The 141937-nt window shown below is 41.0% G+C and overlaps 3 protein-coding genes across 8 annotated transcripts in view; 1 reads left to right on the top strand and 2 right to left on the bottom strand.

The window, feature by feature from the left end:
* The first annotated feature begins 10938 nt into the window (after positions 1 to 10938).
* On the top strand, positions 10939 to 61309 carry LOC137434745 (pituitary-specific positive transcription factor 1-like). Its single transcript, XM_078784034.1, has 6 exons — positions 10939 to 11688; positions 23901 to 23976; positions 56319 to 56495; positions 56690 to 56854; positions 58746 to 58806; positions 60124 to 61309. The coding sequence occupies exons 2-6, from the start codon at positions 23910 to 23912 to the stop codon at positions 60377 to 60379; spliced, it is 726 nt and encodes a 241-aa protein (XP_078640160.1). The 5' UTR covers positions 10939 to 11688; positions 23901 to 23909; the 3' UTR covers positions 60380 to 61309.
* A 4393-nt stretch (positions 61310 to 65702) lies between these two features.
* Positions 65703 to 84110, bottom strand: LOC137435587 (brain-specific homeobox protein homolog). The gene is made up of 3 exons (XM_068129491.2): positions 81485 to 84110; positions 80864 to 81051; positions 65703 to 67347 (listed from the first exon to the last, which is right to left on the bottom strand). The coding sequence occupies exons 1-3, from the start codon at positions 81774 to 81776 to the stop codon at positions 67114 to 67116; spliced, it is 714 nt and encodes a 237-aa protein (XP_067985592.2). The 5' UTR covers positions 81777 to 84110; the 3' UTR covers positions 65703 to 67113.
* A 15204-nt stretch (positions 84111 to 99314) lies between these two features.
* The window catches only part of LOC137435586 (volume-regulated anion channel subunit LRRC8A), a 47657-nt gene continuing 5034 nt past the window's right edge, over positions 99315 to 141937 (bottom strand). Inside the window, exons 2-13 of one of the 6 annotated variants that reach the window (XM_078784170.1) lie at positions 133082 to 133219; positions 132408 to 132728; positions 131097 to 131492; positions 126325 to 126399; positions 111387 to 111761; positions 109689 to 109809; positions 108766 to 108959; positions 108412 to 108585; positions 108138 to 108323; positions 101529 to 101633; positions 101171 to 101356; positions 99315 to 101078 (exon numbers count right to left, since the gene is read on the bottom strand). In XM_078784170.1, the coding sequence (XP_078640296.1) occupies positions 100815 to 101078; positions 101171 to 101356; positions 101529 to 101633; positions 108138 to 108323; positions 108412 to 108585; positions 108766 to 108959; positions 109689 to 109809; positions 111387 to 111761; positions 126325 to 126399; positions 131097 to 131492; positions 132408 to 132728; positions 133082 to 133219 (2535 nt within the window). In that variant the 3' untranslated portion in view covers positions 99315 to 100814. Of the gene's footprint in view, positions 101079 to 101170; positions 101357 to 101528; positions 101634 to 108137; positions 108324 to 108411; positions 108586 to 108765; positions 108960 to 109688; positions 109810 to 111386; positions 111762 to 126324; positions 126400 to 131096; positions 131493 to 132407; positions 132729 to 132947; positions 133220 to 141937 lie in introns of all 6 variants that reach the window. The other 5 variants (XM_078784172.1, XM_078784171.1, XM_078784173.1 and 2 more) reach the window with 5 other exon arrangements.

Genomic DNA, 141937 nt, shown 5'->3' on the forward strand with positions numbered 1-141937 from the left:
TGTTGGCTCCGGTAGGGCCTCTCGAACGCGTTCATGTATGCTGCGTGCCACATGGGATAGACCTATGCAAAACTTTAAAAACATGTCATCCATGATAGGTAATTCAAGTCAAGAATGGTAATTCAAGTGCTTCCATATCCACTGTTGGCTGATGCCGTTGACATATAGCGCACGAGCGACAGACCATGGTAACCACAGTCGAAAGGCCTGGTGCTGCCCAGGTGGAAGTGACCTGCCTCATCACCTCACCCCCCTATGGCACACATGGCCATTTGGATGCGCCATGCGTGCCAACCATGGCAATAAAGCTCGCGGTGCCACGGGTTTGTCATTAATCGTCCACATTTGTCCTTCTGCGGGGCACTGAGCTCCCAATTTAATCCAATTTTTGATGTTCTACGTTTGAGGCTGCGGCTTGTAATTGTATTACATCGAACTCTGTAGGTGCGGATGTCGGAACGTCTGTCTTGAGGTGCCAAATTAATTATGAACCCTTCATTGTTGTCCAACACATGGACCGTTCGGTGTTCAACATTGTATCGACGCCTTACTGGCGTTTTCCGCAGTCGGTCCATCATCCATGTACGACAGTACCCTGCCATTCCCAAAAATCGCAACGAACACACTAACTCTTCACTGTTATCCTTCACTTCACTTCAAAATTTCACTGTTATCCTATCAATACCTGGACAATTTTTTCCTTTCCTTCCTAGATACGCGAATTTCACATCAGTATAAACCCACTGGAAAAATTATCTGAAAAATAACTAGCCTCCCAAAACCATTTCCCTGCAAGAGCGGGGTTAGCCTTGCGGTCCACATGACAATCTTTTTTATTTTGCTCTATCACCTCCCTTTGAGCAATAATTTAATTGGTGTGATTCCCATATTCCCACTCCTGGTGGAGTTCTGTTCACCTGGTCTGCAGAGCCGTGATCCAATCTTCACCAGCCCCCAATCACCTTCTTATCACAAAACAACAGTCCATAACTAACCACTTTTCTTTATTTCCCGTCTTTTCCATCAACTTTTATAATCTTTTCCCCTCCCTTTCTTAGCAAACCTTGCAAAGTCACTTGTCATTGACAAATGATCCATCTAATTCGACTTTTCTTTAACATCTTCGCACTTTCCATGACCTTCTTCACACTTACTTTAAACCTTTTCTTCAGACACAACCCACATGAGTTATGAATACAATTTCCCCTTCCAGGCACGTGTCTAGTCACTCACAAAGTGTCCACAAGACAACGTCATCATATTTCACAGAACTCCACCACTCTATTAAATCCTAAGCATACCCAATGGGCAATCCACGAAAAAATCAAAGCATTTTCAGTCCCCTTTTTCCCATATACTAGTCAATGTAAGTCAGCCAAACATAAACAAAGAGGTTCCAGCGAGTTGTGACCTCCATAACTCTAAACAACTCCGCTGGCACCTTTTAAAACAAACTTTCCCAGTCACTTACTAAAATAAAGTGCAGCTCTTGTCCGTAGATATACGTTAACCAAGGTTACATGAGACTTGACAACAATAGAATTTGGCTACCTACAGAGAAAGTACCTGCACAACACATTTACAAACCAATTCGTCCCCTCGTATTAGGGAACGTCACAAATGTTCCACCACAATTTACAGCAGGTGACCACCCACCTGCCTTCTGTCGAAGTCCAGTTCAATTTCCATTCACAGACAGACAGACAGACGAACCCCCAACGTACTAACAGGATGGTCTCACAGAGGCCATTCCATTCAAATCTGTAGGCTGCCACGATTCTTCCCGCCAGGACACACCATCATAGTCCCCATAGTCACACGACACGTCAGCAGACACAGTGAATGACATTCAACATCATAACAAACGCCGCAGAAACTGCTCCTCCTTGATCCATATCTGCAGACGCAGTCAGACACACCCAGTTGGACAGACAGACTGGCTCCACATTACAACTGCAAACATCCGAAATGACAACAGCTAACACCAAATATTTATTGTCCCCCTTTCAGGGAAGTCAAATCAACCCTCATTAAAGCACAAAACAGAAAACGACCATATACTCAGAGTATATGCCATATACTCAGAGTGAGACCCGAAAATCAAGCAGACAGACCGACAATCGAACCTGTCTTTCGACACTGCCGAACGACAAGTTCGCAGACACTGAGGGAGTGACATTCGACCCCCAGTAGATACCGCGGACACCGCTTTGGTCCGCACCAGCAACTCCCTCAAAATCAGTGTTCAGAGACATGACTCCATAGACAGCCAGAAAGCCAGACAAATACGGACACACACACACAGAGATTAATATATTTTTACAGATTAATATACAGAGATTAATAGATTAATATAAACAATTAATATATTGTCCACATTCATCTTGGTCAACCCAACCCATTCTGGCTCTCCCCAAGAGCTCCGTGTCCGGACAGACAGACAGATAAACGGACCGGGTGAAACCATAACCATCCATCCTTCCGATTGGACTCACGTCAGCATCACATGTCATTCTTGTCTTCATTCAACGCATTCTGTCATCCCACGTCGGCCAAATACAAGCCCCGGCCATGCCGTTGAATAAACACCCTGTCGGTTGACAGCCTATTATTTTTGACTTTCACTCCCATTCTCCCTTGCTACATCTGGAGAGCCGTTAATGTGGGGATGTAATTGAACACTTGTTTTAAAGCCCTGTCTACACATGCTCTCCATAACATTCTCATTATTCCCTGCCAATTTTACTCATCCGGATTGCCCAACGCCCGTAGGCAATTTGGGGAATCCCTTGTCAGTCAATGACACACATCAATGACACACACACAATAAACACAAATACACGCTGCAATGACAGATCATTCATTCCCTTATACACAATACAGTATAAATTCATGCACACTCATGCACACTTCAATCCTACTTACCTGTGAACTCTAACACATCCAGTGCGTAGCTTAACTTAAAATACTCATTATTCTACCTTTCTTGGGCTAGTCCCTCCTGGTAGTCCTAAGATCGGGTCGCCCCCCGATTCCTAACCTTAAACGCTCTCACGCCGGAGTAACTTAATACCTATTATCTATCACCCACATATGGGTCTACCTGCTTCCCGAACAGGAAGCTTACCTGAGGGATACCCCTCCTTATCCCGGGCGCCCTGTATAATCGATTCATTACCCACTGCTGCTCTGGTTTAAACTAAATTTGGTTCGGAATGCAAGCCAGGTGGGTGGTACAGCCGACAGAGGTCCACACGTGTCCAAAGCAAGGCGGGAGGCTTCAATTTCGAGGTGCAAAAATGCGTACCCACCAAATTAGATGCCGGCAGGCCTCCCTCCCGACCTGGAACGTGAGGATCCACCTCGTCTGCACACTTGGATGTATCCCACTTCTGACACCAAAATTGTCGAGATCGAAGACCTCAAGGGAAGGAAGAAGAAGAAGAATCAGAGGAAGAAGAACAACAATGTTTAATAAAATCGATTATATACACACGTGTGGAGCGAGGCTCGAGAATGCGCCGCCTACACGCAGCGGGCAATTCCTCAAGACACTCGCTAAAAAATAAGTGGAAAGGCATTTCATTTATAGCAAAATATTAGACAAGAATCTGCGCTAAAGACATAGCACTACAAGGCCATAAGGACAACATCTCCCATTGTCCCGTCCTACAGAAGGTCAAATTTAGACAACAAGATGTAAGCATAATGATAGGCTACGCTTTTTTTGGCTATCTATCTAAACATATCAGACCCGAGCGCAGGCCGAAGTAAATATTCTTATACACTAGGCTAAATGGTAGATGAATGATTGGATACACATGCCGAATACCATTACAATCAAGTATATGTAATGTCTATATTTCTTCCGAGGTGTTAGGTTACGTCCTTGCTTTAGGAGACATACTGAAACTACAAAGATATATAATTAATTATTCCCTTCGTGAAGGAGGCATTTGGCGCCATGTTTTCCTGTACGTGGGTCGCGAACATTTTATCTACTGTTTGGCACATAATTCAAGGACTAATTTACTAGGCTAAGGATCCACCCTGCACGTCGAGCCTCGAAACCACTTTTTGTCCACTCACCTCTGCCTGCAGCTGAGTTCAAATCAGTTTTTGAAGCACGATATATAATTTCAGATGTTATGATCAATTGAGTCATGGGGCTAAAACCCTAATGGCTGACATATATATATATGTATATATATATATATGTATATATATATATATATGTATATATATATATATATGTATATATATATATATGTATATATATATATATATGTATATATATATATATATATATATATATATATATATATATATATATATATATATATATATATATATATATGTATATATATATATATGTATATATATATATATATATATATATATATATAGTATATATATATATATGTATATATATATATATATATATATATATATATATATATATATATATATATTATATATATATATATATATATATATATATATATATATGTATATATATATATATGTATATATATATATATGTATATATATATATATATATATATATATATATATATATATATATATACATATATATATATTTATATTTATATATATATATATATATATATATATATATATATATATATATATATATATATATATATATACATATTTAGTAAATTAAACAAATGTGCAAATTAAACAAATTAAAGTCAAACAAATATAGTAAATTAAATTTTAAAAATTCCTGACTGCAAACCTCCTAACTGGTGATGAGTCAGGCAGAGATAATGTGCTCGCGTGGCAGGATACACTTGTTGCTAACAGGTCGTGCAGCAATTGCTGGGGCCTTGCTGGGGCTCAATTGCTGGGGCTCAATCTGTGCCCTCGCTTCCTCGTCAAGTTAGGGGGTGCGATTTGTACTTCTTTTTTTTTTAATGTTACGGCACTGGGGGGGAACTCTTGGACTTTGCCCAGACGGCGACTGGCTTTGGAGGCCAGGTTGGAAATGTTTTCCCAGGAAAACTATTTAAAAGGCTCCTTTCAATTTCCTCTTCAACTCATTCCATTTCAAAAAAATATTCAATCTCTTATAATTCTTTCTCACGACATGCTCTAAATTCTCATTCATTCCACCCCTCCTCCATCGTTCTTAAACGGATCGCTAACTTGAAAATCACAATAAACCCAATGTTATAAATGTTCATCTTTCATTAATCATCCACTTTCTGAACTCCCCCCTTGCCCCTCCCCTCCAAATCTCCCCCATTGCCCCTCCCCTCCAAATCTCCCCCCTTGCCCCTCCCCTCCTAAACTTCCCCCTTGCCCCTCCCCTCCTAAACTCCCTCCTCCCCCTCCCCTCCAAATCTCCCCCCTTGCCCCTCCCCTCCTAAACTCCCCCATTGCCCCTCCCCTCCTAAACTCCCCCCTTGCCCTTCCCCTCCTAAACTCCTGTTACAGATTCGTCACTTCCGTTGTGGTTCTCATCGACTGTAAACATTCTTGGTTGCATGTACTATTATTGTTATCGTTTAAGTGAAATAGAGATTACTGTTTTCAAAAGGTAAAAAAGGTTGGTGTTTTAAAAGAAACCGGAAACCGGATCGGGAACCGGACGATGACAAAGAAGAAGAGGAAAAGGAGGCGGAGCGAGTGAGGTCGGACAAGGAGCCGAGCTGTTTTGAGGTCTTGAGCAAACGCTGCCGAACGAGGGTCACGAGTGAACTTTGGGGTTTCCTGGGAAAGGGATTCCTGCGAAGGAGCTGTTATCGCTGTGACAGATAAACCTGCGTGACAGGTTTTGTGGTTGATTCCGAAGAGAATCATTAGAGTGCCGTTACGTCTCGAGAACGGACTGTTGGCCATTTTGCCTCGCGCCTGACTTCGCCTCGCTCCAGGTTTTTCACCTCGCTTCAACCATTGCACCGCATCCAGACGTTAACCTGGTGTGTGTGTGTGTGTAACGTGTATTTTGAGTGTGAATTTGCGGTTCGCCGATTGGGAGCTGTTGAACGTCCATACCCGAAGGTGTGATTTCCCAGCCGCCTCTTGAGGACACTTTTGCCGGTCTATGGCAGTGTGACTGTCAACCGAGCGGGATTCTGGTCTCGATACAACATCGTTCTGACGATCACTGGAGCGTGGATCGATTTTGGTTTGAAGCTGGGACAGAGACATTGGGAATGTTATTTTCGCTCACTTGGAGCACAGTGAGTTATATTGTACGAAACTGATGGTACCATCATAGGAATGATATATTGGTTGTACAATTGATTAATATTATTATTGTACTGTTATACAATACTTGTATGTTGGTAACAATTGGTGTGGTTTCACCATTGATCTTTGACACACAGAATAACACATATTTCTGCCCTGACTCCTCTCGAGGCTCGGAGGTACACCGTGACCGGGGTTTGGGGAGGAGCACGTAACATTCCCCCCTTGCCCCTCCCATTCAAAACTCCCCCCCAACCCCTCCCCTTCAAATCTCCCCCCCAACCATCCCTCCCAAATTCTCCCTGCTCCCACCTCCTTCTCAAAGCTGCCTCCTCCCCACTTCGTCTCCCTTCTATCTCATACCTCCACCTCCCCCAACCTTCTACTTTCCTCTGACCCCCCCCCCCCCCCACCTCAAACAACCCCTCACTGTGCCTCATCCCATCACCATCAAACCTTTCATCCTCCTCATCCTTCCCTTTCTTGTAACTCTTCTGTAATCTCTGACACACTATCAACTGCTCTCCCTGCCTCCCCCTCTCATCCTTCATCTGACCCTACCCCTCCCCTGTCCTGTCCTGCACCCGATGCTCCCCCTCTCTCCTCATTAACGGTATGGACCTCAAACATCCGGGGCCTTCGCTCAAACCTGATTGATCTCTCCATTCAGGTTGCTTCTGACAATCCAGACTTGATCTGCTTAACAGAAACTTTCCTCCTTCAAGATGTCTCTGATTCCTTAATATCTCTTCCTGGTTACTCCCTCCTCCGGTATGATAGACCTGAGCCTCGTCCTGGTGGCGGGGTTGCTATCTTTATCAAAAACTCTTCCTCACTCTCCTTGCACTGCCCTCTCTCCACCCAACCCCCAGGAGTACCTCTGGCTATGGCTTCCTCTCCGCTCCCACCTTTTGTTCATATGTGTTCTGTACCATCCTCCAACAGTGATGACTCAATTTACATTTCGCTGTCGGACAACATGGACCAACTTCTATCAACTCATCCAAACTCTCTCTTCCTCATATGTGGCGACTTCAACTGTCATCATGCCAGCTGGTTGGGTGTGGGTTCCTCTCTCACCAGCCATGGCACCTCAGCAAAGGACTTCTGTGAGTCATTTGGACTGACACAATCTGTCAATTTCCCGACCCGGATCGCAGTCAATGGAGTATCTTCTCTTCTGGACTTGGTTATGACAAACTTCCCTGCAAATGTCTGCTGCTCTTCTTCTCCTCCAATCGGTTCTTCTGATCATGTGCTTGTTAAAGTGGACATCTCTCTGGCCATTCTCAGAGAGCCTCCTCAGCGCCGACGAGTCTGGCATTTCACTCAGGCTGACTGGCACGGTCTGCAAGCAGCCATCAATCATCTGGACTGGTCTCCCATCTCTACTGCCTCTGACATCAATTCTTCCTGGGAATTCTTCCAAAGCAAACTGCTCTCTCTCATGCACAGATTTATCCCATCTCGTCTTCAGTTGTCTTACCCTTCCTCCCGTCCATGGTACACTGAATCTTGTGGTGAGGCAGTTGCCCTGAAACAACTTGCCTTTGCCTCTTGGAAGGCAAATCCAACTGAATGCAATCTCAGTTCCTTCCACCAAGCTTGGAACAAGTGTGTGTCTACCCTCAGGAGTGCCAGGAAGCACTATCTCTCCACACTCAAGATTGAACTCTCAAACCTGTCTCCTTCCTCCAAAGCCTGGTGGCATCTGGTCAATTCCGTTTCTGGTGTTTGTTCCCCCTCCACCCCCTCCCTTACCTCAAATGGCTACACAGTTAACACCGCACGTGACAAAGCCGAATGCTTCAACTCTGTGTTTGCCTCAAAATCTTGTGTCCCAAACCCATCTCTCTCTGTTCCCACCTTTCCCAGTCGAACCCAACTGCTCCTGGACTCTGTGTCCTTCTCTCCTGACAAGGTGGAGAAGTTTTTGTCAAACCTCGACTCTGATTCTGCAACTGGACCAGACGGCATCAGCCCACGGGTCCTAAAATCCTGCTCTGCCGCTCTATCTCACCCTCTCTCTGTTCTCTTCACCCTCTCTTTTGCTCAAGGTCATCTGCCAGCATCTTGGGAATCAGAAAACATTACCGCTTTACACAAAAAATGTGCAAAAACAGATCCTTGCAACTACAGACCAATCAGCCTGCTTCCAATTATCAGCAAAGTCATGGAATCCATCATTGCTTCGGATATCAAATCCTTCCTCTTCTCCAATGGCTTGATCTCTGATCATCAATTTGGATTCAGACCAGGTCATTCTACTCTGGACATGTTGCTTCTGCTGTCTCAACAATGGATGGAGCTCCTCAATGCCAAACAGGAAATCAGCGCTGTCTCACTTGACATATCACGTGCCTTCGATACGGTCTGGCACCCAGCTCTGCTCACCAAACTCTCCTCCTATGGTATCCATGGAAATCTCCACTCATGGCTTTCGGACTTCCTCTCTGGCCATAGGCATCGTGTGGCCCTGAATGGATTTCTCTCATCTCCCCTTCCTGTTCAGGCTGGAGTTCCCCAAGGTAGTGTTCTGGGCCCTGTGCTCTTTCTGGTCTTCATCAATGATCTCTCCGACTCGCTGGAAAATCCTCTCTATCTCTTTGCTGATGACTCCACTGTCTGCCGCTCCATTCCTCATCCCTCAGATCGGCAGTCTGCAGCCTCCTCACTCTCTGCAGACCTGGACAAAATCACAGACTGGTCAAACAAGTGGAACATGTCTTTCAATCCTGACAAATCCCACACTCTTACTATGTCTCTCTGAAAAGACCGTCTGGACAACCCTCCCATCCACTTTCTGAACAATCCTCTCCAAGAAGTTCTGTCGCTCAAGCTTTTGGGTCTCACTATCTGCCATGAACTTTCTTGGGAAAACCACATTTCCAAGCTGGCCTTCAAAGCCAGTCGCCGACTGGGCATCCTCCGTCGTGTGAAGTCCTTCCTTGGCACACCTGAGCTCCTCACCACAAACAAGGCTTTCATCCGCAGCTCAATGGAATCCTGTTCCCCCCCTCTGGGCCGGTGCTCCTGCCTCACACCTAGCTCGGCTTCACGCTGTTGAAACCAAAGCTTTCAGAACCATTGGAATCCCCTGTGATGAAGCTACCTCCGAGGGCCTTTCACTCACTCACCGCAGGCAGGTTGGTGGTCTTTCTGTCTTCTACCGACTCCTCTCCGGCCTTGCTCCCCCAGCTCTCTCTGTGCTCTGTCCCCCAAATATTCCTACAGGTCACACAAGATCTGCCAGCAACCCTCTTATGGTTAAACTGCCAAAACCTCGGCTCTCTGCTCACCTTCTCTCTTTCATTCCCCTTTTCTCCCTCCTCTGGAACAAACTCCCCCACTCCCTTCAATCCCAGTCCTCCCTCCAGGTCTTTAAAACAGCTGTTCACCACCATTTCTTATCTTCCCCCATCCAAAACCTTGATCTTTTCTACCCCCGCTAATTCACCCCAGATACACTTTTTTTGAAATTCCAACTTCTTTCCTGAAAGTCCTTGCAGTGTTCATATGTTTTATCCTTCTCCCACCTCCCCCCAAGCCCTCCCCCCCCCCCACATTTCTCCCGATGTCCCTGCTCTCAAATGTTGTGTTTGTGTCCTTCCCCCTCTCCTCCCATTTTGTCTACTGCTCCCCTTATTTTGTGTTTTAATGTTGATTGCATGTACAAAGGTTCATTAAAATGTTTTGAAATGTGCCCGTAATTACATTTTTTGGTATTTGACCTTTTGACCCTGCTCCAAGGCCTGAGGGGGCGGTGCCAAAATGCCATGGTTATCGCACCTTCGTGCCGTGTGGTGATCATAACTACCAAGCTTGGTGAATTTATGCACTACCATTTAGGAGGAGATAGCGTGCCAAACTGACACAGCTGATGATAACATCCCCCATTTTTTAAAGCGTGGGGCTAACAATAATAAGGTAGTTAGCTGGTTCAAGAGCCAAACTGACACAGCTGATGATAACATCCCCCATTTTTTAAAGCGTGGGGCTGACAATAATAAGGTAGTTAGCTGGTTCAAGAGCCAAACTGACACAGCTGATGATAACATCCCACATTTTTTAAAGCGTGGGGCTAACAATAATAAGGTAGTGAGCTGGTTCAAGAGACAAACTGACACAGCTGATGATAACATCCCCCATTTTTTAAAGCGTGGGGCTGACAATAATAAGGTAGTTAGCTGGTTCAAGAGACAAACTGACACAGCTGATGATAACATCCCCCATTTTTTTAAATCGTGGGGCTAACAATAATAAGGTAGTTAGCTGGTTCAAGAGACAAACTGACACAGCTGATGATAACATCCCCCATTTTTTAAAGCGTGGGGCTGACAATAATAAGGTAGTTAGCTGGTTCAAGAGCCAAACTGACACAGCTGATGATAACATCCCCCATTTTTTAAAGCGTGGGGCTAACAATAATAAGGTAGTTAGCTGGTTCAAGAGACAAACTGACACAGCTGATGATAACATCCCCCATTTTTTTAAAGCGTGGGGCTGACAATAATAAGGTAGTTAGCTGGTTCAAGAGCCAAACTGACACAGCTGATGATAACATCCCCCATTTTTTTAAATCGTGGGGCTAACAATAATAAGGTAGTTAGCTGGTTCAAGAGACAAACTGACACAGCTGATGATAACATCCCCCATTTTTTAAAGCGTGGGGCTAACAATAATAAGGTAGTTAGCTGGTTCAAGAGCCAAACTGACACAGCTGATGATAACATCCCCCATTTTTTAAAGCGTGGGGCTAACAATAATAAGGTAGTTAGCTGGTTCAAGAGCCAAACTGACACAGCTGATGATAACATCCCCCATTTTTTAAAGCGTGGGGCTGACAATAATAAGGTAGTTAGCTGGTTCAAGAGCCAAACTGACACAGCTGATGATAACATCCCCCATTTTTTAAAGCGTGGGGCTAACAATAATAAGGTAGTTAGCTGGTTCAAGAGCCAAACTGACACAGCTGATGATAACATCCCCCATTTTTTAAAGCGTGGGGCTAACAATAATAAGGTAGTTAGCTGGTTCAAGAGACGTGCACCACAAACTTCTGAATATCTATTGCACTTGTTTTTAGGCTCAAGCAGATCATTGTTTTTCCATGTTTTCAGCAACGGCCGTTATCCCCAATCTTTAGTCATTTTTACTGCAGTTAGTGGGACATGTCGACAAGGTGAAAACATCAAGAAACGTTGAAACCAAACAAAAACCTCATCGTGGGTAAGATACACGATTGCCATTGAATATATGCTGTATGTGGAAAATGATGTACATTTTTGAACACAATTTCCTGTTGTTTTCCTCGTTTGCCATTTAATCTGCCCATACAATGTTACCCTCAAGGTGCTTCTCTCATGCTGACTTTCCCAGGGCTTTAGGTTTCACCTCCAGCTGTTCGTTCCTACTCTCTCAACCTATGCCCGAGACAGGATCCTCTTACTCGAACACCTGCAGCAGGTTTGAGCAAACCTTGTTGTTTTAATACTGATGTAAAAAAACCCCCAAAACAAGTTCCCTTTTGGCAACACTACTTCAAGAACTCCTTATTATGAAAAACAAAATCAACAACTTTCAAAAGATTACCGATGCACAGTAGCTTTGGTGCAACGGGAACATAAACAGTGACACAAGAGATATTCAAAGCTGAAGAAAACAAACTTTATAATCAGTCAATGAATCATTTAAACTAAAATTGACAAATCCCGTATAATGATAATAAACCTGATAAATCCCATGAAATTATAATAAACCTGACAAATCCCTTATAATGATAATAAACCTGACAAATCCCTTATAATTATAATAAACCTGACAAATCCCTTCAAATTATAATAAACTTGACAAATCCCTTCAAATTATAATAAACTTGACAAATTCCTTCAAATTATAATAACCTTGACAAATCCCTTATAATGATAATAAACCTGACAAATCCCTTATAATTATAATAAACCTGACAAATCCATTCAAATTATAATCAACTTGACAAATCCGTTCAAATTATAATCATCTTTACAAATCTGAAATTATAATAAACTTGACGAATCTGCAAATTATAATAAACTTGACAAATCCCTTCAAATTATAATAAACTTGACAAATCCCTTCAAATCATAATAAACTTGACGAGCAAATTATATTAAACTTGACAAATCCCTTCAAATTATAATAAACTTGAAAAATCCCTTTAAATTATAATAAACTTGAAAAATCCCTTCAAATTATAATAAACTTGAAAAATCCCTTCAAATTATAATAAACTTGACAAATCCCTTCAAATCATAATAAACTTGACGAGCAAATTATATTAAACTTGACAAATCCCTTCAAATTATAATAAACTCGAAAAATCCCTTTAAATTATAATAAACTTGACAAACTCCTTATAATTATAATAAACCTGACAAATCCCTTCAAATCATAATAAACTTGACGAGCAAATTATATTAAACTTGACAAATCCTTTCAAATTATAATAAACTTGAAAAATCCCTTTAAATTATAATAAACTTGACAAACTCCTTCAAATTATAATAAACTTGACGAATCTCTGCAAATTATAATAAACTTGACAAATCCCTTCAAATTATAATAAACTTGAAAAATCCCTTTAAATTATAATAAACTTGACAAAAAAAAAAAAAAAACACCTTTAGAGGCCATTTTTCCCCGCAAGCGGGGGTTGGCCTTTTTCGGGAACCGTGGTACTTGTTGTTTTTCGGTCCCCTTTTTGAAGCAATGTTTTACGGCCGGATGCCCTTCCTGACGCCAACCCTTTTTGCCGCCTTTAACGACAAGCAGGGAATTACCAGTGAACTGGTACTCAATTAGCCGACCTCGGAAGGATGACAGGCTGAGTCAACCCCCCTGGCGTTAATTCAGCGATCGACCGGGATTCGAACCCAGGATCCTAGGATCCTAAGCTGACACCCTAGCCACTAACCCAACACCAGCGTATAATAAACTTGACAAATCCCTTCAAATTGTAATAAACTTGACAAATCCATTCAAATTATAATCAACTTGACAAATCCGTTCAAATTATAATCATCTTTACAAATCTCCTGAAATTATAATAAACTTGACGAATCTCTGCAAATTATAATAAACTTGAAAAATCCCTTCAAATTATAATCAACTTGTCAAATCCCTTCAAATTATAATAAACTTGTCAAATCCCTTTAAATTATAATCATCTTGTCAAATCCCTTCAAATTATAATAAACTTGACAAATCCCTTCAAATTATAATCAACTTGACAAATCCCTTCAAATTATAATAAACTTGAAAAATCCCTTCAAATTATAATCAACTTGACAAATCCCTTCAAATTATAATAAACTTGACAAACCCCTTCAAATTATAATCAACTTGACAAATCCCTTCAAATTATAATAAACTTGAAAAATCCCTTCAAATTATAATCAACTTGACAAATCCCTTCAAATTATAATCAACTTGACAAATCCCTTCAAATTATAATAAACTTGAAAAATCCCTTCAAATTATAATCAACTTGTCAAATCCCTTCAAATTATAATAAACTTGACAAATCCCTTCAAATTATAATCAACTTGACAAATCCCTTCAAATTATAATAAACTTGAAAAATCCCTTCAAATTATAATCAACTTGTCAAATCCCTTCAAATTATAATAAACTTGTCAAATCCCTTTAAATTATAATCATCTTGTCAAATCCCTTCAAATTATAATGAACCTGATAAATCCCTTCAAATTATAATCAACTTGTCAAATCCCTTCAAATTATAATAAACTTCACATATCCCTTTAAATTATAATCAACTTGACAAATCCCTTAAAATTATAATAAACTTGACAAACCCCTTCAAATTTTAACAACTTGATGAATCCCTCAAAATTATAATAAACTTGATAAACCCCTTAAAATTATAATCAACTTGACAAATCCCTTAAAATTATAAGCAACTTGACAAATCCCTTAATATCATACTAAAATTGGCCATTTGGTGTCCGTCTGTCTGATGAATTTTTGACGCCAATACATTCCGTCGTTACTTATCCAATCTCAACCAAACTTGACAGGATGACGAAGGGTTACACAATGAAGGTTGTAGCACATTTATTTGCCCCCCTCCCCAAGGGGGTTTTCTCCCCTGAGCGGGTTTTCCCCGCTATTGCCGTCAATGGGTACTTTCTAAACTCCCCTCTTGCCCCTCTTGCCCCTCCCCTCCAAATCGCCCCCCTTGCACCTACACTCCTAAACTCCCACCTTGCCACTCCCCTCCAAATCCCCCCCCTTGCCCCTCCACTCCTGAACTCCCCCCTTGCCCTTCCCCTCCTAAACTCCCCCCTTGCCCCTCCCCTCCAAATCCCCCCCTTGCCCCTCCACTCCTAAACTCCCCCCTTGCCCCTCCCCTCCTAAACTCCCCCCTTACCCCTCCCCTCCTAACTCCCCCCTTGCCCCTCCCCATCTAAACTCCCCCCTCACTCCTCCCCTTCAAAACTCCCCCCCAACCCCTCCCATTCAAATCTCCCCCCCATACCATTCCTCTCCAATTCTCCCTCCTCCCCCCTCCTCCTCAAAGCTGCCTCCTCCCCACTTCGTCTCCCTTCTATCTCATACCTCCACCCCCCCCAACCTTCTACTTTCCTCTGCCCCCCCTCAAACAACCCCTCACTGTGCCTCATCCCTTCACCATCAAACCTTTCATCCTCCTCATCCTTCCCTTTCTTGGAACTCTTCTGTAATCTCTGACACACTATCAACTGCTCTCCCTACCTCCCCCTCTCATCCTTCATCTTACCCTGCTCCTCCCCTCCCCTGTCCTGTACCCGATGCTCCCCCTCTCTCTTCATTAACGGTATGGACCTCAAACATCCGGGGCCTTCGCTCAAACCTGACTGATCTCTCCATACAGGTTGCTTCTAACAATCCAGACTTGATCTGCTTAACAGAGACTTTCCTCCTTCAAGATGTCTCTGATTCCTTAATATCTCTTCCTGGTTACTCCCTCCTCCGGTATGATAGACCTGAGCCTCGTCCTGGTGGTGGGGTGGCTATCTTTATCAAAAACTCTCTTCCTCACTCTCCTTGCACTGCCCTCTCTCCTCCTCACCCCCAGGAGTACCTCTGGCTACGGCTTCCTCTCCTCTCCCACCTTTTGTTCATATGTGTTCTGTACCGTCCCCCAAACAGTGATGACTCCATTTACATTTCACTGTCTGACAACATGGACCAACTTCTATCCACTCATCCCAACTCTCTCATCCTCATATGTGGTGATTTCAACTGTCATCATGCCACCTGGTTGGGTGTGGGTTCCTCGCTCACCAGTCATGGCACCTCAGCAATAGACTTCTGTGACTCACTGGGATTGACACAATCTGTCAATTTCCCGACCCGGATCTCAGCCAATGGAGTATCTTCTCTTCTAGACTTGGTTATGACAAACTTCCCTGCTAATGTCTGCTGCTCTTCTTCTGCTCCAATCGGTTCTTCTGATCATGTGCTTGTCAAAGTGGACATCTCTCTGGCCATTCTCAGAGGGCCTCCTCAGCGTCGACGAGTCTGGCATTTCACTCAGGCCGACTGGGACGGTCTTCAAGCAGCCATAAATCGTCTGGATTGGTCTCCCATCTCCACTGCCTCTGACATCAATTCTTCCTGGGAATTCTTCCAAAGCAAACTGATCTCTCTCATGCACAGATTTATCCCATCTCGCCTTCAGTTGTCTTACCCTTCCTCCCGTCCATGGTACACTGAATCTTGTGGTGAGGCAGTTGCCCTGAAACAACTTGCCTTTGCCTCTTGGAAGGCTAATCCAACTGAAGGCAATCTCAGTTCCTTCCACCAAGCTTGGAACAAGTGTGTGTCTACCCTCCGGAGTGCCAGGAAGCACTATCTCTCCTCACTCAAGAATGAACTCTCAAACCTGTCTCCTTCCTCCAAATCCTGGTGGCATCTGGTCAAATCCGTTTCTGGTGTTTGTTCCCCCTCCATCCCCTCCCTTACCTCAAATGGCCACACAGTTGACATCGCACGTGACAAAGCCGAATGCCTCAACTCTGTGTTTGCCTCAAAATCTTTAGTCCCAAACCCATCTCTCTCTGTTCCCACCTTTCCCAGTCGAACCCAACTGCTCCTGGACTCTGTGTCCTTCTCTCCTGACAAGGTGGAGGAGTTTTTGTCAAACCTCGACTCTGATTCTGCAACTGGACCAGGCGGCATCAGCCCACATGTCCTAAAATCCTGCTCTGCTGCTCTATCTCACCCTCTCTCTGTTCTTTTCACCCTATTTCTCTCCTAATGGCAGATGACCTTGAGCCTCTTTGCTCAAGGTCATCTGCCAGCATCCTGGAAATCAGAAAACATTACCGCTTTACACAAAAAAGGTGCAAAAACAGATCCTTGCAACTACAGACCAATCAGCCTGCTCCCAATTATCAGCAAAGTCATGGAATCCATCATTGCTTCGGATATGAAATCTTTCCTCTTCTCCAATGGCTTGATCTCTGATCATCAATTTGGTTTCAGACCAGGTCACTCTACTCTGGACATGCTGCTTCTGCTGTCTCAACAATGGATGGAGGTCCTCAATGCCAAACAGGAAATCAGAGCTGTCTCCCTTGACATATCACGTGCCTTCGATACAGTCTGGCACCCAGCTCTGCTCACCAAACTCTCCTCCTATGGTATCCATGGAAATCTCCATGCATGGCTTGCGGACTTCCTCTCTGGTCGTAGTCAACGTGTGGCCCTGAATGGATTTCTCTCATCTCCCCTTCCTGTTCAGGCTGGAGTTCCCCAAGGCAGTGTGCTGGTCCCTGTGCTTTTTCTGGTCTTTATCAATGATCTCTCCGACTCTCTGGAAAATCCTCTCTATCTCTTTGCTGATGACTCCACTCTCTGCCGCTCCATTCCTCTTCCCTCAGATCGGCAGTCTGCAGCCTCCTCACTCTCTGAAGACCTGGACAAAATCACAGACTGGTCAAACAAGTGGAACATGTCTTTCAATCCTGACAAATCTCACACTCTTACGATGTCTCTCCGAAAAGATCGACTGGACAACCCTCCCATCTACTTTCTCAACAATCCTCTCCAAGAAGTTCTGTCGCTCAAGCTTTTGGGTCTCACTATCTGCCATGATCTTTCTTGGGAAAACCACATTTCCAAGCTGGCCTCCAAAGCCAGTCGCCGAATGGGCATCCTCCGTCGTGCGAAGTCCTTCCTAGGCACACCTGAGCTCCTCACCACATACAAGGCTTTCATCCGCAGCTCAATGGATTACTGTTCGCCCCTATGGGCTGGTGCTGCTGCCTCACACCTAGCTCGGCTTCACGCTATTGAAACCAAAGCTTTCAGAATCATTGGAATCTCCCGCGATGAAGCTATCTCTGAGGGCCTTTCACTCACTCACCGCAGGCAGGTAGGTGGTCTTTCTGTCTTCCACCGACTCCTCTCCGGCCTTGCTCCCCCAGCCCTCTCTGTGCTCTGTCCCCCAAATATTCCTACAGGTCGCACAACATCTGCCAGCAACCCTCTGATGGTTAAACTGCCGAAATCTCGGCTCTCTGCTCACCTTCACTCTTTCGTTCCTCTTTTTTCCCACCTCTGGTACAAACTCCCACACTCCCTTCAATCCCACTCCTCCCTCCAGGTCTTTAAAACAGCTGTTCACCACCATCTCTTATCTTCCCCCATCCAAAACGTTGATCTTTTCTACCCCCACTAATTCACCCCAGATCCACCTTGTTTGAAATTCCAACTTCTTTCCTGGAAGTCCTGGCAGTGTCCATATGTTTATACCTCTCCCACCCCCCCTTCCCATGCCTCCCCCCCCCCCAAAGCCCTCTCCCTCCCACAGATCTCTCCCTCCCACAGATCTCTCCCTCCCACAGATCTCTCCCTCCCACAGATCTCTCCCTCCCACAGATCTCTCCCTCCCACAGATCTCTCCCTCCCACAGATCTCGATGTCTCCATGTCTCTCGGTCCCTGCTCTCAAATGTTGTGTTTGTGTCCTTCCCCCTCTCTCCCCATCTTGTCTACCGCTCCCGATGTTATTTGTTTTATGTGCCGGTTTGTCTTTCTGTGTGATTAATGTTCGCTCTTTCACGAGCCTCGATCTTGTATACAAAAAAAATAAAAAAAATAAAAATAATGGGGTTGCATGTTAAGGTGTATATCTATGTTAAGTTAGCTTCATCGTGGCGTTTTTCGAAGGATGCTTCAAATAACAAAATTAAAGATAATAGCATAATATTAATGTGATTACAAAACAATATTAATACCAATAATATCCCACCTCCACAAGGTGTTTTTCCTCCTTGAACAAACGTCAAGTCAATGTTTATAAATAGCTTATAATGGTGCTTCCGTGGGAGCAACGGCTTTTTTTTGGCCTCCACCAGAAGTAAAAATATTAACCCCAAACACATATGATTAGCTTTTTTAAACAGTCGCTAATGCTGTGTAAAACACCAAATAAAGAAATTTGGAGGAATCCCGACATCCGTGAGGAAAGTTTTACTTGCAGAACTGAGCAAAGATCTACTGTACTCCATATACTCCACAAGGGTTGGTAAATATCATGACCCTTCCTGCCGCTAACATCGCGTTCTCCGAAGCGGCCTTTTGAAACTCACTCCTGCTGTTCAACACGAAACTGAAAGAGAGGAAGCCCGGGGTGTGCTATTTTACCAAGCAGCGAGCTCGCGCTTGCCAAGCCTGCTATTCCTTAACGGCTTTGAATGGAGTGCTTGCTCGAATGCTTAAACCACTTGGCGATCTCTCCACAAGAAACTTGGTTAATGAACACACCCAATGTTCTTGAGACCTGACCAGCGATCGACTGTGATCTATATACCCCAAAGAGGAATGACCCTCTTGATTCCTGCCGCTCCTATAGTGTGCGAGTGTACTATTTATAATAAACTTGACAAATTACTTTAAATTATAATCAATTTTACAAATCTCTTGAAATTATAAGCAACTTGACAAATCCCTTCAAATTATAATCAACTTGACAAATCCCTTCAAATTATAATCAACTTGACAAATCCCTTCAAATTATCATAAACTTGACAAATCCCTTTAAATTATAATCAACTTGACATTCCTTGAAATTAAAATACACCTGACAAATCCCTGCAAATTATAATAACCTTGACAAATCCCTTTAAATTATAATAAACTTGACCAATCCCTTTAAATTATAATAAACTTGACAAATCCCTTTAAATTATAATAACCTTGACAAACCCCTTTAAATTATAATAAACTTGACAAATCCCTTTAAATTATAATAACCTTGACAAATCTCTTGAAATTATAATAAACTTGACAAATCCCTTTAAATTATAAGCAACTTGACAAATCCCTTCAAATTATAATCAACTTGACAAATCCCTTCAAATTATAATCAACTTGACAAATCCCTGCAAATTATAATAACCTTGACAAATCCCTTAAAATTATAATAAACTTGACCAATCCCTTTAAATTATAATAAACTTGACAAACCCCTTTAAATTATAATAAACTTGACAAATCCCTTTAAATTATAATAACCTTGACAAATCTCTTGAAATTATAATAACCTTGGCAAATCCCTTAAATTATAATAAACATGACAAATCCCTTAAATTATAATAACCTTTTCCAATACCTTAAATTATAATAACCTTTTCCAATCCCTTAAATTATAATAACCTTGACAAATCTCTTGAAATTATAATAAACTTTTCATATCCCTTAAATTATATAACCTTGACAAATCTCTTAAAATTACAATAAACTTGACAAATCCCTTAAAATTATAATAACCTTGACAAATCCCTTAAAAATTATAATAACCTTGACAAATCTCTTGAAATTATAATAAACTTGACAAATCTCTTGAAATTATAATAACCTTGACAAATCCCTTAAAATTATAATAAACTTGACAAATCTCTTGAAATTATAATAAACTTGACAAATCTCTTGAAATTATAATAACCTTGACAAATCCCTTAAAATTATAATAAACTTGACAAACCCCTTTAAATTATAATAAACTTGAAAATTCCCTTTAAATTATAATAACCTTGACAAATCTCTTGAAATTATAATAACCTTGTCAAATCCCTTAAATTATAATAAACTTGACAAATCCCTTAAATTATAATAACCTTTTCCAATCCCTTAAATTATAATGACCTTGACAAATCTCTTGAAATTATAATAACCTTGTCAAATCCCTTAAATTATAATAACCCTGACAAATCCCTTAAATTATAATAACCTTGACAAATCTCTTGAAATTATAATAACCTTGACAAATCCTTTAAAATTATAATAACCTTGACAAATCCCTTAAAATTATAATAACCTTGACAAATCTCTTGAAATTATAATAAACTTGACAAATCTCTTGAAATTATAATAACCTTGACAAATCCCTTAAAATTATAATAAACTTGACAAATCTCTTGAAATTATAATAAACTTGACAAATCTCTTGAAATTATAATAACCTTGACAAATCCCTTAAAATTATAATAAACTTGACAAACCCCTTTAAATTATAATAAACTTGAAAATTCCCTTTAAATTATAATAACCTTGACAAATCTCTTGAAATTATAATAACCTTGTCAAATCCCTTAAATTATAATAAACTTGACAAATCCCTTAAATTATAATAACCTTTTCCAATCCCTTAAATTATAATGACCTTGACAAATCTCTTGAAATTATAATAACCTTGTCAAATCCCTTAAATTATAATAACCCTGACAAATCCCTTAAATTATAATAACCTTGACAAATCTCTTGAAATTATAATAACCTTGACAAATCCTTTAAAATTATAATAAACTTGACAAACCCCTTAACATTATAATAACCTTGTCAAATCCCTTTAAATTATAATAAACTTGACAAACCCCTTAACATTATAATAACCTTGTCAAATCCCTTTAAATTATAATAAACTTGACAAACCTCTTGAAATCATAATAAACTTGACAAATCCCTTTAAATTATAATAAACTTGATAAATCCCTTTAAATCATAATAACCTTGACAAATCTCTTGAAATTATAATAAACTTGACAAATCCCTTAAAATTACAATAAACTTGACAAAGCCCTTTAAATTATAATAACCTTGACAAATCCCTTAACATTATAATAACCTGGACAAATCCTTTAAATTATAATAAACTTGTCAAATCCCTTTAAATTATAATAAACTTGACAAATCTCTTGAAATCATAATAAACTTGACAAATCCCTTAAAATTATAATAAACTTGACAAATCCCTTAAAATTATAATAAACTTGACAAACCCCTTAAAATTATAATAACCTTTTTCAAATCCCTTAAATTATAATAACCTTTACAAATTTCTTGAAATTATAATCAACTTGACGAATCCCTTTAAATTATAATAAACTTCACAAACGGTTCCAATTAAAACTAGAACGGTACTCAGTGGAGAGCATACCTCCACCAGGTGAACAGTTACGTTTTGTATCTCAGAGTAGACCAGAAAATGACGATACAGAATCACATTAAATCAAAATCAATCACAGGAATCACCGTAAGTCCAGTCTTTCATACCCCTATCTACCTCTCGTTTATGGCCATGCCACTCAATAGTGAAGAATCACTTGAACAATTATACTAGCCGGATCCGGATCTTCACCAAAATTGAATCGATTCTTCCTTGTCAGACACCCAACTGGTCCAACACGTTTCGTCCAAATCCATCCATAACGTTTTGAGATATCCTGCTATGTATCGTTTTTGGCCCGATCTCCCAATGGTGAAGAATCACTTTAAAATTCTAGTAGCCGGATCCGAATCCGGATCTTCACCAAAATCTAATCATTTCGTCCTTGTCACATACGCTACATCTCTGTCAAATTTTGTCCGAATCCGTCCACAACCTTTTGAGATATTTTGTTCACAAACGGACACAGACGGACAGAGGTGAAAACATAATCTCCATCCACCTTTGGTGGCTGAGGTAAAGAACTTGAGTAACCCTTTAAAATAAATTCATGCATCTGAATCACATCTTTGTTATTAAATTGTAAAAACACAAAATGAATTAAATTCACAGCGTTCAAATAGTTCTGGAAGGAGATACCTCCAATCGTTGAATGTGTAATTTATTAATAATAATAAAATAATAATTATTGAGGGCCCATGTTCGTCTTCATAATGGGGAATAATCGAGGAGGTAGATTAGGAAATGCCAAATCTGTGGGATATTCGTGGCCGCTATCTATTCTCGATCGGTCCTCCATTACATGTGCAGATGTGACATTTTAACCACAACAACAACATAAAGGGGTTGCCTACCACTCCTTGCCACACACATTGCAATATATTCTCAAAAAACGAAACACCTGGACACAAAATAGATCATTCTGTGATAAAATCGTTGTTATTGAAAAATCAAACAGCATTATTTTCAGTTATTTGCTTGAATCTCACCTCTCCTAGTCCTAATTTATTGAATGTTTATACATGTATACCTTTAGCCTGTAATTAAAGAATGAAGAACAATCTTAGTGCTCAATGAAAAATTTATGCCAACTTTTTATATAGATAGCAAAAAATACCTCCAATAAATGCAGATTTAAAAAGCATCAATAGACTATGTGAGTGGTACATCCGTGGGATGTTATCAGTAAGACAAGAGCGTGATAACTACAGTTTTAGAATGGGATAATATTATCTGCACAATACTTGGTATATATTATATTATTTATACTTAATGTGTTTTTTGTTATTACTTGCACTCTTATCCTCTTAAAAGGCACGTTATGGCTTATCCGTACTCTTATCCCATCTTAAAAGGCATATGATTCTCACTGTGCAGTAAATGATGAAAACACAATCTGGGTTCTTGGAAGAAATGAAGGGCAGAGGAACTGAATACTGACAGTGGGAATCTTACTATAATTCACCAAATGTCCGTCTGTCCGTCTGTCCGTCCGTTCGAAGGTACCGCAAAAACGGCTGAACCGATCGCAACGATATTTTGGGTGGGTATTCCTGGGAACTCCTGGAGTAAAATAGGCTATATTGTTTTTCCAATTTCAGCTTTGGCCTCCAGCATTTTCAGGTTTGGACTCCTGCCTAACGTTATTTTCCCGGGTGCCGCACAAACGGCTGCACTGATCGGACTCGGTGACCTCGGACAAAGACCTTTTATAAGGACATGGGTTGAATCCCTGCTTGAGAGAATGCCAACCCCCTCCCCGCCATCATGGTCATCTCTCCAACTCACAATCCCACGAGATATGCGGAAAGAACGACCCAAAACCAATTATCTTCTTTTTGATTCGTATATAAACATCATTAAAAGTAAATAATGACCGGCCAAAGTTCAAACGACGTGAGTTTAATCTCTACATGAGAGAATTCCACATTGCTATTTGGGCGGTGTATATGCCAACAGATCGCTGTCTCCATCGATCTTGCCAAGGCTGTAACACATATTGGCTCAAAATCCTTTTAACTGTTGACTTGGTAGTTTTTACAATGAAGGAAACATTAACAATGTTGTTAAAAGTTTATTTTGTGATTAATTGGAGTTATGTTGTTTGGAATGAAAAAGAGATATCGAGTTCAAGTAAATGACGACATGCCGTGATGGTTTCTTCCTTCTAAACGTGAACTTCGCAGATCGCCCATATGCAGATTTGCCACGGACCCACGATCGATGTTTCTATACGTGAACATACCAGTTTGTTTGCGAACGGTACGTTTTTCATGGAAGTCCTTCACGAACTTGCTGTCCATGTCTGACGTGCAATTGAGGGTGCTACAGGAATGGGGAATTTATTGGTTTCATGCTTTAGCATTCGCCGTATCTGCATTGTCTGTTTGCTTCTGGCCCCCCACCCGTGCGTAGCACGGGTATCTCACTAGTGTATTTAATACCGTGACCATTTATAGTGATATCAAAAGATACCAGACACGGTGGCGTAATGGCTCTGAGTCTGGACGTCAGTGGTATGAAACTCCTGCGAAGTCATACCAAAGACTTTTAAAATGGTACGTGAGTTTACTTACTTGACATTCGGCATTTAAAAGGATTGAGGACGGGCAAACAACGATGGGAATCATTTTTGTCCCTGTCACTCAATGGTGAAAAATCACTTAAGGAATTAAATAATTCTCAGATCCAGATCCGAATCCGGATCTTCACCAAAATCTAATCATTTCGTCCTTGTCACAAACGCTACCTCTCCACCAAATTTCGTCCGAATCCGTCCACAACTTTTTGAAATGTCCTGTTCATAAACAAACGATCAAATTGTCCATTTCATTAAGATTAAAATTGACGATCTTAATCAAAGCTTTCGTCAATCGGATTAAAATGGATTATTTTTCAGATGAAAATTGATTATTTTAGAAGTTTGACCTTGAGTTGATCTTTGACCTTTTGACTCCAAAAATAGTTGGTTTTCCAATTCCCTGATGTACTGTGCAGTTGCTCTTTAATTCACAGGTTAATAGGAAGAAAAGTGACGATTTTTCAAATGAAAATGTGATTTCAGTTAGCTTATATGCAAATCCTATTCAAAGTTGAAGTCAATCTGATGAAAATTGACAATTTTAGAAATCTGGCCTATGTTGACCTTTTAGCCTATGTTGACATCAAAAATAGTTGGTGGTTGGATTCAGTAAGCTGATATGAAAATCCTTTTCAGATTTCAAGTCAATCGGATGAAAATTGAGGATTTTAGAAATTCGGAAAAAGTGGTTGACCTTTGGCCTATGTCGACCTTATGACCTTTTGACCTCAAAAATATAGGATTTTGTCGGACCACGAACTCTACCATTTGGTGAAGTTTCGTGAAGATCGGTTTAAAATTGTGACCTGTAGACAAGTATAAGTGAGCGGACAGACAAACACACACACACACAAACAAACACACAAACACACACACACACACACACACAAACAAACACACACACAAACAAACACACACACAAACAAACACACACAAACACACACACAAACAAACACACACAAACAAACACACAAACCGTAGCGATCGGGAGATCGAGTCAAAAAATATTTATTGCCAAGTAATAACGCACAAGAACAACCAATGGACGGACAGACAGACAGGGGTGAAAACATAACCTTCAACACCCTTCAGTGGTGAAGGTGAAAATGATCAACTGTTGGTAAAGGTGGTGGTAATTAAAAAAAGAAAGACGTTAATCAAATGCCCTTTGGGAGGTCCGTTCAATCCCCATGTTCCACCAAGATTCCATCTGAGACGCTTATTAAATTAAATAATTCCAAGGAGCCATTTACCTGCGAACCTGTAATCAAAACATTTCCACAGCACGTGAACAATTCATCCTCTGAAAAACGGAACCCTCCCCATACATCCGTGTAACTGCTCCCAGGGGTTTAACCCTTCTGATATTTCAAGTCTCACCTTTGTAACAAAACATTTGTCGGTTACCGTAGTGTCCCTCCCACTGTTTCTCTGTTTTCTTCACAAGGTGGGGTGGGCTTCTTCCTGTATATAAAGGTGTAGGACGAAAGGTTCAGGTGTCTCTTGGGCTGTGTTCATGCCTCTCATCACTTCGAGGCCAATCATGCCTCTTAGTGTTTCTCAAAAGTGAAGGGATAAAATCATCAAACTGCTATATTGACTACACCTGTGGACACCAGCAACATGGCCTCTTGGGATCGGGGATTGTCTGCGATTCGTGACACGCTAACCCCTACAGAACCCCAGGTCGTGGCCAGGTATGTGACCGATCAAGCGGCAGTGATTCCTATTCGATCCTGTGACGTGCAGCACCAATCATCCAGCTGGCACACCTCCAATAAGACTACCTGCGATTCCACAGGTGTGTGAAAATGATGTTTTTGTTTGGTTGATTGCATTGTTCTTTAAGTAGCCATTGTCTATGATCTATATATGATCCCTCGTGATGGAGAAAATATGCGGATCTACACAGAAGGAGTAAAAGTATCCGAGGAAAGAACTTCCTGAAAAGCTAGACTTCAAAGAACGCATGAGAGACTAGAACGGCACTCAGTAGAGAGCATACCTCCACCTCGAGCCTCCGCTGGGTATGTGGGTGGCCCCCTGCAAACCTTATGTGGGGGGGGCCCTGCAAACCTCATGTGGGGGACCCCTGCAAACCTCATGTGGGGGAGGGGCTGCAAACCTCATGTGGGGACCCCTGCAAACCTCATGTGGGGGAGGGGCTGCAAACCTTATGTGGGGGGCCCTTGCAAACCTCATGTGGGGGGCTGCAAACCTCATGTGGGGGGCCCTGCAAACCTTATGTGGGGGGCCCCTTGCAAACCTCATGTGGATGGCCCCCTGCAAACCTTATGTGGGGGGCCCTGCAAACCTCATGTAGGGGGCCCCCTGCAAACCTCATGTGGAGGGCCCACTGCAAGCCTTATGTGGGTGGCCCCCTGCAAACCTCATGTGGGTGGCCCCCTGCAAACCTTATGTGGGGGGGCCCCTGCAAACCTCATGTGGGGGACCCTTTCTATTTGAGGGCTAATAATATGGTGACAGATCTTCAGGTGAAGAATCGATTGATTCATACCTTGGTTTGGGAGGGGTTAGGGAAGTATTATAATGACCAGCTCTGTCTGTCTGTCTGTCTCTGCGTGTATTTGTCTTTCCACACCATCGTGGCTAACGTATTGTCATATCTCGGCTATGCCTGTACCGATTGTAACTAAACTTGATAGGATAGTAGTGTCTAGTGTGGGTCACCCAGAGTGTGATGATATGTGGCCAACAATGAAGCAAGTCAAATGTCAATCGCTGTTCATTATTTTCCAGGATAGCTTTTGTGGGCCTAATGCTGAGTATGTTAAGAATGAAGATAACGCTGACTGACGTCCGAAAGGTACTTCCGCAAGATGGAGGAAATGACGTAAAATCGGGTAAATGATTCACAGTAAATTTCATTTGATTTACTTTGAGGTAGTTTGAAAGCTTTTTAACAAGTAGTAAAAATATTTCAAACAAGAAAAAGAGTAATCAGAGATTGCAAACCCTCGCCAGGATGTATTGGCTTTTAAGGCTTTTGTGTTAAAACAAATATGGCGGCCGAACCACGTGACCGATGAAGTCATCATTCTTTTTTTTTCTCCACTAATTTATTCCGAGATTATGCTCAAGAAATTTCATCTTGATCGGATGACGTTTTGTACTTGTCGAATTAGGACGTCATAATGGAGGCACCTATGACATCATCATTCACATATTTTATTCCCCATGGAGAGTTCTTTACAATGAGCCATGTCTCAATTTTTTCTATTCAGCGCTTTCGGAGATATAGAGGTGCAACGTTTTTCGGTTTTTCCAAGATGGCGGCCGAACCACGTGACCAATGACGTCATAATTTAAAAAACTTCGCCACCAATTTATGTCGACATGGCGCTCAAGAAATTTCATCTTGATCGGATGATGTTTTGTACTTGTCGAATTATGACGTCATAATGGAGGCACCTATGACATCATCATTAACATATTTTATTCCCCATAAAGAGTTCTTTACAATGAGCCATGTCTCAATTTTTTCTATTCAGCACTTTCGGAGATATAGTGGTGCAAAGTTTTTCGGTTTTTCCAAGATTAAAAAATTATACAGGTGGAGTTGCACCTCTGGTGAAAATTTCCTGTCAATCGGACCAATGGTTGGTTGCAGAGAAAATCATATTTATTCTGTGCGGACAAACAGACAAAGAAACAGACAAACAGACAAACGGACTCAAATGCAATACCCTCTCCTGTGGCGAGGGTAAAAATAATGAAAAAGGATTTAGGGATGTTACTGGAAAAAGTATGGAAACAAGAAGAAATCAAAACTGCGAGCAGTGATGCCCTGGGGACCAAGACGCCCCATTCTGATTGGACAAGTGTGCAACAACGTCCTTGACGACGGCAGCCCGGACCCAATTATGCAAAGTTTGAACTGAATTGATCCGAAAAATGAAGGAGGTGCATTTTAGACGTTTTTCATGAAATCCAACATGGCCGCAATGCCACATCACCGATGACGTCATGCAGAGGATATACATCAAGGGAAGAGGATATACATCAACATTCCTGGGAAGTTTCAACTTGATCGTTGATCGGAGCAACAGTGCCGACGCTGCAGCTTCCACAAAATTTGGCGGAAAGAATAATCTATCTATAATTCCAGTAATCTCTGTACGTTTGTACGTTTGTTTGTCTGTGACCGCTGTTTCTCGACAACCACGGGTCCGATATACTTTTAACTTGCCAGGTATATTGCTGGGGACCCGAGGATGTGCCTTTTCAAGGTTTCATATTAATCGGACAATTACTTACCGAGCTATGTCCAAAAAACGATTCAACCAATCAGAGAGCAGCGAGCTATCGCGTGTGCCGAACGTGGCGGACACACTCTGCCTCGGATGGCACATTTGAGAGCGTATTCATTTATTTCACGTTTGCAAACTATGTTGGCGTTAAACTATGTTTTAAAACTAATAAAAACGAATTTGCGATTCATTCGCTTTCCTGCGCGTTTGTGCACGCGATGGCGATTTCTTTACCAAACTCCGGAAGCCGTTCGCTTTGGACCAAACCATTTCATGTAAATAGAGGGGGGGGGATATAATTTTAGATATAGATATAGTACGGGCAATGCCCTAGTCTATCTATAATTCCAGTAATCTCTGTTTGTACGTTTGTACGTTTGTTTGTCTGTGACCGCTGTTTCTCGACAACCACGGGTCCGATATACTTGAAACTTGCCAGGTATATTGCTGGGGACCCGAGGATGTGCCTTTTCAAGGTTTTAAATTAATCGGAGAAGTACTTACCGAGCTATGTCCAAAAAACGATTCAACCAATCAGAGAGCAGCGAGCTATCACGTGTGCCGAACGTGGCGATCAGACTCTGCCTCGGACGGCACATTTGACAGCGTATTCATTTATTTCACGTTGGAAAACTATGTTGCCGTTAAACTATGTTTTAAAACGAATTCAAACTGCGATTAAATTAAAACGATTCATCGTAACTGCGATTTGCGAACTTCCGGACAGTGAAGACTTCATTTCCGGCAGCCAATCACAGAACGCTTTGTTGCGTAGGCGTGGCCGATGTGAGAGCGAGCGGAGCTGAGCGCGTTACGAGCTGACCGCCATTACGGTTCGTAATTCGATTTCTTATGCGCATTATTTCTCCCAATTCAGTCAGAGCGAAGGGCGGAAGCGAAGAGCGTTGTTTTTTTTGTTTACGGGCGTACGGGCGGGGTAGAGCGTACGGGTAGCGTTTTTTTTTTTTTATTTGGCAAGGAACGGGCACCCACGTACGGGCAATGCCCTAGTAATAATAAGGCCAATAACAAAAAGAGACCAAGTCTCTTAGAGACAAAAGGAGACCAAGTCTCTTGTATACAAAAGGAGACCAAGTCTCTTATAGACAAAAGGAGACCAAGTCTCTTATAGACAAAAGTAGACCAAGTCTCTCATAGACAAAAGGAGACCAAGTCTCTTAGAGACAAAAGGAGACCAAGTCTCTTATAGACAAAAGGAGACCAAGTCTCTTATAGACAAAAGGAGACCAAGTCTCTCATAGACAAAAGGAGACCAAGTCTCTTAGAGACAAAAGGAGACCAAGTCTCTTGTATACAAAAGGAGACCAAGTCTCTTATAGACAAAAGGAGACCAAGTCTCTTATAGACAAAAGGAGACCAAGTCTCTTATAGACAAAAGGAGACCAAGTCTCTTTTATACAAAAGGAGACCAAGTCTCTTTTAGACAAAAGGAGACCAAGTCTCTTATCGACAAAAGGAGACCAAGTCTCTTATATATAAAAGGAGACCAAGTTTCTTATAGACAAAAGGAGACCAAGTCTCTTATAGACAAAAGGAGACCAAGTCTCTCATAGACAAAAGGAGACCAAGTCTCTTATCGACAAAAGGAGACCAAGTCTCTTATAGACAAAAGGAGACCAAGTCTCTTATCGACAAAAGGAGACCAAGTCTCTTATCGACAAAAGGAGACCAAGTCTCTTATCGACAAAAGGAGACCAAGTCTCTTATCGACAAAAGGAGACCAAGTCTCTTATCGACAAAAGGAGACCAAGTCTCTTATCGACAAAAGGAGACCAAGTCTCTTATTGACAAAAGGAGACCAAGTCTCTTATAGACAAAAGGAGACTAAGTCTCTTGCAGACAAAAGGAGACCAAGTCTCTTATGGACAAAAGGAGACCAAGTCTCTTACAGACAAAAGGAGACTAAGTCTCTTGTAGACAAAAGGAGACCAAGTCTCTTATAGACAAAAGGAGACCAAGTCTCTTTTAGACAAAAGGAGACCAAGTCTCTTATCGACAAAAGGAGACCAAGTCTCTTATATACAAAAGGAGACCAAGTCTCTTATAGACAAAAGGAGACCAAGTCTCTTTTAGACAAAAGGAGACCAAGTCTCTTCTATATAAAAGGAGACCAAGTTTCTTATAGACAAAAGGAGACCAAGTCTCTTATAGACAAAAGGAGACCAAGTCTCTCATAGACAAAAGGAGACCAAGTCTCTTATCGACAAAAGGAGACCAAGTCTCTTATCGACAAAAGGAGACCAAGTCTCTTATAGACAAAAGGAGACCAAGTCTCTTTTCGACAAAAGGAGACCAAGTCTCTTATCGACAAAAGGAGACCAAGTCTCTTATCGACAAAAGGAGACCAAGTCTCTTATCGACAAAAGGAGACCAAGTCTCTTATCGACAAAAGGAGACCAAGTCTCTTATCGACAAAAGGAGACCAAGTCTCTTATCGACAAAAGGAGACCAAGTCTCTTATTGACAAAAGGAGACCAAGTCTCTTATAGACAAAAGGAGACTAAGTCTCTTGCAGACAAAAGGAGACCAAGTCTCTTATGGACAAAAGGAGACCAAGTCTCTTACAGACAAAAGGAGACTAAGTCTCTTGTAGACAAAAGGAGACCAAGTCTCTTATAGACAAAAGGAGACCAAGTCTCTTTTAGACAAAAGGAGACCAAGTCTCTTATGGACAAAAGGAGACCAAGTCTCTTACAGACAAAAGGAGACCAAGTCTCTTGTAGACAAAAGGAGACCAAGTCTCTTATAGACAAAAGGAGACCAAGTCTCTTTTAGACAAAAGGAGACCAAGTCTCTTATCGACAAAAGGAGACCAAGTCTCTTATATACAAAAGGAGACCAAGTCTCTTATAGACAAAAGGAGATCAAGTCTCTTATAGACAAAAGGAGACCAAGTCTCTTCCAGACAAAAGGAGACCAAGTCTCTTATATACAAAAGGAGACCAAGTCTCTTAGAGACAAAAGGAGACCAAGTCTCTTCCAGACAAAAGGAGACCAAGTCTCTTATATACAAAAGGATACCAAGTCTCTTTTAGACAAAAGGAAACCAAGTTTCTTATAGAGAAAAGGAGACCAAGTCTCTTATAGACAAAAGGAGACCAAGTCTCTTATAGACAAAAGGAGACCAAGTCTCTTATAGACAAAAGGAGACCGAGTCTCATAGTCAAAAGGAGACCGAGTCTCTTATAGATAAAAAGAGACTGAGTCTCTGATAGACAAAAGGATACTTTTCAAAAGACAAAGACAAAAGGATACCCCTTTTTATATACTTTGTTTGCTTGTTTGTTTGATTTGTTTGTTTGATGAATGTTAGCTCTTTCACGAGCCTCGACTCTGTATACAAAAAACAAAAACAAAACAAAAACAAACAAAAACAAAAGAGTCTTATGGACTTGGTCTCCGAATGATCAATTATACTTGGAAAAAATAAATGTCTGTTTAAAGATAAAGATACAGGTTTCTATTTTTAAACTCCGTCTATCTTTCTGAATTGGATGAAGATGTTTAATGTGGTAACAGGAACCATTTAAGCTTTTAGAATAAAGCGTGACGGACACAGGAGCACAACAACAACAACAACAACAACAACAACAACAACAACAACAACACCTCTGCCACGAATGTTCCGGTTTTCGTGTGTTTCACTGTATTTTTCATCCTCTTTGAGATTTACGGATAGATATGCCATGCGGTTGTGAAGTGCAACATGAAGTCTGATTAAACCAGTCAGTGAAACGATTGGGAGCCGGTGGATATGCATGGCTTGTGTTATTGGAAACGTCTATGTTGCACAACTGGACTTTCAAGATGCTTTAGCTGCGCCTAACGGAGGCGCATTCACTCAATGGTGAACAATCACTTAAAAAATTCTATTAGCTGGATCCGTATCCGCAACTTCACCAAAATTGAATAGATTGTTCCTTATCAGACACACAACCTGTCCAACAAGTTTCGTCCAAATCCGTCCAAAATTTTTTGAGATATCCTGCAATATGCTGGTTTTAGCCCCACCACTCAATGGTGAAGAATCATCTATGTTGGTGAAGAAATGGTGAAGAAACGGTGAATGGTGAAGAAACGGTGATTTAATAGAAAAGAAATTCATAGAAAATTAATAGAAAAAATTAATAGAAAAGAAATAGAAAAAATTAATAGAAAAAAATTAATTAAAAAAACCAATAAAAAAATAATTAAAAAATTAATTAAAAAAGTAAATTTAAAATTAAAAAACATTTTAAAAAAATAATTAAGAAAATTAATAGAAAAATTTAATAGAAAAGAAACGGTGAATGGGGAAGAAACGTCTATGTTGCACAACTGGACTTTCAAGATGCTTTAGCTGTGCCTAACGGAGGCTCTGCTCCGCCTGGTTGGTCATATCACTCAATGGTGAAGAATCACTTAAAAAATTATACTAGCTGGATCTGAATCCGCAACTTCACCAAAATTGAATAGATTGTTCCTTATCGGACACACAACCTGTCCAACAAGTTTCGTCCAAATCCGCCCATAAATTTTTGAGATATCCTGCAATATGCTAGTTTTAGCCCCATCACTCAATGGTGAAGAATCATCTATGTTGGTGAAGAAATGGTGAAGAAACGGTGAATGGTGAAGAAACGGTGATTTAATAGAAAAGAAATTAATAGAAAATTAATAGAAAAAATTAATAGAAAAGAAATAGAAAAAATTAATAGAAAAAAATTAATTAAAAAATTAATAAAAAAATAATTAAAAATTAAATTAAAAAGTTAAATGTAAAAGTAAAAAACAAGTAAAAAATTAATTAAAAATTAAAAAAAATTAATTAAAAAAATTAATAGAAAAAATTAATAGAAAAGAAACGGTGAATGGTGAAGAAACGTCTATGTTGCATAACTGGACTTTCAAGATGCTTTAGCTGTGCCTAACGGAGGCTCTGCTCCACCTGGTTGGTCATATCACTCAATGGTGAAGAATCACTTAAAAAATTATACTAGCTGGATCCGAATCCGCAACTTCACCAAAATTGAATAGATTGTTCCTTATCAGACACACAACCTGTCCAACAAGTTTCGTCCAAATCCGTCCATAAATTTTTGAGATATCCTGCAATATGCTAGTTTTAGCCCCATCACTCAATGGTGAAGAATCATCTATGTTGGTGAAGAAATGGTGAAGAAACGGTGAATGGTGAAGAAACGGTGATTTAATAGAAAAGAAATTAACAGAAAATTAATAGAAAAAATTAATAGAAAAGAAATAGAAAAAATTAATAGAAAAAAAGTAATTTAAAAATTAATAAAAAAATAAGTAAAAAATTAATTAAAAAGCAAATTAAAAAATTAAATGTAAAATTAAAAAACAATAAAAAAATTAATAAAAAATTAAAAAAATTAATTAAAAAAATTAATAGAAAAAATTAATAGAAAAGAAACGGTGAATGGTGAAGAAACGTCTATGTTGCATAACTGGACTTTCAAGATGCTTTAGCTGCGCCTAACGGAGGCTCTGCTCCGCCTGGTTGGTCAGATCACTCAATGGTGAAGAATCACTTAAAAAATTATACTAGCTGGATCCGTATCCGCAACTTCACCAAAATTGAATAGATTGTTCCTTATCAGACACACAACCTGTCCAACAAGTTTCGTCCAAATCCGTCCAAATTTTTTTGAGATATCCTGCAATATGCTGGTTTTAGCCCCATCACTCAATGGTGAAGAATCATCTATGTTGGTGAAGAAATGGTGAAGAAACGGTGAATGGTGAAGAAACGGTGATTTAATAGAAAAGAAATTCATAGAAAATTAATAGAAAAAATTAATAGAAAAGAAATAGAAAAAATTAATAGAAAAAAATTAATTAAAAAAACTAATAAAAAAATAATTAAAAAATTAAATTTAAAATTAAAAAACATTTTTTAAAAATAATTAAAAAAATTAATAGAAAATTTTAATAGAAAAGAAACGGTGAATGGGGAAGAAACGTCTATGTTGCACAACTGGACTTTCAAGATGCTTTAGCTGTGCCTAACGGAGGCTCTGCTCCGCCTGGTTGGTCATATCACTCAATGGTGAAGAATCACTTAAAAAATTATACTAGCTGGATCTGAATCCGCAACTTCACCAAAATTGAATAGATTGTTCCTTATCGGACACACAACCTGTCCAACAAGTTTCGTCCAAATCCGCCCATAAATTTTTGAGATATCCTGCAATATGCTAGTTTTAGCCCCATCACTCAATGGTGAAGAATCATCTATGTTGGTGAAGAAATGGTGAAGAAACGGTGAATGGTGAAGAAACGGTGATTTAATAGAAAAGAAATTAATAGAAAATTAATAGAAATAATTAATAGAAAAGAAATAGAAAAAATTAATAGAAAAAAATTAATTAAAAAATTAATAAAAAAATAATTAAAAATTAAATTAAAAAGTTAAATGTAAAAGTAAAAAACAAGTAAAAAATTAATTAAAAATTAATTAAAAATTAAAAAAAATTAATTGAAAAATTAATTAAAAAAATTAATAGAAAAAATTAATAGAAAAGAAACGGTGAATGGTGAAGAAACGTCTATGTTGCATAACTGGACTTTCAAGATGCTTTAGCTGTGCCTAACGGAGGCTCTGCTCCTCCACCTGGTTGGTCATATCACTCAATGGTGAAGAATCACTTAAAAAATTATACTAGCTGGATCCGAATCCTCAACTTCACCAAAATTGAATACATTGTTCCTTATCAGACACACAACCTGTCCAACAAGTTTCGTCCAAATCCGTCCATAAATTTTTGAGATATCCTGCAATATGCTAGTTTTAGCCCCATCACTCAATGGTGAAGAATCATCTATGTTGGTGAAGAAATGGTGAAGAAACGGTGAATGGTGAAGAAACGGTGATTTAATAGAAAAGAAATTAACAGAAAATTAATAGAAAAAATTAATAGAAAAGAAATAGAAAAAATTAATAGAAAAAAAGTAATTTAAAAATTAATAAAAAAATAAGTAAAAAATTAATTAAAAAGCAAATTAAAAAATTAAATGTAAAATTAAAAAACAATAAAAAAATTAATCAAAAATTAAAAAAATTAATTAAAAAAATTAATAGAAAAAATTAATAGAAAAGAAACGGTGAATGGTGAAGAAACGTCTATGTTGCATAACTGGACTTTCAAGATGCTTTAGCTGCGCCTAACGGAGGCTCTGCTCCGCCTGGTTGGTCAGATCACTCAATGGTGAAGAATCACTTAAAAAATTATACTAGCTGGATCCGTATCCGCAACTTCACCAAAATTGAATAGATTGTTCCTTATCAGACACACAACCTGTCCGACAAGTTTCGTCCAAATCCGTCCAAAATTTTTTGAGATATCCTGCAATATGCTGGTTTTAGCCCCATCACTCAATGGTGAAGAATCATCTATGTTGGTGAAGAAATGGTGAAGAAACGGTGAATGGTGAAGAAACGGTGATTTAATAGAAAAGAAATTCATAGAAAATTAATAGAAAAAATTAATAGAAAAGAAATAGAAAAAATTAATAGAAAAAAATTAATTAAAAAAACTAATAAAAAAATAATTAAAAAATTAAATTTAAAATTAAAAAACATTTTTTAAAAATAATTTAAAAAATTAATAGAAAATTTTAATAGAAAAGAAACGGTGAATGGGGAAGAAACGTCTATGTTGCACAACTGGACTTTCAAGATGCTTTAGCTGTGCCTAACGGAGGCTCTGCTCCGCCTGGTTGGTCATATCACTCAATGGTGAAGAATCACTTAAAAAATTATACTAGCTGGATCTGAATCCGCAACTTCACCAAAATTGAATAGATTGTTCCTTATCGGACACACAACCTGTCCAACAAGTTTCGTCCAAATCCACCCATAAATTTTTGAGATATCCTGCAATATGCTAGTTTTAGCCCCATCACTCAATGGTGAAGAATCATCTATGTTGGTGAAGAAATGGTGAAGAAACGGTGAATGGTGAAGAAACGGTGATTTAATAGAAAAGAAATTAATAGAAAATTAATAGAAAAAATTAATAGAAAAGAAATAGAAAAAATTAATAGAAAAAAATTAATTAAAAAATTAATAAAAAAATAATTAAAAATTAAATTAAAAAGTTAAATGTAAAAGTAAAAAACAAGTAAAAAATTAATTAAAAATTAATTAAAAATTAAAAAAAATTAATTGAAAAATTAATTTAAAAAATTAATAGAAAAAATTAATAGAAAAGAAACGGTGAATGGTGAAGAAACGTCTATGTTGCATAACTGGACTTTCAAGATGCTTTAGCTGTGCCTAACGGAGGCTCTGCTCCACCTGGTTGGTCATATCACTCAATGGTGAAGAATCACTTAAAAAATTATACTAGCTGGATCCGAATCCTCAACTTCACCAAAATTGAATACATTGTTCCTTATCAGACACACAACCTGTCCAACAAGTTTCGTCCAAATCCGTCCATAAATTTTTGAGATATCCTGCAATATGCTAGTTTTAGCCCCATCACTCAATGGTGAAGAATCATCTATGTTGGTGAAGAAATGGTGAAGAAACGGTGAATGGTGAAGAAACGGTGATTTAATAGAAAAGAAATTAATAGAAAATTAATAGAAAAAATTAATAGAAAAGAAATAGAAAAAATTAATAGAAAAAAATTAATTTAAAAATTAATAAAAAAATAAGTAAAAAATTAATAAAAAAGTAAATTAAAAAATTAAATGTAAAATTAAAAAACAATCTAAAAATTATTTTAAAATTAAAAAAAATAATTAAAACAAGTATAAATACATTCAAAGTACACCGCCCCATGCCAAATAATTAAATATGCTGCAGCGCGGCATTGCCGGGGCGCCTCCGGCACCCGGCAATACCGCAGTGCAGCTCATTGAGGCTGCATTGGGAGGGAGAGGTGTACACTAATTGATTGATTAATTGTATAATTAAAATCAATAAAAGATTATCACAAAATATTTTCATAATCAATTGGCTAATCGCATAACTAAACCACGAGTGCTTCATCCGAAGATGTATCTTTTAGAAATTTAATTAAATAAGTCATTTATAAAAAATTAAATAATTAATTGATTACTCAATATATAATGAATCGATTAATCAATAAATAATTAATAGATGAAATGATTAATCAATAAATCAAAAATATCCTTGATAGCCACATCACTTGGTCACTCATGTCCAAATATTAGCTTCCCAGCTCAAAAGGTGCCTGAGATATTGGCCAAATGAGAAAGAAAATAAATAAATGATTAATAATGAAAATAAATAAATAATAATCATTAAAAAATTAAATTATTAATCAATTCGGTCACAGAACACAGAAACCACCACCATTTCATCAGAATCTGTAACTGATTTTTTTTTTTTTTTTTTAGTAATTAATCGAATAATTAAATAATTAATCGATTAATTGATTGATCAATAAATCAAAAATATCCTTGATAGCCACATCACTTGGTCACTCATGTCCAAATATTAGCTTCCCAGCTCAAAAGGTGCCTGAGATATTGGCCAAATGAGAAAGAAAATAAATAAATGATTAATAATGAAAATAAATAAATAATAATCATAAAAAAATTAAATTATTAATCAATTTGGTCAGAGAACACATAAACTACCACTATTTCATCAGATTCTGTAACTTTAAAAAAAATTTTTTTTTGTCATTAATGGAATAATTAAATAATTAATCGATTAATTGATTAATTAATAAATCAAAAATATCCTTTGCAGCCAAATCACCTGGTCATTGGCATGTCCAAATATCAGCTTCCTAACTCAAAAGGTGCCTGAGTTAATGGTCAGAAGAGAAAGGAAATTTAATGAATTAAATAAGTACTTAATTAATCGGTAATAATGAAATAACTCCTCAATTAATTGATTAATCAAAAAACAAAAAATACCGTTTTTGAAAAAGGACTTTCTCACTATTGTGCCGAAATTTCAGCTTCCTAGCTCAAAGGATGGCTGAGATATCGCCCGGACAACCAAGAAAGAAAACAAATAAATGATTAACAAGTACACATACATTCAAAGTACACCGCCCCATGCCAAATAATTAAATATGCTGCAGCGCGGCATTGCCGGGGCGCCTCCGGCGCCCGGCAATACCGCAGTGCAGCTCATTGAGGCTGCATTGGGAGGGAGAGGTGTACACTAATTGATTGATTAATTGTATAATTAAAATCAATAAAAGATTATCACAAAATATTTTCATAATCAATTGGCTAATCGCATAACTAAACCAGTAGTGCTTCATCCGAAGATGTATCTTTTAGAAATTTAATTAAATAAGTCATTTATAAAAAATTAAATAATTAATTGATTACTCAATAAATAATTAATCGATTAATCAATAAATACTTAATAGATGAAATGATTAATCAATAAATCAAAAATATCCTTGATAGCCACATCACTTGGTCACTCATGTCCAAATATTAGCTCCCAGCTCAAAAGGTGCCTGAGATATTGGCCAAATGAGAAAGAAAATAAATAAATGATTAATAATGAAAATAAATAAATAATAATCATAAAAAAATTAAATTATTAATCAATTTGGTCAGAGAACACATAAACTACCACTATTTCATCAGAATCTGTAACTTAAAAAAAAAAAAATTTTTTGTCATTAATCGAATAATTAAATAATTAATCGATTAATTGATTAATTAATAAATCAAAAATATCCTTTGCAGCCAAATCACCTGGTCATTGGCATGTCCAAATATCAGCTTCCTAACTCAAAAGGTGCCTGAGTTAATAATGGTCAGAAGATAAATGAAATTTAATTAATTAATTAAGTACTTAATTAAACGCTAATAATTAAATAACTCCTCAATTAATTGATTATTCAAAAAACAAAAAATACCGTATTTGACAAAGGACTTGCTCACTACTGTGCCGAAATTTCAGCTTCCTAGCTCAAAGGATGGCTGAGATATCGTCCGGACAACCAAGAAAGAAAACAAACAAACAAGAAAACAAACAAGTACACATACATTCAAAGTACACCGCCCCATGCCAAATAATTAAATATGCTGCAGCGCGGCATTGCCGGGGCGCCTCCGGCGCCCGGCAATACCGCAGTGCAGCTCATTGAGGCTGCATTGGGAGGGAGAGGTGTACACTAATTGATTGATTAATTGTATAATTAAAATCAATAAAAGATAATCACAAAATATTTTCATAATCAATTGGCTAATCGCATAACTAAACCAGTAGTGCTTCATCCGAAGATGTATCTTTTAGAAATTTAATTAAATAAGTCATTTATAAAAAATTAAATAATTAATTGATTACTCAATAAATAATTAATCGATTAATCAATAAATACTTAATAGATGAAATGATTAATCAATAAATCAAAAATATCCTTGATAGCCACATCACTTGGTCACTCATGTCCAAATATTAGCTTCCCAGCTCAAAAGGTGCCTGAGATATTGGCCAAATGAGAAAGAAAATAAATAAATGATTAATAATGAAAATAAATAAATAATAATCATAAAAAAATTAAATTATTAATCAATTTGGTCAGAGAACACATAAACTACCACTATTTCATCAGAATCTGTAACTTAAAAAAAAAAAAATTTTTTGTCATTAATCGAATAATTAAATAATTAATCGATTAATTGATTAATTAATAAATCAAAAATATCCTTTGCAGCCAAATCACCTGGTCATTGGCATGTCCAAATATCAGCTTCCTAACTCAAAAGGTGCCTGAGTTAATAATGGTCAGAAGATAAATGAAATTTAATTAATTAAATAAGTACTTAATTAAACGCTAATAATTAAATAACTCCTCAATTAATTGATTATTCAAAAAACAAAAAATACCGTATTTGACAAAGGACTTGCTCACTACTGTGCCGAAATTTCAGCTTCCTAGCTCAAAGGATGGCTGAGATATCGTCCGGACAACCAAGACAACCTCGGCGTCAACGCCGAGGGCCTTTCACTCACTCACCGCAGGCAGGTTGGTGGTCTTTCTGTCTTCTACCGACTCCTCTCCGGCCTTGCTCCCCCAGCTCTCTCTGTGCTCTGTCCCCCCAATATTCCTTCAGGTCGCACAAGATCTGCCTGCAACCCTCTTCTGGTTAAACTGCCAAAGTCTAGGCTCTCTGCTCACCTTCACTCTTTCATTCCCCTTTTCTCCCGCCTCTGGAACAAACTCCCCCACTCCCTTCAATCCCACTCCTCCCTCCAGGTCTTTAAAACAGCTGTTCACCACCATCTCTTATCTTCCCCCATCGAAAACCTTGATCTTTTCTACCCCCGGTAATTCACCCCAGAGTCCTTGCAGTGTTCATATGTTTTAATCCTCTCCCACCTCCCCCCAAGTCCTCCCGATGTCCCTGCTCTCAAATGTTGTGTTTGTGTCCTTCCCCCTCTCTTTTGTGTCCTTCCCCCTCTCTCCCCATCTTGTCTACCGCCTCCCCTTGTTTTTTGTGTTTTGTGTGTCGGTTTGTCTTTTTGTGTGATTAATGTTAGCTCTTTCACGAGCCTCGATCTTGTATACAAAAAAAAAAAAAAAAAAAAAAAAAAAAAAAAAAAAAAAAAGAAAGAAAACAAGAAATCAACCAGAGTGAAAACTGAGTACTCTCTTTCAGCGTGCGTCACTGCCGAGCCCCCTTCGGTGCCCAGCAATGACGATTTGCAATGCCTGGAGATGGCATAGGAAAGGTGCGGTGTACAACAAGTACACATACATTCAAAGTACACCGCCCCATGCCAAATAATTAAATATGCTGCAGCGCGGCATTGCCGGGGCGCCTCCGGCGCCCGGCAATACCGCAGTGCAGCTCATTGAGGCTGCATTGGGAGGGAGAGGTGTACACTAATTGATTGATTAATTGTATAATTAAAATCAATAAAAGATTATCACAAAATATTTTCATAATCAATTGGCTAATCGCATAACTAAACCAGTAGTGCTTCATCCGAAGATGTATCTTTTAGAAATTTAATTAAATAAGTCATTTATAAAAAATTAAATAATTAATTGATTACTCAATAAATAATTAATCGATTAATCAATAAATACTTAATAGATGAAATGATTAATCAATAAATCAAAAATATCCTTGATAGCCACATCACTTGGTCACTCATGTCCAAATATTAGCTTCCCAGCTCAAAAGGTGCCTGAGATATTGGCCAAATGAGAAAGAAAATAAATAAATGATTAATAATGAAAATAAATAAATAATAATCATAAAAAAATTAAATTATTAATCAATTTGGTCAGAGAACACATAAACTACCACTATTTCATCAGAATCTGTAACTTAAAAAAAAAAATTTTTTTTGTCATTAATCGAATAATTAAATAATTAATCGATTAATTGATTAATTAATAAATCAAAAATATCCTTTGCAGCCAAATCACCTGGTCATTGGCATGTCCAAATATCAGCTTCCGAACTCAAAAGGTGCCTGAGTTAATAATGGTCAGAAGATAAATGAAATTTAATTAATTAAATAAGTACTTAATTAAACGCTAATAATTAAATAACTCCTCAATTAATTGATTATTCAAAAAACAAAAAATACCGTATTTGACAAAGGACTTGCTCACTACTGTGCCGAAATTTCAGCTTCCTAGCTCAAAGGATGGCTGAGATATCGTCCGGACAACCAAGAAAACAAACAAGAAAACAAACAAGAAACCAGAGTGAAAACTGAGTACTCTCTTTCAGCGTGCGTCACTGCCGAGCCCCCTTCGGTGCCCGGCAATGACGATTTGCAATGCCTGGAGGTGGCATAGGAAAGGAGCGGTGTACAACAAGAAACCAGAGTGAAAACTGAGTACTCTCTTTCAGCGTGCGTCACTGCCGAGCCCCCTTCGGTGCCCGGCAATGACGATTTGCAATGCCTGGAGGTGGCATAGGAAAGGAGCGGTGTACAACAAGTACACATACATTCAAAGTACACCGCCCCATGCCAAATAATTAAATATGCTGCAGCGCGGCATTGCCGGGGCGCCTCCGGCGCCCGGCAATACCGCAGTGCAGCTCATTGAGGCTGCATTGGGAGGGAGAGGTGTACACTAATTGATTGATTAATTGTATAATTAAAATCAATAAAAGATTATCACAAAATATTTTCATAATCAATTGGCTAATCGCATAACTAAACCAGTAGTGCTTCATCCGAAGATGTATCTTTTAGAAATTTAATTAAATAAGTCATTTATAAAAAATTAAATAATTAATTGATTACTCAATAAATAATTAATCGATTAATCAATAAATACTTAATAGATGAAATGATTAATCAATAAATCAAAAATATCCTTGATAGCCACATCACTTGGTCACTCATGTCCAAATATTAGCTTCCCAGCTCAAAAGGTGCCTGAGATATTGGCCAAATGAGAAAGAAAATAAATAAATGATTAATAATGAAAATAAATAAATAATAATCATAAAAAAATTAAATTATTAATCAATTTGGTCAGAGAACACATAAACTACCACTATTTCATCAGAATCTGTAACTTAAAAAAAAAAAATTTTTTTGTCATTAATCGAATAATTAAATAATTAATCGATTAATTGATTAATTAATAAATCAAAAATATCCTTTGCAGCCAAATCACCTGGTCATTGGCATGTCCAAATATCAGCTTCCTAACTCAAAAGGTGCCTGAGTTAATAATGGTCAGAAGATAAATGAAATTTAATTAATTAAATAAGTACTTAATTAAACGCTAATAATTAAATAACTCCTCAATTAATTGATTATTCAAAAAACAAAAAATACCGTATTTGACAAAGGACTTGCTCACTACTGTGCCGAAATTTCAGCTTCCTAGCTCAAAGGATGGCTGAGATATCGTCCGGACAACCAAGAAAGAAAGAAAACAAGAAATCAACCAGAGTGAAAACTGAGTACTCTCTTTCAGCGTGCGTCACTGCCGAGCCCCCTTCGGTGCCCAGCAATGACGATTTGCAATGCCTGGAGATGGCATAGGAAAGGTGCGGTGTACAACAAGTACACATACATTCAAAGTACACCGCCCCATGCCAAATAATTAAATATGCTGCAGCGCGGCATTGCCGGGGCGCCTCCGGCGCCCGGCAATACCGCAGTGCAGCTCATTGAGGCTGCATTGGGAGGGAGAGGTGTACACTAATTGATTGATTAATTGTATAATTAAAATCAATCAAAGATTATCACAAAATATTTTCATAATCAATTGGCTAATCGCATAACTAAACCAGTAGTGCTTCATTCGAAGATGTATCTTTTAGAAATTTAATTAAATAAGTCATTTATAAAAAATTAAATAATTAATTGATTACTCAATAAATAATTAATCGATTAATCAATAAATACTTAATAGATGAAATGATTAATCAATAAATCAAAAATATCCTTGATAGCCACATCACTTGGTCACTCATGTCCAAATATTAGCTTCCCAGCTCAAAAGGTGCCTGAGATATTGGCCAAATGAGAAAGAAAATAAATAAATGATTAATAATGAAAATAAATAAATAATAATCATAAAAAAATTAAATTATTAATCAATTTGGTCAGAGAACACATAAACTACCACTATTTCATCAGAATCTGTAACTTTAAAAAAAAAAAATTTTTTGTCATTAATCGAATAATTAAATAATTAATCGATTAATTGATTAATTAATAAATCAAAAATATCCTTTGCAGCCAAATCACCTGGTCATTGGCATGTCCAAATATCAGCTTCCTAACTCAAAAGGTGCCTGAGTTAATAATGGTCAGAAGATAAATGAAATTTAATTAATTAAATAAGTACTTAATTAAACGCTAATAATTAAATAACTCCTCAATTAATTGATTATTCAAAAAACAAAAAATACCGTATTTGACAAAGGACTTGCTCACTACTGTGCCGAAATTTCAGCTTCCTAGCTCAAAGGATGGCTGAGATATCGTCCGGACAACCAAGAAAACAAACAAGAAACCAGAGTGAAAACTGAGTACTCTCTTTCAGCGTGCGTCACTGCCGAGCCCCCTTCGGTGCCCGGCAATGACGATTTGCAATGCCTGGAGGTGGCATAGGAAAGGAGCGGTGTACAACAAGTACACATACATTCAAAGTACACCGCCCCATGCCAAATAATAAAATATGCTGCAGCGCGGCATTGCCGGGGCGCCTCTGGCGCCCGGCAATACCGCAGTGCAGCTCATTAAGGCTGCATTGGGAGGGAGGGGTGTACACTAATTGATTGATTAATTGTATAATTAAAATCAATAAAAGATTATCACAAAATATTTTCATAATCAATTGGCTAATCGCATAACTAAACCACTAGTGCTTCATCCGAAGATGTATCTTTTAGAAATTTAATTAAATAAGTCATTTATAAAAAATTAAATAATTAATTGATTACTCAATAAATAATTAATCGATTAATCAATAAATAATTAATAGATGAAATGATTAATCAATAAATCAAAAATATCCTTGATAGCCACATCACTTGGTCACTCATGTCCAAATATTAGCTTTCCAGCTCAAAAGGTGCCTGAGATATTGGCCAAATGAGAAAGAAAATAAATAAATGATTAATAATGAAAATAAATAAATAATAATCATAAAAAAATTAAATTATTAATCAATTTGGTCAGAGAACACATAAACTACCACTATTTCATCAGAATCTGTAACTTTAAAAAAAAAATTTTTTTTGTCATTAATCGAATAATTAAATAATTAATCGATTAATTGATTAATTAATAAATCAAAAATATCCTTTGCAGCCAAATCACCTGGTCATTGGCATGTCCAAATATCAGCTTCCTAACTCAAAAGGTGCCTGAGTTAATAATGGTCAGAAGAGAAATGAAATTTAATTAATTAAATAAGTACTTAATTAAACGCTAATAATTAAATAACTCCTCAATTAATTGATTATTCAAAAAATAAAAAATACCGTATTTGACAAAGGACTTGCTCACTACTGTGCCGAAATTTCAGCTTCCTAGCTCAAAGGATGGCTGAGATATCGTCCGGACAACCAAGAAAGAAAACAAACAAACAAACAACCAAGAAAACAAACAAACAAGAAACCAGAGTGAAAACTGAGTACTCTCTTTCAGCGTGCGTCACTGCCGAGCCCCCTTCGGTGCCCAGCAATGACGATTTGCAATGCCTGGAGATGGCATAGGAAAGGAGCGGTGTACAACAAGTACACATACATTCAAAGTACACCGCCCCATGCCAAATAATTAAATATGCTGCAGCGCGGCATTGCCGGGGCGCCTCCGGCGCCCGGCAATACCGCAGTGCAGCTCATTGAGGCTGCATTGGGAGGGAGAGGTGTACACTAATTGATTGATTAATTGTATAATTAAAATCAATAAAAGATTATCACAAAATATTTTCATAATCAATTGGCTAATCGCATAACTAAACCAGTAGTGCTTCATCCGAAGATGTATCTTTTAGAAATTTAATTAAATAAGTCATTTATAAAAAATTAAATAATTAATTGATTACTCAATAAATAATTAATCGATTAATCAATAAATACTTAATAGATGAAATGATTAATCAATAAATCAAAAATATCCTTGATAGCCACATCACTTGGTCACTCATGTCCAAATATTAGCTTCCCAGCTCAAAAGGTGCCTGAGATATTGGCCAAATGAGAAAGAAAATAAATAAATGATTAATAATGAAAATAAATAAATAATAATCATAAAAAAATTAAATTATTAATCAATTTGGTCAGAGAACACATAAACTACCACTATTTCATCAGAATCTGTAACTTAAAAAAAAAAAATTTTTTTGTCATTAATCGAATAATTAAATAATTAATCGATTAATTGATTAATTAATAAATCAAAAATATCCTTTGCAGCCAAATCACCTGGTCATTGGCATGTCCAAATATCAGCTTCCTAACTCAAAAGGTGCCTGATTTAATAATGGTCAGAAGAGAAATGAAATTTAATTAATTAAATAAGTACTTAATTAAACGCTAATAATTAAATAACTCCTCAATTAATTGATTATTCAAAAAACAAAAAATACCGTATTTGACAAAGGACTTGCTCACTACTGTGCCGAAATTTCAGCTTCCTAGCTCAAAGGATGGCTGAGATATCGTCCGGACAACCAAGAAAGAAAACAAACAAGAAAACAACCAAGAAAACAAACAAACAAGAAACCAGAGTGAAAACTGAGTACTCTCTTTCAGCGTGCGTCACTGCCGAGCCCCCTTCGGTGCCCAGCAATGACGATTTGCAATGCCTGGAGATGGCATAGGAAAGGAGCGGTGTACAACAAGAAACCAGAGTGAAAACTGAGTACTCTCTTTCAGCGTGCGTCACTGCCAAGCCCCCTTCGGTGCCCGGCAATGACGATTTGCAATGCCTGGAGGTGGCATAGGAAAGGAGCGGTGTACAATAATGAAAATAAATAAATAATAATCATAAAAAAATTAAATTATTAATCAATTTGGTCAGAGAACACATAAACTACCACTATTTCATCAGAATCTGTAACTTTAAAAAAAAAAATTTTTTTGTCATTAATCGAATAATTAAATAATTAATCGATTAATTGATTAATTAATAAATCAAAAATATCCTTTGCAGCCAAATCACCTGGTCATTGGCATGTCCAAATATCAGCTTCCTAACTCAAAAGGTGCCTGAGTTAATAATGGTCAGAAGAGAAATGAAATTTAATTAATTAAATAAGTACTTAATTAAACGCTAATAATTAAATAACTCCTCAATTAATTGATTAATCAAAAAACAAAAAATACCGTTTTTGACAAAGGACTTGCTCACTATTGTGCCGAAATTTCAGCTTCCTAGCTCAAAGGATGGCTGAGATATCGTCCGGACAACCAAGGAAACAAGAAAACAAACAAACAAGAAACCAGAGTGAAAACTGAGTACTCCCTTTCAGCATGCGTCACTGCCGAGCCCCCTTCGGTGCCCGGCAATGACGATTTGCAATGCCTGGAGGTGGCATAGGAAAGGAGCGGTGTACAAAAATTAATACAAACAAGTACACATACATTCAAAGTACACCGCCCCCATGCCAAATAATGAAATATCCTACAGCGCAGCTTTGCCGGGGCGCCTCTGGCGCCCGGCAATACCGCAGTGCACCTCATAGAGGCTGCATTGGGAGGAAGAGGTGTTCGCCAATTGATTGATTAATTGTATAATTAAAATCAATAAAAGATTATCACAAAATATTTTCTTAATCAATTGGCTAATAGCATAACTAAACCAGAAGTGCTTCATCCGAAGACCTATCTTTTAGAAATTTTATTAAATGTCATTAATAAAAATTAAATAATTAATTGATTAATCAATAAATAATTAATCAATTAATCAATAAATAATTAAGCAATTAAATGATGAATCAATAAATCAAAAATATCCTTGATAGCCACATCACTTGGTCACTCATGTCCAAATATTAGCTTCCCAGCTCAAACGGTGCCTGAGATATTGGCCAAATGAGAAAGAAAATAAATAAATGATTAATAATGAAAATAAATAAATAATAATCATAAAAAAATTAAATTATTAATCAATTTGGTCAGAGAACACATAAACTACCACTATTTCATCAGAATCTGTAACTATAAAAAAAAAGATTTTTTGGTCATTAATCGAATAATTAAATAATTAATCGATTAATTGATTAATTAATAAATCAAAAATAGCATTTGCAGCCAAATCACCTGGTCATTGGCATGTCCAAATATCAGCTTCCTAACTCAAAAGGTGCCTGAGTTAATGGTCAGAAGAGAAATGAAATTTAAATAATTAAATAAGTACTTCATTAAACGCTAATAATTAAATAACTCCTCAATTAATTGATTAATCAAAAAACAAAAAATACCGTTTTTGACAAAGGACTTGCTCACTATTGTGCCGAAATTTCAGCTTCTTAGCTTGAAGGATGGCTGAGATATCGCCCGGACAACCAAGAAAACAAACAAACAAACAAGAAACCAGAGTGAAAACTGAGTACTCTCTTTCAGCGTGCGTCACTGCCGAGCCCCCTTTGGTGCCCGGCAATGACGATTTGCAATGCCTGGAGATGGCATAGGAAAGGAGCGGTGTACAAAAATTAATAGAAAAGAAACGGTGAATGGTGAAGAAACGTCTATGTTGCATAACTGGACTTTCAAGATGCTTTAGCTGCGCCTAACGGAGGCTCTGCTCCGCCTGGTTGGTCAGATCACTCAATGGTGAAGAATCACTTAAAAAATTATACTAGCTGGATCCGTATCCGCAACTTCACCAAAATTGAATCGATTGTTCCTTATCAGACACACAACCTGTCCAACAAGTTTCGTCCAAATCCGTCCATAAATTTTTGAGATATCCCGCAATATGCTGGTTTTAGCCCCATCACTCAATGGTGAAGAATCACTTGAAGAATTAAATAATTTTTATATCCGACTCCATATTCAGATCTTCACCAAAATCGAATCGTATCCTTGTCAGATAACCAACCTGTACACCAAGTTTCGTCAAAATCCGTCCACAATTGTTTGAGATATCCTGCTATGTATCGTTTTTAGCCCTATCCCCCAATGGTGAAGAATCACTTTTTAAAATTCTCGTAGCCGGATCCGAATCCGTGCACAACTTTTTGAGATGTTTTGGTTACAAACGGACAGACAAACGGACAGACAGGGGTGAAAACATAACCTCCATTCACCTTTTTCACTACATTCAATAGCCTGTTCAATGGTGTATCAAATGCGCATTTCTGATTAATATTCATCCGAACAGAGTCACGCAATCACAATGATAAATAATCAAAGCAAACACTTCATCAAATTTCTCAATCGAATTAACAGGATATCCTCATTCTGATTATTTATAGATAACATTAAGTACTGTTCAATCTACGGTGTCTATTAGAGGGATCACTTGGTAAAGTTTTGAGACCAAATTTGATGTATTGTGATGATTTTTCAGTGTGCGCAGCCCAAGCTATTACGATTACATCATCACGCAGTTTATTCACATCATGGCTCCTCGCAAATGACTTTGTAGTCTACAGATGATGTGGGTTCAGAGTTCACCTACTTCACACCAATCTATGGGGGTTCAGAGTTCACCTACTACACACTAATCTATGGGAGTTCAGAGTTCACCTACTACACTCTAACCTAGGGGGTTCAGAGTTCACCTACTACACTCTAACCTAGGGGGTTCAGAGTTCACCTACTACACTCTAACCTATGAAGATTCAGAGTTCACCTACTACACTCTAACCTATGGGGGTTCAGAGTTCACCGACTACACTCTAATATATGAAGATTCAGACTTCACCTACTACACTCTAACCTATGGGGGTTCAGAGTTCACCTACTACACTCTAATCTATGGGGGTTCAGAGTTCACCGACTACACTCTAACCTATGAAGGTTCAGAGTTCACCTACTACACTCTAACCTATGAAGGTTCAGAGTTCACATACTACACTCTAACCTATGAAGATTCAGAGTTCACCTACTGCACACTAATCTATGAAGATTCAGAGTTCACCGACTACACTCTAACCTTTCAAGATTCAGAGTTCACCTACTACACTCTAACCTTTCAAGATTCAGAGTTCACCGACTACACTCTAACCTATGGGGGTTCAGAGTTCACCTACTACACTCTAACCTTTCAAGATTCAGAGTTCACCGACTACACTCTAACCTTTCAAGATTCAGAGTTCACCGACTACACTCTAACCTATGGGGGTTCAGAGTTCACCTACTACACTCTAACCTTTCAAGATTCAGAGTTCACCGACTACACTCTAACCTATGGGGGTTCAGAGTTCACCTACTACATTCTAACCTATGGAGAGATTCAGAGTTTACCGACTACACTCTAATCTATGGGGGTTCAGAGTTCATCTACGACACTCTAATCTATGGAGATTCAGAGTTCACCGACTACACTCTAACCTTTCAAGATTCAGAGTTCACCTACTACACTCTAACCTTTCAAGATTCAGAGTTCACCGACTACACTCTAACCTATGGGGGTTCAGAGTTCACCTACTACATTCTAACCTATGGAGAGATTCAGAGTTTACCGACTACACTCTAATCTATGGGGGTTCAGAGTTCATCTACGACACTCTAATCTATGGAGATTCAGAGTTCATCTACGACACTCTAATCTATGGAGATTCAGAGTTCACCGACTACACTCTAACCTATGGGGGTTCAGAGTTCACCGACTACACACTAATCTATGGGGGTTCAGAGTTCACCTACGACACACTAATCTATGTGGGTTCAGAGTTCACCGACTACACTCTAATCTATGGGGGTTCAGAGTTCATCTACGACACTCTAATCTATGGAGATTCAGAGTTCACCGACTACACTCTAACCTATGGGGATTCAGAGTTCACTGACTACACACTAATCTATGGGGGTTCAGAGTTCACCAACTACACATTAACCTATGGGGGTTCAGAGTTCACCAACTACACATTAACCTATGGGGGTTCAGAGTTCACCTACTACACACTAATCTATGGGGGTTCAGAGTTCACCAACTACACATTAACCTATGGGGGTTCAGAGTTCACCTACTACACTCTAATCTATGGGGGTTCAGAGTTCACTGACTACACTCTAATCTATGGGGGTTCAGAGTTCACCAACTACACATTAACTTATGGGGGTTCAGAGTTCACCGACTACACACTAATCTATGGGGGTTCAGAGTTCACCTGCTACACTCTAATCTATGGGGGTTCAGAGTTCACCTACTGCACTCTAATCTATGGGGGTTCAGAGTTCACTGACTACACTCTAATCTATGGGCGATCAGAGTTCACCGACTACACTCTAATCTATGGGGGTTCAGAGTTCACCGACTACACTCTAATCTATGGGGGTTCAGAGTTCACCTGCTACACTCTAATCTATGGGGGTTCAGAGTTCACCTACTGCACTCTAATCTATGGGGGGTTCAGAGTTCACCTACTGCACTCTAATCTATGGGGGGTTCAGAGTTCACCTACTACACTCTAATCTATGGGGGTTCAGAGTTCACCTACTGCACTCTAATCTATGGGGGTTCAGAGTTCACCGACTACACTCTAATCTATGATGGTTCAGAGTTCACCTACTACACGCTAACCTATGACGGTTCAGAGTTCACCGACTACACTCTAATCTATGGGGGTTCAGAGTTCACCGACTACACTCTAATCTATGGAGATTCAGAGTTCACCGACTACACTCTAATCTATGGAGATTCAGAGTTCACCGACTACACTCTAACCTATGGGGGTTCAGAATTCACCTACTGCACACTAATCTATGGGGGTTCAGAGTTCACCTACTGCACTCTAATCTAGGGGGCTTCAGAGTTCACCGACTACACTCTAAACTATGGGGGTTCAGAGTTCACCGACTACACTCTAATCTATGGAGATTCAGAGTGCACCGACTACACATTAACCTATGGGGGTTCAGAATTCACCTACTGCACACTAATCTATGGGGGTTCAGAGTTCACCGACTACACTCTAATCTATGGAGATTCAGAGTTCACCGACTACACATTAACCTATGGGGGTTCAGAGTTCACCGACTACACTCTAATCTATGGGGGTTCAGAGTTCACCGACTACACTCTAATCTATGGAGATTCAGAGTTGACCGACTACACATTAACCTATGGGGGTTCAGAATTCACCTACTGCACACTAATCTATGGGGGTTCAGAGTTCACCTACTACACTCTAATCTAGGGGGCTTCAGAGTTCACCTACTGCACACTAATCTATGGAGATTCAGAGTTCACCGACTACACATTAACCTATGGGGGTTCAGAATTCACCTACTGCACTCTAATCTAGGGGGCTTCAGAGTTCACCGACTACACTCTAATCTATGGGGGTTCAGAGTTCACCGACTACACTCTAATCTATGGAGATTCAGAGTTCACCGACTACACTCTAATCTATGGGGGTTCAGAACTCACCTACTGCACACTAATCTATGGGGGTTCAGAGTTCACCTACTGCACTCTAATCTAGGGGGCTTCAGAGTTCACCGACTACACTCTAATCTATGGGGGTTCAGAGTTCACCGACTACACTCTAATCTATGGGGGTTCAGAGTTCACCTACTGCACTCTAATCTATGGGGGGTTCAGAGTTCACCTACTGCACTCTAATCTATGGGGGTTCAGAGTTCACCGACTACACTCTAATCTATGGGGGTTCTGAGTTCACCGACTACACTCTAATCTATGTTGGTTCAGAGTTCACCGACTACACTCTAATCTATGGGGGTTCAGAGTTCACCTACTGCAGTCTAATCTATGGGGGGTTCAGAGTTCACCTACTGCACTCTAATCTATGGGGGTTCAGAGTTCACCGACTACACTCTAATCTATGGGGGTTCAGAGTTCACCGACTACACTCTAATCTATGGGGGTTCAGAGTTCACCGACTACACTCTAATCTATGGGGGTTCAGAGTTCACCGACTACACTCTAATCTATGTTGGTTCAGAGTTCACCTACTGCACACTAATCTATAGGGGTTCAGAGTTCACCGACTACACTCTAATCTTGGGGGGTTCAGAGTTCACCGACTACACTCTAATCTATGTGGGTTCAGAGTTCACCGACTACACTCTAATCTATGGGGGTTCAGAGTTCACCTACTACACTCTAATCTATGGGGGTTCAGAGTTCACCTACTACACTCTAATCTATGGAGATTCAGAGTTTATCTACTACACTCTAACCTTACACGACTGATATATTATTGTTCATTTGGAGTTCCTGGATGAGAAAATTATGGTCACTTCTATATATCAGTTTGTGAATTGATTTGTACTTTCGACCCAATATTTACCGATTATCAGATATTGTAAGCAGTGATTTTTTCATCTCAAATTTAAGGAATTTTTCTGGTTCCTTCACAGACTGTGCCCATCCCATTTTGCTAGTGAAGACTTTGGGTCTAGAAAAAAAGAAGAATGTGTGATTCACATCAGTGCTTCCAAGTGTGAACATGTTCCATTCTCCTCTGAAACTACAGATACCTGGGGGTGACAAAGCGCAGAGAGGGTAGAGGGTGCAGGACCAGAAACTAGACCAGCACTCGGTAGAGAGCATACCTCCGCCAAGCTGAGCAGTTTATGTTTTGTGTCCCACTGATATGTCAGATCTGGATCTGACATGAACCAAAATCTAATCGACTTGTCCTCGTCACCAAATCAACTCATCCACCAAGTTTTGTCAGAAGTCATCCACAACTTCTTGAAATATCATGATATGTATCGCTTTTGGCCCTGTCACTCGATGTTGAAGAATCACTATAAAAAAATTCTCGTATTCGGATCTTCACCAAAATCGAATCGATTCGTCCTTGTCCCACACCCAATCTGTCCACAAAGTTTTGACCGAATCCATCCAGTCAAATCCGCCCAGTCGGCGCCTGGAGTCGGAGACCAACTTTAAAATGTGGCTTGCCCAAGAGAGATCATGGCTGAAAGTGAGAGCCAAGAATTTTAGTGACAACCACTATGAGACGGTTGTTGAGAAAGTAGATGGGAGGGTTTGCCGAACGGTCCTTTCCGAGAGAGACATAGAGAGAGTTTGCGATTTTTCAGGATTGAAAGACATGTTCCAGGTGTTTTACCAGTTTGTGATTTTGTCGAAATCTGAGGACAGGGAAGAGGCTGCTGCCTGTCTGTCAGATGGATGAGAGATGTCACGACAGAAGATGGAGTCATCAGCAAAGAGGTAAATCGGATTCTCCAGAGAGTGAGATACCATTGATGAAAATCAGGAATAGGATGGGGGCCTGGGATACTGCGTTGGTGTACTCCAGCCTTGACATGGAGAGGTGAAGAAAGGGTTAAATTGTGAGCCACACATTGGCTACGAGAGTGGAGGAACTTAGTAATCCAAGAGTGGAGATGGCCTTGGATTCCATGGGCAGTGATTTGGAGAATGCCAGACTGTATCGAAAGCTCGAGATATGTTCAGAGAGACGAACATGATCTCATGTCTGATATTGAGGGCCTCCATCCATTGTTGGGAGGGTAGAAGCAGCATGTCCAAAGTAGAGTGACCACGTCTGAATCCGAATTGATGATTTGAGATGAGGCTGTTGGAGAAAAGGAATGATTTGATGTAAACTGCGATCGATTCCATGACCTTGCTGATGATGAGATGTAATGTGATACGTCTGTAGGTAAGGGGAACCGCTTTTGCACCTTTTTATGTAATGCTGTGATGTTAGGTGATCTTCAAGCATATGGAAGATCTCGGGTAAATGATAAGGTGAACAGGGCAGACAGAGGATGTGTAATAACAGGAGAGCAGGTTTTCGGACACATGAGCTGATGTTGTCCGGTCCAGTTGCAAAATCTGTATGTGCACGGGTATCTTTATTATTTATTACTTGAAAAATCGAAGATTTTTCAAGTATATTGGTCGGTTGCGTTTGTGGTTCTGTCTGTCTGCTTGTCTGTTTGTCTGTTTGTTTGTCACCGGCCTACAGGTCACAATTCTAAACTGATCGTCACGAAACTTCACCAAATGGTTGAGTTGGTCATAAGCTAGAAGCCTATTGGTTTTGGGGTCAAAAGGTCAAAAAGTCAACATAGGCCAAAGGTCACCAACTTTGCCAGATTTCTAAAATCCTCCATTTTCATCCGATTGACTTGAAATTTGAAGAGGACTTGCATTTCTGGTCACTGAATTCAACCACAAATTATATTTTAGGTAAACATAGGCCAAAAGGTCAACATGGGCCAGATTTCTAAAATCCTCAATTTTCATCCGATTGACTTGAAATTTGAAGAGGACTTGCATATCTTGTCACTGAATTCAACCACAAATTATATTTTAGGTCAACATAGGCCAAAAGGTCAACATAGGCCGGATTTCTAAAATCCTCAATTTTCATCCGATTGACTTGAAAATTGAACAGCATTTGCACATTGAGTCACTAAATCGGGAAACTAACTATTTTCCTGCTGGGCCTAACACATTAGGCCTGTATAGGCCTCTGCTGATTATACACCGTTCGGCTTTGTTGCCTCAGATTTCCATTGGCTTTGTTTGGGTCGAGTGTTAAATTATTAGTAAGGTTTAATGAATCCCGTACACGCCTTCCTAAAAAAAAAATAGCCATACAAAATTTTGAACGACTCCAAACACTTTAAATGTGTGTTTCCCAATCGGCCTGTTGCAGGATTTTAAAAGCCAATTCAGTTGCGCTTCATGGAAAATTCCCGTACCTCGAATGACCACGTACAGATTTTTATTAACAAAAGGTTTATTACCACAGAGAGCGTGGGAGGGCAGAAACCTGGTAACTGAACACACCTTTGACGTTCTTGAGGCCTGAGCCTAGATCTACTGTAATCTATATATACCCCACAGAGGATATTAACATAACCCTTCTTTGCACTCCTGTTCGGAGTGGGTGCACTATAGTCACCTGAAACCAGACCCAGGTATCTGTCAGATTACTAATTGATATTGAACCAAACCGTGAAGACCTCAGAGATGAATTGCGTAATACCTTCAACAGCAAAAATGACGAGGGAGTTGATTGGACGGAGGAGGCAAAAAATATACATTTTGTGTCGCAGGTTGTGACCACACTGCGGTCATTCTTATTCTTAACTGATGATATTTCTCCAGTACAATAATCTCCTTTTCGTTTCTTTTTTTTTAAACTCCACAGCTAGTTTCTTCCCTTCTTGCTCAACTTCCCTTTCTTTGGAACCTTCATCCATTACCTGCAACCATCCCTGGGACAACACTGGACTGTCAATTGGTGCTGAACCAAAGGCCTTATCCTCAGAGGTGCAAGATCTCGAAGATTTTGCAAGAGAATTCAAGATACGTCGCATACAACTAGGTAATAATATTTTCTACATTGAAGCTTCTGATCTGATCTATTTGTGGTTGATTAGTAATGCCCGCAGGGATGGGTACTAATATGTTACCTATGAAGAAGCGGTGCCACTGCCACCCAGGAATATCCTGAACAAATTACAATTTTGTTCTCTACAAACAATGATGTGTCATGTCCTACCTGCCTTGGGGCTGCAGGTTATACACAAACAGGTGTCGGGGCAGCATTGGCAACTGTGCAGGGTTCACCGCTCAGCCAGACAACCGTTTGTCGTTTCGAGAACCTTCAGCTGAGTCTGTGCAACGCGTGTCGCCTGCGTGATATCTTGGCACAGTGGTTACACCATGCTGACATCAACAGAGGTTAGCCTCTTTGGTGTTTCCATCTTGGCACTTAGCCCATACTGCTTGAATTTATTTAAAACTGAGAGAGGTCTGTTCTCAAGATTGTGGTAAAGGAAGCAATCCCGAAGAAGTGTGGCCCCCAAGTTTTGCAGTAATAAAATTGTAATGCACTTTTTTCATAACCTCTTTATTGGAAATATTGTAGCAATATGTCCTGTGACATAATTCCGGTTTTCTTGATTCCCCACTTCCTGTGTACCTCACTTTCTGTGACCTCACTTCCTGTGACTTCACTTCCTGTGACTTCACTTCCTGTGACTTCACTTCCTGTGTTCTGGGATCGTTAATGTATAAAAGCGGGTCAGCCGACGACATGCGGGCTGCCTACGATCCGCTCCATGCTACGTTCCCTCTTAAGGACTTCAAGACCTGCTTAGGCCTCTTCTTGTGCACCTGTCCACCATTGTGTTGATTAAAGCCCACCTAAAGGCCTACTTGTCTTTTCTGCTCTGCTACAACATTCTGTATTCTAAAAGACTATTTGGACTGGTGGAATGCAATTCGCAAGGAGGGGATTTTATTTAATTCTGAAAAGGGCCATCCTAATAATATGTGACTTTTGAAATGACGTATTCGGCCACAGAACGCTCAGTGCGCATGTGCAGAATCACCAGGAAATGCCAGCAATCATCGCATCATAAAGTATGCGATGATATACACAGTATATCGTGTGTCGGCGATAAGTATCGTTACTTAAAATGGCTCACAAGGCTTCTCAAATAAGCTGAAAATACTTGGGAAAGCACCCAAGAGAAAGGACTGTGCCTCTGCACAACAAAAGACCTGGATAACTTTCTCAACTCACCGAACAGTTACCTGCTTGTACTACAAACTCCCCACCATTTGGGCTGATGCAAGGCCCGAGTGGACGGGCGTTTGTCACACAAACCCCCGATGGATCGCTACCAGTAAATGGACTGTGTATCTGTATTAGGTGCTTCTGAACACAGATGGGAATGACATATCTATCTGGAGCTTGTGAATGTACAGGATAAGTTTAAAGTGAGGATACTTACTATTAATCATGTCAGGGGGTGGGGTGGAGGTGAGGACTGTTATAAATATATTGTTTGTTTGGTGCCAGGGCCACAAGCAAAATTATACTCATTTTTGCATCTATTGGTAAGAGGAGACCGTCTGTCCGTGTGTGTGTTTTTATATATTCACTGCAGCCACCAGCTTGTATTAACAGAAAAATTTAGGAAATCCACACCTCTTGGTCTCATTCACGGATATTTCTCGTATTTCCTACATCTCCGTAAGTCGGATATGCATTCAGGACCAGAACTATTATGGTTACCATCTTGAAATTGCACTCTTTCGTCTAAATGCTGAAAATTATGTTTGAAAGACGATTTGAACTTCAGATTTCACGCCAGTAATGGTAGGTTAAAAGTTTCTGGTGAGCCTAATCAAGTCGGTGTAAACACACGCACAGCACATGCGCACAAGGCCTCGTTTAACATTAATACGTCATTTCGAAAGTCCCGTATTATTTTCTTACAATGTTTGTGTGCAAGTGCATTGTTTGGCTCTTAGTGAGTGGGTTGATCCACAAATGCCACCGTGACTTTGTATTTGATTTTTTCTTTGGCGCTGTCTTTATGCAGTCATTGGAAACGATAGTAGTGCCGCTTATTACGCCATCTCCTTTTTTTGGTTTTGGTCATAGTTACGTTTCCCTCTTTCTGCATTCTGCAAAATATGTTCTGCATTTGTTTAGTACTTATGCTTGAGGTACATGGCACTTATACATCAGAAGACGTCATTAAAATGATAAGAAGGAAATAAATGTGGAAAAGCAATAATATAGAATGAGTGTTATATTGTTTTGAAAAAATTGTTTCAGATGGGCTCGGTGAGGTGCATCACGAAAATGAATGGAAACGAAAAAGAAGAACAAGCATAAGGTGCCAGCATGTTTAACATAATAATTTGAATCAAACAAAGTTGTGTATAATTTTTTTTTAACAGTTTAACAAAGACACTTTCGGGCTTAAGTTGCAATCTGCTGTGGGTGGAGCCTGTGAAAGACACTGAACTGTTGACGACAAACAGTCAGCTGCCCCACTACAGCCTGCAATTCAACCAGCCATCGTTTGTTTTTACCTGCCTGTCGCAGATCTACAAGAGCTTTTTTACCTGTCGCAGATCTACAAGAGCTTCGAGTTGCTGTTGTTCTTGTTGGGGGTCCATTTTTGAAATGTGCGCCCATTGGTCAGACAGTTGCCTGACCACACCCACATCTGTTGCTTGGTTCCACCCACCATAGTACCGAGCCAAAACGATATGGCTGCCATCTTTTTTCCTGGTGGGCCAAACACATGCCTGTGCTTTCCCCACGACAGGATGCGTTGTTTTAGAAGACCTTAATTTCGCTTGAATTAATCCACAAATGGCAGGTGCGCTGTTTAACACTGATTTGAGGCTACAAGAGGGCATTTCCCACCCAGAATGGCAGGCAGTTCACCGAGAAGTTTGTAAAATTTTAGAGTGAGAACTGAAGGGCAACTCTAAATCATTGAGTCAGCTGTCGAATGCCACTGATAAACGAACTTCCACATAGGAAATTGATTGAGACTTTTAAAAGGCGAAATCTTACTATAATTCACCAAATGTCCGTCTGTCCGTTCCCAGGTACCGCAAAAACGGCTGAACCGATCGCAACGAAATTTTGGGTGGGTAATCCTCGGATCCCCTGGAGTAAAATAGGCCATATTGTTTGGCCTAAAATAGGCCAAAAAAAAAAATAGGCCATATTGTTTTTCCAATTTTTCCAATTTTCCAGTTTTTCCAAACACGATGGAATAATATTTACCGATATGAACAGTGATGTGGCTTTTATTGAAATTCTACAAATACTGTTTAGATTTTGATGATTTGCATGCGATATGATTTAACGGATGTTTATATAAATCGTTTAAAATAAGAAAAACCTTCAATTTCTGATATTTTGCCTTTTCATTTGGGCCTCCCAATTGAAGCCCCGCCCATAGGGCAGGTATCGTTGCTGGTTGCTCTAATTCACGAGGTCGTGTATTTTTATGGGGGTAGCAAGGGGTGTCCAAATATTGCCAAAAAAAGTAATCAAGCAATTTGTGTACAGTACCTTTTTCAAATCCCGAATGAGTTAAGTCCTTTTGGTGAGCGGCACGAGGCACATATTTATTGCTGTATTTCACCCAACTCAACCAAATGTGTAATCTTCACTATTTCTTGTCAAACAGCATCCAAGCCAAACACATCCTAGAAGCAACCTTCTTACGCCAGGCACGACCACCACCCGCCCACCTGCAAGCCCTCGCCCTCAGCCTAGGTCTACCTCATCATGTTGTTCGAGTCTGGTTTTGCAACCGGAGACAGCGGGAGAAGCGCATCCACTCACAGCCGTCACTACCTCCAGCTCTCGATATCAGGAATCATATTATTTCTCCTATAACCCCGAAAACAACAATTCCATACGATACCCATTACTCTTTGTAGAGTTGTTTCCTCAAAAAGATTTCTCACAAGAAAAAAGTATATTGCGTTTTAAGTTGAGAAATTATAAACGAAACGTTGTACCCTTGTAGATAACATCACGTTGTTCTTGTGCATTTTGTATTGTGACCTTACGGACTGTGGGCAGTGCTGCCCACACCCCCTAACTGAAGTAAATGCACAAACATTCTAGTTGTAGCAGGTGTATACGTGACTTTGGAAATGACGTATGAATGCTAACAAGGCCATTCACACATGTGTTGTGTGATTTTTCAGCGATTCGTTTCTGCTCGTCCGGCACTTTTAACCTGCCGTTACTAGCGCAAAATCTGCCAGTGAAATACTCTTTTTAACATAATTGTCAGCATTCAAACAAGAGTGGCAATTTAATGATGGTTTATCATAATTTTTGTAATCCTGGATGCAAATCGCACTCACGAGAATATAGAAACACAAGAAATATCCGTGGATGAGATTGAGAGGTATTGAGTTCCTGTGATTTCTGTTAATACAAGCGAGCGGCCACAGTGGATAAAAAAACACACATGGACAGACGCCTCCTTTTACCAATGAATGCAAAAGTCTAGTCTCGAAGTGTAATTGATCTTGTGACCCCAGAACCAAACAAGCTATATTTATAACAACCCTCATGGCTCCCCCCCCCCCCCCCCCATATGTGGCTTATTCCTCAGGGAAGTCCACCTGTTACATTCGGCACCCACATAAATATAGCTGCACACGGTTTGTGTATTTTCACGTCACGACGATGATGTCCTTTGCCAAAGAGTTGGTCGTCGTTACTTGGTAATGATGCACAGCATTGTCTTTCCAATTTGCAGATCTCTATTATAAAAGGAGCTGGGTCTGTCTGTCTGTTTGTCATGTTATAACTTGAGAATTGATTGACGGATTTCAATAAATCACACTACAGTGCATTCAGGAAACTCTCGGGAGGGTTTATGACACAAAAAATGAAAAAGAAAAAGGGTCAGTTTGTGTGTATGGTTACATGGACACACGTGTCGAAACTGCAAATGATAACTTGCGACACTGTCTTTCTCCGCACGGAAGGCAGGATCTCCCAGGAATCCTTTTTGGTTCTTGCTCTATAGATTAGCCATAGCAGCTATGCAGAAACGGAAAGACCCGTTCTTTTAGAATTTACGCACAGGCGGAGACAAGGAGACCTCAGAGCTGATTTTCTACCAAGGTCCGTGCATACGTGCTCCCAGACACTTTTATAAATAGAAAGAGAGGAAGTGGATGATAAATTATTTTTATTTTGATCTTCCTCTTAGTGTGTTGTATAGTATTCGCATTTCAGCATTGAAAAACGCTGTGACGAATATCCCATTGTGGTGGTTTTAAATTTAATATTACAACCATTGATCAAAACTTGTGCCTGTAGATAAAGCCAATAAACTTGTGTTCAAGCTTGGCTGTAGATAAGGCCAAATTTAAAATTCATTTAAGAAGCCAGTTTAACAAAACCCAACATGCTGCACTCTCACTGTCGGTTCATGAGAAGAACCAGATGTTTTTCGCTTTTAAGTAGAGTATTTCTCACCCATTAGAATTATGGTAAATTGTACCCAGTGTAAATAAATAATAAAGCTAGCCGGTATTACAATAATCCACACTGGAGCCCTCACATTACTGTTAATCTGATCAATTAAAATATTGTTATGTTTGTGGGGTCGTGATTACTTTAGACCAGGTAGATTTATATACTGGGTCACACACATTTCTTTTCCTCACAATTCTGTCTCTCTTATTCACACATACACACACACGCACATATACACACACACATACACACATGCACATATATATATACACACACACACACACACACACACACACACACACACACACACACACACATACATACATATGGTGGACACAGGAACATCAAGGTCTCTGGAGATGGACTTGTAGCCTTGAGATTGTCCATGCTTGGCTACAATCTTGTGTCTGACCTCCTCAGACAATTCTCTGGTTTTCTTTCTTTTCTCCATGCTCATTGCGGTATACAGTGACACAAAACAGCAGAATGACTCCTTTTCTCTGTTCAAACTGATTTAATGAGTGATTTTTATGTTGCAGGCACCTGCAACTCACCACAGGTGAGTTCAATTCCAAAGTAAAGGAGAATCACCTGCTTCAAATCTAATTATTTCTAACAACTTCTAAATGGTGCCAGTAATATTGTCCAAGCCATTTTAGGATTCCTGTGTGGAATAAGCTAAGATTTAGTATTTTTTCACCTTTTTTCCATTGCAAACCAAAGAAATACAAATGTGGATACCAAAAGGTTTTTTTATTTCAACAATTTTCAGGAAGAAATGGTGCATTATTTGAAAAACGTGCAAGGGTGCCAATATTTTTGGCCATGACTGTTTTTCCTACATCCTAACACCACCTTTGCGCACCCTCATCTCCCTTTCAAAAAATATATAAAACAACCACAAAATATTTTTCCCATTTTTATTTTTAACACCCTGGTGATATCCTTGTACCTGCCACAATTTTCTCATTCCCACTCCTCTACCCAATGAAATTAAGTCACAGCTTATGGATTTATTTAATTTGATGCTGGTGTAATGCAGGCAGACATTGTGGCTGAATAGCCTCCTCCAGCATCAAATTTCCTTGTTTAGTCCCTGTTGGCCTTAGCCTGAAACGGGGATATGGATTGGGTCTCGTACGTCCATCCGTGCGTGCGTGCGTCCACAACCATATCTCAGAGACGTATTGAGCGATTTTGTTCATACTTGCCATAAAGATAATACATGACGGTATACATATTGTGATGTATGCAACACCTAGACCTCACAGTCGGCAACATATACGACGGCAAAAACAATCTGATACGGATGTACACGTCACTTCCAGGTTGGCGGGCCCGGGTAGCAGCGTTGTGCTTGCTGCTCGCACAATAAAAGCCACTCTGGATTGAGCTGAATTGGTGTTCTTTTGGTGGAACTGCACACATATGCACATCATTTTGGTTCGCGATGCGATCAAAGATGGCCGTCTGGCGACCATTTTAGTTGTAAAAAACCCAATGTTGAACACGTCCTCAACCATTACTCGGACAAGTATTTACCAATGTTGTTCAAACTTGGCACACAGATAATGAATGATGGCTTATACATATGCATGTCATTTATTGTCGAGATCAGATCCAAGATGGCCGACTGGCGGCCATTTTGTTACTTAAACGTGTCTTCAATCATTACCTGAACATGCATGGACCGATTTTGTTCAAAGTTGGCACAAAGATAATACATGAGCGTATACATGTGCAGAACATTTTGTTTTGTAATCTGACCAAAATGGGACTGGCAGCCTTTAAGGGTGTAGTACTGGTGAACTTTCCAATATGCCTCTTTTAAAAAAAACTATGTTTTTACGGTTTAGATTCATACGTATTGTATAAACTCATTCAGTATTTCCTTTAAAATATCTAATGTTATCTTTACACGCAATTTACAAGAAATATAATATTTTGCATGAAATTTGTTATAACTTTAATTTGCATCATTCTTTTGGGCTGAAATTTGGACAGGATATTCAGAATATCACTTCCTTTAAAATGATGAAGGCTTTTGTTTATAGGAGTAGCCATTGTGGATTTATTGAAGGACAACCAAGTTTTATCTGGTAATTGGCATAATTAGCTAATTAGTGAACATTTGACATAATTTCACAAAATCCTCTCATCAGGTAGTAGAGTAACACATGTATAATACATGTACCAAGTTTTGTGTGAAAAGAATGATCGGTGACATAGAAGATAGAAGTAGAAATGTGTTCTTTGTTTTTCCTTGTTTTTTATTGACGGTCTAATTTATGCAAATTATATGCATGTAATATGACAAAGAAGCGTTGAAACTGGTCTGAGTTAAAGCCAAGATTATATCTTTCAAGAAAAACTGAAAATTAGATATTAACTTGACTTTGTTTTTGTGTAAAGGCCTCTCAAAGGTACCTATGTAGTTTTCTCAATTTTTCACCAGTACTACACCCTTAACTCTGTACAGCAAAATTACTAACTTACTAAAAATCCACCCCCATCCCTCAAAAAAGTTGCTATGGATACATCAACTTGTCCGTTTCATTAAGTAAGATTAAAATTAACAATCTTAATCAACGGTCAGGTCAATCAGATGAAAATTGTTTCTTTTTTCAAATGAAAATTGATGATTTTAGAAGTTTGACCTTTTGACCTCAAAAATAGTTGCTTTCCCAATTCAGTGATGCACTATGCAATCGCTGTTTAAGTTTCAAGTTAATCGGATGAAAATTGATGATTTTAGAAGTTTGACCTTGAGTTGACCTTTAACCTTTTTATCTCAAAAACAGTTGATTTTCCCATTCGCTGAAGCACTGCAATTGCTGTTTAATTTTCAAGTCAATTGGATGAAAATGGACGATGTTTCAGATGAAAATGGATTATTTTAGAAGTTTGATCTTGAGTTAACCTTTGACCCTTTGACCTCAACAATAGTTACTTTCCCAATTCAGTGAGGCACTATGCAATTGCTGTTTAATTTTCAAGTCAATCAGATGAAAAATGACGATTTTAGAAATTTGACCTGAAGATGACCTTTGACCTCAAAATCAATAGGCTTCTCGGTTGTGATTATGTCCACAGCTTGGTAAAGTTTCATGACAATCGGTTTAGAATCGTTACCTGTAGGCGATTGACAGACAAACAATCAGACAGAATAACGCACAATACCAACCAATATACTTGAAAAATCTTCGATTTTGCAAGTAATAAACATCTAAATACAGTATGCAGGTAGCATTGATTACACATAAATAAATAATTCAAAGTTGTGTGAGCTCATGGAGGGTAAAGTTCCCATAAAACATTCAAGGTGGAATGGAGGTAGTAGCGATGACAAAGTGTAAAAAAAAAAAAAACCACCCAAGCATGTGGAATCCTGTACTATTTTCCTTCTTTTTTTAATTCCAAAATTCCAAATTGGCCCTAATCCCAAAAGCATTTGACTTACCTCATACCCAGATATCGTTGCATAAATTGTGCTGAATACAAAAGAAGTCTCCAGTCATTTGAGTAGAGTCCACATGGACACACGGACGGACAATGGACAGTAACCAAAATATACGCACCCAGCCGAGCTGATTACCTTGGTATCTTGAACATTGCAAAAAGACAGCCGGCTTTACATTGCCTCCGAGGGATTGCACTTTGAGAGATGCAATACCAGAGAACTTGAACAGTAAAGGAACTAAGGAAAATTATTATTTGAGTTTGGGTTGGTGTCATAAAAACAACGAAACACAATTTTACAAATGTGTTCATATTTATTCACAACATTTTTAGTTATTTTCGGGCAAGTTATACAGTGTGGAATCTATTAGAATAAAAGTATTGCTCACACGTTTTTGCAGGTCCTCTATTATAACATTTTAAACTCACTCAAACTTTTGGGTCTCACTGTCGGCCAGGATCTTTCTTTGGCAAACAAAATTTCAAAAAAGTTGGCCTCCAATGCCAGCCGCAGACGACACATCATCCGCCGTGCAAAGTCTTCCCTTGACACACCGCAACACTTATCCACCGACAAGGGGGTCATCCACAGATTGATGGAGTACTGCTGTCCCCTCTGGGCTGGTGCTCCTGCCTCTCCTCTTTCTCAGCTTGATGCCATGGAAACCAAAGCTTTCAAGATCATTGGAATCTCCCATGATGAAGCTGAGTCTATGGTCCTATCACTTCGCCATCACAGACAAGTCGGTGTTATCTCTATCTTTTTCCGCCTCCTTTCTGGTCTGACACCCTCTCCTCTTTCCGTGCTTTGTCCACCCATCCCCCTAACCCCCACTCCCCAAGTTTCTGTAGGGCACACACGATCCACCAGCAATTCCCGCCTGTGGAACCACCTTCCACACTCTCTTCAATCTCATTCTTCCCTCGAGGTCGTCAATACTGCCGTTCATGATGATCTCAGATCATCCCCCAATCCAAAACCATGATATTTTCTACCCCCATCAATCCCTCCCCAAGCACACCTCCACCAAATTTCCAATTTTTGCTTCCTGAGAGTTTGTTTCTGTATCCATCTTGTCCACCACGTGCATCTTTCCCTACCCCTAATTCTTCCCCACATCCCTTACTTGTCCAATGTCCAAGTCTTCCTCTATTTTGTCCCTCGGCCATGCTGTTGTGTGTTTCCCCCCTCTCTTTCTACTGTTCCTTTTGTTCTGTTCTCTCCTGATCCAATCTATGTTCTAGCTCCTCCACGAGTCTCGACTTTGCAAACAAAAAGAAAATTAAAAACCACATCCATTTCCCGCTTACGTTTAACCTCAAAGATCTCATTGTCCAAGTCCATTGTTCCTTACCCTCATTTTCTTTAACAAAGCATTAAAAATTATTCGCTCACACGGAACCTCTCATCTCTTCGTCTCCAGACAGTACCGACAACATTTACAATGGGAATGGTTATTGTCCGATGACCAATCACTTATTTGATGTGAGTGGAGTTCGACAAACCATCCGAGATGGTCAAAGTTACCATATAAGTGCTTTAGCCACCTTATTGATAGCAAGCAGGATAACTACCTGAAGGATTTAATTTGAAGTTGTTGTCTCATCCCAAATTGAGGGTGCAAGATGGTCGAACCCAACACCACTGGTGACCCTATGGTGTTAGAAGGACATCGGGGTGTTTCCACGGCGGACACGATCCCATCGCTAGTTATGGTGCTGTATCTGTGGTGCGGACACCCTTTGCACACACGGTGCGTTTGTCTTTATCAGTGTCTTGTCCTTCTTGGCCGCCATTTTGAACAGACTGCACATCCCGTGGACCGGCTTCAAAGGCAACAGAGAAGCTTGTGTTACAAATGGACGTCAAAGGCACTTGTTCTGCTTCCTGGTCCATTCCCATCTTCTTGGAGCGAACTCGTTGATTCTGGAACCACGACTTCACCTGAGAAAAAGAGACAGCTTTACCAGTGGGATCTGCATTTACTACTACAACATTCTTGATGGGCCACATTATTCCCATTAGTCAGGTTCACTATGTCAATAAATTATATTTCGTTCAAAATCATGGTAGATTAGCAAACCTACACATTTTTGGAAAGGTTATAGCATAAGGAAACTAAAAATCAATGTTTACATTTGGAGAGATAACTGTATGGCGGCCATTTTGGATTTTCAAAATGGCCACTGTAAAATACATATTTTGTTCTATTTCTGCCTCTAATTACCCTAAAGACTTTTAAAAATATACTAAACCTATATTTTCAGGGACAAGGAATCCAATGAAAGTATCAAATTAGTGCTATGGGGAATGGTAAGACACGAATCAAAGGTTTTGAATTGCAAAATACTGTCTTTATATTCGCGATAAGTTGCATAATCAAATACATGTTATCATTTTGTACAGGCAGTTAATAACATCAAAATGTGTCTCAATAATTCATATCACCAAACATACACAGGCAGTCAGCAAAATCATATATACACATGCAGTCGGTATAACTTCACATCTACACAGGCAGTCAATGACAAAATATACACAGGCAGTCAATGGCATCAAACATACACGATTACAGAATATGCCATTTAGAGTTCGTCATCACTGTCCTGTGTGTCGTATCCGACAATATAGTCCGCATTGTTTTCACAGTCCGTTCCACACAAGCAAAGGTCGGTCAAATTGATTGGCAAATCGAATTGGTCGAATGGTCGATCGAATCGAATTCGATGAATCGAATCGAATCGAATCGAATCGATCGAATTGGTCGAATGGTCGAATGGTCGATCGAAGCGATTGGTCGAATGGTCGAATTGGTCGAATGGAATTGGTCGATTGGTCGAATTGGTTGAATCGAATTGGTCGGAATTGGCAAATGTAAACATTGATTTTCAGATTTTCCATGTAATAACGTTTCCAAAAATGTATAGGTTTGCTAATCTACCATGATTTTGAACGAAAAAACATAGTGAACCTGACTACATGTTGTTGTGGGGTCAGCTGGAGAAAGTTTTTGGGCCAAGTCTCACAAACCGGCAAGTCAGATATGCCATTCGAATGAAAGTGGCAGGGACTTGTAATTTGTTCAAGGATCTTCTCTTCGCTACTAGCTCCTGTCGGACTGTGCGTGTATTTACCTTTGTAATTTGTAATTTGTTTTGTACTGTAATTGTAATTGTAATTTGTATTTGTAATTTGTAACTAATTGTAATTTGTAACTTTGTAATTTGTAAATTTGTAATATTTACCTTTGTAATTTGTAATTTGTAAATTTGTAATTTGTTCAGGGTGCCAGTTCAGGGATCTTCTCTTCGCTCCCTCCACAACATCCTGTCGGCCTGTGCGTGTATTTACCTTTGTAAGATCCAGTGTCTGTGCGTAAGTTTTGCCTCTCCTCCCAAACCACTGATCCCACAAAGTCTAAAATGGTGCCATATTGATCGCCGAGGACCTAAGCAGGTCAGGGTCAAGAAAACGTTGACTTGGACAAGACCAAGAAAGCGTGAACTATGCAAGTCACGAAATGCTGTTGCTTGGTTGAGGGAAGCGAGGAAATCTGCGATTTGCTCCTGGAAAGTGACATCAATAAACCCTCACTGCACCTGCTTCCTGGTCTCAAAAAAAAATATTTTTTTTCAAATAAAATAAAAAGTTATTGGGGCCCACAGCTTGCTAGTAGATACAGAGTGTCTCAATAAAATGTATACAGACTATATACAGGGTGAGTCAAAAGTAGCGCCCGATTTCTGTTTTTTCGGCTGTCAGATTCTTTCTGGGATGTCATGTTCTTAATAATTGTCTTGCAGATTATTAATTTTTTTAAATTTTTTTTTTTTTGCAGGTTATTGCTGAGAGTTTGGAAAGTTACTGAAGTTGCACCAAATTGAACCATGAATTACCTTTCAATGAATCGACGCATTGCGGCCGTGAAACATTACTACAAATGTAATGAACAACCAACGATGGCGGCACGCCGTTTGGCACAGGAATTCGATATTAACCCACCCCAGGGAAGAAACATACGATTGATTGTCGAGAAATTTGAAGTACTTGAAATTTGAAGTAACAGGGTCGGTAGCCACTGCAAAGAAGTCCGGTCGTCCGAAAACGGCAACGAATGTAGCTGAGGGTTTCCCCCGTAATAATTTTCCCCCAAATAAATGGTTAGATAAACATGTCATTCATTTATTTCTACCTTCTTGTGCACTGTAATACAAATGGCAAACAAACAATCAACTGACAGAAATATATATATATATGTATATATGTATATATGTATGTATGTATGTATGTATGTATGTGTGTATGTGTGTGTGTGTGTGTGTGTGTGTGTGTGTGTGTGTGTGTGTGTGTGTGTGTGTGTATGTATGTATGTATGTATGTATGTATATATATACAGAAATCGGGCGCTACTTTTGACTCACCCTGTATATCGAAAACTATCTTGTAATTCTGCACTGCATTATGGGTAACATGTAACTGATGATGTGCAATAAAACTGTAATTTAGCATGGATTCATTCCATCACACGCTAACGTCATCTGGTACACAACCCTCTCACTGCTATTTCATTAATTTTTCTGAAATTCAAGTCTGTAAACATTTTATTGAGACAGCCTTTTCTAAAAGGCCTCACATAAGTCACATTAATGACAGTGTTCATTGAAAATATTTACCATTAGGATATTTATTTTTATTAATTTTTTCCCAAGCTCTGGATTTCCCTCTGGATTTCAAGTACAGAATCTGGAATGATGACTGTTTCAAAGTTCATCCAATCCAAGTCGCACAATATGGTAAATTCAAAAAGTGGTCTTCTCAAGGACTATCATGGTCACTAGCATGGTCTCAAGGACTATCATGGTCAATGCAGTTCGTATAACTTTTTGAACGTCCAAGCCCCAAAATTTTTATATATTGATATATATACATTTTTAAATATTGTTTAATTATTTGGTTCTTTTATAATTTTCTATATAATTTATTTATAATTAATAATTTGTATACTGTATTTATTTATATGTTATATAATTTGCTAAATATTTTTAATCGAAAAAAATTGTCGGGTTTTGTTAATGAACAATTTCTTTTTCTGTGAAAATAGTAATTTTCAACATTTCACAAAAATGTGCAGAAAATATTTTTATAGAATTTTTTTTATATAATTTTAATATATTTAAATATAATTTTTAAAATATTATTTAATTATTTATTTCTTTTATAATTTTCTATATCATTTACTTATAATTTATAATTTGTATATATATTTTATATTTTCTATATTTTATTAACATTTTTTAATAGAAAATATTTTTATAGTACTTTTTTATATAATATTTAAATATAATTTTTAAAATATTATTTAATTATTTATTTATTTTATAATTTTCTATATCATTTATTTATAATTTATAATTTGTATATTTATTTATATTTTATATATTTTATTAAAAAATTTTTATAGAAAATATTTTTATACTGCTCCCTGCGCGTGTGGGGTGAAGTTAGGTGGCGAAGCGGGGAATGTCAAAACCTGTAGATGAATGAAATGGGCGACTTGTAGATAACATGTCGATATCTTTGTATATTAGTATGTCGATATCTTGGTAACAGTATACAAATGAGACAGACATATTATTTCCATGGACAAAAGATCTTGCACATTGTGTCGAACAACAGCATGTTTAAACAGGGGGAACCTGTGGACGCGGCCTGTTTGTTGAGGAGTTGGTCATCTTTTGTGTAGATAGGGATTGGAGAGAGAGGGAGAGTTATAAATCCAATTTTGCAACTTTGTTGGTAGAAGTGTTTTCATAAACCTGAAATAAGACTGAAAGATGGCCCAGAGGTCTAGCATGGACCCAGCTATAAACCGACCCAGCTATAAACGGTGTTTCACAGGCAGGACGACTGACCCAGACATCCTTCGGATGGACAACCACGCGTCCCGTCTTAGTTGGTGCACGTTAAGATCGCACGGTGTCCTTTGGGAAGAGTAGGCGAGCCATCACCGGCACCATGAACAAATTCCAAATTCCTGTTCTAACCAGCAGGGGGCGCTGTATCACGTGGACCGGCCGCGCTCTCAGCCAATGAGGGTGAGCCGTAACTATGAATCTTCCGCACAAGTTCAGTGATCGTTCTTCGCCTCGTGCTGCATGTGGACGAAGAAGACCAACCTGTAAGGAGTTTGAAAGTCATTGGAAAGGCAGCTTTGCAGACAGGCAGACAAAGGCAGACAACGCAGCTTTGCACTCTTTTTCGCAACGTTGCAAAATGGCGACCTTTTTCATACTTAGCATGGAAACATTTCGCTTGGACCTGATGTTCACCTGAGCAAAAGCCAAATCCTTGCCAAATGACAATTCTACGGTCTTCTCCATCCATTCCGATACAAAGACACAGAGAGCGAATCTATCAACCAAATAAATGAAAATACGTCAACCGGTAGGTCCGGTATACCCGCTTCGTCCCGTGATGCTTTGCTTCAAATGCAAGTGAGAAAACAATGAAGGAATGCCAAAGCAATCGAGTTTAGCCGAACTCCCGACATAAATATGCATGGCCGCAGTCAATCGATGCCCTGAGCACATTCGCTATTGCGAGGAGCTCCAACGCAGGAGGAGGCCATTAGGCCCATTGTGCAATCCTTCTGCCAATAATTAAGTAGGCCTACCCTCTCTATCCCTACAACTTGTCTAATGAAATTTGAAACGTATCTACTGTTTCTGCTGTCACTACCTTTCCAGGGAGATATTCCATGCATTTACTACTCCGAGTGAAAGATCCTTGCCTAACTACCATCTTAATCCTCCTCTTCTTTACTCAAACTGGGGCCCTTGGTCCTGTCAGTGTCCATTCTGCTGAAAATGGCTTCTGTTTATATCGATATCCTTCATTATCTTAAACATCTCCATCAGACCTCCTTGTAACCACCTCCTTTCTAATGTAAAAGGTCCTGTCTCCTTCAGCCGCTCCTCATAGCTTAGTCTAGCTAGGCCCAAAATCAATCGACTTGGTCTACGCTGGGCCTCCTCTATGGTAACTATGGCCAACATGAGGTCTCTCTAAATTCATATCCATAGTGAACACGACCTCTTACATGGCAGTTTCACAAGAACAAAAACTTCGTTAAAATGATTGATGATTGGGGGCTAAACCCCTGGGTCTGTGCCCCCCTCAACTCCTCACACCACCTCTGTATGCGATTGATCTCCCAAAAGACTTCACATCCCCCCCACCCCACATTCCCTCCACCATATGTATTTAATTGTAACATTATTCTTCATATCTACTGAAAAAAAGAACTAGAGTGAGCTTGAACTTCATATCTACCGAAACGAAGAAGGAGAGTGAGCTAGAACTTCAAATCTACCGAAACAAAGTGCTAGAGTGAGCTAGAACTTCATATCGACCTAAACAAAAAACTAGAGTGAGCTAGAACTTCATATCTACGAAAACAAATAACTAGAGTCAACTAGAACTTCATATATACCAAAACAAAGAACTAAAGTGAGCTAGAACTTCATACATACCGAACCAAAGAAGTAGGGTGAGCTCGAACTTCAAATCCACCGAAACACAGAACTAGTGTGAGCTACAATTTAATATGTACCGAACCAAAGAACTAGAGTGAGCCAGAACTTCATATTTACCGAAACAAAGACTAGAGTGAGCTAAAACTTCAAATCTACCGAAACAAAGCGCCAGAGTGAGATAGAACTTCATATCTACCGACACAAGGAACTAGAGTGAGCGAGAACTTCATATCGACTGAAACAAAGAACTAGAGTGAGCTAAAACTTCATATCTACTGAAACGAAGACCTATAGTGAGCTAGAACTTCATATATATCAAAACAAATAACTAGAGTGAGCTAGAACTTCATATATACTGAAACAAAGAACTAGAGTGAGCTAAAACTTCATATCTACCAAAACGAAGAGCTTGAGTGAGCTAGAACTTCATATCTACTGAAACAAAGCCAGAGTGAGCTAGAACTTCAAATCTACTGAAAGAAAAAACTAGAGTGAGCTAGAACTTCATATCTAACGAAACAAAGACGAGAGTGAGCGAGAACTTTATATCCACTGAAACGAATACTAGAGTGAGCTAGAACGTCATATCGACTGAAACAAAGAACTAGAGTGAGCTAGAACTTCATATGTACTGAAACAAAGAACTAGAGTGAGCTAGAACTTCATATCTACCAAAACAAAGAACTTGAGTGAGCTAGAACTTCATATCCACTGAAACAAAGAAGTAGAGTGAGCTAGAACTTCATATGTACTGAAACAAAGAGCTAGAGTGAGCTAGAACTTTAATCTACTGAAACAAAAACTAGAGTGAGCTAGAACTTCATATCTACTGAAACAAAGAACTAGAGTGAGCTAGAACTTCATATCTACCAAAACAAAGAACTAGAGTGAGCTAGAATTTCATATCTACCAAAACAGCAAGCTTGAGTGAGATAGAACTTCATATCTACTGAAACAAAGACCTCAAGTGAGCTAGAACTTCATATATACTGAAACGAAGACCTCAAGTGAGTTAGAACTTCATAGCTACCAAAACACAGAACTAGAGTAAGCTAGAACTTCAAATCTACTGAAACAAAGAACTCAAGTGAGCTAGAACTTCATATCTACTGAAACAAAGACCTAGAGTGAGCTATAACTTCATATCTACTGAAACAAAGAACTAGAGTGAGCTAAAACTTCATATCTACCGAAACAAAGACCTAGAGTGAGCTAGAACTTCATATCTACCGAAACAAAGAACTAGAGTGAGTAAAAACTTCATATCTGCTGAAACAAAGAACTAGAGTGAGCTAGAACTTCATATCTACTGAAACAAAGAACTAGAGTGAGCTAGAACTTCATATCTACTGAAACAAAGACCTAGAGTGAGCTATAACTTCATATCTAATGAAACAAAGAACTAGAGTGAGCTAAAACTTCATATCTACCGAAACAAAGACCTAGAGTGAGCTAGAACTTCATATCTACTGAAACAAAGAACTAGAGTGAGGTATAACTTCATATCTACCGAAACAAAGACCTGGAGTGAGCTAAAACTTCATATCTACCGAAACAAAGAACTAGAGTAAGCTAGAACTTCATATCTACCAAAACGAAGACGAGAGTGAACTAGAACTTCATATCTCCCGAAACGAAGACGAGAGTGAGCTAGAACTTCATATTTACCGAAACAAAGAACTAGAGTGAGCTAAAACTTCATATCTGCTGAAACAAAGAACTAGAGTGAGCTAGAACTTCATATATACTGAAACAAAGAACTAGAGTGAGCGAGAACTTCATATCTACTGAAACAAAGAACTAGAGTGAGCTAGAACTTCATATCTGCTGAAACAAAGAACTAGAGTGAGCTAGAACTTCATATCTACCGAAACAAAGAACTAGAATGAGCTAAAACTTCATATATACTGAAACAAAGAACTAGAGTGAGCTAAAACTTCATATCTACCGAAACAAAGAACTAGAGTGAGCTATAACTTCATATCTACCGAAACAAAGAACTAGAGTGAGCTAGAACTTCATATCTACTGAAACAAAGAACTAGAGTGAGCTAGAACTTCATATCTACCGAAATAAAGAACTAGAGTGAGAAAAATCTTCATATCTGCTGAAACAAAGAACTAGAGTGAGCTAGAACTTCATATCTACCGAAACAAAGAACAAGAGTGAGCTAAAACTTCATATATACTGAAACAAAGAACTAGAGTGAGCTATAACTTCATATCTACCGAAACAAAGAACTAGAGTGAGCTAGAACTTCATATCTACCGAAACAAAGAACTAGAGTGAGCTAAAACGTCATATCTACCGAAACAAAGAACTAGAGTGAGCGAAAACTTCATATCTGCTGAAACAAAGAACTAGAGTGAGCTAAAACTTCATATCTACCAAAACGAAGAGCTTGAGTGAGCTAGAACTTCATATCTACTGAAACAAAGCCAGAGTGAGCTAGAACTTCAAATCTACTGAAAGAAAAAACTAGAGTGAGCTAGAACTTCATATCTAACGAAACAAAGACGAGAGTGAGCGAGAACTTTATATCCACTGAAACGAATACTAGAGTGAGCTAGAACGTCATATCGACTGAAACAAAGAACTAGAGTGAGCTAGAACTTCATATGTACTGAAACAAAGAACTAGAGTGAGCTAGAACTTCATATCTACCAAAACAAAGAAGTAGAGTGAGCTAGAACTTCATATGTACTGAAACAAAGAGCTAGAGTGAGCTAGAACTTCATATCTACCAAAACAAAGAACTAGAGTGAGCTAGAACTTTAATCTACTGAAACAAAAACTAGAGTGAGCTAGAACTTCATATCTACTGAAACAAAGAACTAGAGTGAGCTAGAACTTCATATCTACCAAAACAAAGAACTAGAGTGAGCTAGAATTTCATATCTACCAAAACAGCAAGCTTGAGTGAGATAGAACTTCATATCTACTGAAACAAAGACCTCAAGTGAGCTAGAACTTCATATATACTGAAACGAAGACCTCAAGTGAGTTAGAACTTCATAGCTACCAAAACACAGAACTAGAGTAAGCTAGAACTTCAAATCTACTGAAACAAAGAACTCAAGTGAGCTAGAACTTCATATCTACTGAAACAAAGACCTAGAGTGAGCTATAACTTCATATCTACTGAAACAAAGAACTAGAGTGAGCTAAAACTTCATATCTACCGAAACAAAGACCTAGAGTGAGCTAGAACTTCATATCTACCGAAACAAAGAACTAGAGTGAGTAAAAACTTCATATCTGCTGAAACAAAGAACTAGAGTGAGCTAGAACTTCATATCTACTGAAACAAAGAACTAGAGTGAGCTAGAACTTCATATCTACTGAAACAAAGACCTAGAGTGAGCTATAACTTCATATCTAATGAAACAAAGAACTAGAGTGAGCTAAAACTTCATATCTACCGAAACAAAGACCTAGAGTGAGCTAGAACTTCATATCTACTGAAACAAAGAACTAGAGTGAGGTATAACTTCATATCTACCGAAACAAAGACCTGGAGTGAGCTAAAACTTCATATCTACCGAAACAAAGAACTAGAGTAAGCTAGAACTTCATATCTACCAAAACGAAGACGAGAGTGAACTAGAACTTCATATCTCCCGAAACGAAGACGAGAGTGAGCTAGAACTTCATATTTACCGAAACAAAGAACTAGAGTGAGCTAAAACTTCATATCTGCTGAAACAAAGAACTAGAGTGAGCTAGAACTTCATATATACTGAAACAAAGAACTAGAGTGAGCGAGAACTTCATATCTACTGAAACAAAGAACTAGAGTGAGCTAGAACTTCATATCTGCTGAAACAAAGAACTAGAGTGAGCTAGAACTTCATATCTACCGAAACAAAGAACTAGAATGAGCTAAAACTTCATATATACTGAAACAAAGAACTAGAGTGAGCTAAAACTTCATATCTACCGAAACAAAGAACTAGAGTGAGCTATAACTTCATATCTACCGAAACAAAGAACTAGAGTGAGCTAGAACTTCATATCTACTGAAACAAAGAACTAGAGTGAGCTAGAACTTCATATCTACCGAAATAAAGAACTAGAGTGAGAAAAATCTTCATATCTGCTGAAACAAAGAACTAGAGTGAGCTAGAACTTCATATCTACCGAAACAAAGAACAAGAGTGAGCTAAAACTTCATATATACTGAAACAAAGAACTAGAGTGAGCTATAACTTCATATCTACCGAAACAAAGAACTAGAGTGAGCTAGAACTTCATATCTACCGAAACAAAGAACTAGAGTGAGCTAAAACGTCATATCTACCGAAACAAAGAACTAGAGTGAGCGAAAACTTCATATCTGCTGAAACAAAGAACTAGAGTGAGCGAAAACTTCATATCTACCAAAACAAAGAACTAGAGTGAGAAAAAACTTCATATCTGCTGAAACAAAGAACTAGAGTGAGCTAGAACTTCATATCTACCGAAACAAAGAACAAGAGTGAGCTAAAACTTCATATATACTGAAACAAAGAACTAGAGTGAGCTATAACTTCATATCTACCGAAACAAAGAACTAGAGTGAGCTATAACTTCATATCTACCGAAACAAAGAACTAGAGTGAGCCAGAACTTCATATCTACTGAAACAAAGAACTAGAGTGAGCTAGAACTTCATATCTACCGAAATAAAGAACTAGAGTGAGAAAAATCTTCATATCTGCTGAAACAAAGAACTAGAGTGAGCTAGAACTTCATATCTACCGAAACAAAGAACAAGAGTGAGCTAAAACTTCATATATACTGAAACAAAGAACAAGAGTGAGCTATAACTTCATATCTACCGAAACAAAGAACTAGAGTGAGCTAGAACTTCATATCTACCGAAACAAAGAACTAGAGTGAGCTAAAACGTCATATCTACCGAAACAAAGAACCAGAGTGAGCGAAAACTTCATATCTGCTGAAACAAAGAACTAGAGTGAGCTAGAACTTCATATCTACCGAAACAAGAACAAGAGTGAGCTAGAACTACATATCTACCGAAACAAAGAACTAGAGAGCTAAAACTTCATATATACTGAAACAAAGAACTAGAGTGAGCTAAAACTTCATATCTACCGAAACAAAGAACTAGAGTGAGCTAGAACTTCATATCTACCGAAACAAAGAACTAGAGTGAGCTAGAACTTCATATCTGCTGAAACAAAGAACTAGAGTGAGCTAGAACTTAATATCTACCGAAACAAAGAACAAGAGTGAGCTGGAACTTCATATCTGCTGAAACAAAGAACTAGAGTGAGCTAGAACTTCATATCTACCGAAACAAAGAACTAGAGTGAGCTAAAACTTCATATATACTGAAACAAAGAACTAGAGTGAGCTAAAACTTCATATCTACCGAAACAAAGAACTAGAGTGAGCTAGAACTTCATATCTACCGAAACAAAGAACTAGAGTGAGCTATAACTTCATATCTACCGAAACAAAGAACTAGAGTGAGCTAAAACTTCATATATACTGAAACAAAGAACTAGAGTGAGCTATAACTTCATATCTACTGAAACAAAGAACTAGAGTGAGCTATAACTTCATATCTACCGAAACAAAGAACTAGAGTGAGCTTGAACTTCATATCTACCGAAACAAAGAACTAGAGTGAGCTAGAACTTCATATCTACCGAAACAAAGAACTAGAGTGAGCTAAAACTTCATATCTACCGAAACAAAGAACTAGAGTGAGCGAAAACTTCATATCTGCTGAAACAAAGAACTAGAGTGAGCTAGAACTTCATATCTACCGAAACAAGAACAAGAGTGAGCTAGAACTTCATATCTACCGAAACAAAGAACTAGAGTGAGCTAAAACTTCATATATACTGAAACAAAGAACTAGAGTGAGCTAAAACTTCATATCTACCGAAACAAAGAACGAGAGTGAGCTAGAACTTCATATCTGCTGAAACAAAGAACTAGAGTGAGCTAGAACTTCATATCTACCGAAACAAAGAACTAGAGTGAGCTAGAACTTCATATCTGCTGAAACAAAGAACTAGAGTGAGCTAGAACTTCATATCTACCGAAACAAAGAACTAGAGTGAGCTAAAACTTCATATATACTGAAACAAAGAACTAGAGTGAGCTAAAACTTCATATCTACCGAAACAAAGAACTAGAGTGAGCTAAAACTTCATATCTGCTAAAACAAAGAACTAGAGTGAGCTAGAACTTCATATCTACCGAAACAAAGAACTAGAGTGAGCTAGAACTTCATATCTACCGAAACAAAGAACTAGAGTGAGCTAAAACTTCATATATACTGAAACAAAGAACGAGAGTGAGCTAGAACTTCATATCTGCTGAAACAAAGAACTAGAGTGAGCTAGAACTTCATATCTACCGAAACAAAGAACTAGAGTGAGCTAGAGCTTCATATCTACAAAAACGAAGACCTAGAGTGAGCTGGAACTTCATATACAGTGCATTCAGAAAGTATTCAGACCCCTTCACTTTTTTCACATTTTGTTATGTTGCAGCCTTATGCTGAAATCGTTTAAATTCATTATTTCCCTCATCAATCTACACTCAATACCCCATAATGACAAAGAGAAAACAGGATTTTAGAAAGTTTTGCAAATTTATTAAAAAGAAAAAACTGAAATATCACATTGACATAAGTATTCATACCCTTTGCTATGACACTTGAAATTTAGCTCAGGTGCCTCCCATTTCTCTTGATCATCTTTGAGATGTTTGTACACCTTGACTGGAGTCCACCTGTGGTAAATTCAATTGATTGGACATGACTTGGAAAGGCACACACCTGTCTATATAAGGTCTCACAGCTGACAATGCATATCAGAGCAAAAACCAAGCCATGAGGTCGAGGGAACTGCCTGCAGAGCTCAGAGACAGGATTGTGTCGAGGCGCAGATCTGGGGAAGCCTACAAAAAAAATTCTGCTGCATTGAAGGTTCCCAAGAGCACAGTGGCCTCCATAATTCTTAAATGGAAGAAGTTTGGAACAACCAGGGCTCTTCCTCGAGCTGGCCGCCAGGCCAAACTTCTTAAATGGAAAGAGAGGTGACCAAGAACCCGATGGTCACTCTGGCTGAGCTCCAGAGATCCTGTGTGGAGATGGGAGAAACTTCCAGAAGGCTAACCATCACTGCAACACTCCACCGATCTGGGCTTTATGGCAGAGTGGCTAGACGGAAGCCAAACAGTTCAATCTTGGTTTCATCAGACCACAGAATCTTGTTTCTCACAATCTGAGAGTCCTTCAGGTGCTTTTTTACAAACTCCAAGCGGGCTTTCATGTGTCTTTCACTGAGGAGAGGCTTCCGTCTGGCCACTCTGCCATAAAGCCCAGATCGGTGGAGTGTTGCGGGGTGTGTGCCTTTCCAAATCATGTCCAATCAATTGAATTTACCACAGGTGGACTCCAATCAAGGTGTACAAACATCTCAAAGATGATCAAGAGAAATGGGAGGCACCTGAGCTAAATTTCAAGTGTCATAGCAAAGGGTCTGAATACTTATATCAATGTGATATTTCAGTTTTTTCTTTTTAATAAATTTGCAAAACTTTCTAAAATCCTGTTTTCTCTTTTGTCATTATGGGGTATTGAGTGCAGATTGATGAGGGAAAAAATGAATTTCAACGATTTCAGCATAAGGCTGCAACATAACAAAATGTGAAAAAAGTGAAGGGGTCTGAATACTTTCTGAATGCACTGTATATTAAAACAAAGAACTCGAGTGAGCTGGAACTTCATATCTACCAGATATATTTGTGACCATGAGGCAGTGGAGATATAACCTTGTGATCACCTCGAGTCATATACACCTTTGACTTTGGGTGACGGAGCTTTTGCGACAACCCTCGTTTGAGCATGTTATTTCAGATTATTTGAAATAACGAGTACATTGAAGATCATTTTGCTCTACCTGTGCCGGACTCAGGCCGAGAAGCGTGGCAAGGCTCTTGCGACTCTCCAGCGACGGGTAGCGATCGCTGGTGAAGGCCGCACCAAGGCCTTGCAGCTGCTCGAAGGAGAAGTGCGGCCTCGAGCGGCGAGGAGTCCGGGGCTTCCTTGGGCGGCGCGGCGGCGCATCCGGAGAGGTCACCTGGGCACCTGCACCAGAGTCATTGGGTTAGTGACATTGGAATTAGAAAGGTCAAAAGACATCATCATCGTCATCGGATACACTCCGCAGTGTCGAATAATGGAAATGATTGCACTCAGTGGTTTGCCATTGCCTTCTCAGAAGTCAATGCAGGAAAGAATTTGTGGTCGAAGGTGCCGGCGATAACTCGCCTACTCTTCGCGAAAAACACCTTTTTGGATATTTACCGTTCATCGCCGAGAATTCTCTGGGTGTTTTGCCACCATAACCGGCCCGCAATCGCCTACTTTTTACAAATCCACCGTGGGATCTTCCGCAACCACCATAGAGCTTGCTGCACTTAGTATTTTCAGCAATTAAAAAAAAAGTATTTGAAATAAACATGAAACGAGATAATCACGTGGTGACATGATGGACAGTTGGAGCAGAAGTGTCGCTTACCGATGGTCGCCATAGTCCCTCCCTGGAGGTGCCCCAATTGGCAGTGCAGAGCCCAGTGAGGTCCGGGGCACATCACGGGGTACAGAAGCCATGGAGGCGGAGACCATGACGACTGTTGTCCGAGTACGGCCGATGCGTCCACCGACCTCGCCTGCCTCCGATGGTCCTCAGCCAAGATGGAGTCGATGTAAAATGAGGGCTTCGCGTCTCTGTTCGAAGCAGCTCCACGGAAAGCTGCCTCGTGTGATCCTCTGTCCATCTGCACTCGCTTCCCAATCCAAATGCCAGGCATTCTTTCGACAGCCCCGTCCTGTCGACCCTCGAGGTCCACATATCAGGTGACAAGTGGAGGACCACTTACCAGGTGATAAGTGGTCCATTAAGCACAACCCATGGGGGGTTCGTTTTATCCATTTAAGTGACACGTCCTTCCCATGCAAATCCGAGATCTACTTAGTTGTCATTTAAATGCGTCCCCGAAGGCGTTAAAGGCCGAAAATCAATTTCTGACCAATCACAATATTCCGATCGCCCACCTGCGAACACGTCTTCTGATGACGCTACGCTGATTCAAGCGACTTAGAGCCATTAGGCGACCTTGTTCGATTAAATACACCTTTTGCAACTCTCAATGAAAAACCATCTTGAAGGGCGATCGATGGGATTTTCAATGGGAATCCACAGTACAGTCGACACTTCGCGACACCTTGATACCTGGAGGATGCTCGGATTACCTTCGCGAGGTTAAAGGATCAACCACACAGTCATACCTGGACCAGATCTCGTAAAGCGGTGAACTACAACCAAAGGTGAGTACCATAAGGTAAAACCATTGACACTAAAGGAGGAGCCTGGAGGCTTCACGTACACGAATCGATCCTGGGGTAATCAATTTGAACGTGATGAGACGTCATTGTACTCACTATTAATTAATAGATTGTGGACGTTAAGTAGATTGTGGACAAGTGAAGAGACAGTAAATGGGGTTTGAAAGTTGATCTCAGCATTACAAGGTAAGTGCTCAGATGGGAATTCCAATCAGATCAACCCAGAGTATTTAATGGGCCCCTTTTGAATGCTAACACACACCTACCTCGTCTGGCGCATTAGATGTTTGTTGTATAATAGTGAAATGGGTAGCGGATGTGAATATGATCACACCAAATGTTTTGGTGGAGAGAAAGGATTTTCAACATTTTTTGAATAACCCCTCCCCCAACTCCAACCCTAATTCCTCCCCACGGTCATTGATTGGTACTCGGAATCTGACCCCCTCCGCTCTCATACAATTGCGAGTCGGGAGATTTTGCCTCGTTTGGTGCGACCAATGGTATCAATTGTTTGGAAGGAATCCTACCATCATCATTTCTGTCTCTGTTGTCTGGAAAAGCCACCTTGACACAGGTATGTGATGCGTCGAAGGAAAAGGTACGAGGGCAGTTCAAATGGGTTTGCGCATGGGATACTCGGAATACATAAAGATCCGCAGCATCGGTTTCTTTCATTTTTCAACAAATAAATAATATGTATAATAAAAAAAAGATTCTTAAAATTAGTAAGAAATATATATATTTCAAATATTTACATGTACTTAAGAGTAAAAATGTGTTTTTAGCTCATGTGCGCGAAGCAAAAAGCGGGGTTAAGCAATTGGTTCAGTTTTTTCTGTCTGTCTGTCTATTTGTCTACAAACTTCAGTTTATGAATAACTCAATCTAAATTGAATGTTATATTTTGAACATGAATGGGAAAACAAACGTGTAGTTTAGCATTACTTTGGCCTAATCCCGATCCCGACCCGATCACGCACGCACAGAGTTAGATTTTGTTTTTACCCTGTGTGCCCACCTGGCGGTCAAACAAAATTGAATATCATTCCAACCAGGAAACTTGCTGTTTTTAAGGATGTGATAAAGGATACAAACACCAGGCACTGATAACTAATGTAACGTATTAAATAAGGTGGTGTAAAAGACGCTGCATCAACGGCGGTAAACTTCTGCAATATTTTTTTCTAAACCTTTAAATTCTTTATTTTATTTAAATTGAATTATATACTTGAACAATGTAGAACACAAATCGCCTTTTTCACACTTTCAAAACTTTTCCGTTTAGCAGAACTTGATAATATTACGATATTTTACTTCATCTCGACCAATAAAATTTGCTGCTCCCAATTTCCTGCTTTCTTCCTTTTTTCTCAAGACGACAGTGGGTTATGGTGTTTTATGAACCCTATAGTTAGCTCACCTGGAACGTAGTTCCAGGGAGCTTATGGGATGGCACCGTGATGTGCCAAAGTTTGTTCACGACATTTAAAAAATCGAGATCTGAGGGTGTGTACGGAGGGTTGCCCCCCAAAATAGGTATTTGCTTTCTTCTCTGAAACTACACACATAATTCTGACGAAACTTGACCACAACCTAGTTCACCTGTGATGTACCAAAGTCACCATACAGAATAATGAGCGGATCATACATTACATGCATATGTCATTTAATATTACATGTTATTACATATATGGGAGCACACAGAATAATGAATGGATCATACATTACATGCATATGTCATGTAACATTATATGTTATTACATATATGGGAGCACACAGAATAATGAGTGGATCATACATTACATGCATATGTCATGTAACATTACATGTTATTACATATATGGGAGCACACAGAATAATGAGTGGATCATACATTACATGCATATGTCATGTAACATTACATGTTATTGCATATATGGGAGCACACAGAATAATGAGTGGATCATACATTACATGCATGTGTTATGTAACATTACATATTATTAGCTCACCTGGAACGAAGTTCAGGTAAGCTTATGCGATGGCGCGTTGTCTGTCCGTCAGTCCGTAAACATTTGAAACTTCTCCGAAACTGCGGATGGGATTTTTTTTTTTTTTTTTTTTGCAAATTGCGACCAATTGCGACCAAATTTGGCACAAATTATATTTGTTGTGTTGTGACTAAAGTTTGTTCAGGGCATTTAAAAAATCTGGGTCTAAGGGGGTCTACCGGGGTCAAAGTGGATCCAGGTTTAACCCCCCAAAGTAGGAATTTGCTTTTTCCTCTGAAACTACACACACGATTTCAATGAAACTTGACCACAACCTTAATCACCCATGATGTACCAATGTTTGTTCACGGCACTGAAAAAAATCTGCCCCTTTGGGGGTCTATGGGGGGCGTTTCCCCCCAAAATAGGCATTTGCTTTTTCCTCTGAAATTACACACTATTTCGCTGAAACTTGACCACAACCTTAATCACCCATGATGTACCAATGTTTGTTCACGGCACTGAAAAAAATCTGCCCCTTTGGGGGGCCCCAACGGTTGCCCCCCCAAAATAGGTATTTGCTTTTTCCTCTGAAACTACACACACTATTTCGCTAAAACCTTACCACAACCTTCATCACCCGTGATGTACCGAAGTTTGTTCACGGCATTAAATATATCTATATATATATATATATATATATCTGTCCAGTGCAGCGGCTAACCCCCGCTCTAGCAGGGAAAATGGCCTTAAAATGCATGTTGTTGTTGTTGTTGTTGTTGTATATCTGTGCAGTGTCTGTCTTGTGTTGTCACTGAACTACTTTCTCAAACTTTTATGAAATCGTACCAAACTTCTGGTATGCATACATCTCTCCCGTCGGTATGTCCTAAGGGTATTGTTTTTTGAAAAAATTTCGAATTTTTTTTTTGGGGGGGAATTTTTTTTTTCAACTTCAATTGTTTATAAAATATGATATCACGTATATTACAAATACATTTGAATATTGAATATTTTGAATTATTGTTTGAATTATGATTGGTTTAAACCATGACAAAACGGCAACTCGGGTACAGTCATTTATCTATATATCTACACATCTGTGCAGTGTCTGTGTTCTCACTTAACGACTCCCTCAAACTTTTGTTTCCGTGGTTGTGAAGTGTTTTTAATAACGTTGTGGTGGTTTTGAATCACGTGGTGGTGAGGTATTTTGAATTATGTGGTGGTGAGGTGTTTTTAAATCACATGGTGGTGAGGTGTTTTGAATTATGTGGTGGTGAGGTGTTTTTAAATGACGTGGTGGTGAGGTGTTTTTAAATGACGTGGTGGTGAGGTGTTTTGAATTACGTGGTGGTGAGGTGTTTTGAATTACGTGGTGGTGAGGTGTTTTGAATTACGTGGTGGTGAGGTATTTATAATTATGTATGGGTGAAGTGTTTTTAATTATGTGGTGATGAGGTGTTTTGAATTACGTGGTGGTGAGGTATTTATAATTACGTGGTGGTGAGGTGTTTTTAATTATGTGGTGGTGAGGTGTTTTTAAATGACGTGGTGGTGAGGTGTTTTTAAATCACATGGTGGTGAGGTGTTTTGAATTACGTGTTGGTGAGGTGTTTTGAATTACGTGGTGGTGAGGTATTTATAATTACGTGTTGGTGAAGTGTTTTTAATTATGTGGTGATGAGGTGTTTTGAATTACTTGGTGGTGGGGTGTTTTCAATTTCGTGGTGGTGAGGTGTTTTTATTGCGTGTTTTATGGCTGAGGTGTTTTTATTTCGTGTTTTATGGCTGTGAGGTGTTTTTATTTCGTGTTTTATGGCTGTGAGGTGTTTTATGGGTGTGAGGTGTTCTGTGTGTGAGGTGTTTTTATTTCGTGTTTTATGGCTGTGAGGTGTTTTTATTTCGTGTTTTATGGCTGTGAGGTGTTTTATGGGTGTGAGGTGTTCTGTGTGTGAGGTGTTTTTATTTCGTGTTTTATGGCTGTGAGGTGTTTTCAATTTCGTGGTGGTGAGGTGTTTTTATTACGTGTTTTATGGCTGTGAGGTGTTTTTATTACATGTTTTATGGCTGTGAGGTGTTTTTATTACGTGTTTTATGGCTGTGAGGTGTTTTTATTACGTGTTTTATGGGTGTGAGGTGTTTTTATTTCGTGTTTTATGGCTGTGAGGTGTTTTTATTACATGTTTTATGGCTGTGAGGTGTTTTTATTACGTGTTTTATGGGTGTGAGGTGTTTTTATTTCGTGTTTTATGGCTGTGAGGTGTTTTTATTACATGTTTTATGGCTGTGAGGTGTTTTTATTACGTGTTTTATGGCTGTGAGGTGTTTTTATTACATGTTTTATGGCTGTGAGGTGTTTTTATTACATGTTTTATGGCTGTGAGGTGTTTTCAATTTCGTGGTGGTGAGGTGTTTTTATTACGTGTTTTATGGCTGTGAGGTGTTTTTATTGCATGTTTTATGGCTGTGAGGTGTTTTTATTACGTGTTTTATGGCTGTGAGGTGTTTTTATTACGTGTTTTATGGCTGTGAGGTGTTTTTATTACGTGTTTTATGGCTGTGAGGTGTTTTTATTTCGTGTTTTATGGCTGTGAGGTGTTTTTATTTCGTGTTTTATGGCTGTGAGGTGTTTTCAATTTCGTGGTGGTGAGGTGTTTTCAATTTCGTGGTGGTGAGGTGTTTTTATTTCGTGTTTTATGGCTGTGAGGTGTTTTTATTACGTGTTTTATGGCTGTGAGGTGTTTTTATTACGTGTTTTATGGCTGTGAGGTGTTTTCAATTTCGTGGTGGTGAGGTGTTTTTATTGCGTGTTTTATGGCTGTGAGGTGTTTTTATTACGTGTTTTATGGCTGTGAGGTGTTTTTATTACGTGTTTTATGGCTGTGAGGTGTTTTCAATTTCGTGGTGGTGAGGTGTTTTTATTACGTGTTTTATGGCTGTGAGGTGTTTTTATTACGTGTTTTATGGCTGTGAGGTGTTTTCAATTTCGTGGTGGTGAGGTGTTTTTATTGCGTGTTTTATGGCTGTGAGGTGCTTTTATTACGTGTTTTATGGCTGTGAGGTGTTTTCAATTTCATGGTGGTGAGGTGTTTTTATTTCGTGTTTTATGGCTGTGAGGTGTTTTCAATTTCGTGGTGGTGAGGTGTTTTTATTACGTGTTTTATGGCTGTGAGGTGTTTTTATTACATGTTTTATGGCTGTGAGGTGTTTTTATTACATGTTTTATGGCTGTGAGGTGTTTTTATTACATGTTTTATGGCTGTGAGGTGTTTTCAATTTCGTGGTGGTGAGGTGTTTTTATTGCGTGTTTTATGGCTGTGAGGTGTTTTCAATTTCGTGGTGGTGAGGTGTTTTTATTACGTGTTTTATGGCTGTGAGGTGTTTTTATTACATGTTTTATGGCTGTGAGGTGTTTTTATTACATGTTTTATGGCTGTGAGGTGTTTTTATTACATGTTTTATGGCTGTGAGGTGTTTTCAATTTTGTGGTGGTGAGGTGTTTTTATTACATGTTTTATGGCTGTGAGGTGTTTTCAATTTCGTGGTGGTGAGGTGTTTTTATTACGTGTTTTATGGCTGTGAGGTGTTTTCAATTTCGTGGTGGTGAGGTGTTTTTATTTCGTGTTTTATGGCTGTGAGGTGTTTTTATTTCGTGTTTTATGGCTGTGAGGTGTTTTTATTTCGTGTTTTATGGCTGTGAGGTGTTTTTATTACGTGTTTTATGGGTGTGAGGTGTTTTTATTTCGTGTTTTATGGCTGTGAGGTGTTTTTATTACGTGTTTTATGGCTGTGAGGTGTTTTTATTTCGTGTTTTATGGCTGTGAGGTGTTTTTATTACATGTTTTATGGCTGTGAGGTGTTTTTATTACGTGTTTTATGGCTGTGAGGTGTTTTCAATTTCGTGGTGGTGAGGTGTTTTTATTGCGTGTTTTATGGCTGTGAGGTGTTTTTATTACGTGTTTTATGGCTGTGAGGTGTTTTTATTTCGTGTTTTATGGCTGTGAGGTGTTTTTATTACGTGTTTTATGGCTGTGAGGTGTTTTTATTTTGTGTTTTATGGCTGTGAGGTGTTTTTATTTCGTGTTTTATGGCTGTGAGGTGTTTTATGGGTGTGAGGTGCTTTCAATTTCGTGGTGGTGAGGTGTTTTTATTTCGTGTTTTATGGCTGTGAGGTGTTTTTATTACGTGTTTTATGGCTGTGAGGTGTTTTTATTTCGTGTTTTATGGCTGTGAGGTGTTTTATGGGTGTGAGGTGCTTTCAATTTCGTGGTGGTGAGGTGTTTTTATTTCATGTTTTATGGCTGTGAGGTGTTTTTATTTCGTGTTTTATGGCTGTGAGGTGTTTTCAATTTCGTGGTGGTGAGGTGTTTTTATTTCATGTTTTATGGCTGTGAGGTGTTTTTATTTCATGTTTTATGGCTGTGAGGTGTTTTTATTGCGTGTTTTATGGCTGTGAGGTGTTTTTATTTCGTGTTTTATGGCTGTGAGGTGTTTTTATTTCGTGTTTTATGGCTGTGAGGTGTTTTCAATTTCGTGGTGGTGAGGTGTTTTTATTTCATGTTTTATGGCTGTGAGGTGTTTTTATTTCGTGTTTTATGGCTGTGAGGTGTTTTCAATTTCGTGGTGGTGAGGTGTTTTTATTACGTGTTTTATGGGTGTGAGGTGTTTTTATTTCGTGTTTTATGGCTGTGAGGTGTTTTTATTTCATGTTTTATGGCTGTGAGGTGTTTTTATTGCGTGTTTTATGGCTGTGAGGTGTTTTTATTACGTGTTTTATGGCTGTGAGGTGTTTTTATTTCATGTTTTATGGCTGTGAGGTGTTTTTATTGCGTGTTTTATGGCTGTGAGGTGTTTTTATTTCATGTTTTATGGCTGTGAGGTGTTTTTATTGCGTGTTTTATGGCTGTGAGGTGTTTTTATTTCATGTTTTATGGCTGTGAGGTGTTTTTATTGCGTGTTTTATGGCTGTGAGGTGTTTTTATTACGTGTTTTATGGCTGTGAGGTGTTTTTATTTCATGTTTTATGGCTGTGAGGTGTTTTTATTGCGTGTTTTATGGCTGTGAGGTGTTTTTATTTCATGTTTTATGGCTGTGAGGTGTTTTTATTGCGTGTTTTATGGCTGTGAGGTGTTTTTATTTTGTGTTTTATGGCTGTGAGGTGTTTTTATTTCATGTTTTATGGCTGTGAGGTGTTTTCAATTTCGTGGTGGTGAGGTGTTTTTATTTCGTGTTTTATGGCTGTGAGGTGTTTTTATTACGTGTTTTATGGGTGTGAGGTGTTTTTATTTTGTGTTTTATGGCTGTGAGGTGTTTTTATTTCGTGTTTTATGGCTGTGAGGTGTTTTTATTACGTGTTTTATGGCTGTGAGGTGTTTTTATTACGTGTTTTATGGCTGTGAGGTGTTTTTATTTCGTGTTTTATGGCTGTGAGGTGTTTTAATTACGTGTTTTATGGCTGTGAGGTGTTTTATGGGTGTGAGGTGCTTTCAATTTCGTGGTGATGAGGTGTTTTTATTTCGTGTTTTATGGGTGTGAGGTGTTTTTATTTCGTGTTTTATGGCTGTGAGGTGTTTTTATTACGTGTTTTATGGCTGTGAGGTGTTTTCAATTTCGTGGTGGTGAGGTGTAATCGTCCCAAACTTCCAGTCTGCACCTACCCCTCCCCTTTGTAGGTGCTGAGGGGTTCTTTCTTGAAAAAAAAAAACATTCAACCTGAATCTTCAACCTAAATTGCCTATAAAAATGTAATATCACAAACACAACAAATACATTTGTGCAAAATAATTGTTTGTACAGGGTGACCCCAAAAAACCTCCCACATTTCGAAAGGCTGTAGCACTGGCAGTAGTGAGGCGGGAGGGGCGGGGCTAGGGTCTGTTGGTAGCCCAACCCCAACCGTCCTCAGTCGCCGACATGGCATGGTCGGGAGCACACCGTGCCTTCGCTGTCGAAGCGTTCTCCACAACCAACCGTTCCGTGATCGCCGTGCAGAGGGCCTTTCGAAGACGTTTCAGTATTCCACGGAACCACAACGTTCCAGATCGGAAAACCATCTTGCAGTGGGTTGAGAATTTCAGGGCAACAGGCTCAGCTTTAAAAAGAAAATCACCTGGTCGACCTAGGAGCGCTCGTACACCTGAGAATATTGAAGCATTGAGGCGATCTGGTGTGCAGTCTCCGAGACGTTCTGCGCGGAAGCATGCTTTAGCTGTAGGGATATCCCGGGAAACTGCAAGGAGAATCTTACACAAAGACCTCCACTTCCATCCATACAAAATGACGGTTGTGCAAGAACTCAATGCGAGAGACTGGATAAGCCGCAGGGAGTTATGCGAGAACATTCTGCAACGTGTTCCGGAAGATGCTGTTCTCTTGTGCAGTGATGAAGCTCATTTTCATTTGAGTGGCTCTGTAAACAAACAACATTTTCGCTATTGCTCTGAAGACACCCCTCACATGCTCCACGAAAGACCGTTGCACTCCGATCGAGTGAGTGTGTGGTGCGCTGTTGCCGATGTTGGCATCGTGGGTCCTTATTTCTTTGAAGAGGGTGGTGTAACTGTTACCGTAGCTTCTGACCGTTACATTGATATGCTCGAAAACTTTCTAAGGCCACAACTGGAACACCTTGAGCTTGAAGAACTCGACATGTGGTTTCAGCAAGATGGAGCTACGGCACACACAGCTCGAAGATCATTGCAAGTGCTGAGGGAAATGTTTCCGGATCGGGTGATCTCGTTGCGTGGCGATGTTGGGTGGCCGGCCCGTTCCCCTGACCTCGCCCCTTGTGATTGTTTTCTGTGGGGCTACCTTAAATCACGAGTGTATACTCATCGACCCCAAACTCTTGAAGCCCTTAAGGTTGCTATTCAGCAGGAGATAGCCGCTGTTCCACCCGACATGACCCGTCGAGCCATGGCAGCCTTCAGGAATCGCCTCCAAGCGTGTATAGACAATGACGGCCACCATTTGGAGGATGTCATCTTTAAAACATGATGAATAAAAACTGTATTGAATGAAGTTTCATGTGTGCAAATAAAATCTTGATTATCTTTAACCATTTTTTTTTCATTTACCTTTGAAATGTGGGAGGTTTTTTTGGGTCACCCTGTATTATGATTGGTGTAAATCATGACAACACAGCAACTCAGGTACAATCATTATCCTCAGCTAAAATAAGCCCGTTCCTCAGTAACGACGCGCGAGCCGAGCCAAGATATTGATTGTATTGTGGATTGCTATAATTGTTGTATTATTATTCCTGTGTACTTTTTAATATATTGTTACGGTTCTCGGTTTACGGCGCTCCCCTTACCGAGGGGGGTTTAATCCCCTCGTCTATTAAGCTGGCCGTCCGAGTCCTGGAAGATATCGCGCTCCTTTGCGGGGTTGAGGCTGAACAGGGTGACTGGTCAATGGGTTCCCAGATACCTTCACCAACCTCGCCGCAAAGCAGGGCGCTACTTCCGCCTGAGCCACGGACAAGATGGAAGATTGCCGAGCGGTTTAGCAATCCGAAGCTCGAGCCGGTAGCAATAAAACTAACCCGATTCTGAGCGGTTCTAATCGTGCCACAGGTACTCAATGGGGAAAAGACAAAGACGATCGGACGAGAGGAAACCAAAAGGTAAGGAAAGAACAAATATGATTTATTAACTACACTAAAAGAGGAAACGAAAGGCAAGAATATACAAAAGAAGGAAATAAAAGGGCATAGGGCAACCTTATACACTTATATAACACGCCCAGGATAATACAAACACACTTACACGAATGGGGTGGTGGTGGTGGGAAGGAAGAGAAGGGTCCAAGCAGATGGTTCCAGGCTCCGGGTCCGCCGCGAAGAATGGCAGGCAGCTTCGCGTGTCGCTGGCGCACGACCGGACCTTACATATGCGAGGGGCGGGGATGCTGCGTGCGTATAGTGTGCCAAACGCTCTCAAACCAAACGGCAGTTCGTATCAAACGATGGTTCCAAGCGATCCTCTGCGCAGTGTGCTTATCATCCGCCATCTCTGCGCTGTTCTCTCAATCGCAACGGTCCCCTGCGCAGTTGTTACAATGGCCTCCCCTCACGCAGTTTTCTAGGTTTGACTCCTTCTCTCTCCCTGGCGCATCTCTCCGAGAGGGCTTTGCGCTTGCGCTTACCTCACGCGCTTCCAAAATCAAGCCGCCTTCTTAAGGGTACGCCCATTAACGAGCTCACCTCAGCCCTGGTTGGTCAGCGAGGGCTCACTGGCTCCACCCTCGACGGCTCGTGGGCAAGGCCACACCTCTTCCCATGGCGCATCTCTCTAAGTTTGACTCCTTCTCTCTCCCTGGCGCATCTCTCCGAGAGGGCTTTGCGCTTGCGCTTACATCACGCGCTTCCAAAATCAAGCCGCCTTCTTAAGGGTACGCCCATTAACGAGCTCACCTCAGCCCTGGTTGGTCAGCGAGGGCTCACTGGCTCCACCCTCGACGGCTCGTGGGCAAGGCCACACCTCTTCCCATGGCTCCGCCCCTTCTTTCCTCGAGCCGACCGCATGTTCAATGGAGTTTGGAGCGAGCGCTAAGGCAGCGACGACGGCAATAAGATTATGTGGCAGCATTGGGAAGGACAAGCCCCGTTGAAGGTGCTACTGGCACTTTGGAGAGAGAGAGAGAGATTGGGGGTAATTGAAAGGGCCTAGGTTATTTGATTAATGCAACGCAGATTCAACTATTGGGAACAGATCCTTACCTGAAACACATACTAATGAAATAACTAAAGAAGAAGCCTATGGTGTGCTACGTGTTGCTCGTGGCCTAACTAGGGTGCGACCTTTGACCTTTACACCAAAAATGGGAGTATTTACAGGGGATTATTTATAAGGGAATATTACAAATATTTACAAAGTGGAGGGTTCTAAAAACCGCAACAATATTCTTTGTTTGTGGATAACCATTGGTGTGGTTTCAATATTGATTTTGACACGGAATAACATATTTTTCTGCCGTGGTTCCTCTCGGGGTTCGGAGGTTATACCGGGACCAGGAGGTCGGGGAGGAACACGTTTTTATGATACTGCAGTTGGAACTGCTATTGGAAAAAGTTCATTTGAACTTTTAAAACTTTATTTTTTCAGGTACAGGGATAGGTACAGAACACCCAAAGACTTTGTGATCATGTTCGGTGGTCTACACATCGCATTATATCGCGAGATATTATATCATTCCAGTTGTTCCAAATATTAATGGTATGACATTGATTTTCTCTCATTCCAAGTTTTCTCATTTTGCATTGAGATTCCCAATCTTGACTAAGTTACTGTAGCTCTTCCTGAATGATTTTGATGAAAATCATCAGGTACTGATGTACTTACTTCACCAAGCAATGTCAATCTTGTATTTATCTATGAGTACTATATCTGGGCACACTGACCCCGTTTCATTCATGCTAGATGTAATTGTCATGTCCATATGGTGTATCGATCCAGGCAGCAAGCAGCGGAAGTACAGGCCCACAACTGCGGAGCCAGCACCTCTCTCTCCTCTCTCTCTGCCCCAAAGCCAGATCCTCGGAGGTGGGAGACAAAAGAAGACAAGTGAGTAAGGTGGTAAGGGCGCAAAAGTGCACGCAATTCAAGGTTTTCAAGGGCGCAATTCAAGGGCGCAAAAGTACCAATTAATTATTGTTCATTCTGGGACATATTTCTACAACTGGTCTTGCAGGTAAGCTCAGAGGTAGCAAACCTGCCTTTTGAGCTTGCCAAGGGTTCCATTCCCAATGTTACTATAAACCCTCAGCCTGGTGTTTCACAGACCCGGATTCGGATCCGGCTACTAGAATTTTAAAGTGATTCTTCACCATTGGGAGATAGAGCCAAAAACGATACATAGCAGGCTATCTCAAAAAGTTGTGCACGGATTTTAACGACACTTGGTGGACCGGTTGGGTGTGAGACAAGGACTAATCGATTTGATTTTGGTGAAGATCTGAATATGGATTCGGATATGAGAATTATTTAATTTTTAAAAAGTGATTCTTCACCATTGAGTGATAGGGCTAAAACCAACATATAGCAGGATATCTCAAAAAGTTGTGGACGGATTTGGACGAAACTTGGTGGACATGTGTGTGTGACAAGGAAGAATCGATTCAGTTTTGGTGAAGATCCGGATCCGGATCCAGCTAGTAGAATTTTAAAAGTGAGTTTTCACTATTGGGAGATGGCACCAAAAACGATATACAGCAGGATATCTCAAAAAGTTGTGGATGGATGATTTTGTAGATGCTATACGTAATATGTATATTTGGGTGGTCCAGAATAATATGAGAAAAAATCGTAACAACTTTTTAATATTCTCACCATCCATAATTGTTCCTTTGGTCATAAAAACACTGTATGTGAGGTTTTAGGGATCTATTTTAATATTTAGAGGTAGCTCAACTAACTTGAAATTTCAGTATATAGTGTATAGTCTATACACTATACAGGTGAAATTGGTATATAACGCAATACACAAATTACACATACAGTACATACACATTCTAAACACATCTACCAGCTGGTTATTCAGTCTTTTCCAGTTATGGTCTTCTTGTTGCTGTCAGGGAATGTTTTCCTGTGTTCCTGCACAACCTGCAGCAGGAACTGAAGTTGATCTTCAGCATGTGTCAGCAGTCCACTAAACTCCTGAATTAGTGCAACTCCTCGTTCCGCATGGTCATTTACCACTTTCATGGCCTTCACAGTCTCACATGCTGCTTTAAAATCGTCTTGGTCTTCCCAAGTCTCTGGGTCTGCTTCCAGAAAACTGTCAGGAAGGTCCATCTTTTCAAAAAGCATGCGGGATTTCTGTGTAACAAAGTCTTCCAAACCACTTTCCTGAATATTTCCCAGATCAACTTGGATGCGCTTCGGAGGATCTTCTTGTCCTTCATTCTCCAGTGCGAGGATCATTTGTTGTTTCACTGCTGCAGGCACATTCTTGTCAAACAAATGCAAGACCAATCAGGTCCTCTGATAAGTACCACAGATGGCCTGCTAGTTTCATGGTTGCTGCCTTCGAAATTGCTTGGTTTACATCTTTGTACTGCACCAGAGATTTTAGAAGAAGCAAATCACTGTTTGGGGCAGAAGCCGCAAGAGGAGCTGTCATCTATGCTCTGATGTAAATATGGATGGTGAAGATGGCAATGTCTCTCAGTCCTTTCTGCTCTTTGCTGGTGAGTTTGAACTGACTTCTGAACATCCAAACCTTCAGGCTATAGATGACCTTTGACATCCAACGGGCATGGTGCATGGGTCCTGGGGCCATGAACCGGACTCCTTTTGCATGAACTCCACCCAGAAAGATTACACACAGTTCCAATAATTCCCGATAATCATCTCTTGGCTGGATTTCAGCAAGCTGACTCCCAACGAAAAGCAGAACATCATCCTTGATGTCAGAAAGGGATTCACTAACCAATTCATCTGTGGTTGCATTATCAAAGTTATCCTGATCCAGAAATTCCCAGCGAGCCTGGAATCGTTTGAAGATTAAGATCTCTGGTCCAGAGGAGGGCCCCATGCAGCTCACAAACACTGCTCCAATCACAATTTCAAGTATGTAGTGGCGACAAGCAAGAAATAGCAGTTCGGTGCCCAGTCATTGTTCAATTAACACACATGCTCCGGCCAGCCTAGTACAATGCATACTGCATCGACCCCTCAAAACATATTTTCCTTCATAAAACATCAACAAGGCATGCAGGGTATTCAAAACTCAATTTAAAATTCCTGTAAAAGTATGCGCCAATCAGAAACTGTTTCAGTGTCCATGGTATTGTAAGACGTTAGTGTAAGACCATATGGGGGAACTTTGATGACCATGAGCTACTCATAAATATTATTCAATTTCATTTTTATTTAACCAGCAGTGTTTTTTTTAGGTATTGGAACAGTTCTGGAGGGTGAGAACGTGACATTTCAAAAAAAATAATAATTGTGGACCACCCCAATGTATATGCTATACATAATATGTATATGTTATATGTATAAGCTATGTAATATTGTTACGGCCCGGGTTCTGGTCTACTACAAGGGGGTTAGCCTCAATTCCCTCCCAAACTTACCGGACCTGAGGCTGCCGCGCACAAATAACTTCTTACTTCGGCAGGTTGCGAACCAGCAACTACGAAAGCCAATTGGTCCGTCGCATGATAGCAGGGTCCAATCGTCTAACACCGCTTACCTGTACCACGTGATGGTTTCAATCGGGGAACGTACCCTCCGGCAGTGTACCACTTTATTTTGTTCCTGGATGGCAATTTAGATGGCCAAGCAACTGTTGGTACCCGCCGGGCTGATACTAATTTTGTTACGGCCGATCGCTACTCTGGGTGCGAGCAATGATGCAGGACCAATGAAAGAAAAGATATTCACGAACAGAAGGAAAGGAAACATTTAACGATTCGATTTATTTACAAGTATTTACAGTGCAACTTATCGATAGGAAATAAAAAGGGACAAGAGGCAGAACCTCAGCTTATTCTACGCCTTATGACGATCACTACGAATAAACAACAAAGGCGCCCAGCACACATTCACGGGGGAGGAGAGGAGGAACGAACGTTGGGATCCTGTTAGCAAAATAGTTAAGATTTTATCAGATGCTTCTCCTCACGACGACCTTTGTCTTGACCTCACCAACGAGTACCAGGCCGGCAAATGGCAGTCCCCAACACAAGCAGGTAAAGGTGATCCCCAGCACAAACACGAGCAGGCAAAGGCGATCCCCAGCACAAACCTGAGCAGGTAAGAGCCAGTATATGTGGAGAGAGAGCACGTCGTGATCTCATGCAGAGTACCAGTACGTAGTGGCCTCGTGCAGAGTAAGAGTACGTCGTGGTCTCGTGCAGAGTAAGAGTACGTCGTGGTCTCGTGCACAGAGTAAGAGTACGTCGTGGCCTCGTGCAGAGTAAGAGTACGTCGTGACCTCGTGCAGAGTAAGAGTACGTCGTGGCCTCATGCAGAGTAAGAGTACGCCGTGGCCTCATGCAGAGTAAGAGTAAGTCGTGGCTTCATGCAGAGTAAGAGTAAGTCGTGGCCTCGTTCAGAGTAAGAATATGTCATGATCTCATGCAGAGTAAGAGTACGTCATGGTCTCGTGCAGAGTAAGTACGTCGTGGCCTTGTACAGCGAGAAGGATACATCGTGTCCTCGTGCAGAGTAAGGCTACGTCGTGGCCTTGTGCAGCGAGAAGGATGCAACGTGGCCTCACGCAGCAAGAGTGTCCGTCGTGGCCTCGTGCAGCAAGAGAGGGAGCAAATAGAGAGAGATTGGCCAGCAGGGCACATGCACAGAAAGCGAAAAATACATGCAGAGCGAACAAAGTCCCAAACCTTTCAATCTAGCAGAGAGCATCATGTGTGCACATGCAGGGAGAACAAAGTCCAGGACAAGAGAAAGAATCACGTGTGCAAGGCCTTTTTGTCTCGCCCTGGGGAGAGGTGGGGGCTGTTTGAGGGTGTTCTCCAGGCTGCTGATTGGTGGAGTGTCGCTTCCCCTGCCCCCACAAACCCTCTCCAAGGGACTTTTACCTGGTGCTTGGATGGTGTGCCTTTGAGTCTGCGTGCATTGCCTGGCAAATTATCCCCTTATGAGTGGAGGACCTGTCTTTCCCTTCCCAATGCATAACGACATGCTAATCCATATAAGGGGAAGGGACTAAGATAATGTTTTGCTATGAAATAACTAGTCTAAGGGACCTGTATGGTAGTTGCCATTACTTCTTAGCGGTTTCCGAAAACCGCAACGATATGCTATATCTATATGTCCATGTAAAAATAGAATCTCCACCAAGGTCACACTATCCTCTGCAACGAAAGTATCAAACAAGCCCGGCTATGCCGCTGTTAGAATTTCGATCTTGTTAATTTACATTCGATCCCTAAATGTCGAAGTCAAGGTCACATACAACAACAACAACATGCATTTTAAAGGCCATTTTCCCTGCTAGAGCGGGGGTTAGCCTTGCGGTCCCCATGACAATCTTCTCCATTTTGCCCTATTTTCTGCATCTCTCCTTGTTAACCCCCTTGCCCGCATTTCTTCTTCCACCATCTTTAGCCAAGTCTTTCTCGGTCTTCCCCGTCTTCTACTTCCTTCTACATTCATTTCCATCACTCTTCTCAACCAGTCACTTTCATCCTTCCTCAACACATGACCAAACCATCTCAACCTGTTCCTCTTCACAGCATCAATCACAGGCTCTATTCCCATCATCTTTCGCAATTCATCATTTGTCTTCCTCTCTCTCAACGATACTCCGCACATCCGTCGAACCATTCGCATTTCCACCCTTTCCAACCTTCGTTGCTGCTCTACGTTCATTACCCATGTCTCGCTCCCATAAATCATAACACTTCTCACACATGCAGCATACACCTCCCAAGGTCACATGGTGATCCAAAAATATACATCATTGGATCGTGCGCATTGGGGGAGGCTCACACTCGGTGATGACAGATATCTAGTTCATAATTGGATTACATGACAACTGAGTTGCTCAATGTTCGTTATTCAGTACGTTTTCTTTACAAATATGATTATGCCAGCAATTTCGTTTGTGGTATGATAGCAAAATCCTAGAAGTATTAGTAGTTTAAGACAGTTAGGCAAAAAGGCCTCTGAAAGTTACAAGTGTTTTTCCATGCCCCAGAAAGTGAATACAGCATACAGTGTGTTTCAACATCCATCTATCTTTCATTCAAACCTCGTAGGTGGCATTACACATGGGGGGAGAGAAAAAGAAAATATGTTATTGTGTCACAAAAAATTAGAATTTCAATTGTTTATTGTACAGCTTTTAAAATTTTCAATTTCTCGTTATAAAAGTTGTTGATGATAATGAAGCATCAAAAAAAAAATTATAAAAAAATTATTCGTTAATTAGCCCCGAAAAAGGGCACGAGGTTTATCACACCGCACCAATATTGGCTCACCTTAGCAACTTACTCTATGTAGAGATGTAACGAAGACCAGATGATGTGTGCGAAAGGTAACGAAACACCGGCCATTGAGTAGATAGCTGGCCTTTAATGTATAACCAAGGAAGTCTAGCAAAGAACCAACGCAATGAAATTTGAGTTGACAGATCAACCGCAGAGCAGCCACGAGTTACATTTTATGAAGATGACTTGTTGGTTAAAAAAAAAAAAATTAACAGGAAGAAAACAAACAAACAAAAAAACAACCAAGTAATGCAAAGTGGTTGCACCACAATGAACCATCTCAGCCTCGTCATGCAATGCACTTAATCCACGATGCTCGACCACCGGAATGTGCGTGAGCCAAGCTAGCATTGCTGAACAGCCCACCGACATGCAAGTCTCAGACTCGTCATGTCATTGCCCTGCAGTATAAGAATTTGATCATAACATCATAGTAGCTTTAAGCTTGAGTGTCGGCGAGACAATTGCAGATTCATGCCTCGTTAAAAAAATAAGTAGTTGCTTTCGTTCAAATTAGTTGCATTAGAACAGATATTCTTTCTGCGAACGTTCTGCATCCTTTTTTGAAACATAAAACTTGTCTACTCATTACATTTAAAAAAAAAACCTTATTGAACACCTTTTGTCGAAGAAGATGGAAACCATAGTGTAACAGTGTCTACAACGTGACAAGACGTGTTGGAAGTAAAAAAGAAAAGAAAAAAAGTTTGTTACAAACACGATGGAAACATGTGCGCAGACAGACTGGTCCCAAAAGCATGGAAAGCCATCTCAAGATGGGGCTGAGCTCAAAGGAATTAAAATAAAAGGCCAAAGTAATCGGTCTTATTATTGGTCGCCTGAGGTCATATGGTATATCAAGTTATTGAAGGTACGATACTGGCATGACCTGGTTTGGCCCAAACCAATTTGCCCTGATTTAGCTTTGGCCTATTCCAGATTCGTCTGCTTTGAAATATTCTGAACCAAATCGCTGAATTCGGGATAGAAGCTTGCACCAGAATTAGCGCGAAACAACTTGGAGAGAGGGGGATGCAGGTGGGGAACAAGCATCAGAATAAGTACGAGTAAAGGACTAGAGAGGCAGAAGACATGGTCAATGCAACGACCAGAGCCGTAACGTGATCCCCAAGAAATAACACAAAGTACTTCACCAGCATTTTACATCCGTAACAATGCACAGCAAATTCTGTCGATGCACGAAACAAATTCAGTGCTCGGAAAATGAATCCAATGACCAATAGAGCTTTACCCCTCTCATTTCGCTCACAATGATACCCGGCATGTCTTAGCTTTTCACCGAAGCCCAAAAATTCCCCTTCAGCATCACACTCCCCTCACCCATCCTTTCTGTGCTCCCGATCTCAACTATACGTGGTGGATTCCCATCAAGGTATAAACCTGCACCCGTCGATTTCATCCATTGCTCATCCTTGATGCGTCCCTTGTGTTTCTGAACCACACTCGGCATAACAACTGTGTGGATAAATACTTTCGGCATACTCTTCAGGGATAAAAACAAGCAGATTTTTTTTCATACATTCTTTGTCCATCTCAGTCTGTCTCTATGTATGCCTTTCAAGTTGTTCTTGAATCGTTGCTGGAAGACTGCAGTATAGAGCTGGCTCGACTACAAGGTTTGCCCTGCGAAGGCAGGGGCAGTTGGAGAGCGTCGCTGGAAGAGCACCCAAAGGGTTTCCACGCAGCTCAAGCTGAGAAAGGCATTGCAATTGACCGACACGAGGGGAGAGGTAGGGGAGGGCGTTGTGTCCAAGATTGAGTACGCGCAGGCGCTGGCATGAGAACAGCTCTTCGGGCAAGGCCTCAAGCTACGAGAAGTGGAAGAGCGACAGTGGACAGTTAGGGGAGGGGCATGCGGCAATGAGGGTTGGGGTTATAGTCAACGAGAAATTGAACGTACCTTGTTTCCACTCAACGCAAGGTGCTGCAAGCTGCTAAGCTTTACAATGTCCTGTGGGAGGTGAGTGAGAAGGTTGTGACTGAGGTCAAGCAGGCGAAGTCGACGACATAGAAAGAGCTGATTAGGCACTGAGCATAGCTGGTTACGTGTCAAGATGAGCTGCTCCAACGCTGAGAGCATACCGATCTGCAAATAATAAAAATTAACAACAACATTAACAGCCAAGGTAAAGACAAAATATTCTGTTTCCACTAGTGATGAGAACGTACAAGTTCAGTGTATACATAGCACTGCGTTTTGAGGTATGTGTAAAGCAGGTACGTGTATGTGAGCTACAAACAAAAGCACAGAAACAAACCTGAACTGGCAGGTAGGATATATTATTATACCAGAGCTTGAGTGAGGTGAGTCGATGGAGATGCTGGAAACTGATTAGTTCTTCAACAGTCTGCAGATTGTTATCCTGAAACAAGGGGGAAATATGTGAAGCAGAAGATTCCCTTATTTATCAGTTCCCTCCTGCCCTCCCCCACCCCACGCCCCTCCCCCCCACGCCCTTCCCCCTCCCCCCCCCACACCCTTCCCTCCCCACACCCTCCCCTCCCCACCCCACACCCTCCCCCCCTCCACACCCTTCCCCCACTCCCCAACCTATTCCCTTTACCTCCGGGAGAAGTAATCACTTTGCATAGCGTTTTCCCTGCCCCTCACATTAGTTTTTGAAAAAAATAAACGGCTAATCGACTCCACAATCAAATATATTGGAATTGGCTCCGTAATCGGATATATTGCAATCGGCTCCATCTATCTGTCTGTCCGTCACCGCATCGCCTCCCTAAAGGTTGTGTAGAAATTCACCAAACTTGGGAGTTATGATCACCACATGGCAAGAACGTGCAAGAGCGGTGTCATTTGTAGCCCAGCCTGGGGTTGGGTCAACAGGTCAAATACCAAAAAATACAATTACAAGCACATTTTAAAACATTGTTTAATGAAACTTTGGATATTCAATCACCATTGGTGGACGCATGACATACACTACATGGCCAAAAGTATGAGGACACCCCTTCTAATTAGTGGATTCGGCTGTTTCAGCCACACCCATTGCTGACAGTTATATATACAGTCACGCGAAAAAGTAAGTACACCCCATGTAAAGTTTTGACTTTTTCAACATATTTCAACATACAGCTATTTGATCTTCATTTCAACAATATTGATAGATAAAGGTGATATAATATAACAAATATCATGAAACATTTACATTTTGTAGTCCATTGTATAATTTAAACTAGAGTTTCCAGGGAAGCAGAACTCAACTGAACTGACTGGACATTGGACAACGTTAAAGTAGGTCAGTTGTCTGTACTAGATTTGACTTAAATGAAAAGCCAACAACCTTATGTAATAATTTTAAGGTCCTTGTATCCTTATACTTATCCTTGTTTTACAATTGATACAATGTTACACTTTGCAACAATGTTGCAGAAATATAGTTGTGTAGATAAAAGGAAACGGGTGTAATTCGCTTTCAAAGTCACTCACCCCCACATCTTGTCCCAGTGAACATGCCCACAAAACGTCGCAAGTGCATATTTAAGTGACGTCAGAAGAACTTGCAGGGAATCCTCGTCATGAAAGTTATAGGGAAAATGTATATGGACATTTCATATACATGCTAATCATTGAGAAAAATGTTACCTGACTGCCAGAAACTACGGCTGCAAACGTGACGATGCATATTTGAGCTTTGCAACAATATTGCAGAAATAGAATTGAGTAGGAGTAAATGTTTCATGATATTTATATATGTCAAATGAATACAAAATATATAACAACGTCGTTTCGGAGCTGAAACCAATATGGCGGCCTATGGCGGCCATTTTGTGACGGATCGGGTTGGAATGCAATAGCAACCTACCTTGTGTGGTAAGGGTTAAACATTCTAGGTTTGATCAAAATCTGTTAATATTTGTGGACGCTAGAGTGTTAACGTCGTTTTCATGACCAAAAACAAAATGGTCGCCTAAGTCCGCCATTTTTCAACGGATTGGGCTGAAATGTAATACCAACCTGGTACTTGGGGTAAGGATGCTGCACGTCAAGTTTGATCAGAATCGGTTGATATTTGTGGACGCTGGAGTGTTAACGTCGAAAAGTTAACGGACGACAGACGACAGACGACGACCACGACGACAGACGACGGACGCCAGAGGGTTCAGTATGTGATGAACGCAACTGGATGGTCGTCCAGTTGAGTTAATAAACATAAATGCAAATTTCGCATGTGGAAAAAGTAGGTACACCCCTACATTTATCACTACTTCAAATACCTAAAATTAGAATCAGGTGCACCAGCTCAGGTGCAAATGATTAGAACATCGTTAGAGAGGATCTTGGAGGAACCTGTCTTATTTAAACCTCAGACATTTAGTTTGGTTTGTTCTTTGTTGTTGAAGTGTGCGGCGTCACCATGCCGAGATCAAAAGAGCTCTCTGAGGCCTTCAGAAAGAAGGTTATAGATGCCTACGAGTCTGGGAAGGGATTTAAAAAGATCTCCAAACAATTTGAAATCAATCATTCAACTGTCCAGAAGATCATCTACAAGTGGAGAAGATTCCAAACAACTGCCAACTTGTTCAGGCCAGGCCGCCCCAGCAAGTTCAGCCCGAGAGCAGACCGCAAGATGCTGAAAGAAGTCTCTAAGAACCCCAGAATGTCATCACGGGACCTACAGGTAGCTCTTGCCACTGTTGATGTCAAAGTGCACGAGTCTACCATTAGAAAGAGGCTGCACAAATTTGATCTACATGGGAGGTGTGCCAGGAGGAAACCTTTGTTGTCCAGAAAGAACATCAGGGCAAGACTAAAGTTTGCCAATGAACACCGAGGCAAAGACCAGCACTTCTGGAACAATGTGCTCTGGACATATGAGTCAAAGGTAGAGGTATTTGGCTACAGTACCAGAAGACATGTTTGGCAAAAACCAAAGACAGCATTTGACCACAAGAACCTGATACCAACTGTAAAGCATGGTGGTGGAAATATTATGGTTTGGGGCCGCTTTGCTGCATCAGGGCCTGGGCAGCTCACCATCATAGAATCCACTATGAATTCTTCATTGTACCAGAGGGTACTTGAGGATAATGTGAGGCCATCTGTCGGAAAGTTGAAGCTCAACCGAAGGTGGACCTTGCATCATGACAATGACCCGAAACATACCAGTAAATCCACCAAGGAATGGCTGAAAAGAAAGAAATGGAGGGTTCTGGAATGGCCAAGTCAAAGCCCGGATCTAAATCCCATCGAGATGTTGTGGGGGGATTTGAAACGAGCTGTGGATGCAAGAAACCCCTCAAACATCGCACAGCTGAAAGAATTCTGCATGGAGGAGTGGGCAAAAATTTCTCCCAGTCGATTTCAGAGACTGGTAGACAGTTATAAGAAACGCCTACATGAGGTTGTTTCTGCCAAAGGGGGCAATACCACTATTGGAGCCAAGGGTGTACTTACTTTTTCCACAGAAGGAAATGGCATCTCTGTTAATTTTTTGTTGAATAAATTATTGCAAAGTCAATTCTTCATTGTTTTTGTTCAATTAGATCACCTTTATCTATAGATACTGCTTAAATGAAGATCAAATATTGATATGTCCACATATGTTAAAAAGATTTTTTAAAACATTTAATGGGGTGTACTTACTTTTTCCACATGCGAAATTTGCATTTATGTTTATTTAAATTATACAATGGACTACAAAATGTAAATGTTTCATGATATTTGTTATATTATATCACCTTTATCTATCAATATCGTTGAAAATGAAGATCAAATAGCTGTATGTTGAAATATGTTGAAAAAGTCAAAACTTTACATGGGGTGTACTTACTTTTTCACGTGACTGTAATCAAGCACACAGCCATGCAATCTCTGGAGACAAACAGTGGCAGTGGAATGGGTGTGATGAAATATGAAGGAGAAGATTCGGTTGTGGGATGGCACTGAGGAGTGGATATAACGGAATATGCAGGGAAGGAAGGAGGGAGGGAGAGTTGGTTTCGTTTCTGTATTCTGTGAGCAGACACTTGAGTAAGGTATGAAGGGGAATGTTAAATGGTTATTCGCTTACTTATAGATTAGTTGGAAATGCCATTTCATTCTCTCTGTAGTTCTAATATTATTCTTTTATTCTGTGTAATAGGGTATGTGGAGATAGATTTCAATAAAGCCTCACATCTGGAAAAGAGGTCTTGACTTGATTTCATAAGAATGGGCCGTAATGAAGAGCTCAGTGACTTTCAACATGGCACCGTCATAGGATGCCACCTTTCCAACAAGTCAGTTCTTCAAATTTCTGCCCTGCTAGAAGTGCTAGAGCACTGTTAGAGCTGCCCCGGTCAACTGTAAGTGCTGTTATTGTGAAGTGGAAACGTCTCGGAGCAACAACAGCTCAGCCGCGAAGTAGTGGGCCACATAAGCTCACAGAATGGGACCGCTGAGGGCTGAAGCGCGTAAAGATCGTCTGTCCTCGGTTGCAACACTCACTACCAAGTTCCAAACTGCCCCTGGAAGCAATGGCAGCACAACTGTTCGTCGGGAGCTTCATGAAATGGGTTTCCATGGCCGAGCAGCCGCACACAAGCCTAAGATCACCATGCGCAATGCCAAGCGTCGGCTGGAGTGGTGTAAAGCTTGCCGCCATTGGACTCTGGAGCAGTGGAAACGCGTTCTCTGGAGTGATGAATCACGCTTCATCATCTGGCAGTCCGAAGGACGAATCTGGGTTTGGCGGATGCCAGGAGAACACTACCTGCCCGAATGCATAGTGCCAACTGTAAAGTTTGGTGGAGGAGGAATAATGGTCTGGGCTGTTTTTCATGTTTTGGGCTCGGCCCCTTAGTTCCAGTGAAGGGAAATCTTAACGCTACAGCATACAATGACATTCTGGACGATTGTGTGCTTCCAACTTTGTGACAACAGTTTGGGGAAGGCCCTTTCCTGTTTCAGCATGATGATGCCCCCATGCACAAAGCGAAGTCCGTACAGAAATGGTTTTTCAAGATCGGTATGGAAGAACTTGACTGGCCTCTACAGAGCCCTGACCTCCACTCCATCGAACACCTTTGGGATGGATTGAAACGCCAACTGCGAGTCAGGCCTAATCGCCCAACATCAGTGCCCGACCTCACTAATGCTCTTGTGGCTGAATGGAAGCAAATCCCCGCAGCAATGCTCCAACATCTAGTGGAAAGCCTTCCCGGAAGAGTGGAGGCTGTTACAGCAGCAAAGGAGGGGGAGTGTGGGGGGGGGGGGGGGGGGGAGCAGCTCCATATTAATGTCCATGATTTTGGAGTGAGATGTTCGACAAGCACATGCAGGTGTGATGTTCGGGTGTCCACATACTTTTGGCCATGTCGTGTATGTAACCATTGTTTCATTTTACTCCCGGTTGATGCCCCAAGAGCTGTGGACTTAGGGTCACATGGTCAAAACAGGGAAAGGGTTTAACTCTAAATTTGATAAATAGGTCATTCCTGGTGGCACTTTTTTTGCCACCTTTCAACTTTGCTTTTGGCGGGAAGCATGGGGATTTGCGATGGCGCGCCATTGACTTCACTCAAGTATTTTTTCGTTTCTTCCCTGCAATCCCATTTCTTCTTATGATTTCAACCTTTTAAAAAAAAAACAGAAACCTTTATCATCTACTATATAAAAGAGCCGTTGGTCTGTGTGTGTCACCATTTTTCTCAGAGATGGCTGAACGGATCTTCGTCAAACTTTCAAAGGTTCATTAGTGAGTGTCTGGGAATGTTTTAGGCAAAAAAAGTTGTTTTTTTTGGATGAAATTTCTTTATTATAAAAAAATATATATATATATATACAATTCCCTCTATAGTGCCTAAGCCTTTTTGATTAATGACAGTTATATACAAGTACACATTCGCATAAATAAATACAAAACAATCACCAGACATTTGAACACAAATAATAAAACAATTCCGGAAGTGGTCAAAATTGTTGGTAAGGCTTCTTCTTCTTCCTGAACGTCATCATACTTAACTCAGAAATGTGATGAACGGTACATTCACCAGCATATATTCAACAAAAGGGTAAAATGATGATTTGACATTTGTGATGGATTCCGATTTGGATGCAATTGCTTTTCCATTATATTTGCCCTCATTTCAAATATGTTAATGTTTCTTTTTCTCTTGAGTAACGCCGGGTACTCCAGCTATAAACACTTTTATACTTTACTCGGGGTACAAACACAAATAAAACTTTGTCTGGGGGTAACATAGGCTATGTTTCCACGGCCTCATTCGAGGGTGTGGGGGATCGGGAGAGGGGCATAAATTCTCAATGTAAGTGTACCGTGTAGCACCACCTGGTGATGATGGCAGAGGGTATTACAATTTCCTTTTTTACAAGTGCAACACTGAGGTTATGAAAGCACTCCTTGCACGAGAAAAATTTTCCTCCTTCCCTTCCCCCCTCCTCCCCCAAAACAGAGAATCCTGTCAAATCTACCCCCCCCCAGGTTTCTGCAGGGCTCACACGGTCTACCATGAAACCCTTTCTGGTAAAACTACCTAAATTCAGGATCACTGCTCACTTCCACTCATTTGTTCCAGCCGCCGACTGTGGAACCAATTTCCACATATTGTTCAATCCCATTCTTCCCTCCAGGTCTTCAAGACAGCTGTTCATCACCATCTCAGATGGTCTCCAATCGAAAACCATGACCTTTTCTACCCTCATTAACTCTACCCCACCCCAATCCCTCCTCCGTAAAAAATTTCCTAAATACTTTCCTAATGAAATTTCTTAACTAACTTAAGCTAAATTTCCTAATTTAACGTTGTTTTGTCAATGACAAGTCCGAAATAGCGATGCCCAGGACCGTTGTCAATATAATATTTTGCACACCTCCATATGCTATCTGGCCCTTTCGTGATGATCTCACCTTCAAGTCGAGGCTTTGGAGGCTGGAAAGTGAGAAAATGGCATGCGGAATTCGCTGTAGATCACAGCGCACGAGCTGGAGTTCAGTCAAGCCAGAGAGGCGCTTCAGGCTGGACAGCACGAGCAATTTAGATCCTTCATTATTGAGGCACAAAGTCTGGAGCTGTGGTCCCAAATCTGAAACCACCTGAAAGGAAGAATGCAAAAGATAAGATAGCAAAACAAATTAGCTGTATGGAGCTAAAGAGGCAGATTGATTGATGGGAAGCAAAGACCTGTGGGATTTTTCCTAGTGAAGACTTTATGCGCAGACAACTTAGGTGCTTGAGCTCCCGCAGAGCATCCAGCGCAGGCATGCGAGGATCATCACCAAGACTCCCTGTAAGGTGCAGTTCCTGCAAATTCTTGAGCGAACTCAACCAGAGGGGCAACTCCTGAGGCTCCGTGAACTGTACGAATCAAGAAGCAGGTTGATGAGAAATTAGAATGGAATTGTGCGTGCACAACCGTTTCAAAACAAAATGTTTGTTTTTTTCCTTGTAAAATACAAAAATCAGGACATTTAAATATAGATGTAGAGAAGAGAAACTGAGAGAGAGCTCACCATAAAAAAAAATCAAAAGACAGACCTTTAGATGCAAAGAAAGAAGATTTTCACGCAAGAACGATAGAGCAGGAGAATCCAGCCGAGTCGGGGAGTGGTAAAGCCAGAGGCCCTGAAGAGATGAAAGCTGGGAGACTCTGGCCGGAATTACAACATCTGGAACAAGTTCTAGTTTGAGAACTTCCAGTTCATGAAGCTCAAGTACCGCATCAGGAAGGCCTGATCAAGGAGACCGCAAGGTATGACAAGAAAGACAAAAACCACAAGGTATAAAATGTAGAATCTTACTATAATTCACCAAATGTCCATCCGTCTGTCTGTCCGTTCGAAGGTACCGCAAAAACGGCTGAACCGATCGCAACGATATTTTGGGTGGGTAATTCTAGGACCGCCTGGAGTAAAATAGGCTATATTGTTTTTCCAATTTTTCAAAGTTTTCCAATTTTCCCAAACACGATGGAATAATATTTACCGATATGAACAGTGATGTGGCTTTTGTTGAAATGATACGTACCAGGAGAGAGTAGATCGACTCCTGACAAACTCTTCCTATATAAACGTGCGGCTCCGAAGTAACACGGCAGCGTGTGCAAAGCGACTGAGAAACAGGTGTAGCGGCCGCTTCCGTGTTACAGATTCGGGGCGCACTCTTCACACATAAACGTGCGACTGAGAAAGATGTGTAGCGGCCGCTTCCGTTTTGCAGAATTCAATCTTTTTTCAAAATGGGCGCCATGTACTGTTTAGATTTTGATGATTTGCGTGTGATATAATTCAACGGATGTTTATATGAATCGTTTAAAATTAAAAAAAATCCTTCCATTTCTGATATTTTGCCTTTTCATTTGGGCGTCCCAATTGAAGCCCCGCCCGTAGGGCGGGTACCGTTGCTAGTAATCATAATTTAAACACCACCAATAAGGGGAAGAAATAAAGATGAGAATGTACCAGACAGCATAAAAAGATGAAGTTCCAATTTGTCCTGAGCATTTCTTGTGAGCTTCTGCAGAAGCCTCTCCCTTGTCCACTCTTGATTCAAATTCAGTTGCCTCAACTTATTCTCGCTCACCTGGGAAGATGAGCAGATTATAATCAAAGGAGAATTAAAGATAGATAGAGAATGGCAAAAGATAGCATACCATGTAAAATACAAAAGGGGGAAAAAAACATCCAAACTAAAAAAAGGAAGATCTGGCCTCTCCTATTTTAATCTATTTTATATGTGGGTCCTGTGAGACCAAACAACAACAACAGCAACAGACATTTTAAGGCCATTTTCCCTGCTAGAGCAGGGGTTAGCCTTGCGGGCCCCATGACAATCTTCTCCATTTTGCCCTATTTTCTGCATCTCCCCTTGTTAACCCCCTTGCACGCATTTCTTCTTCCACCACCTTTAGCCGAGTCTTTCTCGGTCTTCCCCGTCCTCTACTTCCTTCTACATTAATTTCCATCATTATTCTCAACCAGTCACTTTCATCCTTCCTCAACACATGACCAAACCATCTCAACCTGTTTCTCTTCACAGCATCCATCACAGGCTCTATTCCCATCATCTTTCGCAATTCAACATTTGTCTTCCTCTCTCTCAACGATACTCCGCACATCCACCGAACCATTCGCATTTCCACCCTTTCCAGCCTTCGTTGCTGCTCTACGTTCATTACCCATGTCTCGCTTCCATAAATCATAACACTTCTCACACATGCAGCATACACCTTTCCCTTCAACTTCAGCGACACTCCCCTCCTCGTCAGCACACCACTCAGTTCCCGAAACTTCTTCCATGCACATCTCATTCTAGCAACCTTTGCCGAGTCTGTGAGACCACATCTCCACAAATGTGCCCAATATGTCTCTGTTATCATATGGGAGGTGCCTCATCACCATCTCAAGTTTACAAAGTTGCAGGCCCAACGTGCATATGAAATTCGTATTTATATTCATGTACGGTCGAGAATTTTTGAAAACTCCTTCTTTTCCCCTCCTATGGACATGTCATGCATTAGGCGGGAGATGGTGACAATGTGGATTATTCCTGTTCCCTGAATGATTCACAACTATCCAAAATCCAAAAATGTGACAGTGAAAAAGACTTGCAATAAGTGAAAAAGATCAAACCATAAGCAAACTAGAGAGGTCCAGTGAACCTGAACTCAACTGATCTATATCAATATGGTGAGAATATGCATAATAGAACCACAAACTATATAGTTTATATGTGCTAAAAATATATGACAAAAATTGATTTTTCAATATGGCCGCCCTGCCGCGCCCATTTTTTGGCGTGCAACGCCCAAATGCAATGCCAAACTAGTTTATGTCTTAAAGATGCTGCAGAACAAGTTTCATCAAATTTCATCAATATTTGTGACTTTTAGAGCGTAGACGTCGAATTGTTTACAGACGACAGACAGACGACAGACGGACGACGGACACTGGGTGTCGACAAAAACTCAGCTGGACATAGTCCAGTTGAGTTAAAAATATTGACCACAATTGATCTTTGCAATAAATCACAAGCCACTGTGGGTTTCAATATATATAACATGATTTTTCTACAATATCATGAAAACGCCATCAGCTCACAATTTCTAAGACAATCGTGTAGTGCATGCGAGACTTTAAAAAAGTCAAAGGACCACGTACCTCAGAAAGGAAAATAGCAAAACGCTGTGCGTATAGAGGATCATACTGATCTACTAAATGGAGAACGAAGGCAAAGTCATTCTTGACATCCGGCACGTCACTGCAAGCACCCCCATGTTCCCTTGTAAAGCTGTACTGGCGGAGTTGACTGCGTAGCATCCAGACAAGAGCGTATACACACACTGCGCCGTATATGCCAACAAGAATCAGATAAGAGGATGCAAGAATGGTGAGCAACGTGGAAAGTGGATGAGCGCAACAGAACAGAGAGTAACCGGTGAGTTTCTCGATGGAGGGCAGAGAGCAAGGAACGTCGAAGGTGATTTTGGAGAGGCAACGAAGCGAATAAGCTTCTATGGCCAAGAATTCGGCTACCTGTGTAAGGTAAATGAAAAAAAAAGTGCAACAAGAAAGTTGGTATGTAATTCGTCCACTTTGTGCTTATTCAATCAAACAGTGTATGCACAATCCTCCCACACAGTCGGAAATCAAATATTCAATGCATGGGCTATTCAACAATTTTTTAAAGAACTTCTTAATGACCGAAAGGTCCTGTAAAGAAACTTTATTAGCAACAAGTATTGGTCGATGAACAAAAGAGGCAACTTGTGTATCAGAAGGCAAAAAGCCAAAGGTACAAAGGTGCTGACGTTTCGGGTGATGTAGTACGTACATCATGGATAACATTTTGGTGAGAGGCAAAGATTTGCATCACGTGGAGTTGCGGAGAATGATAATAATTTATAAATTGTCCTCATTCTCTCATCACCTTAAATCGGCCAATATATATATATATATATATATATATATATATATATATATATATATATATATATACAGTGGTACCTCGGCTTACGAGTGCCCCAACGTACGAGTTTTTCGGGATACGAGCCGTCGCTCGGGCGGTTTGTTGCTTTGGGATACGAGCCGAGATCCGATGTACGAGCTCAAAAAATTTATTTTTTTGAATTTTCCGGTTGTGGCTTCCGGTTCCGGTCACGCGGTTATCTTGCCGTGAAAGCATCTCTGCTTGGATATAAAACACGCAATCGTCGAAATACATGAGCGAGGAATCTCCTTGCTCCAGCCGGTGACGTCATCGGCGGGGATCCCCGCCTCCAGAGTGGCTGGTCACGTGACCGCCAAAGCGTGTCGCGCGTGCGGGTATAATGAGCTACACCTGTGGATCACGTGACCACGGAAGCACGCCTCGCTTGAGAGGCATGGCTTTCGGTTTGCGTTTTGCTTTATAAGGCGCGATAAATGGGCTTTTGAGTGTTAGCGGTTCATGGCGTTGACGGTTCATGGCGGTTCATGGCGGTTGACGGTTCATGACGGTTCATGACGGTTCATGGCGTTGACGGTCAAAAACCCATTACATCAATTTTACCAGGCACTGTACAGTAAGTACAGTGGACACCAAATGCACGGTGGAAGGCTAGAAGTAGAAGATCGTCCAAGACAAGTGAGAATAAGCCATACTTTGGAGATGACGTCATTCGCTGGTCCGATAACCAAAGATGTGGTATAAAAAACCAGGTGAGCTAACAATGCAGCAATGAAGGAATTCGGCCAAGGCACCGGCACACAACGACCTACCTACATCGAAAGACTCAATGCCAATGGTGACAGAAGCCAAGACGGCCGGCTTAAACACCGCCGAAAGACCACGGTGTACCAACTTACGATGCAGAACATCTTGCACTTAATATGATGACAACAGGTGCCATCCTCTGACGTACCATTACAGGTACAGGTACAGTACACGTGAGCACAGAGCAAAAGTTCACTGAAACCGAGATTAAGAAAAAAGAAAAAACACCTCGTGGTCCGTGCTCGATATCCGAGTTTCAATCTTTTCAAACACATGATGCTCTCGGTCACGGTATCTCCTGCGAGCTGCTTCTCCTTCAACCACACAAACAACAACTTCTCCATATCTTCATGGATAGAGGTCCGGAGCTTTGAAATAATCGTAACGCCCTTGGCTGGCGTTATAGCCTTTATGGACTCCTTCTGCTTCAAAATCGTACATATCGTAGAAGGAGTACGATCGTACTGCCTCGCCAAGTCGACAACACGCACACCTCACCTGGCATGCTCTTCTCCTCTGCTTAATAAAACCAGTTTATTTCTTTACATTCTCTTGTATTATGTACAGTATATACGAGGTCGTGCTTGTTTATACATTATTTGTTATTTATAAAGTACATTTTTGTTATTTAAAAGCACCTAACAAAAAAAATTGGTGTTTTTTTTTTGAGGCTGGAACGGATTAATAGCATTTCAATGCATTTGAATGGGAAAATTTGCTTTGACTTACGAGCGATTTGGCTTACGAGCTCCGTCACGGAACGGATTAAACTCGTAAGCCGAGGTACCACTTATGGTTTTATATATATATATATATATATATATATATATATATATATATATATATATGGTTTTATATATATATATATATATATATATATATATATATATATATATATATATATGTATATATATATATATATATATATATATGTATATATATATATATATATATATATATATATATATATATATATATATATATATATATATATATATATATATATATATATATATATATATATATATATATATATATATATATATATATATACATACACACACACACACACAAATAAATATATAAATAAACAAATAAATAAATAAATATATATATATATACAAATAAATAAATAAATATATATATATATACAAATAAATAAATAAATATATATATATATACAAATAAATAAATATATAAATATATATACACACATAATGACTTGTAAAACTGAGTACAATGATGTAAAACAGAGTACTTGTAAAACAGATGATGTTTGAATGCCCTTTCTTTTAACTTCACTTTGTCTTCTTCCTTCCTACCTATATTCATGTCCCTGGTTCGAGTTCCGGGTTGAGTCAGAATTTTTCACACTAGCCCAACGCAGGAATTTAATTCCTGTTGATTAAAATTGGCGATGAGTTAATCTCCAATGCATTTCTACATATACGTACATACGCATACATTTACTTACGCTCACATCCGGGGTCTGCCTAGCAGGCACGCAAGACATCGGCCATTATAAAGCTCGCAGTGTTAAGTGTGGAAAATTTCTGAGGAGATTCCGTTGTCTCAATGGCGCAGTGGGCTGTCACCGCAAAAGTGATGGAGGTCCCTGGTATGAGTCCCGGGTTGAGTCAGAATGTTTCACACTAGCCCCACACATCAATTTAATTCCTGTTTATTAAAATTATTTATATTAAAAAAATTATATATCTATATATTGTTGCGGAACCCGACGTCGGCCTATGGTTCCCCTTCGAGGGGGGATGAAGCCCCTCGTCTGTTACTGACCGACGTGGTCCCGGAGGTATGACGCAACGCCCGGTCGGCGCTGGATAGGGTTTTAGGCCCACAAGTCCTATGACCTAAATACCAGCACTTCCCGGTACGCGAAGGAACACCCCCCGCTCACGGCCGCAGCGTAATGGATGTTGCGCCGAGCGAAGCGAACCGCGGCGTGAGCCGTTTACCAAGACTAGACCCGATCCTGAAACGTTGGCCAAATCGTGCCACAGATATTCAATGAGGGAAAAGACAACGACGACACGGATGTGAAGAAGAGGAAGACGAAGGCAAAAAGGTTTGAACTACGACTATTATTTATTACTATTTACAGGACCAAAAGAAACCAAGGAAGAAGGAAAGATAATAAAATAATGACAGAAGGAATCAAGGAGACACAGTGAAATGCTAGCTTATCTACACAGGCTTAACTTATACCCCAAGACAGAACAAACAAAGACGGACTCACACGAATGGGGAATTTGCAGGCAGGAATGATTGGAAGGAGGAATGGGAAGGTTCAGCTGGGGCAGATGGTTCGGGCTTGATCCCGCACGGGATGTCGGGCTGGACCTCGACGGCCACCGATGCCACCGCAATCTGGCTCCCGCTGGGTAACGGGTCGAAGCTGCCTGGTGGAGTCAACGCTGCCTGGTGGAGCCCACAACTGCTTGTGGAGCCAACTTCTTAACGGGCACAACTCTCCGTGGGGATCCCTTCCTCTGCCTTTACCAAGCTCGTCTGGACTCTTCTCTCAAACGTAACCACCTTCGACTCCTTGCTCAACTCCTAGGCTTCCGCGCGCACTTATATCTCCCTCGGGCGATCAAGCCGCCGGCCTCCAGGACACGCCCATCGGTGAGGTCGCCTCAGCCCTGATTGGTGGGCACGGGCTCTCTGGCTCCACCCTCGATGACGATCGGCGGGCCACGCCCTGGATTCGGCGGCTCCTCCCCCTTCTTCTCCGAGCCCACCTCGTGGCTAATGGAGTCGCGGTGAAAACCGCCCAGCAGCTGCGGCGAATGCAGTTGGCAATCGAGGCTTTGGGAATGGGGCTTTGGGAATGAAAGGGGATCTATCTATTTGAATTCGGTGCAATGGAGTGTCAATTAATGGAAGACAAAGCCTTAGCCTAATACACAGAATAAGGAAATAACTACCAACAAGCAGGGAATCTATGATTGGCTAAACGTGATTGTATATGACCTAACTACGGGACGCCCTTTGACCTTTATACACAACAACTGGAGGAAGGAGGATCCACAATAAAACAATTTTAAAAAAACACTTCTCATATCCACAACACTATATATATATATACATATATATACATACACACACATATATACATATACATATATACATACACACACATATATACATATACATATATACATACACACACATATATACATACACACACATATATACATATATACATACACACACATATATATATACATATATACATACACACATATATATATACATATATACATACACACACATATATATATACATATATACATACACACACATATATATATATATATATATATATATACATACATATACATATACATATACATATATATATATACATACATATATATATATATATATATACATATATATATATATATATACATATATATATATATATACATATATATATATACATATATATATATATATATATATATATATACATATATATATATATATATATACATATATATATATATATATACATATATATTGTTACAGACGCGGCTTTTAGATGTTATATGGACCGAGCGGTGGTGTATTTAACCGCGTCCGAACAGTTACTCCCCGATTAAAACCCGATTTCACCCGACGTTGACCAGATCGCCCCACGGATATTCAATCGGGAAACCTCTAAAGCGACCGAAAGAGAAGAAGAGAGAAGAAAGACAGAGTTTGGAGGAAGAACAGATTTATTATACACACACAAGCAATATTTTAGAGCGACCAATATTATTTACAGCAATAGATGGAAAAGAGCAGTCACACAGTGCATTGTTAACTTATTCTATTTCATTTACTTAATCCCCAAGACAAACGAGTAGGACAGGACGTTCACACTCACACGGTGGATATTGCAGGAAGGTAATCGCTCGAGGTTGATGGCTTGAGAGGAAGGCAAGGTCGGAGGCCGCAGCACCCCTCGCGGTTTTGGCGGGAAAACCTCCGTCGCGTATCCGCGGCCGTCACGCGCTGGCTCGGCACACCTGCTCCTCTTCCTGGGGTGGAGCCGTCTCCCTCCGTTCAGCGCGTCTCTCCAACGGCAGGGGATATTGCATGCAGGCAGGCAGGTAGGTATTGCGGTGGATTGCGCTCCTCTTCCAGGTCATCCCCCAGCGTATCTCTCAAGCCCTCTCCTTGGTGCAGCCTCGTTGCTCCTCTCCAGTCATCTCTCATCTGCACTCCTAAAGCAGTCCCCTGCAGTCGCTTTTATCACCTCCGGCGGAATTAAGCCGCCGGCTCCGAGGGCACGCCTACCGGGTCACTCACCGCGGTGTTGATTGGCTGTTAGGGCCGGTTCACTCCTGCCCTCTTCTGACGAGGTGGAGCCACGCCTTTCTTCTCCAACCTTACCTCGTGGCCAATGGTGGTTTGAAGAAAACCAGCCAAAATGCGGAAGGCAATTGGAAGGGAGGTTTTGGGGAAATTGGAAGGGCCTACGCTTATTTTGTTTGATACAATGCAAAGTCAATCTAGTGGAAAACACATACTTAGCCTACATGGAATAAGGAAATACACTATTTAAAAGATATATCGTGACCTGCGTGTATGTTCTATGAAATTAATTAGGAGGACGGCTGCGACCATTATTTACATTACCAGGATGTTACCATACCAAAACCATACTCTTCACATCCGTTACCCTTCCTCCAAAATTGTTACACTCCTCAAAACCCGTTACACTTCTCAAAACCCGTTACACTTCTCAAAACCCGTTACACTTCTCAAAATCGTTACACTGCACCCTCCTTTCTTCAGGCACGTCCTCGGGCCTACTAGACTTAACTGGGTGTGACATGTAGGTGTAATTCCCTCTACAATTAACCTGACCCTGAGTGTGACAATTTTAAAACACAAATAAGTATGTCCCCCTATTGCATTGCATCCTGTCTAACAGACTCAAGCCCACAGCTAACCGAATTACGGGATTATTCTCAAACTATACATTTACGGTGGGGAGCATTATTTACAATGACGTGATTTCTTATTTACAACGCAACCCAGGACCTGTGTTTTTCTCTTTTTTTTTTTTTTCTTTTTAGGGAACAAGAAAAAGAAATTCCTGTTGGGAGGGAGGAGACAGCACGCATTGCATCGATGCACCAGTACCAATACCACCAAAGCACCCAAAAAACACCCAAACACCACAAAGCACCCAAAAGCACCATCCGGTGCGGTCACCATGGCTCATAATAAACACAACAAAAGAACTGGTGGTGGTCTTCTCTTTCTCTGCTGGGCCGATGTTCTTCCCGACGTCTTCTGGCTTCATGCGGCCTATTTGGACATAATAAAAAGCACAACTTGTGTCCATTTTTATTTAGGGCCTCAGGGGCCAACTAAGGGTGGTCCACCTCCTTGGCATAGGTGCCACCTTACCGAGGTCCGCAAGCAAGATTCCCTGGCCACTATGGCCGGTTTCCAACAGAGGTGCCCTGCCCCAGAACCTGGGGTCCATCAAGTGGTACTTGGCCGCAGAACAGCGGTCCATAAAGTGGTACATCAACGCAATGCATGCTGGTTCTGGGAATCTCGGGCGCACAATGGCCACCTCACGCACGCTCCCATCGGCACCCAATGGCGCACAGGTCATGTGGGAGACAAAAGAAAGACAATTGAGCGAGGGGTAAGGTCACAAGGGTACACGTCAATAAGGCAATGCAAGGTGAAATGCGTACGGAGGCCGAAGTGAGAAAGCTCGTCCCTACCGTACGTCACCCCCCTGTCACCTACCCTACCCTTGTTCCCACCCCATATGTACAAAAATCTACACATTTACAAATTCGTCACTACTGTCACGTCTTCCCCATATTTCCCTTATACCAAATTCGTCTCCACAATCCCGTTACTTCAAAATTTGCCATCACCAATTCATCATCAATCCTCATAAGGAGGGAGAGATGGAATTACGCACAATGTCACACCCACGTCATGATGCGTCTCACAATCCAAACATTTGCATCATAAAAAATAATCAAAACATGGCATGGTGTGGAGTACCTGTCACCTCAGGTGAGTGGATGCAGATGGTGTGAGGAGATCCTTCATCCTAACTATCCTCTAAATGATTTTAACACACTTTACACTACCCGGGGTCTTTCCCTGCCAATTCATTGGCCAACTTACACTATGGGTTCTAATAACCAATTCCCATTGGCCAAACTGTGGTGCTCCTCAATTTTTGGGGTCTCACTCCCCCGATTCATCTCCCGGTGCTCTAGCACAATTTCTGGGCTGCGACGTGTACCTCTCCCAACAGGTCTACCCACCTGCACACCTCCACCACTGTAGTTGCCACCCGAGCTTACCTAGCTCCTCACCCTAACCTATCTAACTGGGGGCAGCCCCTCTCCTGGCTCTGTCACCCCTTGGTGCCCTTTGGCACTGGGCTACCCGGGTCCGTCCTCCGGATCCTCGGGCCCCATCCACACAACTACTACCGGCTCCCAGAGCCCACCTGCGGCCTTACCTGGCCGACATCCTTACAGTGGTGGAGTGCCCAACCCAACTACACACACTAACAGGCTACACGCCCAGCCGTTTCCACAACACCAACGCACCCATCCACATACCATTCTGTCACCCGCACCACAGATGCCAATATCCAACTACAATTTACCTATACCCTCTATCTAACACTTACACTACCCGCCCCGGGTATCCGTGATGGGGGTCCACTCTTCCCCCATTCACACCTTCGCACCATCCACTCCACTCCACAATTTCCACCATACTCACTCCACGACCATCCATTCCAATACTCCAGATATTCCACACTACCATTTATTCCACACAGCCACATACACCTGTTCTTCATTCACCTGTCGTTGCACACCTGTGCAATCATACCTGGTGCCACCTGCACCCTCCTTTCTTCCTGGACCATTTGGTCAACACAACACGCAATCACCACTACTCCCTCATACACTGCTCCACACACCTGTTCAGTTGCACACCTGTGCAATCACACCTGTTCCATTCTCCCACACACGGCATCATCTCAGCTAACTCCTCCCCTCTGAAACTTGCGCTTCCCAGTCGTCCCTTTAAACTATTGCGCTCCCACGTCATTATCAACCACACTAACCTACCTGCGTCCCCACTACAGGTATCAGTCACTAACTAACCTTATCGTTACCTAAGGTCATCTTCGCTAGATCCCTATCATTATCCAAGCCCTCCCTGGCTCGTTTTCACTGCCATAAACCCCATAATCTATAGCGCATTTGCCCCCACCTGTGAGGGATGGTGGATTTGCCATCCCACCACATCGGGGGTCTCTCACTACCAATTTCGCTCGTCCAAATCCAACAATTCAAAAATTTTCCATTTACTGCCAATTCTATTCACTTTTCTAAATTTCGTTTCAAATCACTACTATCACTATCACCATCACCCGTCTACTTATTACATCCTCTCGGTGCGCCAATTCACATCACCCGTCTACTTATTACATCCTCTCGGTGCGCCAATTCACATCTACAGCCCGGCTTCGTACAGCCGAGCACTGAACGCGGATTCTTTTGTGCTGGCGGCTGGATGCGTCCCGCATTCGGGGCCGGGGCGGGGGCTTACCCGGGCCGAGATCCCATGCACCACTTCGGCGTGGAGCCATCCAATGTCCCGATCTCGACCTGCCGGCACGTCTCAATAGAAAGTGGTCGCCATGACGACCCTTCCTATCGAGCTGCCCGCTCCGCCTTGTGGAGCCCGGACGCGGCCGCTCCACGCGAGGCCCAGCGTGGATCGCGCACGGCGGTCCTTTCGAACCCGCCGTGGCTCGGATCTCCGCTGGTTCTCGCGGCACGCGAAGCCCGGCACGCACCGAGGGCCCGATCCGGCTAAAAGTCGACCTAACCTTTAACCCGGTTACCGTCGACGCTTCACCTGCAGGCTTACATGCATACGCTACCTCTTTCTTGCTCATACATGCAGCCGTTCCCATTCTCCTCGTACCTTTTCTTTCACACCTCGGTACACTCACTCCGCTCACCGACTTGGTCACACACCTGACCACCGAACACTTTGGCACACATTCGTTGCTCGCACACCTCACCAATACACCGCTTCGCGCCCCCTCCTCGGTCACCTCCTTTGTGACAATCACAGGTGTGCTCTCACCCGCACACCCAACCACGTGTCTCACTACCAATTCCAGCGTGCATTCCCACTCACGCTCTACCATTCCAGGTGTGCATCCTTCCATCCCAGGTGTACATCCTCGCTCACCTATCACAACCAGCTCACGCTCCGTTTCACTCTCACTACTCTCACCTCCACTCTCAGTCGCGCACTCACCCTTACTCTTGACAGCATGCGCTTTCCCCATGCACCCGTCCGTTACACACCTTTCTCGCGCATCCTCCCGCGCACACTTCTTCGTTACTTCCTCCGTAACACTCACCACAGGCATGCATTCTCCCTTACTCTTGACAGCATGCGCTTTCCCCATGCACCCGTCCGTCACACACCTTTCTCGCGCATCCTCCCGCGCACACTTCTTCGTTACTTCCTCCGTAACACTCACCACAGGCATGCATTCTCCCTTACTCTTGACAGCATGCGCTTTCCCCATGCACCCGTCCGTTACACACCTTTCTCGCGCATCCTCCCGCGCACACTTTTTCGTTACTTCCTCCGTAACACTCACCACCCCGCGCTTCCCTGTGCTCCCTCGCACACGCGCTTCGACCAACTCACTCTTGACGGCACACTCACTCCTCGGCGTGCTCTTTTTCCTCACACACCCCATGGTCGGACATTCTCGCACACCCCTTTTTTCGCACACCTGTCCTGTCACACACCTCACCAACGGCCTTTCACGAACACCCGGATCCAAACCAATCCCCAAGCCGACTGAATCTCCCCTCACATCATGTACATTGCCACTCACCTCCGTACCTCGTCGCACCTTCTCTGCCACCTGCAAACTTTTTATTTGGTTAGTGAGCACCGCATCATGATTTGAACACAGACCTTGTACATATTCCATGACTTCCTCCTTTATCTCCCTCTTAGCTTCCCTCCGTCTCTTCTTAATTTCACTCACCCCTTCTTCCACCTCCTCTAATTTTTCCTTTACCTCCTTCATCTCCCGGTGCGCCCCCTCGATTTCTTCCTCCATTGCTACTTTAACCGTTTCTATGTGCGTCCTTACCTCCCGGTCCTTCGTCTCCATTACTTCTGTCACCTCTTCCAACCTCTTCGTCAATCCCTCATGTACCATTTGACATTCCTTTTGTGTCGCTATTAATTCATTTTTAATGTCCTTTTGTGTTGCTTTTAAACCCCCGATGATTGCAGTGTTCTTTTCCACTTGGTCCGCTAGTTCTTTTTGTCCCACCGTCAGCTGTTCTACTCCTTTCGTCAGATCTTCTATTCCCCCCTGTAACTTTACCGTATTATTTCTCACCTCTTTCTCGATACGCTTTTCGCCTCGCTTTACCTCCTCGCGTAGCCCCGAGACCTCCTCACTCACCCCTCGTCGTATTTCCTCCATCTGGTTCCCCATCTGTTCGATTTCCCGGGCGGATTGTTCCCCTATTTCCCGCAATTTGTCCTCCATTCTATTTTCTAACCCCATTAATCCATTTTTCACCCCCTCTAACTGATTCTCCTGGGCAGCCATTCTGTTTTCCACCCCCGTTAACCCATTCTTTACCTCTTTTATCCCGTTGTCTAACCCCTCAAAATTATTGTCTAACTTCCCAAATTTCTTGTCTAACTCCTCAAAATTATTGTCTAACTTCCCAAATTTCTTGTCTAATCCCTCAAAATTATTGTCTAACTTCCCACCGGTACCCCTCGCTTCGTCCCTCATTACCCCCATTTGCTCACTCTGAGCCCTTGCTTCGTCCCTCATTACCCCCATTTGCTCACTCTGAGCCCTTGCTTCGTCCCTCATTACCCCCATCATTCTGCTTTCCATTTTCGCACTATCAGCCCTTGCTTCCTCCCTCATTTTCTCGCTATTCTGGGCCATAAGGGCCTTCATTTGTATAAAAAAAAGGTTCAAATCCATTGGCATCTCCGGTTCGACTACCGCGACCATGGGCGTGGCTAAATGTGGCGCCGCTGTAATCACGTGCGCTAGAGCGCCATTTTGTGCACCTGAAATTCCCGCAACCACATTGCCATTTTCCTCCTCCCTTTCTTCCACATACATTTCCCCTGGTTCCTGGGTTACCCCTAACCCGTCTATCTCCCCCACCGACATCCGATCGCCTTGATTGTCCATGGCGCGATCTAAAAATTCGGGTTTTATAAAACACAATTTCGTCCGCTTTATAATTTTGAGCGCGTGCAGCGCGCTCCGGGTCGATCTCACTCCCCGACACCAATTGTTACTCTAATAGTACAATTGGTGTTCCAAAATTTGGGCCTAACAAATTTAGTCCCAGGTTCGAATCCCACCTCCTGACAACCAATTGTTACAGACGCGGCTTTTAGATGTTATATGGACCGAGCGGTGGTGTATTTAACCGCGTCCGAACAGTTACTCCCCGATTAAAACCCGATTTCACCCGACGTTGACCAGATCGCCCCACGGATATTCAATCGGGAAACCTCTAAAGCGACCGAAAGAGAAGAAGAGAGAAGAAAGACAGAGTTTGGAGGAAGAACAGATTTATTATACACACACAAGCAATATTTTAGAGCGACCAATATTATTTACAGCAATAGATGGAAAAGAGCAGTCACACAGTGCATTGTTAACTTATTCTATTTCATTTACTTAATCCCCAAGACAAACGAGTAGGACAGGACGTTCACACTCACACGGTGGATATTGCAGGAAGGTAATCGCTCGAGGTTGATGGCTTGAGAGGAAGGCAAGGTCGGAGGCCGCAGCACCCCTCGCGGTTTTGGCGGGAAAACCTCCGTCGCGTATCCGCGGCCGTCACGCGCTGGCTCGGCACACCTGCTCCTCTTCCTGGGGTGGAGCCGTCTCCCTCCGTTCAGCGCGTCTCTCCAACGGCAGGGGATATTGCATGCAGGCAGGCAGGTAGGTATTGCGGTGGATTGCGCTCCTCTTCCAGGTCATCCCCCAGCGTATCTCTCAAGCCCTCTCCTTGGTGCAGCCTCGTTGCTCCTCTCCAGTCATCTCTCATCTGCACTCCTAAAGCAGTCCCCTGCAGTCGCTTTTATCACCTCCGGCGGAATTAAGCCGCCGGCTCCGAGGGCACGCCTACCGGGTCACTCACCGCGGTGTTGATTGGCTGTTAGGGCCGGTTCACTCCTGCCCTCTTCTGACGAGGTGGAGCCACGCCTTTCTTCTCCAACCTTACCTCGTGGCCAATGGTGGTTTGAAGAAAACCAGCCAAAATGCGGAAGGCAATTGGAAGGGAGGTTTTGGGGAAATTGGAAGGGCCTACGCTTATTTTGTTTGATACAATGCAAAGTCAATCTAGTGGAAAACACATACTTAGCCTACATGGAATAAGGAAATACACTATTTAAAAGATATATCGTGACCTGCGTGTATGTTCTATGAAATTAATTAGGAGGACGGCTGCGACCATTATTTACATTACCAGGATGTTACCATACCAAAACCATACTCTTCACATCCGTTACCCTTCCTCCAAAATTGTTACACTCCTCAAAACCCGTTACACTTCTCAAAACCCGTTACACTTCTCAAAACCCGTTACACTTCTCAAAATCGTTACAATATATATACATATATATATATATACATATATATATATATACATATATATATACATATATATATATATATATATACATATATATATATATACATATATATATATATACATATACATATATATACATATATATATATATATATATATATATATACATATACATATATATATATATATATATATATGTATATATATGAATGAATGAATGAATGATCGTTTTAAGGCCATTTTCCCCACTAGAGCAGGGGTTAGCCTTGCGGGCCCCATGACAATCATGGTTCCCTGTTTTGAGGCAATGTTTTTATGGCCGGATGCCCTTCCTGGCGCCAACCCTTAGTCGCCTCTTACGATGCGCAGGGATACGGTGTACCTATTCTAAACCGGGGTACGCACTGGGATCATTCATCCCAGCAAGCTGGTACTCAATTTGCCGACCTCGGAAGGATGACAGGCTGAGTCAACCCCCCTGGTGTTAATTTAGCAATCGACCGGGATTCGAACCCAGGATCCCAGGCCGGCACCCTAACCGCGAAGCCAACACCAGGCTATGTATGTGCGCGCGCACACACACACACACACACACACACACACACACACACACACACACACACACACACACACACACACTTGTAAAACAGAGTACAACCACGATGATGTTTGAATACCCTTTCTTTAAACTTCACTTTGTCTTCTTCCTTCCTACCAATTTTCTTTCACCACCACTTTGTCTTAATAACAGAATTAAGTTTACCGTCCTTTGAAATGCCTAATGTGGCCATGTTTCATTAACATTGAAGAAGAGGAAAGGAGTGACATGGATGGGGAAGCAATCAGCAACCCAAACATTTCAAACAAGAAAAAGTTAACAAACTATTGTGCGGCCTTCAAAGTAGTTGTGGCCGCATTGACCTTATTGCACGTAAATTATTTTTGATTGCCAGCATCAAGAAAAGAAAACTTCAGGGAAGTGAGCAGCATCGGCAATTTACTTAATTCATTGAATGGTCAGAATGGTCAAGCTTTTTCTTCGCATAAGCAAGGTCAGAATAACCTCGACCAAATGCCAAAGACTGCTGCTAATTTTAAGGGCAAGACCACTACAAACTGTGCAACGATGGAGAACGCCAGAAGATTAGTGATGAGGTTATAAATGGTTGGTGGCAGCCATGAAATACTCTTCCTCTAATATGGTGTGCTGTATGCGATGCACCTCATAATGTTGCTATTCCAAGAGCCTCGATACCTGTATAAAAATAATAAATAAACAAATAATAAAACATTTAAATACAATAAACATTTTCAGAGAGAGAAACAATTTAATCTGAGGCTTCATAATGGAAGCAAATGATGAGTTACGTTTGTCTGTTGCAATAGATGTTATCCCTGAAAATAGGTTTACCTGGCACATTTTACCTGCACTGCTTTGGACAAATCATGGTTTGACAGTTTCAAAGTTAACGAGTCTAAATACAGTTTAGAGAAGCATAATGTTTGTAAAAAGATACAACTTATAAAAGTACAGTCACATGGCAATGACGTCACATGAAACCCCCATTGTTTGGTGAACAATGACAAGCAATCATCAAGAACAATCAAGAATGGTGTTGGGCATAGGAGAGACCTTGAAAAATGTCTGCAGAGCATACAGACGGAGAATGGTGTCACTGTCTTCCATGTGTGCTCTGAATTTTCTTACCTGCGCTCTCACACAAAACAACTTGTTCTTGGTACATTGTCAAAAAATAAATCCCAAAAAACAACAACGACAAGGTCCATCGCATTTGACCTGTGTGCTCAACAAATTCAGGAAAACACCAACAGTGTGCACTGAACTTTTACATTCATGGAATCATGGTTTGGGCGCTGTATGCAAATTCGACGCGTATTACAGGAAATACCAGGTTATATTTCTATTACGAGTCGAAATCCGATGACCTTTTGGTGTAATACTCATAAAAAAGTCCTTTGTGAGCCTTGCAGCCAACCACTCTGTTGTGCCGGAGATCAAGTTACTGTATCGATGAACCACCTTTAGAGGCCATTTTTCACCGCAGAGCAGGGGTTGGCCTTTTTCGGGCACCGTGGTCACCTTTTTAAAGCAATGTTTTATGGCCGGATGCCCTTCCTGCCGCCAACCCTGTTAGTCGCCTCTTGCAACACACAGGGAATTACCAGTGAACTGGTACTCAATTTGCCGACCTCAGAAGGATGAGAGGCTGAGTCAACCCCCCTGGCGTTAATTCAGCGATCGACCAGGATTCAAACCCAGGATCCTAGGATCCCAAGCCCGCACCCTGACCGCTAAGCCAACACCAGGCTGCTGTATCGATGAACCACAAAGCATAATACTGTGAAGCAAATGACTAACCATAACGGCAAAATTGGATTCAACTTGGGTTCCACAAATAAATATTTACGTTTGATGAAGACTTCAAACACCATTATTTAATTTGCAACTGTTTTTTATGACTAACAAAGAATCGGTCCTTATGGACAGATCAATTTGCCACACTTTTATAACCAATGGCTTGTAATGCAGGCTTACACCGGATGGGCTCTGTACGAAATCCATTTACATCAATTCCAGTTCGACCCCACCTGGAATCCCCAGGTCTATGTTTTTTTTTTAACCCACTAAAATCCCCCATGCACGCCATAAGTACAACCACCAGTTTTCAACTCATTCGGTCCAGCAGTTCGGTTCTCGTAATATTCCCACTTCCGGGAATATGGAAATAGTTTATGGAAACTTTTCATGCACATCCCAATTACAACTACCAGATTTCAACTCATCATCTACCTTCAATTGATGAACATTCATTAAAACTGCATTTCTGCATGTGAAGATAAAAACAACAACAACAACAACAACAACAAAAGATAACCATAACTAATTCTTGAGTTTATGAAACTTCATCAATGTTTCGCTCAAGATCTTAACACTTCTACTACGTAATTGTTACCCAACAGTCATGGCTCTCAGGAACGACCATCAAAATAATGCAGATTTTCTGCAGCCTTAGGTATAATTTCCTGCTATAATTCAGACTCCATATCATGGCTTTACATAGCCAACAAGGGCATGGAAGGGCTTCTGGGATAAGTCTGTGAGGCCAAAGCTGATAGCAGACACATTCTTCTTCCTCCTTCCCAATACACACTTCCTCCCCAACTCTTCACATTAAATATATACATAATGGAGGGAAAGTATGCACTGGATGTATGTACCATCTACTCTTCCAAGAGGATTTGGCCTAGGAAGCTGAAACTTTTGGGATTGAGGACACCATGAAGTTGTGCCTGCGCAAGTTTTGAATTATTTTTTTTTAATTCACCCATCTTTGCATTTTCCTTCTCTGGGGGGAGGGTGGGGGTACAACTGGAATTATCCGAGGTACAGTCACGTGAAAAAGTAAGTACACCCCATGTAAAGTTTTGACTTTTTCAACATATTTCAACATACAGCTATTTGATCTTCATTTCAACAATATTGATAGATAAAGGTGATATAATACAACAAATATCATGAAACATTTACGTTTTGTAGTCCATTGTATAATTTAAATAAACATAAATGCAAATTTCACATGTGGAAAAAGTAAGTACACCCCTACATTTATCACTACTTCAAATACCTAAAATTAGAATCAGGTGCACCAGCTCAGGTGCACCAGCTCAGGTGCACCAGCTCAGGTGCAAAATTTTGATTAGAACATCGTTAGAGAGGATCTTGGAGGAACCTGTCTTATTTAAACCTCAGACATTTAGTTTGGTTTGCTCTTTGTTGTTGAAGTGTGAGGCGTCACCATGCCTAGATCAAAAGAGCTCTCTGAGGCCTTCAGAAAGAAGGTTGTAGATGCCTACGAGTCTGGGAAGGGATTTAAAAAGATCTCCAAACAATTTGAAATCAATCATTCGACTGTCCGGAAGATCATCCACAAGTGGAGAAGATTCCAAACAACTGCCAACTTGTTCAGACCAGGCCGCCCCAGCAAGTTCAGCCCGAGAGCAGACCGCAAGATGCTGAAAGAAGTCTCTAAGAACCCCAGAATGTCAGAAAGAAGCCCGTCTACTCACTCATTCCCGGACCCGTCACCACATCACCCCCGTCCTTTACAAGCTTCACTGGCTCCCCATCCCCCAGAGAATCCAGTACAAAATCCTCCTCTTGACATACAAAGCCCTCCATAACCTGGCCCCATCCTACCTGGCTGACCTCCTCTCCAGACACACTCCCACCCGCAACCTCCGCTCTGCTGGTACCAACCTCCTGACCCCCTCCATCCGGACCAAATTCAGATCCTGGGGGGACAGGGCCTTCTCCATCGCTGCTCACACCCTCTGGAACTCACTACCTCACACCATCAGAGACTCCTCCTCACTCACCACATTCAAAACATCACTAAAGACCCACCTGTTCAACGCTGCATTCAACATTCAACCCACAGCATTTAACCCCTGACTATCTCTTCTCCTTCTCCCTCCTTTTGCTTTAAATATTTCCCTATTGATTCTTGTCTTGTCTTTTTGATTCTTGTCTTATATATATGCCGTATATCGCTGCTGTTTGTTTTCTTGATTCTTGTCTTTTTGCAATTGTTGTTTTCATGTATTGTTATGCATTATGTTTTCCACTCTGTCAAAGCGCCTTTGGGCTTCTGGAAAAGCGCTATACAAAATAAATGAATTATTATTATTATTATTATTATCACGGGACCTACAGGTAGCTCTTGCCACTGTTGATGTCAAAGTGCATGAGTCTACCATTAGAAGGAGGCTGCACAAATTTGATCTACATGGGAGGTGTGCCAGGAGGAAACCTTTGCTGTCCAGAAAGAACATCAGGGCAAGACTAAAATTTGCCAATGAACACCTCGGCAAAGACCAGCACTTCTGGAACATTGTGCTCTGGACAGATGAGTCAAAGGTAGAGCTATTTGGCCACAGTACCAGAAGACATGTTTGGTGAAAACCAAAGACAGCATTTGACCACAAGAACCTGATACCAACTGTAAAGCATGGTGGTGGAAATATTATGGTTTGGGGCCGCTTTGCTGCATCAGGGCCTGGGCAGCTCACCATCATAGAATCCACTATGAATTCTTCATTGTACCAGAGGGTGCTTGAGGATAATGTGAGGCCATCTGTCGGAAAGTTGAAGCTCAACCGAAGGTGGACCTTGCAACATGACAATGACCCTGAACATACCCGTAAATCCAACAAGGAATGGCTGAAAAGAAAGAAATGGAGGGTTCTGGAATGGCCAAGTCAAAGCCCGGATCTAAATCCCATCGAGGTGTTGTGGGGGGATTTGAAACGAGCTGTGCATGCAAGAAACCCCTCAAACATCGCACAGCTGAAATAATTCTGCATGGAGTGGACAAAAATTTCTCCCAGTCGATGTCAGAGACTGGTAGACAGTTATGAGAAATGCCTACTTGAGGTTGTTTCTGCAAAGGGGGCAATACCACCTATTAGAGCCAAGGGTGTACTTACTTTTTCCACATGCAAAATTTGCATTTATGTTTATTTAAATTATACAATGGACTACAAAATGTAAATGTTTCATGATATTTGTTATATTATATCACCTTTATCTATCAATATTGTTGAAATGAAGATCAAATAGCTGTATGTTGAAATATGTTGAAAAAGTCAAAACTTTACATGGGGTGTCCTTACTTTTTCACGTGACTGTATATAAACCACGACGCATTATATACACACATATGTAGTACGTATGCTTTTGCTTCATCTACATTGCTCGGGTTATTTTTATTTTCGGGAGCGATCGAGGCAGCTGTTGCCTATACACCACCCAAATAAAGGGATATGCCAGAAGTTGCACGCTTGGAACAAGATCGCTCATCAGGCGGGTATTCTGCTAGCAACACTGATGCATTTGTAATACTATCATCTGAATAAAGCAAAAGCATGAAGTAGAACATATAGGCAGATTCCATATGTCCAGAATTTAAGGCTCGTTCCAATTTTGTGGAGATTTGTAACCATTCATATTTTTGAAAAGTCTCTGAATCTGAAAACCAATGTTCCCATTTTCTTCATTTTTTTTTTCCAAATCAAATCAAATTGGAATTGAAATGTTTTTCAAATCAAATGGAAACATTGATTTTCGGCATCAGAGACTCTCAAACCTTTCAAAAATATAAATGGTTACAAATCTCCACAAAATTGGAACAAAATTCCATAGGGAACCTTAATAATAGCATAGCATATGGAAAAAACAACATTCTCATTATTCAAACAGAATCCACAGCATTTTTGTGGAATTTATAGCATGTGGTGAACTTCTGGAGCAATATAAATGCTGCCACATTCATTAAAGCCCCATCCCTCTTTTTGGTTTCCACTCACCCCCTACTACACTCTCACCTTCTCAAATAGAGCTTTAGCTTGTTCGGTCTCCTTCTTGTCCAGCGATCCCACCTCTCCTCGGCCTCCGGTAGTCCTCCCTGAACTTAAGTTTCCTGTATTCACAAAGCTGACCCCACATTCTGCCACTGTCCCATGATCCGTCGTTCCTCCACTCCCTCCGGGTCCCAACATCGGTGTCTGAGATTCAGGGTCATCATAGAGAGACGAAGGTTGGGGGTTGGTGCGACGTGGTGTTCTTTCGAGGTTAGGAGTGGGCCGGAGGGTGTCCGATACCCCCTTGCTACCTTGAGGGCCAGATCCTGCTCCGGTCCCACCCTCCACCGTCTCTGAGAGTGCACGATTAGTCCAAGGCGAATCAAAACATTTCGCCAAAACTGTCACAAAGTGTTCTATCTATTGTGGAGGGAGGAAGGATTAAAGGGGAAAACAGGGAAAGAAAGAAACAAGGAAAACAGCAGAGTGAAAGTAAACAACCCACTTTGATGAAAAGCATATTCAGATTCCAACCTGACACACTGCCCCCTGTTCCTCCACCACCCCTAAACCAGAATCTCCCTACATGAGATGAAAAAAAAACATTTTGGCAATCTCGAAATTACTATGGAAAATGGCAAAATCTTCTCTCACTCACATGGGCACTCAGCTACATTGCCCAATCCACTACCCCAACTTCTATATTTAGTCTCGCACCAAAGGGGTTGCGAGACTATTGTAATGCCATATCTGTCTGTATGTCTGTGTCCGTCTATATATTTTTGCTTAAATTTGTGTTTCTCTGCAACCGCTTATCCGATCAATGCGAAACTTTTAACCATACAAGCGACTCCCCATGGAGAATATTTTATTGATAACTCTGTGATGGACCACATGTTATGGTGGCTGAAAAAGACCAAAGCAGCTTCGTAGGAATAGAGTGGAATTTGGATTGGGGGACTGGTAGGGATCAATCATGAAAAACAATTTGGGGCAGACAGGCAAACACATGCTTACGGGATATCATGTGGCTGTAGATCTTTCTCACCATACTACATGTCATATCACATGGATGGATACATAGCCTTGCCTGCCAAAATTGTGCCAACAGCACAGAAACAAACAGCGGCAATTTACATTTAACACTTATACAGCACCAGTTGCCCACACATTTTCCCATGCATGTAACATTGTAACAATGCATTGCCATTTTTGAGCAATATGTGAGTCGTCCCGACATTTATCATCTCCCACGCCACCCTTCCCACATTGGTAAAAGGGGCATTTGAGAGCAGATAATTATACAGATAATTAATCCAACCACAATACACTCACCTTGGAGCAAGTCTTTGGGTAGCGAAACCAGAATGTGCTGCATAACATGAAGAGCAGCGTATGCAGCAGCACGAGGTAGGGAAAATACTTAGGGAACCAGTGCAACTGCCGTTCATAACAGACCGAGTCTACGTAAAAATATTGATGTCGATCAAGTGATGTCTGCAGACCAGGACTTGGCTTGGGACAGAGGGCAGAAAGATTGTGGCCTGGGCTGTGATTAGTCATGCGGCTGATAGCAGGGCACGGAGGTGGCGAAGCAAGGCACGAACAGTTGCAGGCGTGGAGACAGGGCAGGCAGATCATTTTGTCCTGCGTTACCTAGGCATAGGAGACATGGAAGGATTTACAAGAATGCGAAAAATAATAATGACAATAATAATAACAACATTACAAACTTAGAAATGGAAAATTCAGTAGCAATGAAAATGGGTGCCATGAGAATGCAAGAAACCACATCGGGATCAGCGCCTCGGTGTTCCAGAACATACAAAAGGTGCTCCGGTGAAAAGGTGTGCTTCAGCGTTTATAAGTGCTTACCGAGGACAATAGCCTTGCAAATAGATGGCAGATGATGGAGAGTGTGATGTAGAACAGCATCCAAGTGGGTACAGGGAGAAGGGAATGGGTGCGGGGCGCATTTGAAGGACAGAAAAGAGTTTGGTGAAAAGCACCTGAAGGGTGCCGGAAAAGACGGCGATGAAAAGTAGGGCGAGGGCGAGTTGCTCCGTACACACATCCCACCAGGGCTTGAGCACTCGATATGCTGGTCGAGACTCGGAGAAGTACAGGAGCTCGGTCACAGCCAGCATCTTTCATGAACACAGACAAGAAGGAAATCTGTTGTAGATTACAGGGAGAGTAAGCTCAAACTTCAAACAATCAGATTTACATATGGTTATCAAACTTTTCATTGTATCCTGATTAGAAAACAACACCCTCTTGATACAATTGGTATTACGACAGCTCAAGTCAGTTGCAATCTCCTTAGTTGGTATCGAAAGGTGAAGCGATGATCTCCCAAGGGACCAAACATTAGTATTCATTTTCATATTTACTAGCCGAAACCCGTGGAACATCCACGGAAGGGAGGATGTGGTGTATGGATAGAGTGTACCATTATGGATGGCATAGGGGATTTCCTTGTCCGAGTAAGAGTTAGGAAGAAAGATGAGAATGAAGAGTGCGTATATGAACAACGTATTTATTGCAATCTACTTAAATGACAACGCTACAATATACTTTTGAAAATATCACGTACCGTCTCGAAGTCAATGCCATCCTTTTATCTCTTCGTATACAACTCACTGATTTATACCTTATCGTGAACAGGGTAAAGCCTACTTTGATAATCATGAACGGTGGCAGATGCAGGAGTTGGTGAAACGAAGGGGGGGGGGGGGGGCCTGATCATGACCTACCCTACGTCACATGGCCTACGCCATTTGTTGAGATCATGGCCACAACAGAAACACAACAACTGGATAGGTAGGGCCTAGGCCTACGCCTACTTTTCGTCACTCGGCGAAGTACACTTTGTTTTAAACTTTCAGAAGCTGAAGCCTTGGTATTTATTGCTTTATATGATACTGATGGGCTGCTGATCGGTTTCACTTCGTTGTAATCACAGTATATGGAAGAAATTATGGTAAACCCACCTGATGAGGTTAGCGTACACCGCGATCGACGACACCGGCACAAATGCATGCTCAGGATTGTCCACTCAGTGGACGGCTTGCTGTCGCCTTCGACTGTCCAATCAGCAGACGGCTTGCTTCGCCTTCACCCAGCAGACGCCAATAAGATGGCGTCGTATTGGCCGTTAATCGGATGCTTTTGGGCCCCAACGTCGGCTAATTCAGATTTTTCGAGTATGGCTGTACGTGATAAACAAAGAGCGCAGTTCGTAGATCGTAAATCCATTAGTGCTGTGGGCATCGGGTCACTGGGTGCGGCGTAAAAGGGATAACAAAGTCGAGTCCTTACGCTATTATTATATAGACTAGCCGAAACCCGTGGAACATCCATGGAAGGGAGGATGTGGTGTATGGATAGAGTGTACCATTATGGATGGCATAGGGGATTTGCTTGTCCGAGTAAGAGTTAGGAAGAAAGATGAGAATGAAGAGTGCGTATATGAACAACGTATTTATTGCAATCTACTTCAATGACAACGCTACGATATACTTTTGAAAATATCACGTACCGTCTCGAAGTCAATGCCATCCTTTTATATCTTCGTATACAACTCACTGATTTCTACCTTATCGTGAACAGGGTAAAGCCTACTTTGATAATCATGAACGGTGGCAGATGCAGGAGTTGGTGAAACGAAAGGGGGGGGGGGGGGGGGCTGATCATGACCTACCCGACGCCACATGGCCTACGCCATTTCATTTGTTGAGATCATGGCCACAACGGAAACACAACTGGATAGGTAGGGCCTAGGCCTACGCCTACATTTCATCACTCGGCGAAGTACACTTTGTTTTAAGCTTTCAGAAGCTGAAGCCTTGTTATTTATTGCTTTATATGATACTGATGGGCTGCTGATCGGTTTCACTTCGTCGTAATCACAGTATATGGAATAAATTATGGTAAACCCACCTGATGAGGTTAGCGTACACCGCGATCGATGACACCGGCATAAATGGCGGAATGCATGCTCTGGATAGTCCACTCAGTGGATGGCTTGCTGTCGCCTTCGACTGTCCAATCAGCGGACGGCTTGCTGCGCCTTCACCCAGCAGACGTCAATACGATGGCGTTGTAAGATGGCGTCGTATCGGCCGTTAATCGGATGCTTTTGGGCCCCAACGTCGGCTAATTCAGATTTTTCGAGTATGTCTATACATGATAAACAAAGAGCGCGGTTCGTAGATCGTAAATCCATTAGTGCCGTGGGCATCGGGTCACTGGGTGCGGCGTAAAAGGGATAACAAAGTCGAGTCCTTACGGTATTATTATGTAGACATTTGGAGTAGGAGGCTACAAAGCCCCAAGTATGGTAGCATCTTTACTCCGAGGGCTTCTTCAACCCTTTGAGTACGACGTCCAGTGCCACAACCCACGAAAAAGTTTTGTGTACGGATGATGTTACTACACGTCATCGACTATACCTATAAATAGATCGTCAGTACGTGGTTGCATTCCCGTAGTGGCAAATTAATCCCGTACCGGGGTATTTTTATCAAAAAAAAATCCCGTACTCAAAGGGTTAAACTTTAAAGGATGCTATTTGTACGTTATACAGGTTTCCGTTGTAGCATGCTTGGTGTGACAAGTCCAGACAACCGCTCCCCGCCCCCCATGCACAGTCCCCCACTCCACCCCCTTCCCATGCCTCCTCCCCCCAAGCGCTCCCCCTCCCACAGATCTTCCATTATCCCTGTTCTCTACTCTTGTACTTGTGTGCTTCCCTCTCTCTCTCCCCATCTTGTCTCCCGCTCCCTTTATTGTACGTTTTGTGCGTCCGTTTTTTTTGTGATTGATGTTAGCTCTTACACAAGCCTCAATCTTGTATACAAAAAAAACAAAAAACAAAGAAAACAAACAAACTAGGAATCCAATTTCGTAGAAAGAAAAAAATAATACTTTTTCAACTTGAGAGTTCAAGGTTTTTCTTGAATGCACGCATACACACAAGCACACACACACTCTAATTTTCACTTTATGGTATCGAGTGATGGCGTAATGAAGCGGATTAAGTACGGCGATGCTTCCAAGGCCATAAAATAAGCTTGAGTCTATTTACCTTCGAATGGAACTATCAACACGCATCGAAATGTACTGTTGGAGGCCTGGAACTCTGCCCGACATGCCCGTGTTACTTTTGACATATACTTCATACAATTGTAGAGAAACGTTGTTTTTTTTCATCCACAGAAGATGTTACAACGTGGCAGATGAGTGCGGCTGATAAGATGTCGACACAATTTCATGCAACACTTGAGATTATCGAATAAAGGTTTATATCGGTGAAACATTTTTTTATTGCACAACCCGCAACAAACAGCGTCTCGAAGTAAAACATACCGGACCTCTTATTAAACAGAAACCCATGTTGTCGTTAAATGTATTAAATGTGTTATGATTGGTTTTTAAATGATACTAGCAGAGAGCCCATCCTTACAGATGGGAGGAAGAGGAAGCAACACTCTGAGTACATGTTTACTATAGCTCCGCTGTATAACGCACAAACAAACAACGTCTTCCCTCTTAGGGATAGCGTGGAGTAGTTGGTAAAGCGGTTAAAAAGTAGAGATAGAAGATAAGGTAAGATAGGGGATAGACAGGGTTTAGTTTTCATCGAAAGCACCGGGGATGATTGCAACAGTTGGTTTAATGATCCCGTGGTAAACATCATTGCGTGTTAAACATCTCCAAGTGGCATGTCGAACCTTCTTATGGAATAATGACTGTTCTGCAAACTATACTTTTGGATTTCTTCATTACCTTCGCAAAAGCGGAAGGTTATGTTTTGATCGCTGTGTATTTATTTGTATGTCTGTGTGTGTGTGTGTGTGTGTATGTTATTCGCATAACTCAAAAAGTATTCAACCGAATTGCATGAAATTTGGTGGGATGATTGGTTATTATACGGGACACATTTGATTAGATTTTGGGAGCAATCGGGTCAAAGGTCAAGGTCAAGGTCACGAAAAGGTCAAAATCGTATTTTTACCATAGCGCGGTCAATTTTTATCCAATTGGCATGCAACTAATGCCAAAATGTTCAGAATTCAATGCCCGATCTTGTTTGTCATAACTCGGTCAATTCTTATCCGATTTGCATGAAATCAGCACCAAACTGTTCACTGTTCTGTTCCCTACACTCCCATGCCAAGTACAGAACAGTAGCTGCGGCGAAGGTATGCGCTCTACCGAGTGCCCGTTCTAGTTTATCATTGTATACATAACTTGCAAATTGTTTGTTTGTGCGATTTACAGCAGCGCTCCAAGTGCTGCCACTTACTCCCTTTAGTTCATAAGGACGTCCTCTTTATATAAACACTCGATGCTTATTGTGTAAATGTCGCCGTGGCCAAGTTGTTAAAGTAGCTCACTCGTACACTAGCAGGTGCGGTTCAAGTCCAGACAAAACAAAGAACGAAATGTATGTATTTTGCCTGTATTTCATATTTCAACGTGTATCATGTATGGATATATATATGTAATGTATCTCGACAAACTGCGATCAATTGTCGTACGCGTTTATTCACTCTGCCGATCAAGGCCCGATTCACAGCAGCGCCATCCGAGGTCTGGCGTAGGGATACAACCCGGTCCCGGTGTAGGGATACAACGGTGAATATTTGCACTGCATACATGACATCCTCCCCATTAAGTCCAAAATTACCACGAGCAATACGTGCTAGATTTCCAGAATTGACATTTCAAAAGCAACATTTCCAAAACATGTGAAAATGTGTGCAAACGGTTATGAGAATAATGAAAATACGTGAAAATAGAACATGTGTCAACGTGAAAAAAAAACATCTTCAAAGATTCAACCGGTCGGGTGCTTTTCTCTCACGCATTGAGCGTCGCGGTGTACCAGTGGATACAGAGTCCGAGGTGATTCCTTTGGGTCGCGGTGTACCAGTGGATACAGAGTCCGAGGTGATTCCTTTGGTCTCCACGAAGGGTGTAGCGTTTGCAGAGGTTTTCGGGGCATCCGAGCTGGCTGGAGCGGCCACGACGATCTCTGGCAGTGGCGGGTCGAACTGTTGTCCTGACTGTGACGATGCTACAGGCTCCATCGACTCACAGTGACGGTAGGTTATGTGGTCCTGATGTCGACGAATTTCGCGGCCGTCCTGCAGGCGAATCACACAGGACAGTGGACCTGGCTTCTCGATGATGTCCCCCGGTAGCCACGTCGCACCTGCACCAAAATTTCGGGCAAACACTGGATCTCCAATGTTGATACATCGACTGTTGGACGTCTTATCGTGCACCAACTTTTGATTAAGCTGGCTCTGATAAACATTTGATGATATGTCTGGTTTGAGATTGTCAAGTGTCGATCTCAAGTGTCGTTTCATCAATAACTCAGACGGAGCTGCACCGGTTGTTGATTGTGGCGTGATACGGTATTTGAACAGGAGACGAGACAGCTTTGTTTCCAGGGTTCCCTCCTGAAGTTTCTGCAATCCGGATTTGATGATTCCTACGGATCGTTCGGCCAAGCCATTTGAAGCCTGGTGATGTGGGCTGACAAACTTATGTTTGATGCCGTTCCGACGTGTGAACTTGGCAAACTCGGTACTGGAAAAACACGAACCGTTATCACTCACGATCATCCTGGGCAGACCATGAGTGGCGAAACAGCGTCTGAGTCTTTCGATGACAATGGCTGACGTAGTACCACGCGTCACATAGGCATCAATCCATTTTGTGTGCGCGTCCGTAATTATTAGAATCATGCTGCCATTAATAGGCCCGGCATAATCGAGATGTAGGCGATGCCACGGTTCGCTGGGCCATTCCCAGGGATGCAGTGGTGCTTTCGCAGGTGTATTCCGGGTGCTCTGGCAGGGGTAACAATGTCGAACATGATGTTCGATATCAGCATCAAGATTCGGCCACCACACATAGTTTCTGGCGAGTGACTTCATCTTCACAATCCCGGGGTGACAGTCATGGATTTCATCCATGACCCTGGAACGCAGATTTTTCGGGATCACGACACGACATCCCCATAGTAGGCAACCATTTTCCACGCTGAGTTCGTTTTTACGTGCTTTAAAAGCCGCAAAATCTGGGTCACCCTCAGGTAGCAAATGCCATCCAAGCTGTACAGCCTGGACAGTTCTGGACAGAACGGGGTCTCGTCGAGTATGAGTGCGGATCTGGCCGGAATCGACAGCACAATCTTCCAGATGATCCATCAGTGCGATAATGGATCCTGGTGTAGGCGAATCATCAACGGATTCTGGAAGGGGTAACCGACTCATGGCATCTGCATTTGTGATAGACGAACCGGGCTTATAACATATGGTGTAGTCATAAGCAGCGAGAAACAGGGACCAGCGGATGATCCTGGGCGGTAGTGTGTCAGATGTCGCCTTAGTTGGACCAAACAGACTGATCAGCGGCTTGTGATCAGTGCGAATCGTGAAATGATGTCCAAGAAGGTACTGGCGAAATTTGCCGACGCCGAAAACGATTCCCAATCCTTCCTTGTCAAGTTGGGAATAGTTTTTCTCTGCCGGGGACAACGTTCTGGATGCAAATGCAACCGGTCTTTCCGTACCGTCAGGCATCACGTGTGATAATACACTCCCCACTCCATACCGACAGGCATCGCATGTCAGCACAAGATCCTTCTCTGGATCAAAATGAACGAGAACATTGGACGATTTGAGCAGATCCTTAGAGGTCTGGAATGCTGATTGTTCAGTAAACCCCCAGCTCCAGGAGACTCCTTTCCTCAAAAGCCGATAAAGGGGGCCCAAAACGTCGGTCACATTCGAGATGTAACGACCATAGAACTGAAGCAAACCGAGGTATGACTTCAATTCGGTCACATCTCGTGGAGCAGGAGCATCCTTGATAGCTCGGACTTTCTCATCTGTCGGGTGTAGACCCTCGGCATCAATCGTATGACCCAGGTACGTGACTGATGGCACCATAAACGTGCACTTGTCTCGACGCAAACGTAGGCCGGAGTCCGAAATCTTCTTCAGAACTCTCTCCAGGTTCTGTAGATGTTCCGCGTCCGTACGACCAGTAACCAGAATATCATCCTGGTAACAAACGACGTTGCGTTCAGCGGCAAACAAACTGTCCATGACACGCTGATAAATTCCAGGTGCAGATTTCACTCCAAAACTAAGTCGGTGGTACCTGTACAACCCACGATGCGTGTTGATGGTAAGATACTGTTTCGAATTCTCGTCCAAGCAGAGCTGTAGATAGGCGGATTTGAGATCGGGTTTCGTAAAAGTCTTGCCTCCCGTGAGACGAGCATAGAGGTCTTCGATCCTCGGGATTGGATATTTATCCAATGAAGAACACCTGTTCAAGGTAATTTTATAATCTCCACATATGCGGATGGACTGGTCCGATTTTATGACCGGAATGATGGGCGCCGCCCATTCGGCATACTGGATTTGCTCGATGATCCCCAGATTTTCAAGATGATCCAGTTCCTTGTCAATCCGCTCACGCAGGGCGAAAGGGACTGGGCGAGCCCTGCAAAATATAGGATTGGCATCCCGGTCAACCCTGAGTTTAGCCGTATGTCCTTTCAAGGTTCCAAGCTCATCCTTGAAGACATAAGGGGTACGTATCCAGCACATTTTTGAGTGTGTATGCTGCGGTAGGAGAAACGTTGGCTGCCCGGAGTTGATGAATGCTTTCCCACTTCAGTCGAATTATGCTCAACCAGTTCCTGCCGAGTAAGGAAGGGCCCTTTCCAGGAATGACGATCAGGGGTAGGTGAAACTCACGGTTATCGTAGCCCACCGTGACGTCACATGTACCGCAGGGAACAATCTTCTCACCTGTATAGGTGGAGAGTCCATAGGTAGTAGGTTTCAGATGGGGTCGGTCAGCATCACTCCACAGGTTTGTGAAAACAGCATGGCTGATGAGCGAGACGGCCGCACCAGTGTCGACCTCCATTTGCAATGGTCGATTGTTGACGACAACATTGGCAAGAAGAGGGTCCCGCCTATGGTGAGAATCAATATGAAGCAGGTCATACAATTCTGAGTTGTCGGAAACAGAGCTCACCTGGTCAAGCTCGGGTTCCTCCGAACCGATAAACTGATGAATCTTGTCAGCAGCTTTTCCTTTTCCCAATTTGCGAGTGATGCAAGCTGGAGCAATATGGCCAGTTTTCGAACAGAAATGGCAGATGGCATCTTTGAACCGACACGTCTCCGGAGGGTGCTTTCCGTTGCACCAAAAACAGTTGTTGTGGGTTTGAGACTGCACTGGCTTCTGACGAGGAGCCTTTTTTTTTTTTTTCTTTTTTTTTGTATACAAGATCGAGGCTCGTGAAAGAGCGAACATTAATCACACAGAAAGACAAACCGACACATAAAACATATAACATCGGGAGCGGTAGACAAGATGGGGAGAGAGGGGGAAGGACACAAACACAACATTTGAGAGCAGGGACCGAGAGACATGGAGACATCGAGAGATCTGAGAGAGGGCGAGGGCTTTGGGGAGGGGGGCATGGGAAGGGGACGGTGGGAGAGGTATAAAACATATGGACACTGCCAGGACTTCCAGGAAAGAAGTTGGAATTTCAAACAAGGTGGATGTGGGGTGAATTAGCGGGGGTAGAAAAGATCAAGGTTTTGGATGGGGGAAGATAAGAGATGGTGGTGAACAGCTGTTTTAAAGACCTGGAGGGAGGAGTGGGATTGAAGGGAGTGAGGGAGTTTGTTCCAGAGGCGGGAGAAAAGAGGAATGAAAGAGTGAAGGTGAGCAGAGAGCCGAGATTTCGGCAGTTTAACCATCATAGGGTTGCTGGCAGATCTTGTGCGACCTGTAGGAATATTTGGGGGACA

Source organism: Myxine glutinosa, chromosome 9, assembly GCF_964187855.1.
Source record: "Myxine glutinosa chromosome 9, kmMyxGlut1.1, whole genome shotgun sequence".
NCBI classification, from domain to species: Eukaryota; Metazoa; Chordata; class Myxini; order Myxiniformes; family Myxinidae; genus Myxine; species Myxine glutinosa.

What these genes read in the sequence shown, in the direction of transcription:
- LOC137435587 (XM_068129491.2), bottom strand. Translation starts at nt 81,776, where the DNA reads ATGCCTGGCATTTGGATTGGGAAGCGAGTGCAGATGGACAGAGGATCA. An exon ending in AGGGACTATGGCGACCATCG is followed by an intron (nt 81,052 to 81,484) that starts GTAAGCGACACT and finishes ACTCTGGTGCAG; the next exon opens with GTGCCCAGGTGACCTCTCCG. An exon ending in TCGGCCTGAGTCCGGCACAG is followed by an intron (nt 67,348 to 80,863) that starts GTAGAGCAAAAT and finishes TCTTTTTCTCAG; the next exon opens with GTGAAGTCGTGGTTCCAGAA.
- LOC137434745 (XM_078784034.1), top strand. Translation starts at nt 23,910, where the DNA reads ATGCAGATTTGCCACGGACCCACGATCGATGTTTCTATACGTGAACAT. An exon ending in TACCAGTTTGTTTGCGAACG is followed by an intron (nt 23,977 to 56,318) that starts GTACGTTTTTCA and finishes TAAACTCCACAG; the next exon opens with CTAGTTTCTTCCCTTCTTGC. An exon ending in AAAAGAAGAACAAGCATAAG is followed by an intron (nt 58,807 to 60,123) that starts GTGCCAGCATGT and finishes CTTGTCAAACAG; the next exon opens with CATCCAAGCCAAACACATCC.